This window comes from Tinamus guttatus, unplaced genomic scaffold, assembly GCF_059628265.1.
Source record: "Tinamus guttatus ecotype Peru unplaced genomic scaffold, ASM5962826v1 Tinamus_guttatus_pri_ptg000240l, whole genome shotgun sequence".
In the NCBI taxonomy this organism is placed as follows: Eukaryota; Metazoa; Chordata; class Aves; order Tinamiformes; family Tinamidae; genus Tinamus; species Tinamus guttatus.
In genome coordinates, this window is record NW_028288774.1 from 4307784 (window position 1) to 4423344 (window position 115561).

General features: G+C 44.0%; 1 protein-coding gene across 1 annotated transcript; it reads left to right on the forward strand.

The window, feature by feature from the left end:
• The first annotated feature begins 4767 nt into the window (after positions 1-4767).
• On the forward strand, positions 4768-114222 carry ABTB2 (ankyrin repeat and BTB domain containing 2). Its single transcript, XM_088525772.1, has 17 exons — positions 4768-5744; positions 81377-81523; positions 84159-84369; positions 101119-101271; positions 102746-102911; positions 104737-104826; positions 105320-105421; positions 106068-106164; positions 106574-106709; positions 108325-108551; positions 108940-109118; positions 110116-110221; positions 110339-110441; positions 111060-111150; positions 112447-112515; positions 113089-113202; positions 114019-114222. The coding sequence occupies exons 1-17, from the start codon at positions 4880-4882 to the stop codon at positions 114214-114216; spliced, it is 3054 nt and encodes a 1017-aa protein (XP_088381898.1). The 5' UTR covers positions 4768-4879; the 3' UTR covers positions 114217-114222.
• The last annotated feature ends 1339 nt before the right edge of the window (positions 114223-115561 follow it).

The following is a 115561-nucleotide window of genomic DNA, read 5'->3' on the forward strand; positions in this document are numbered from 1 at the left end:
TAGAGCAGTAAAATTTAGGCATGCTTTTTGCAACAGTAACTTTTTGTGAAACTTTTAATAGCAGAATGTCATTTTAATCTATGCAAATAAAAAATAAAATTAAGACAGAAGGAAAATAAAATAGACATTTTTTATCAATAAGCCTGGAGATTTCTCCGAAGTACTGGTTGTGTAAGATTGCAGTGATTCTAACTACCAGAAAGCTGATAAAAGAGACAGGATTGTTTCTGAGAATTTTAAAGTAACAAGGGTTTGGCATGAGATTCTGTGTTCTCTTTTTACATTTTAATTCCTATTAGCTAATAAATTTACCCTTGAATTATCAACTAACATATTCTGAAATTTAAGGCCTGTAAACTTTGAAAAGGCCATACTGAGTTCATTTTGTTTTTCAAAATGAACAGGGGAAGAGGATGACTTCTTATGGCATATTAGGAAAAAAAAATCTTCAACTGGGAAGATATAACTCGAACCGCCATCACTACTTACTTGTTACTGAGGTCAGCAGTGACTAGTAATTTGCTAAACAGGACCCTCAACTCCCATAAGACAATAAACCGAAGGCTTTTACTGGACAGGGAATTTGCTGTACTGTAGAAAACACTTAAGAAGTACATGATGTCTACATGTTGGTGTGAAAATACAGAAAACGTATTTCCTTAACTGCAGTAAACATTTTTTGTATTTGATTTAGAGCCTATACGTGATTTACAAGCTCTGATTCATCCTTACTTTTTCTCTGCACCTTCTGTTGCATGGGCTCATAGACAGATTTTCAGAGGTTAGATAGCAACTGCTATCAGAGATCTAGTTTATTAAAAATGGAGTTTTTAACTTCACATTGCAGATAAACTATAGCTACATTTAGGTAGCTACATAAGGAAAACACCATCTTCTTAAACAGTGGGCAAGCAAGATATTTTTCCCCCTCATTACCTAGTGAAAATTTCAAAGCGAGACCAATGCTGAGCAACTGCTACATTAACATAGCCTCAAATAGAGACAGAGAATAGCTAAAGAAAGAAATTTCTAGCAATAACTGTTACAGCAGCTCATACCACGTGGAAGGACCTAACCAGCTGTTGTACCTTTTAGTTAATTAACACCCCCACACACAAGCAATAAATAAGGTTCCTAAATAGCTCTTCTGCAGGTGTTCCTCCTAAGGTGCTCCATAGGTTCCCCTTTGGGGTTTGTGTGTATTGTATGAGCAGTTCTGTGCTGAGGATAATTGTGGTATTGTGGGTAGTGGGGTTTTTTTGTTTGTTTTTTTGTTTTTTGTTTTTTGATGGAAGGCTTGAGTGTTCCTTACTTCAGATGATTAAACTGAGGTCACACAGGATGTACTGGAAAAAGATCTTTATGCTGTTCATTTGTGCTTATGTGAATGTGGTTTTATAGGGACACATTGAGCTTTCTGGTCAGAAGTAACAGTTTTTTATAGCTATTGAATATTTTAATGGACAGTTTTGGAGTCCTTGATGTAGGTTAAATTAATGGTGTTTTGCATTTGCATTAATCTACATGCTTCCTTTTTGGGAAAAAAAAAATGTTTTTAATAGGTCTGGGGCTATCGGCCTCCTTGCTATCTGTGTTTCAGAGAACTATAGTGCTTTTTAACATTTTCGATTTGGAGTCTTAAAATTCAAATCTGTAGCACATCAGATCTAGAATAACACTTATATCCTAGATCTTTACAATGGGGGTTCCATGCTGCCATATATATGTTTATTTTGGTTTCCCATTCCTATGCCCTTCACCAGTTATGCCTGTGTTCCTGAATGTCTTATGGTTTCTTGTATTTTATTTAAAATTTTAATTTTCATGTGAAAAGGTCATGAGAAAACCTGTCTATATATGTCTATGTAAAGTTAACTCCTAATGTATGAATATGATATGTGATACCTCATATTTCATGTTGAAATGTAGGCAAAATGAGCTCAGTACCTATCATGCTTTACAAATCAAGGAGTATTAAGTTGCTCTCATCTGTTTTTGTTGTCTGGCTTGTGATTTTGATTGCTCGGCTTGGAAAGGTTGTGGTAGCCAGTATGGGAAGTACTTTCTGGAAATACCCTATTGTTTCCCTAAGGTGGTAGTATACAGATTAATTCCAAATAGATATCTCTGATTTGAAAGTGAACTATGTGTTTTTTTTTTTTTTTTTAAATACAGGGAGAAAAATAATCTGATGGTCCCCTTCTGTTCCCTGTGGCTTTTTTAGCTGTTCTTGAAAATCTATTACAAAATCATCTAATTGTAGTTCTTTGACATAGATAGCAGAACAACAGTGGAGAACAGGAAACCCTGGAATGTATGATGAACTTTTTGATAAGAAATGTAATAACAACAAAGTATACAGGTGAAATTAAGAAATGCTAGCAGAAGTTTCTTACTTACTTGTTTTTTCCTTCTTGTAAAAAGGATTGTTTTTTATTGTGCTTAGACACCTTGAAGCCTTAAGATTAATCCATCAGTAAGGAATACTGAAGGTGCCCCTTTCCTGGGCAGTTTCTCTTTGTCTGCCCTTGGAAAAGGTTGGTGATAAACTTCCCTGGTGGAGACAGAGGAGGATTTATTAGCCAAACTTAGTGTGTGTGAAAACATGACATGTGAAACTTCAGAACTAGAAAGCAGTGTAGTTCCTAACACTGAAAAAAGGGGAGAAAGAAAGTAGATGCTGCTATTAAGATGGATTTTTTGCTTGTTTGTATTGTTAAAGTACTTGGAATAGGAATAGCAACCTCTGCAGGAGTATTATAGAAGGGGGATAAGGGAAAGAGTAGAAATGACTTGTGTAAACAAATCAGGTACTTGATATTCAGGAAAAATGCGACTATGTAAGTTCCCCCTGGGCAGCTCTGTAGCTGTTCTTAGTGGCAATTTATGCTAATATTTATTATAGGAATCAGCCTTAAGAGGTAGACAGGCCAGATTCTAGACAAAGCATCTGCAATGGGGCAGCGTGGAACAAAGAACAAAGCCTTTTTGGTGAGAAAGAGATGATAACGGATTGGTCTCGCTGACTGCTTCCCTTTCATGCAGGATTCACTGAGGAGAAAAGAGGCCTCTGTAGGATTACAAAGGTAGGGACAGGGAATTAAGAAAGCAGCCTGTCTTAAGGAGGGAGTGCAAACGCAAAGGGACACGATACAGCTCTATGACGTGGCAAATCCACATGACAACTTGAGCAGCAGTGGCCTGAATAGGCTTTGACAGCATATGGGAGCCAAGCACAAGCTGGGGGTAATAATAATCTGAAGTTGTCTATGGTACCTAAGATACAGAATTACATACAGAGCTGAGGGTGGAAAGATCATCTTCTAGGAAATGTGTATTGCTGGAATGCATTGGATGGGTGAACCTTAATCTCTGTTCTTTGACTCATTAATCACTTGTCTTGTACGCAGGTACCTACTACCATGAACACTGTCAGCTATGTTGTCTCTACGGGGCTTAAATGCATTAAAAATAACTGGAGACTGAAAAAAAAAAAAACCACCATAAAAGAGCTGAAGTGTCACTGATATGTAAGATAACACCTCAGGACTAGAATCACGTAGTAATAACTGCAGCTGAACTGCTGGTGGTGAGCAAACGAAGTGCATGAAGTGCTAAGATTTTTAAAATGAATTGAAATCTCTTCAAGAAGAGAATGATACCTGGTTGTATTGGACCTGTCATACTTTAATGGGAAGAAGCTATGAAAAAGAGCAAGTGCTGCATTACAGCTGGGTTAGATCTAGGAAAGTTAAAAGACATAATGTGGAAAAGGCAATTCGGAGAGTTAGCAGGGTGCACTACTAGTATAAATGGGAGCTGCTCATATCTGTGAGCACAAGGACAAGAAGGGGGAGTGCCAGCGGAGAGTAGTGTGCTTCGTGCCTTTGATCAAGGTGTATTGAGCTGAAGGAGAAGGAAAGTGCCCAAGAAAGGGGCTGTGTTGCCTGAAGGGTGGCCAAGGCTGCCACCTACGGCAGAGAGCTGCAGAGCCGCCGCAGGAGGCTCTGAGGTAACGTGTGCCCAGCAGGAGAGCCCAGGTTTGCTTTGGGGGCCTCGAGTACCAAGCGGTAACTTTAGAGAAAGGAGCACGGAAGGGGACCCGAGAGGGGAGCTCCCAACGCGCCCACGCCGGCTCCCTCCGGCCGCTTCCCGCGCGGGGAGAGAAGCGTCACCAGAGGGCGCCGGCGGCCGCGCCCGGGCTGCCCCAGCGCTGCGGCCGGCAGGGGGCGCCCCCGCGCCGCGCTCGGGGAGCGCCGCGAGGCCGCGCGCACAAAGGCGCCTCCGCGGGCGGAGCGGAGCGGGCGGCCCCCGCGGGAGCGCCCGGGGCCGGAGCGGGGCGGGCGGCCCCCGAGGGAGCGCCCGGAGCGGAGTGGGGCCGGAACGGGCGGCCCCCGCCGGAGCGCCCGGGGCCGGAGCGGGACGGGGCAGCGCGGCCCCCGCGGGAGCGCCCGGAGCGGGGCCGGGGCGCAGCGGGGCAGGCGGCGCGGGCAGCTCCGCTCCCGCCCGCCGCTCTGTCTCGCCCGCCTCCCCCCGGTTCATTTGCATGCGCCGCGCCCCCTCGGCTCTCACTGGCGGAGCCGCTCGCGGCGCCGCCGCCCATTGGTGCGGCTCCCCGCAGCTCATTTGCATGCGGCGCGCCGGCCCTGCCCGCCGCGTAGCACAACTTGCCTGGAAGGCGCCGCAAGTGTCCCGCGCTGCGGAGCCGAGCCGAGCCGAGCGGGGCGCCCGGCCCGCGGCGAGCCGCGGCGGCGCGGGATGGCCGAGCGGCGCCCGGGCGCGCGGTAGCCGCTGCGCGGGGCTGCTCCGCGGCCGGGGTTCGGCGGGCGCTGCCGCCGCTCTTGCGCCTGCCGCGCTTGGCTCCCCCGCCGTCTCTCCTATGGCTGGGATGTACAGCTCGACTCTGAAGACCCTGGAGGATCTAACGTTGGACTCCGGTTATGGGGCAGGGGACTCCTGCAGGTCCCTCAGCCTCTCCTCTTCCAAGTCCAACTCGCAAGCGTTTGCCTCCGCTCAGCACAGGGGCAACTGGTGGTACTACTCGGGCTCCATGAACAGTAGGAACAACAGCTGGGACACCGTGAACACTGTGCTGCCGGAAGACCCAGAAGTCGCAGATATATTTTCCAAGTGTCCTAAGCTGCCCGATCTAGAGGAATACCCTTGGACTGATGAGGACATTGGAAAGATACTCAGGAAAGGGAAGGGGGATGGAAACGGCAGGGCCTTCGCGCAGGACGCTGTCAGGCGGCTCTCGCAGCTCCTGCGGCGAGCCCTGATCCGCGTCTCCAGGGAGGCTCAGCGGCTCAGCGTGGTGCACGCCAAGTGCACGCGCTTCGAGGTGCAGAGCGCCATCAAGCTCATCCAGAGCTGGGCCCTGTCGGAAAGCTGCGTCCTGGCTACCATCAAGGCGCTCTCGCTGTACAGCATGAGCGCTGGAGACGGGCTGCGGAAGGGAAAATCGGCAAGATGCGGCCTCACCTTCTCCGTGGGCAGGTTCTTCAGGTGGATGGTGGACACCAGGATCTCAGTTAGGATCCATGAATATGCAGCCATTTCCTTAACCTCCTGCATGGAAAACCTCGTAGAAGAGATTAAAGCCCGGGTTTTGGCAAGTCAGAGCCCTGACAGTGGAGGAGGGGAGATCTCAGCTGAAATCCTGGAGATGGTTATCAACAACGATGCCGAACTTTGGGGAGTGTTGCAACCTTACGAGCATCTCATTTGTGGGAAAAACGCTAATGGTAAGATCCAGCTTTACAGTAAACTAAGTAATTTCCGTGTGTCTGGTTTTGTGTTTTTCACCTGAATCGCAGCTTTGGTAGTGGTTTGTGCATGACAGTTTTACCAGGCAGGAGTGCTATCTCCTTAGTCTTAGCGTGTACCAGTTTGTAAAAGGCTCAGAGGCGGTGGGAACCCCAGCCCTGTTGTCTTAACAAATGTCTCTTCCAACTTCCTACCAGCTGCTGTTTTGAACATTTTTACTGTAATTGGCATGTGTGCATGCTTTTCTGTACCCATGACGTGAAATGTAGAGTAACAAGCTGTTCTCCGGAAAATATCATTACTCTTTGCAAGCAAAACTTACTTTACCACCAATGTATAGTGAAGTAGACTAAGAATTTTGCATTCTCATCTTAAAAATGTGATTCCCACATACAGCCTGGAAAGGGGAAAGGACTTGATACATTTTTTTTTTTTTTAAATTTCATTGCAGTAATGAAGTTCAGTTCCCAAGGAAAAACCTTCCTTCTAGCTTAGGACAAGGCTGTGCTGTGTTGATGTAATAACGAGGGGGCTGTGCCTGGCTTGCAGACTTAAGTATGTGGGATGGTACCTCAATAATGAGAGTAACTTAATATTAAAATGCCTAATCCTGGCACTTGATTAGAAAGCAGGCTTTTAAAGCAGCTAAGGAAATAAGCAGATAAAGGAATGCTGGTATCTTTTTATGAAATTGTGGAGCAATTGAAAAGACCTCAGTCTTGACAGTTCTGTTCTGATTTTCTGATTTCTGTTCTGATTTTCTGATCTTCTCTGATTTTTTGTTTTGTGTCCCATGGAGGAGTACCATAACTTTCCATGGAAAACTCAGAGAAGCTTTCAGTGCAGAAGCTGCTCTGTGAGCCCCACGCAGCGTCCTGACTCTTGCTGGTTTTGTTGTCAGGCACTCCTTGAAGAAGTCAGAGAATCAGAGGATCCTCTCTGATTTCACTGACTGTAAAAGCAGGTGGTTTGGCCCCTTCACAGTGCAGCCTCGTAAGGAGGGACAAGTGAAGGCACAGACTTTCTTTGGGGGTAAAAGTGAAACTTTAGGTGAACCTCACTAATGAAACACGTGGTCAGAAAAAGGCTCACTTTGACCTTACGCTCATCGGCCGTATTGCATACCATTAGCCCATCCCCAAGCAATAACGTAGCAATTTGGATTACCCTTGGCTAGGTGAGGTGGCTGCTCAGCCTCACGGTTCCTCCCTATTAGTAGGATGACCCAGCTCGAGGAGGATCACTCCTGTTGCTGAACCCCAACCCCTCTCTTGTACACTCCCTGCACTCCGTCTGCTGACAGTATGTGAGATAACCGTATGTGAATTAAATACAAAAGATAAGCGCACCTAAAGGTTCTTTGACACTGGTGTGGAATGTAGCTGTAAGCTTAAAAGTCAAAGATGGACATTTGCTTTTTAAACTACAGACTTTTTCATGCAAGGCCATAAGGGTATGTGGAAGTTTTGCCTTGCTAAAACAGTTGTCGTAAAACTTCATATACCACAGGAATATTTGTAGCTGAGTCCAAAAAGAGGATTCGGTGCCACCTACCGCTCCCTATCTGTGCAGGCTGGAGTAAAATATCATGGTTTTACACAGAGAAAGATGCATTTCAGGTGTTTATGATCTCCATTTTTTGTTTCTCCCAGTAATTTCTGTGTATAAAATGGGAAGGAGGTGTTAACAGCTCACAGTGCAACTTTTTGTTATTATTATTATTTTCGGTTGAGAAATCTCTGTCTCGGGGAAAAAAAAATGCAATGAATGAATGAATGGAAGCCAGTGCTCAATGGAAACAGGAGTGACTTTGCAGGGAGTGCTTATAAATATTCAAGGCACCAACTGGTCAGTTATGATAAGGCTTTTATCGGAGGCTACCGGGCGGCGATTGGCCACCGAAGGGTTGGCTTCTGTCGCCTCCTTTGTTGTTCTTGTCTTCCTGATCAATTCTGTCAATAATTGAATGCGGGTTTTGAAAGTCTGAAAACGGAATAAAGTGCATCTAAAGGCACATTGTGATTTACTGTGACAGTCCGTCACTAATATTTTATGTGACACAAGTCAGTGAATCTTCTAAACGTCATTTCTTGCAGTTATAAGACTACAAATGGTTTTATACAGAAAGCTTTCAATATCTTCTTTATTCTTTCTCCATTTAGAATTTTTCTATTAATAGTTGCATCATTTTCCACAGTGCTTTCAAGTAATTTTTGTGCTTTACATTAAATAAAATCTGAGGTAGATCTAGTGGTATAATAGCTGGATGTTTTCCAGCACGAGAAACAGCAAAACCCATTTTACTGTCATCTTTGTTTCTTTATATAATTAGAAAGTTTTAATGGAGCACTTGTAAATTCCAAACTTGGCAAGTGTTCGTTGGGTTTTGTTTTATATCTTGAGTTTGATGCTAGAGATAAAAAGCTCTTGGAGATTACATTCTAGCTCCAGTCAAGCATTGCAATCTCTAGATGAAATCCTTGGCAGTATGCTATATGCAGAAGATTGCACTGGATTATCATAATGGACCTTTCTGGCATTATGATCTATTAAATAGCTTCCTTTATTAGATCAGGGTAGGAGTTTTTTTTTGGAGTTTGGGAAACAGTAAGTAAATGTATAAATCTCTGTAAATTCTCAAGAGACTGAGATGTAGATCTATGTTCTTCTGTGACTAATCCCCAATGAAGAGGGTAGTTGAGGCACAATTCTGAAGGCTTCTACAAGCTGAAAGCTTATCCTTCTTCACTAGGATAAACACGTTCTAATCAACAGCTGGTGTGGGAAGGGTAAAATTTAAAACTGTAAATTCTTTAAGGAAGCTAACCATTGTAAAATTGGTAATAATAGTCTGCAGTAGATATTTGGGAGGAGTGTTTTGTTTTCGTTTTTGTGAAGCTGTTTAGTCAACTATTCGTTGAAGAATAGCTGCAACTATTCCAAGTTCTGACTTCGTGCCTGGGGGGTTCAGTCCCTCTATCTTGGAGGAAGGTAATCTGAATGTGTCACCATAATGGGTTCAGCAAAGCTGTCTTAGATGCCTTAGTGTGTGTAAAGACTGAGTCTGTTTAGACAGAATCTAGGTGAGATGTTGTAAAAAAATAGTGCATTGAAAGTTGGAAAGCATCAGAAAATGAAGTGTCTTTAAAAGAAGAAAAATAAGTAGGTATTGATCATCAGAGCAGCTGAAAGGTTAAAAGAAAGTCATAATTTGGAATACCTGTTTTCACTTTCTATTTTTAATTAGATGGAGAGGTATGATATGATTTGGCTTGATACAGCTGAAGTAGAGCATGCACTCAGTAGTTTTCTGGGGTTTTGGAAGCTCTTCTGATCTGGAATATTAGAGTCTATTAACTTAAAATGTTTGGGAGATGAGAAATAGAAATTAATATCTATGAAATGTAATTCTTTGGTATGATGTTCCTATATTTAACTAGTGTGTGGCTCATGACAGCCTGAACTGTCACACCTGAAAGATATTTTGGTATTGCTAAATAAACTACTGCACCGTCTGTGTTTTACTCAACTGTCATCTGGCTGTTGGTGAAGAGTCTCATGCTAGTGAATACACCCACTGTGCCATGTAATGCATCAGCATATCTGCTCTCTAGACCTAGCTGTCGGCAGCTGTTGCTGGGGAGGGGAAAGCCCCGAAATTTAAGTCAGGTATATATGGTTTGGTCACATATCTTTTACCTGAACTACTTCAGGTTCTCTGTGGAGAAGCTAATCTGTTTTTTGCTTGTTGGCTGAGCAACCAAACACTGAGCCTGAATTAAGCTCTGCTTGGTGTCTTGAGACACTTCTAGAATAGGTTGAGAGGGGAAACAAATAACCTTTCCTTACTTGGGAGAGTTATTGCAGGGATGAATTTCTTTTCTGTCCGTGATCTTAAACTAAGACACCGCTGACAAGTGTCAAGTGTGGATTTTTGAGTTGCCATCTACAACTAATCTCATTTACTCTTATATTTCTTACTGTATCTATGGTCAAAAATTGTGGCTGACTTTTTTTGCTTGTTTGAAGAGCTATGCTAGAGGCTTAGAAATCGCTATTTTCAGTTATCAAACTGGTCTGAAATAACTTCTTTATGCCAGTATAATCATGGCACTACACTGAAATCCAACACTGAAAGATAAAGAAATAAAGAAATTATTTTATGCCACTTCAATAGAAAGTCCTTCTGGTCACTGGACAATCTGGGGGCACTCCAGTGAGCTATCAGCTTTGTAGAGCTACTCAGAAAAACTGTATTATTGGAAGAGTGATATTTGGGGGGAATGGAGCTGCAAATGTCACCACGAAGTGAAGAGGACTGGCTGTACTGAAAGGCTGGCAGGCTGCACATGATTTTTGCAAATTAGTCTTTTATGGCATATGAGTGTCTAACTACATGCATCTTAAGGAGCAGCTTGAAGGCACTTAGGTTGTAGCTGTGTACCATATGGCCAAATCTGATCTCTGCGCTGGCCTTCTCTAATATCCAACTGGCTTAGTTAGATATGAGTAAAGAATTTGGTCTTCTGCTGACCTGGATGGGAAAACTCTGGACCTTCTAGTGCGTTCAGGATCTTTTCTGCTTGTAAAACTGAGGATGAATTTAATCATCCTGGAAAGCTGTCGAGCTTGGCCTCTAGATTTGTGGGGCACAGTCCCAGTACGTACAGGAAAGCCTCTCTGGGGTTTCTGGACACGTGGCAGCCCATCAGCACAGTAACTCCAGGTAGGTGGATTAGAATCTATACGGCCCAAAAAAGTGGCTATTGGCTCTTCAGCCCATAGGTAGCGAGTCTGAACGCTTGGCCCCAGCACGTAGCCCTTGTTGGTTTGCTGTGTCCAAACGTGCTGTGGTAGTTGCATGTCCTGCTTGCAGAGGGTCCTGGCAGGAATCCGGAAACCTACGCACGCGTTTCCATGTCAAACGTGCTGTGAGGGCTACGACCCTAACTGAAATAGGGTTTCGTTCACCCCTGTCCAAGTGCACCCCCAGCATGCCTTGAACACTTGTACTCCTACATGCTCAAGAATGTGGATATATATCCACAAACCCACAGGGGTGAATTCTTTAAGCCTAAATGTTAGTGCTTGTACATACATGCCCATGTCTCCTACAAATGCAAACCACTAGATGCACCATTAAAGCTACTAACATCTGCAGATATACATCTTTCTTATGTTAAAGGAGAGATCAATCAGAGCTAAAATATTTTGGTATTTTTTTCTTGTAGTGGTTTATATATGTGCCTATTTATATCTCTTCTATTTAGTAAAACAAATGATGCAATGATTAATCATTTGAATCCCTGGTATTACAACACAGCAATAGAATTTGCATCCTTTCAATTCAGTTCATCAAAGATGAAGTGCTGAAATTCCCAGGATAACACCCACGAGCGGCAAATGCTGATAGTTGGACTTTCAGTGGAATCGATGTTTGAGACAGCTTAACCCTGTGAAACTGGGGAGGTGGCCTGTAAAAAAGGAACTTGGGGAGAAAAAAGTCTGTGCCCTGTTGCATTTAGTTATTACTAAAGCCAGAAGTTAAAACTGAGCATGCGATGTAGAGGCCAGGATAGTTTCATCCTTGTGCATGAAACTGTAAGTTGTAACATAGTCCTGCTTTTTATTTTCAGATGAAAAATCGAATCTGACTTGGTTCAGAACTTTGTAACAAAAAGCTGGGCATGCTATTGCACTTTTTTGTGTCTGCAGAAAATGTGGAATGAGTGTTAATAGTTCATTTTTAAGGTAAGCTCTTAAAGTAATATGAGAAAATAGAAAAATAAGGGCAAGAATAGTATTAGTCTTGTGGTCTGCACCAAGTTACTATATTGTCCTTGCTTAAAGTAAAAAGTAAAATCCTCGGGTATTTAAGTTGAGGAATTTGGCTGTTGGGCCTGCAAAATCTAGAAGAAGGGAAACTGAGGTCTCTAAATACAGCAAAACCCCTATTCCAAAGTGCACAGCAACCCCCTTGGCAGCCTTTATTCTCATGAATGTTTGGAAAGCAGGATCAGAGCAATACCAGTTTCTTTTGTTTGCATCTTTGTTTTTATATTGCATCCAGTAAGTCTTAAGATTATCTATCATTGCAGACTTGAAGTGCTAACTTGCTGTTTTACACTCTGGCTATTGAAAAACTATCTCAAGTAGTAAATTCTGCTCCATAAGCAGTCAAGATAAGAAAATGTTACCTAGTTGCTGACATTGAGCTATAGGAATGCTGTCAGATAGAAGCACAAAACAATCAAATCATTCATTTCTGATGCTCTGATTTTAATAGGATGAATTTACATGCTCTTTTGAACAACTAAGTGCCCGACTTGACATCTGGTTAAATGTAAGCAAGCCTGAGGCAATGTTAAAACCAGTGCAATGATGACATCATGTTTTCTAAATTTACAAATTGGGACAAAAATATTTCAACAGAGCTCTGTTTCCTTGTTTAGGGCAGCGAAGTCAATATAGGTCAACTCTATTTTGTACTTTTATGAGTGAGGGAAGCCTCTTGTTGGAATGCAGGCTTTATCAAAGGAAGCAAAATACAGAGGAAAAGATGTGCAAGTGCTGATGTCCCGTGCCTCTTGCCTGGATGCATCCAGGCTTGCCCTCTAACTTGAGGCATGAAAAGAACTGGAGTGGTCATCCCGTTCTAGCTTCCTTCTGAAAGGCTTGGCCGCAGTTCGGTGCACTTGGTGGCTGGCAGTGAGGAGAGAGCAGGCCAGGGACAGGCCAGCAATGGGCAGGGCATTGAGAGGCTGCTCGTCAGCCTTTAATTAAAGTGGCTGCAGCCAGGTGTAACGTGGGCAGGCTGCTCGGGTGGTGCTTGCTGCCCTTGAGTTGTGTGTGGAACCGAGTTCCTGACCGAAGCCAAGTCGTGTGGCTTCGGTTAAATGGAATTTTGAGTTATAAAATCTCTGTTTATAAGAACCTACTTGCTTACGTGTTACGATCGGATGAAATCCCTATAGAATCACAAACTTCCTTTTTTTGATCAAAACCTACTACTTAATTACATAATTTCTTTTACTACAGTCAAGCTGACGATTTTGTGATGGACTTCTAGCAGGCAGTTGTTTGGGTTGTGCTTCACTACAGTCTTAACAGGAAACATTCGCTGAAACAGATGCTGAGTGAAGCTCAGAATGTGGACTGTAGCCCAAAAGACAAGTAATAATTAAATCGGATCACACACGTTGTTGTGAATATGTTTAAGCTGCTCCAGTTGACTAGACAGAAGCTGCCTGGTGCTCATAACTTAGAGACTAATTGTAAGCCTGAGCACTTGTCCATCTTGTTCTGGTTGCTCTATTATTACACACGGATCATTCATTTCATAGAAATTTATTTGGCGTTCACTGGGCTGCTTTTCCTGTTTCATTCCTGAACTGAGCAAAATATCAACTTCTGGATGATGTTGCAATATGTCATTTCATCTCTGTAAAGGATTTTGAGGCTTTGGAAGGGTAGGTCTAAGGAAAGGCAAAGCATCAGCTTCATCATTTTGGGTCTGTGTATATTATGCATTTTTTTCCCCGTGTGCTAGTTACACTATTTTGCACTGAGAATAAGCACCTAATTTGTCTGCTTGTCTTCTGCCCCATCAACAAGTATTCGATCTGATAGGCTTTCTGCTTAGTTTGCTAAAGTAAAATCGAAGCCCTGAGTAAGACTAAGCTCTGATTTTTATTTATTTTAAGGGGAAAGCTAGAGATAATAAATTTAATGACCAACGTAAAACTTTTCTCCTGTAGTGCTACAGTGCCACGCCAGTTGATAAGGGAATGCATTTCACTGTCCTTGCCCAAAAGATTACAAAGTATTGAAATATGAAATAAGGAAGGAAAAAGACAGGAAAGCAGATGAATGTGTGCTTAAATGTGCCAAAATGCTCGAGATGATTAAAGCTGTATGTGGTGTAATCGCGGGCTAAAGATTAAGGACTAGAGACAGATAAACATTTCAGACTAGCTTTTCAGCCTATGCATACAGATTTGTAACAACTGGTTAATTTGCAAGGGGGTTATATGAGATCAAAGTAATGTTGTTTATGTGATTTCAGGGATGAGAGGAAAGGAACACTATGGAAGGCATAATCTGCTTGTCCCATTTTTCAGTGTTTATAGTATCACAGTCCATGTTGGCCGCTACTACTGTTTTCACTTCCACCCCACTCTGTAGTCTGTAAAGAAAGTCTGCCTGCACGTTTATGCTGGAAGAGGCAGCCTCTGGAAAAGGGCTCTGCAGTAGAACAGGACAGCTGAGAACACGAGGTACAGTAAATGTCACTCGGCATCTAAAAATTTCCTTAACAACCCTGATTGGGAGGGAGGGAGGGAGGACGTAATTGTTATCTAGCCTTTTATAAAAATGGATGAAATTCCAAGAACCCCAGATGGCTTGATTCTCTACCTTACTATAAGCATTAGCACATCACCACAACAGCTGCTTTTTTAACCATGTACTAAACAATCTTAGATAATGCTTGTTCAAGCAAGGCTTGTTTTACCATGTCATTTCTGTTGCCACATATAAAACTTGGTCTGCAGATACTTATTCATCCAGTTCCTATGTTCAGTGCAATGGACAGGATTGTTGGATGAGCGTAAAGGCAGAACTACCCAGAAACATGTTGCACTTCAGTGTGATGCAGTATGAAAGTTACAGGAAATATTTGATTAATGTGGTTCGAGACTGATATAGGGATGATTAAATGGGGAAGAAAAAAGTAATGCTCTTTTTCCTTTGTGTGTGTGGAATGTTTATGAAATGGGACTAGTGAGTCTTGGTGGATTACCACCCAAATCTAAGCTGTAACTTGTTAAGAGGTACAACGATGAAAGAAAAGTGAACCTATACTCAATTTTAGTTGCCTCCGGATATAGTATGTGAAGGGGACATCCAGGGATAGCTGATTTGGGCCTTCAGCAAGGGAAACATCTTGGATATGAAGAATCTACCTTGTATCCAGAGACTTTCCTTAGAGAGCTTTTGTTTTAGCACCTGATCTCAAACTTCCTTGTAGGGCCTGGCTTTTCATACCTTGGTTTGAGGAGAGGAAGGTTTGGTTATTTTAAAAACATGTAGAATGATTTCAAGTGCCAATAGCTTCTGAATCTCTTTAATTTTTATATGTCAATTTGTTAAGGAAATGCTGGGAGTGGTTAGGCAAAGAGTACCAAATGTATCGGTTTTCCCATTACTTTTGTCACATATAAGGTTTTGGAGGGGGGTTTCTATGCTGTTGTTTTGGGGATAATCACTAAGGCAAGTCATGAGAAACATCACTATTTCCCAGTGCAAACTTGTCCTCAGAAGTGCTCATCTGCTTCTGCTGCACAAATTGTTGAGAGGCTGTTCCTTGAGTTTTGTGCATCTTTTTGAAATGATACCATAGGTACAGGGAAAACGTTAGGTTGTAGGTGTATTGTAGTAATGTAAATGACAAACTTATTTTCTTTGTGGGGATGGATATATTGAATTTTTGCTTTTTGGTTTGGATAGTACCTTTCCTCCTCCCTCCCCATTTTGCACTCAACTTGCACTGGTAGTTTTGTTTAGTCTAGAGATCAGAAAAATCCCTTCAGACTTGAACTAATACATTTTTATCATTGTCTTCATATGGCTTTGAGTACTTTTTGTTTGTTATGTCAAGTTTATATGGTGTCTTTGGACATTTTCACTTAAGTAGTTGTTTGTTTAATTTGGAGTGGGGAGAAGAAGATTGAGAACTGTAATATTAGGCAACCAAGATGTAATTATTAGGGTTTTCTTAATAAACTATTTTCTTCTTTTGTCAACATACGAAAACGTCTAGAGCTTGTCTGTGGGCTCATGGATTTTTTTTTCTCGAGTGTGTTGTCAAAAGCTCTCTTTGGCTTTAGCTGTATATGAAGAAATTTTGGCTTGAATGAGAATTGCAGTTTTGTTTAAACTGCAGATGCTTGAGAATGACAGTAGTAAGTGCTCAGGTTATTAGTAGCAGAATTTCTGTCTAGGAGCTACTCTGGAAAGCCAGCCCAGAACCCAAATGAGAACAGCCTCTTGCCTTAAAGTTTAGTCGTGGTGAAGCTGAAGGGCTCTGTTGGCTTTGACGGGCCTTGGGTTTCCAGCACAGGAAGTGCTACTCCTTTTTCCCCATGGTTATTGGGCTTTTTCTTCTCTTGATACAGTAGAACCGTAATTAGGAGAATCTTTTAAGGTATTTTATGTGTCACAAAGTTTCATGCTTGTTTTGACTTTTAGTGAATATTCAGTACATCATGAATCAATTTCTTTTATTTGGGATAATGAATTACTTGAGATATCAGAAAATGAGGCTAGACTTCTCTCATTAAATCCCCATAAATTCAGATCCAAACGTTAAATTAGGTTGAGCTGTTCTGATCCTTACTGTGACTCAATGCAGTGATTAGAAGTGAGCAGGATTTTCAGGCCAAGCACCTTGTTCATCATTTGGTTGGCAACCAAAACCATCACTTGGCCAAGTGACTCAGATACATGACCCGAAACATATATGCATAAATGTTTTTTTCAGTGTGCAAGGTCACACTTTTGACTGTAAGCACATTATCACAAATGAAATGTTAGCATGGGCTGGGCATGTGAGGGAGAAAGAGGAAAGGTAGAGGGAGGACACTTGATTTGGTTGCTTAGTACAGTTACTGCAAGGGGTAGTGACTAATTTAAAGTTCTGTGCCTCTCTGAGGTGTCAGTCTGTGCTTAGGTGATCTAAGACACGTATTGAACATGTTCAGCCTAGCCACGTCAAGCATCATGACACATATTACAACGTTCTGGAGCATCTACGTTTCCTTCTCCTTTTCTAGACAGTGCTTATTTTTATGTCTTACAAAAGAAACAAAATCTAATTTCTGCTGAAGAAACCAAGACGTCTGGGCAGGGGCCTGGGAACTGCCTGTTTTTCCCAAAAGAGAGGTTTGTGAATCAGTTCTGAAAAACACTTGCACCTCGTCTGGTTTAGACAGGAAAGAAGGACAAAATGTTGAGGAAAATGGAAGACAGTTATGAACTTGGCTGGAGAAAAACAACATGTGAACGCTGGAACACAGTACTGTATTTACCACTGCTGTGAAGCCTGAAAAGGTTCATTATGGAAATGGCAGTGACTTACGGATTTTATTCCAATAGCAAGGGTATCACTTTGCTCATCAGAAAAGTGTGGGCTCTTCTCTAAGTGGTTGCCTGGGGGCATCCACTGAAATTGCTTGGATTGAGACCATGTGTTTGTCTGAGGTAGTTTTGCTTTAGTATTTTGCAATGAAAACTGCAGGGCTTTACACCTCAAGGTGCGAAAGGCTTAGATGGTGATCACGCTTAATGCAGTTCTGTGCAAAATCTTAATGTTCCAGCATGTGTGCTAGGGCAGGAAGGACCCAAAGCACCTACATGGCTGAGGTAGTATTGTAGATGCACAAGTGAGTGGGTGATTGATGCTTTTTAATATTATTGGAAAAAAAAAAAAGTGTATGTGGTTCTCCATCTACTTCCCTGTTTGTGGGCAATGCCAGATGTACAGTGTTTTATTAAAGCTGCTCCAGGAAGATTCATGTTAACACTAGATTTCCCTATGGAAAGCAACTCTGGAGTTGTTTCTGGCACCTACTCTCTATGTAATCCTGGGACTCATATTTTTGTTGCTGACATGTTGAATTGGAACTTTTGTCACAGGTTATTTTGTAGAATGATTTATGTCCCACACATCAGTAAACTTCAGGAGGGGGCTATTTTTGTTTTGTTTTTAAAATGGCCCCAGTGACTTGTCACCTACTAGAACCAAGTGCTAAAACTGACATTTCTTCTGCCTTGATAGCAGTTGCCAATACTCTCTTGCTTTCATAATACGACCTTGTTATGTGTAAGGATGTATTTTGTGTGTTCACTGCAAAAGGCCACAGCTCCCCTAGGGCACAGCTTCACAAGCACGATTTATAAATTAAAATGACTCCTAATTTATTAGGAGAATGTACTGCTGTACAGCCAAGACTTAGATAATGCATATGTTATGGAAGAAGATACTAAATTGGCACAAGTCATTTGGCCTACCATCATCTGCAAAGCCTGTGCTCCAATTTTCTGCTGTTGCCATGGGCTGCAGACTCAGACAGGAAATCATGGTAGGATGGGAAATGGTCCAAAGTATACACAACTAGTTTAAGGTTTGCAGTTAAAAGAGTCAGAGAACAGGCTATCTGTTCTACTGCACAGGCAGCGCGAGGCAAAACTGGCTTGTGTGTGCGCGCGCGTTTTAAACATCTCTTTATATTTTATATGCTTTTTTTAAAAAAAAAAAAAAAAAGCTTGAATTTTTTCCATGTCAAGTAATGCATATGGTTTCAAGTGATCCATTTATACATGAAGGGCCTGATTCAAGCCTAGCCTAATTGGCCATGCTGCTGCAAAAGAAGAGTAAAAGGTAGAGGAGAACCAGACCTCTGACATATATGTGAAGTAACTACACAGTTTTGTCCCTGCATGTTGAGGGGCAGCCCCCCTCTCCAGAAGTCACCACTCCTTGGAATTTTCTGTGTTTTGGGGGAATGAGTCCTGGATTCGGCATAGGAGCCTGAAGCACGGACCTGGGAGCATCACCGCAGCGGGCCCCCTACACAGCAGGGGCCACAGAGCGGCCTGTGCAGCGCTCCCGGCCTTGCTGCTGACTGCTCAGGAGACCGGGTCCCCAATCCGGTGTTGCTCGGCACTCTAGTCCCGAGGCTGAATGCTGTGAGGTCTGATTCGTTTGCCACCTTACCATACTTAGCATCAGCACAATAAGATTGTGTACTATCTCGGTGTATTATGTCAAGCAGTGCTGTATGCACAGTGCCCCTTATTTATGGGGAGAAGGAAGGGAAAAAATCCTTCATTTCCTGAAAGCACAGCAGTCTTCAGTTCAAGATCCTTGGAAACATGCAGCCAACTTCTCCAACTTCTCAAAAGTTACCGTTTACGAAAATACGTTTTTTAATCTTGCTAGAGAAGTTCCTGGATAAAACTGGAGTCACAGGGGTTGTTGGATGCTGCTGATGTTCAGCAGATGTAATTGCAGTAGTAGTCAGGCAAGACTCCCCTGCGTGAGCAGAGTTTTGGATAGCTGATGCTAACATGTTAATCTTGTCTTGTAAATTTTTCAATATTCTTTTCCAGAGAACTTTTCAGTTCATCTCCTGTTGTTTTAAGTGATATTGTAAGAGCCCTTGTCACCTTTCATGGCAGTGAGCTCAAGGAATAGTTTAATGTGAATGTGAGCATATTCTCACAAAGCGAGTTGGAGGTGCAGAAAAACCTGTTAACTTATCAGTTTTCAAGACTGGCTTAGAAATAGTGTCTTGAAGAGAAAGGGTGTACAACAATGTGACTGCTTTAGAGGAAGCCTGTGGTACAGATCTGAGGATATGGGCTGTGGGCGATCACTTGGTATCGCTACAGGCAAGAGAAGAAAAGAGTTTTTCACCTGAAACAACTTTCTTCTACTTTTTCTCAGTTTCTTGGGCGAAAAAGCACATAAGGAAAATCAGCCAATAAGAGAACAGAATATGATGTTTGTCAATAAAGCAATTAAGTACATGGTTGCTTATCTGTGTATTCTAAAATATTGGTAAAGGTGTATTTTTAAGAGTTTGAATAGATCCTGAAAAGGAATAAAGGACTGCATTTGCAGAAGAAATTTTAAAACGTTGTTTTTAACTAAATTCTTCCAAATTTTTCCAAGAGTAAATATATTGCATGAGTGACAGGACATGTAGCTCTAGCAAACGATACGTCTCCGAAATAAAGTGGCACTAGTCTAGACTAATGCCACTTTGACTTCTTTTGGGTTTGTGACAAGTCTGAACAGAGTAGCTCAGTTGCTTATAGCAAGACTTCTGTGTGACCACTTTATTGATATTTAATGTAGATTAAAAAGGGGAGTTCTGAAATACAGTCGTGATATTTTGTTATTTCAGATAGCAACAGCAATAGTTTAAATTTTGGCTTGAAAAGAGCAAAAAGCAGGACTAATGATGATGGCTGAGGGTGATTGGCTGGAATCCCAGTGAGGGCGTCTGGATAGATTCATAGAGTGCATTATTAATGTATTTTCTCAGTGTTGTAGATTAAAACAGGAAAGCTTGGGGTGATTCGCTTTGGAGAGGGGTCTCCTGTGTCAGTGAGACAGCAAGCACAGTCATCACCAGGTACTGAACTGTGCTTCTTGCCAAGCTTCCAGTATCTAAAGAATAATGTACAACTGTTCAGCTTATGCTTCCTTGACAGATGATGGGAGAAAATAATTTCTCCATCGGTTTCCAATTTAATCTTTGTAGAGAAAATGCTTCTTAATTAAAAAATAACAATAAAAAGTTAATGTCATGCTAGTGACACCTCTTGACTGGCAGATAGAAGCCACAGCAAATTCCACAGCAGAATCCTAAGCTAAAACTTGTTCTCACAGGCCTGTCAGTGTTTTTCAGTCCTGACTGAAAGGAGCCATACAAGAGGGTGGTTTGTTTTCCAGGCTCATTCCAACCATAGCTTTTCTTTGGCTGCAAGAACTGCTTCCTGCTTGCCTGAGTTGTGTACGCAGTCAGTCTGCTTTCAAATCCATGGCAGAGTGGAACTGTGAACAGGAGCAAGGTGAGGGCTGTGTGTTACAGTGCCAAATATTGCTGGACATGGTGGTGATGGAGCTGCCAGGAGTGGGACTGAATTTACCTATTAATCCCATTTAAGAATCTAATAAGCTAGGCTGGGTATAACCCTGAGGCTGGGATCTGTGAATGAGAAGCAGTGTCTCATGGCCCTGTATCTTCCACTACTCGGTACTCTCTTTGCGTAATGAGATCTTTAAAAGACTTGCTGAGTTTCATTTTTTATTTTCAATAAAAGCTGGAGGGCTGGAGATGATTTTCAAACTGCGAACTGTCTCGGCCAAACCATCTGCTCGGAGTCTCCAGCGCAGCGCTGTTGTTCTGAAAAGCACTCCAGCGCGGCATCGTCGTTCTGAAAAGTTTGAGCTGGTCCTACATTAAAGGAGGTGATCCAAAAAGCTGCTGCTGATTTACATGTGAGCGCTGCCAAGTATTGCGCTGATGAGAGCACATAACAAAGAAGTGCTCGAGTGATTGAGTAATGCTGATTTGAACAATCTGCTGTGGATTAGAGCTCTTTCTGATACTCCACAATGGTGAGAAGCTACTGCCACTTTCATTTGGAGCCTGTTTTGCTGAGAGGTGCAAGATCTTGGTTGTCAAGCCCTTGAGCTAGTCAGTCCTTGGGAGGGGTTTCTTAAGTATTTCTTGCTTGAAAATATTCATGCCGTTTGAATGGGCTGACTTTATCCGACTTCCTCAGTGATTTCTGCAAGAAGATGGAGAAGTTGTACTTGATTTTGTGCCTCAATTAGGGATTGCTAGAGAAGCTCGGATCCAAATTTTGGCTCTGAGCACAGATATGAATTTAGAATCATTTGCTGTCTGAATTCTACTATATTCTTGCCCTTTCCCAAGGAATTTGCATCAATTTACTCAGTGAACGTCCTAAAAGTATGTAGCATTCGTTGTACAGGACTAGTTCATTTGAGGATACTTTCCTGTTGTTCAGGGATAGCAGGTTATTTTCTGTGCTTGCTCTGTGATGAATAGCATGAGCTTGTGTGGGAGTGATTTCCTTTACTATTTGTGATTGCTGTCAAAGAGAAATGAAGCAGTTCACATAAAGCAGCTGCTTATTTTGGAACAAAATCAGTGTAACACATTAAGGAACCTATTAATCAGCTTGACCTTATTTTATTATTTAGAATATTTCTTGCGTTTATTCAGTTCAGAATGCCACGGGTGTTAACAAGTATGTTGTGGCCTTGCATCTGAAAATGGCGTGTCAAAGTGAGTTGTAAGAGGAAGCAAAATCAAAATGTATTCCTCTTAAAGCAGTGGTTCTCCTTTTGTTCGTACCTTGGAGTAAAAGAGGCCGTGTAAACACCTACACAAGTGTCAAACTGCTGTGAATGCTGTTGGTCATCCTGCTCCACAGTTGCCTTGTATAAATGTCTATCCTAATTATCTTGGGATATCTTTTTTTTTTTTTTCCTCTCTCTCATTTTAATCAGGTTTTGCAGCACAGCCTTGATCTCTTTTTTTTTTGTCAGTCTTTCTGGGGGAAAAGAGAAGTAAACCACCCTCTCCCTTTGCCTCCCCCCAAAAATCCCTCTACTCTCTCCAAGAGACATGAGTCTGGGGTTAGACTGTAAGTTCCTTGGGGCAGAGTCTTTCCTGTGCACTGCTTGAGTCATCCTCAGCTTCTTACAGAGATTTTTTTGGATACTGCAGGTACAAGTTAAAGGATTGACTATTAAAACTCAGATTAATTTAAAAAATAATGGAAGGAGGTCAGTAAATACACCTGAAGAGATATGATGTTTTGGTCAGAAACCTGCTCTGTGTTTGCATAGGAGTGTGTTACAGTCTGCTATTCTTGGAAAAGATTGATCCTATGGTTATGATTACTTTTCAGGAAGGTACTGGAGCAGCGTTTTCACTTTAATGGCTGGGTATAGTCAAGTTTGGTGTTCTTCAACATAGTAGTTCGTAAAACTGGCAGCCTTGACTGGATGTAACAGTTAGTAGAAGCATATGGGGTGAAACAGAATGAGATCTCCTGGGATCTGCATTGCCTCTTAAAATACACATGCCTTGTCACAGTTAGTACCTGGGGTCAAAAGCAACCTAGTAATAATTTTGTTTGAACGTTGGCATTTGTGCAGCTGCCCTAACGAGGAGCTCCCTTTTGCTGTCTCTCCTGAAGGAGCTTGCGAGCTGCTTCCTGCGTCTCCGACCTCCTCGTGCGGCCTTCCCACAGCGGCTGTGCAGCAATAACACAGCTGCTCACGGGTTTGCTTCCCATCGGCTGCTCTGGGAGACATTATTCTTTGGCCCCGGCTTCCTAAATCAGCCACTCGTTCGAAACAGCCTTCAGGCAGGCTGGGCTGTGGTGCTGAAGAACTGTTTAAGTATTTGATTCTGCACAAAATGTTTAGGTCTTTAATGAACATTAGGTTTATTTTTATGGGCAGTGAATTACCTGCTTCCTCCCTTCCCCTGACTCCATCTTTTTCACAGTTCATGACAACTGAAGACAAAAGCAGCCTTTAGGAAAGGAAGGACTTGAAGTGTGTGTTTGTGGGTTTTTTTCTTCTCCTTCTTTTGATGTCATGGGATATATGCTCTGTTACAGCAAGCTTCCTGACTGACATCAGTAATGTTGCACTGGCTAGCAGATCTCAGCCTAATTTTCCAAAGTACCTTTGATTCATTCATTATGAGAGCACTGCAGTCTCCTAAAGTAAACCAAGGAAAGGGTGGGGGAAGGAGCATAACTGGATACGTTGGGAGCTGGAAGGTTGATGGCACTGCATGACTGGCCACACCAAATCAGAGATGCTGGTTAGAAGGAAGTGCCTGAGCCATCTAGGCCAGCCTCTCATTCGTGTTGCACTGCTGCCAGAAGCAATGGCTTTGCCTTGCCAAATCTTGAAAATTTTGCTCATAATTGAGCATCCCTTTCTACTGAGCTCCCTCCTGGGACATGTGGTGAGGGAGCACAGTAAAATCTTATTCTTTAGGATCTCTCATTCTTTAGGAAGCAACTTGTTATGAACATCAGAAAAATTTCATCTGCCATGTTTTTCTTCAGCTACAATTTGGGTTTTTTTCTGCACTGTTTTCATCTGAGACGACTGAAAGATTTTTCTTCTGTACTGCTTGACTGTGTGAAAGAAAGTCTTTGTTATTCTAAACTAACTCTCAATATTATAAAAAAAAAAAAATCCTAAAATTTCAATGTACGTTACAAGTAAGTTATTCGGTGGAATAATTCGGTGCAGGGCAAGCGCGCCCCTTGGTGTTCTAGCATATGGTCTGCCCTCATCTCCACCTCCCCTTGAGTGTGGGAAGTCCTTCCTGCTTAGAAGCTGCTCTCAACCGCTGCCCAGGCAGAGCACAAGGAAGAAGTGGCAGAGCTCCAGAAGGAGAAGAAATGTGGCAGAGGAGGCAGCAGTAAAGAGACTTGCTTCAAAGCGGTCAATGATTGCAAGTTTCTTGACTCCTGTGTGGCTTCTGAAGACTTGGCTTCTCTGTGAAGATGTTCCACTAAACTTGTGCATAACTCTTCAGGCATGCAGTTTATCTCTCTCTATATATTTTTAATTCAAGTATTAGGTGAAGACAATGAGTGAGGCCTCTAACATTTTGTAGAGCCTCTGAATCTTGGTGAGTTAAAGACCTTCATGCCATGTTCCTGTGATGCATTCATAGTTGCTCCTCACTGAGAGGTGTATCCCAGATCACTTCCACAGTGCCCACATCATGGGTTCCTATCACACATTGTTTGGTGACTTGACAGACTGTTGTTTGTATGACAGAAGCATCTACCCCAGAAACTCTGACTTCAGAGCATATTCGTCCCGAGTTGAATGACAGAATTTTATAACACATCATCCTTGGCTCGGAGAGCTTCCCATGCAGTCAGACAGAAATAAGTGTGGGAGGATAAAGTGTTGCATGATGCAGCTGTGGCAAAAGCAAGAATGAGCCCAGACTGATTTGGTCGAGGCTTACTGCTTTCATTTCTGTTGCTTGCTCTCCACTGGAGAGTGATATAACAGCATGTACTAGTGTTATTGAGTTCCTAGTCTTCACAGACTGTATGTAGTGGAAGAAATACTCACCCAATTCTATTGAACTGAATGCTGAGGAAAAAGAATCTCCTATGCATCCACAGCAGGAGTGATACCACAGGACTGCAAAGTGAGAATTGTTTGGGTGCTTTCCAAAACTCAAGTGTATCTGTAATGCAAAAATATTGTTCCTGGTAGATGACATTTAATGTAAATGTTTGTAGAGAGCCAGATTGTGACTTTCTGCATAGTAAGTAAGTGTAGATAAAGATAGGTTTCAAATGCAAAATTTTGTATCTGCCAGAGCACAAAACTTGAGGCATCAGTTGCTATAAGGAGTCTCCTAAGACAAATGAAAGCATCACTAGAGCATTAGCTTGCTGCTTCTACAGGCAGTCTTCCTTGAGTTCCCTTTTATTTGTACAGTTAGAAATACTCCCCTTAAAAAAAAAAAAAAAAAAAAAAAAAAACAAAAAAAACTCCTGTGACCTTTAAATATTACGACATTACTATGCGCTTGATTTTGCACACCACTTTAACCCTCAGCCGAATAGGCATGGTGTCAATACTAGTGCAAAGTACGAGAACATCAGCATTTTCACTGCCCAGGCACCTTTTCAGAATCATGAGTTTGAAGGTCATGGAGAGGACTTCTTCCTGAGATCTTGTCTCTGGTTTTGGTCGTGGTTGTTGTTTCCCCCCACACATACACTCCTCCTTTCTTCCTTCCCTTCCATCTCTCCCACAGACAGTTTAACAGCAAAACCTGACTGGTCACTTTAAGCTTAAAGAGATGGGGAATTGTGTTGTGGTTAGAGCTGTAGACTGAGTTTTGTCTTCACTTTTTAGCAATGACGGACCTATGCAAAGTTGCTATCATTTACCTTAGTGTTGCTTGTATGTATTTTGAGAACGGAGTAACTCTGTTCTATGGGTTATGGTGAGGCAAATAGTTTTTCAGCTTACTGCGTTGTGCTGCAGAGCATTCATAAACCTCTTCAATACTTCTGAAAATGTGGCACTGTTCTCTGGCTGGCTCTTCCTATTTGCACTGATTGCCCGTGAAAACAGGTACCGACTTATGTGTACACTTAAAAATGGAGCGTGGCCAAGAAAAAAATATAGGACTAATATAGGTAGTTAGCTGAAGAAGGTTTTATGCCAGTTAAAATAACAACTCTGGTAACTGTGAATTTCAGTATACCCATCTGTCTGTCTTCCTTCTTTGAGGTATTTTGCTTCTAGGCTATGTAAACTCTTTTCAATTTCTCTTCCTTGAAATTGTAGAGATTATCCTGCAAGCTGTTCCTCAGAGGCTGGATCTCATTAGCCAGCCATATCAACTATGGATGCAGAGGGCTCTGAAATTGGCAGTACTGGTGAAAAGGAGACTACCTTTTCCATACACTTAGGAGCTCTGGAAATGTTTGGAGAGATTTTTCTGACTGATACATTTTATTTATCAATGAATAACAGGCTGCAATTTTGATATACCCAAGAAAGTGATTTTTTTCCTCTTAGGTCTTGAGGAATAACCTGTAGCACAACTAAATTGCGTTTGCTGCTAGCAAGAGCAAATTTGCCCCCTACACAAATTCTTTTCTGTCCTCCTCTAATTGGAGTAAACCCTCTGTAAAATTGCTACCCAGAAATGACCTCACTGAGGTTGTTTGCTCAAGGACTTGGCAATCAGTTTTAAACACTGAATGCAGTAGATGGAGAGCAGCAACAAAACAAAAAGCTAGAGACTAAATGATGTGGTTTTATTCATTATATAATGATCTCTAGTGCTTCTCAGACTTTGATTCAAAAATGCTTAAAACAGTATTTTAACATTGTGCTTGTTAGTTACACCCTACCCTCTAACATCCAAAGGCTCCATACAGAACGGTAAAATACTAACAGGTCAACTGTATTTCAGTATTTCCTATTCACCCAAGCAACCCTAGTAGGCTACTTAAATACAAACATTAGGAAAAAATTCAGTACTGTTTTAAGTCTGTTGCCAGTGGGCCTTTGAATTCAGGTAATTTCATGTGTGCAGAGGTAGATTTTTATTTTTCCTTCATCAGCTAAAATAACAGTAAAGCTGAACTTGGTATATTTGTTTAATGAAACAGAGGAACCCTGCCCTGATGGTTTTAATCAGTGCTCCCGCTATGTGGTAATTAGGGGCTCTTTCCCATGGTTCTGGTTTTACTTAGGTTTCAGAATATGTAGCCAGCTTAAGTTTCCAGAGATGCTTGCAACTAATATTGCCTCATTGACACACAGATTATCCAGAGGGGACTCTTAAACACACAGTCCCATTGCAAAAAAAAGTAGTGGGGTGTTTTTTTTTTTTTTTTTTTTTTTGGCACTTTCTGATGCTGTAAGTTAAATGCTCTTTTCTCAAGTAGCTAATCCATTCCATCCTGTGGAAGTGACCATGTCTTTTAGTTCCTGCCCACAACAAGGATTCAGCAGCTGGAGGGGCCGGGAGCCTGGATCGCCTGCTCTGCTGAATGCTTCTGGATACCGCACTGGTAACTGCAAAGCGCAGACCTGAAACGGGGGCAGGCTGTAAATTTGCCCCACCGTGCAGAAGCCCTGCACGGGTCAGCAAATGGCCTGTTGCTTGTGCTGGCCCAGTGGGACGTGTCAGTGGAAAAGAGGTCACACCAGGCTTCTTGGCTCTGTAACTTTCTAAAAGTGACCTGAGAAATGTTCATATTTGGGTCTCTAACTGACTAACCAAGTATCATTTGTTGCTGACAGTTATGGCATCATTAGAGACCTGGAGAAACAGAACCAATCTATAGCATATAAAGTTCTTTAGAAGAGCTTCCCTGGTACTATGGGACATTAAAATTCCAATTGCCAGTTCAGTTCAATATAAGAGTGTTACTGATATGAGTTTGGGCCAGCCACATTACTAAGGAAGCTGTTACCGAATTTAAGTCCCCTCAGAATGTGTCCTAGCAAAAAATCCTTTATAACGTGATACAACATGATGCAGCCTCCCTGCATTACCAGTCATCTGTCTCCTGGGATGTCACTAGCCGCATGCTGGTGTCTGGAGAATGGTGGTTGCTGCTTTATGTACTGCTTGTAAAGCCAGGTGGAAGGAGAAGGCTTCTCCCAGTTTTTCGTGGTCCCGGGATTCTCCTGGGATTGTGGAGAAATGACCTTTGTGTTACAACAGGCACTGTTGCTGTCAAACTGAGTCTTGCTGCTAGTCTCTCACCCTTCACAAGCATTAAGGGGGAGCTCTTCAGGGATCCTCCCCATCGTACATTTACAACTACGAATATGAAAGCAGAAATATGTTTCATTGGGGGCTCTTATACCATTTTCTTTTTCCAAGAAGAAAAATCAAAGCCTTAAATGCATTTATTTGAGCCTTTTTGGTCTACACAAGCGACATATTCCCTTGTATAGTGCTGTGTGCACAGCTGCTATCCCTCAGATTAAACCAATCTGAGGGGATTGAGTATTTTGATTGCAAATAAGCATAGGTCAATAGCCAGAGTGGTCTGGGGTCAGCACGGGAAGCGGTCAGTGTGGGCCACCTGGTGCATGAGCACTGCTTGCTAACTAGGAGTCTCTGAAACCATGGCTGTGCCTGTCACCAGGATGAACAGGGGTTGGCAGGACAGGGCATGCACAGGCCTGTCTTAAACGAGAGGAGCTCTTGGGAATCATGAAAATGCCCTTGTTATAGAGATATTAGGATGAAGGTACGTTGCACTCACTGTAGTGTAATCTCTTATTTGTCTGAGAAACTCTTTAGATTCCTAGCTAAATAGGCCTTTTCAGGTTTGTTCACTTGCTGCTTTGATCTGGGTAGGCACACTCCTCCTTTATTCTGTTGTCACTTTTTCTTTGCATCTGAGCTGTTCTTGATCATAACAGCTCATGCATCTGGGAACTTACTTCAGCTCTAAATTTGAAAATGAAGGGTTTCATCTTTGCAGTTTTATCATAAATAAATTAAGAAATCAGTAATGAAATGTGCTTTAAATAGTTTTAATAGCAAAGCATGTTGTAATGAATGGTAAGAAACCTGTTTAACTGGTACCAGTAAGAGTCTACTAGCAGCAGCAACCTATGCTTACTGTACACACATAGAAAACTCCCATATGCTTAAGCATATTTTTGTTCTATGATTGCTAAATGGAAAGGTAAGCTGTTTTGAAAGTTCTTCAAATGTTTTGGAAGAGCTGCTTTGTGAACTTGAGTTTGGAAATCCATAGAGTTACAGATTGTAGAAAACTGCTTCAAAATTCTCTCCCTCTGTTACAATCCTCCCTAAAAAGGAGGAATATGAATAAGAATGAGAGTTACTATGATCATTCAGTGAGAAAATTGTAACGAACTTTGTACTAAAAGAATTTCCTGGTCCAGCGAGGGCTGGGCTGAGAAGACGTTTTCTATTTTTTTTTTTGCCATTAGGTTGCATGTATGTCTGAATGGTCCCTTGGTAATTCTTAACCTTTGGACACAACCAAAATACTTTCTCCCCCTCCATTTGGCCCTGTTTTTCCTATGCTGATCTAATGGTGTGGAAGACTGTGTGTGGTAATAAACATGATAAGCCACATCCAAAGCTCTAGAACACCAGACCTGCATTTACAGCCAGGTCTGGCAGCAAAGAACGGGGAAAATAGAGGGGGAAAAAATCCCTTTTTGAGAGGCCGAAAGAAGCTATCTGAAAGGAAAAGGAAGGTGAAAATAAAAGCACTTTCTGGGATAGTTTTACCTCTATTTAAGTCACCAGCTTTTTCTAATGAGGTTTTAATTTCATTTAATTTCAATATTGCTGCTAGTGGCACAGCATCCTACTCGCTGCATAGGTATGGCACAGGAAATGCAATTGAGTTGTCCGAAGCCACGCTTCCAGTTAGAGTTGGGATTAACTCCTAGATATTCTGACTTTTAAGAGTTTTGAGCCATTGTGCTCCCATAGGTCCCACCTTCCCAGCTGTAACAGTAGAGCTTACAGTTGTGGGGGGTAACACAACTTCTGGCTCCTGGTTTCTGAGGAACTTTGTAGGTTGGGACAGCCACCGAGGGGAGGAGTGACAACCTGAGGAGAGCTTGTCGTCTCCCCAGCAGTGACAGTTGAGGTACGTTTCCATGTTGTAAAAAGCAAAGCACCGTGCAGACTCATTCCAGAAACATGTTTGTGCAGCTCAACGCAGACCACATCCAGCAGCAACCCGCGCCTACCCGTCTGGTGACAAATGCCTGCTCATTGCAGCAGCAGCCTGACTTCTGCTTCATGATAAACTAAGGTGACTTCCTTCTTGCAAATTACGGGAAGGTCTCTCTCTTCTTGAAACACAGAACCATCCATTTGTGGATTTGCTTTGTATCATGCTCATAATGACTCTTGCTGGGTATATCAGGAGGCTTGTCATCATCTTTTTTTAATGCTATGCAGCCGAGTAGCATTAGGGCCTACTGTATACATAAGGAAACCTTCTCTGTTCTCCATTTCAGCTGCACTAAAAAACCATATTAGTCCACTGTGTGTTTGCAAAGATCCTTAGGCATTGTAGGTAGTGTAATAAGAGGTGGAGAACTTGTGAAGAAGATGACATGCAGAGTTTCGGTACGCTGCTGCTTCACACCCTGCTTACAAAATACTGCAAGAAGAGCTTAAGGCAGGATCCCCAAAGCTCATTGTCATAGTAGTAATAAGTAATTTTTAATTTTTATAAGCTATCTTGTGTTAGTGTCTAATAACCAAGCCTTGTAATAGAGAAAGGCAGAAAAAATATTACTAAGTTAAAATAAAAATGAAAAATATGGAACATTTGCAGCCAAGTGATTTAAGTTGCACAAAAACACAGTGGTGAAACTGGAAAAAAAAAGTTCACAGACAGTAAAAAAAGGTTGGAGGGACAGTCGAGCATCTTCAGCCTTTTAAAAGGCCCTCAAAGGAGAAAAGGGAGAAAAAAAAAGGGGGGGGGGGGGCAGATTTATTCTCTTATGTGCCTTGCAGGTTTAGCCCAGCACCTTACTGACGCTCCTATCACCAGGCAGCACAAGACTTGAGCATGCATCTTGCCACTTCCTCCTTCTATGCCTAATTGTCTAAGCACCTACGTTTCCCTCTAAGGAAAAGAGGAGCTTCCAGGAAATTTATGGCTGCATAATTGGGGAATTAAGACAGCAGGGAGTCCGTGGAGCAGGCCTGCTGTGTTGGTTTGACATGTGTGGGTTTTTTTTTGTTTTTTTTGAGGACCAAATGGGGCCATGCCACAATGGGGTAGTGGTTACCTCAGAGATGTGCAAAACTTTCCCTATTGTTGGATAGCACAGTGTTTTCAGATTCAGATTTGTAGCTCCATTTTAGTTTTGCAAGGGAATAAGAGGGTTGTTCATAAAGACATTTTCAAGCAGATGCCAATAAAAAAAAAAAGAGCTTAATAAAAGGTAATTGTCTCTTGTGGGGGGGCAAAAGTTTCATTTTCATCACTGCAAATGGAAACCTCAGTGTAGGTGGTTGCTTGCAACGGAGTCCAAACTTGGCTCCATATCTTGGCTCTAAGAACAGAGCTGGGTTCATTCTTTTCCAGGTAAAGATTCTGGAGTGCAAATTAAGCCCTTCTGATGTGGGTGGCAACTGCAGTGTGTTGAATTTGTGGTGGAGTGGATCCCAAAACAATGAGGGCAACATCTGTGTTTAGGTAGAACAGGCTAGAAGTTGGTGAAACCGATCTCATTCTCTTTATATATTCATTGTTGAGAGTATCGCTGCCTGTGATTTGTAGTCTATACTTGGTGGAATATTCTTCCTAATGAACATCTGAAGTGTGATTTCTTTGCAGTGGATATAACTTACGAGACTAAAAACCCTTGTGAAGCTGAAATAATGGAATACAGGTGACTTGTGCAGGTACCACCATTCCTCTTCTATATTGAAACAGTTATTCTGAAGTAACACACCATGATGTTAAGGGGTTATAGTGCATGTCAGCAGAGTTAAAGTTGTGTTCTGATTATTATAAACGCATTTGCAGTTGGGTTGGTTCTTGAGGTGCTGGCAGAACAGAAAGGCAAGAGGTGCTTGATCTGTGCCCCGCAGCTAGTCTGGTTCTGCCTGTACACTGCAGGAGAAGGAACAGAGCTCTTGAGTAAGAGGTTATCATTTCTCCCTAATAATTTTGCAAACACTCCTCAGATTGAAACTTGAAGAGTCAGATGCTAGTGGAACCAAAAGCGAATAAAGTGCTTGCAAAACCAGCAACTTAACTGGCATCAAGTTGAAACTTGTTCTAAAAGTAATGAACACTGGATTTTGTTCCTATAACTTAAATTACATTTCATTTTTGGTGGAATCTTTTATTGACTAATTGAGAATTTTTCCACGTGGGAATTTCAGTGCTAAATAAGCTGCGGTAAGAATTTGGATCACGTTAGGTTAGCTTAAAACAGTGTGAGTGGAGCTGCTCTGCATGTATTAGGGTTGGTTGTTTCCCAGAAAGAATATAGTATTCAGGAAGTTGTCTGCTCTACATTTACACCATGGCTTGCTGGTGAATACTAATGTTTATGCATTGAAATATAACTGAACTCTGATGCAGTTGAGGGACAAAAAAGATTATCTTTCAGGATATTCTTAATGCATTGAACAAAGAGAAAAGATCAAAGCCAACCAATCAACCTTTTTTTTTTTTTTTTTATTCAATTGATTTCTAAAGGCCCCTGTTACTATAGTAACTCTAGCAGGTCTTTTAATTACAAAATTTGTAAAAACACATCAATTATTCAGAACCGCTCGGGGGGTGGGGGGAACAGTGTCACAAATGCTAAAAAACCCTCTGCTGTTACTATTGCAAACAAAGCTTGACAGACTTCCCATTAGGCATGACTGAAAATAGCACAATATCAGCAAAAATGTGTTGGGTTCAAGTTCTCAGCAAGCCATCTCATGTGAGAGGGTTCCCCCTTTGGATAAAGAGAAGAAATCCCAACCACCATCCAAATAAAGCACTTCCCCCTCCACATATGCAGAGCTTGTTCTTAATAGACCCTAAATGTAATTACAGTGGAGCTGAGTGGAGCAGTTGTGTTATCACATTAATTAGCAGTTGAGGGACTCATTCACTCCTGCAAGTGCTGTGTGTGCTGCAGGTACTAGTGCTATCAAAGGAGAATCATTTAGCTGTAATGAGTACCTTTCAAATAGCAATTGCATTTCAACGAGATGCTGTTATCTTTTATAATCAGGTAGGTTTCCAAGTGGATTCATTCTCCGAGCAGACTTTTACGTGAGCAGAGTAGAAGTCGAGGTAGGAGAGGCATATCATGGGAGTGATTGCTAAGTGCCATCTCCTGAGCATACCTGCTGAGCTGATCTACTTGAGAGACCCACTGTGGCTGTATGGGCGACACGGTGTCCCCTGACACAACAGGGGAACCTGGTAGTGAAATCTTGGTTGTGCATCTTTCATTTTCTAAAAATGGGGCACCTTTTAATGACTCATATCTGGAACCTCGATACTTCATTCTTCCCTCAGCAAGGAAGTATGTGCCCCTTTCATCTCAGCTGCGTGCGTTCCTTGAATATTTTGCGTGTCCCAAACATCGTTTAGTCTTTGGACAAAGACTTTTAATTGTATGTTTGAGTAGTAAGCTTACCTCAGGGTCTAGCTTAAGTTCTAGTGAAACCTAGATGGCTATCCCTGTACTAAACTACTACGTGCTGTGCTTTGAAGCCCCTGGATTGCTTGCACGGAGCTTATAGTTAACCTACAAGCAGCAGAGATTGCTGTTTCTGGAAGCTCACTTTCCAGATCTCCATCTTCTGATTTTTCTGTCTATTTACTTCCTACTTGTCCCTTCTATATATATAAAAAAACAAACAAACAAACAAAAAAAAAAAAACCTGCGTTTTTGCACAGGCATGGTTAGGATTCAATCTTGTATTTCATCCTGCCTATTCTACTTCTGCATGGCTTGGATTGCTCACGTGGCGGGAAGTGTAGCTATGTGGATTGAGGAATTTAGATTGTTAATTTATTGTGCAAGGACAAATAAAAGATGTTTTTTGAAGGAATATCTGAAAAATTTATTGTAAGGTCTTGAAGCATCTAGTTAGTGTCTTGCTTGATCATGGGAAGCTGTGGGAGGTTAGGCCTCCTCAGCAGACCTCCTTCCTCCGCTGTCTGCAGCTGGAGCCCTTGTGTAAATCTCTGCTGTTAATGGTAGGGAAGCGGTGTGCCCTTGCCTTGCTGTGCTGGGGTGCCACTGGTGAGCCTGGTTTTGCCAGCACATCAGCGTCTTTCTACAGATCTGTGAAAGTGTTTCTGTTTCTGGTTTGAAAAAAATGCTTGTTCACTTTTCTTCCCATCTTTTCAGCTGGGTAAGAGGCAAAAGATTTTGTTTCTCTTTATACATGACATAGTGAGCAAATACACGAAACAGCTTTTTGGAACAGATGGTCACTGACTGTAGTTATTCCCAGAAACTGTAGGAAATATCGTTCAGGTTTTGTAGATTTATTTTAGGGGTGGAAGTATATGGATATATCTTTATTTCAGAGCTGGAGGAGTTCCTTCTTAAATGTCAGAAATCATGTATTCTTTCATTTATGGCTCTATGAACTCATCGGAAAGCAATAGTAGCAATAGCATGTGATGTGTTTCCACCAGCACTGCAGGGAGAAAACAGGGCCTGCACTGTAAAGCTGCACTGTTTTAGATCGGTGCTTTTCAACGTTGTCTGAATTAGGGATGTCATTTGGAAATTTTGGTGAAAGTCACCCCAGTAATCAAAATTCCAGACTTCGTCTAAAAAGTTTAGTTGAACTTTCAGGCCAAAATTTGATCTAGCATTCATCTGAAAATTGACTGTACTTAACTTTCATGTCTTGAGTGGTTTATACAACTGATAATTTATATGGTTGGGGCAGAAAGAGATAAGTGTGTTCATTCAGTTAAATGAAATACTGCCTTCACTCAGGAGACTTGCATTTGTTCTCAAATAAATCATAGCCTGCCTCTGTGATTTGGGAAAACTCACTGAAAGCAACACTTTTGCCTCATTTTACTCACCTGCATGAGTAAAACAGTGAGTTTTACTCTTAACACTTAAGCTGATTTGAAGTGAAAAGCAATTTTTTATTATGTGCTCTTTCTTAATGGATAGGGAACACTGACCGGGGGCTTTAAAGGGAATATTATTCACAAATGCAAATTTTAACTTGGGGAATTATTTCCCATCAACTCCGTGTGCTAAATTATTCTTTAGAGGAGTTTCTATTTTAGACTTTATTCTTCATTGTCTCCAGATATGAATTTCCAGTGTGTAAAATGGAGCTAAAAATGCAAAGTTTTAGGATGGATGGCTTGGAAAGCTGTTGTTTTTTTTCTGTCTTTAGAAATTGCATTTCCCCATCTCTTCCCCCTTTTCTTTCCCCCCCTCCCACGAGGGCTTTATTTTGGTTATTCCCATCATCTAAGATATGTGCAAGAAAAGAGCAAACATCTTCTGTAACATCATGATGTATCAAGAACGGCGGAAGCAACTGTTCAATTTCTGAACTTTTACAGTTAAAAGTAGCATGCCTGTTGTGTCTAATAGCGCAAACCCCTCAGGTTCAAAGCTACTTTTGGTGATGAAGTTTCCATTAACGGATAATAAGCTCTAGATGTCTGTGTGACAAAAGAACCACTCTTATCTCATTGCGGTAAGAATGTGCTTTGAAAAGCTTTATGAAAGAATGCAGCATTAAGTAAGTCTAGTTGACGGTTACTTTGAATTTCTCTGAAGTGTGACAATTGAAGGGATTATCTGTGAAGGAACAAACTGGGATGAGTAAAGATGAATGTTTCCCTTCTTTGTACCACATAATGACTCTGCAGAAGGCATAGCATGGGTTGTGTGTTCTCAGTGCTGGTTCAAATCAAAATGGATCCTAAAATACATAGGGCCATCCAGATCTGCACTTGAAGATCAATTCAGTTTCAGATTGAATAGAGATCTCAAAGTGTAAATAAGTTAAAGATTCAGTATATGGTTGCCTGCCTCTGGAATTGGAACCCTCTCTTTCCTCTGTTTCCTCTGGCTTCATTCTTTTTTTTTTTTTTTTTCCCTTTCTTTTTCTCTTTTTTTTTTTCCTTTTTTCAGGGAAGTTAAAGTGAGCAGGAGCAAAGCCCAGACTAGAGGCAGCACGTCCACGTGCAACTTTGATAAGAGTAGCTGTCTCTGAACAAACCCACTGTTGACGAGCCTAAAGCTAGAAGTAGATGGGATCTGCATATTTAATTTGCAAATAGGTATACCAATGCTTAACCCCTATGGGTTACTTTTTATTCATAAAATAGCTAAATGGTAAGCTTTTATTCCAAGGCAAGAATTCCAGTGATCTCTGGGTGATTTTTGTAGTGAGCCTGAGGAGAGGATGGGTTTTTCTTACTATTAACTGTGTGCTCTAAACTGAGAGTGCATCTAACTGAGAAGATAAACGAATTTATTGCTTTCAAAAGGAATTCCATTAACCCCTTAATGGCTAGGTGCCTATATATGCCTGTTTTTCAGGAATTAATTATAGGGTGTTAAACTTAGTATTGAGAAACTGAAAGTTAATTAAAGAGTGGAGATTTTAATAGATTTTCTTTAGACATGCAAGGGAGAGACTGTTTCTATTTCATAATATTTTGTTGTGTGCTGAAGTTAAGGAGGTAATTCCTTTTGAAAATGAATGATTTGGCTAGTGGGCAGTATTAAATACAGCTGATGAATGCCTAGGTTGCATGCTGGTTAGTAATGGCCGTTAATAAGCAGGTATTCATTCAGCAAGTGGTGTGTTTTAAATAACGAAGATAGACTTTTGGTTTTTTTCACCCTAAACATAGCAATACAATGGAAATAGAAAACAAACTTTGGAAATAAGTGCTACAGCACTATGCTTTTGTGAAGAGCATGTCCACTGAAACCAAAAGGAATGTAAAACTTTCCTCAGGCCAAACTGCTTCTGTCGGTGGTACTGAGAGCTCTGCAGCTTTGGCTGGTCTCGAGCTCCCTTATCGACTGCTGACCGGAGGGAAAAGCAGGGTAGGTTCAGTATGAGTATTCATAGATGAGAGACTTAAATATGGAATAATGTGGCCTTTGGGAAAGAGCAAAATGAGGCCAGATATGAGCAATACCTCTGGTGGATAGCCACAGTTCACCTTATTAAAATGTGTGAATGTTTTTGACGCTGTTTAATTTATTAAATGCCAGGACACTGTAGCAAAAATAAAAGGGGACATAAGGGAAAGCTACTGGAACTCAGATTTATGAGCTTCTATCATGCCCAATTTTATTTGGCAAATGGCAGCATGAAATTAATGATGCCAGATTTTCCTTCCATGCAGACTGTGATAGCTTAACTATTTTAGCTATTTCAGTGTTGTAAATTATGAAACAGATAGCACACTAATGTGATCCTTTCAGGCTTCTCGTTTATATTAATGAGTTTTAGTCATCTAAGGCAAACTGATAACTACTGATTAATAGCTCAGCAGCGTTCCTATTAGCATCAAAGGCTGGTCTCTCCCTTTTTTTTTCTCCTGTTTTTTTTAATGTCTTGATGGGTTATAGGTTAAAACAGTTATCAATTAACGCTAAACTTAATTGAAATCCAAATATTAAATTCTTGATGTAAGTTAATTTAGTTCTGATCATGGATTTAGCTGATTTAGTGGTTTTTTTTTAAGTAGCTTTGAACTTGCAAAACAGGAGCATGATTTGTTTTGCATTTTTTTTCTTGTGCTTGAAGTCAGCTAAAAGAAGAGGGCTTGCTGAACTAATATTGAACAAAGATAAATTATCGTAGGAGCATCAAATAGCTGTTAGCAAAAGCAATTAAACCCACTCAAATTGATCAAGAAAAGGCAAACCACTTTTCTTAAATGTTTAAGTTGGTTTTGATTTCTGTGTATTTGTATGAAGAACAGATACCATGTTTTCTGGACATAATTTAATAGTAGGAACCAGGCTAAGAGGTTTCAAGTATGCAAACGTGAAAGGCTGAATAAATATCACTTAAGTAAATTGGAGGAGGAGAGTGGAGGAGGGGAAGAAAAATGACTGAGAATGAAATATCAAAACCAAAGCCCGTCTCTGAATGGGAGATGGGCTTTGTGTGTGTGCACAGCTGCTTATAGGTGCAATCTATGTTTAATTCCACCAGTACTGAAGTCTCTAGCATTTTGTCATTCATCCCTCAGAATGAGGGATCATCCATATTAAACTGTTAGTGCTAGTGAGACATAATAATAATATGGGATAGTCTATACAAATACTTACACTGAAGCAGGTATTTTTCAAAAGCCAAGCACAAAGCAACATAGTAGAGTGTTTATGCAATTATTATTCCAAAATACCCTGTGTTAGTCTGGACTCCTTATAAGAGTTGCATGAAGCAGCTGAAGTTCTTGCTCTGACACTCAGATAAGTCAGGTCAGCTTCTGCTCTTCAAACAACTGCCCTCACTTGTTTTGCAGAGCAATATTGTAGTGGTTTTCTAAATATTCCTCCAAATAAGGAAACCTGATAATGCTTGGCCTGGAGATCAGAAAGACTGTTCACTAAATCAGTATTGCTTTAGAATATACAATAATGTTTATGCTTCTTCCTGGTGACTGCTGGGTGAGCTTTAAGGTTCTCCCACAAATGGCTTCATGCACAATGCACAATGTTGGAACTAGATTCATGAAAAAAAGTGTCACTGGGATAAGGAGAAAAAAAAAAAAAAAGGTATTTGATGGAAGTTTAGTGTTTGTCCTGGACTAGTACGTTTCATTGGCTGTGGAGATTCCAAACAGCATCTTCTAGAAAGGCATCTATCTGTTGTAGTGGAAATCAAATACGTATGTTAAATTCAAGCTGTTTTGCATAGTATTGTCCGTGATATGTGGAAGATAAATGTGTAAGGACATTCAAAATGCTCATGTAAAACTTGCCTATATGTTAAAGGATGTCCTCTATTAGATTTGGACCCTAAATCAGACTGTCTTACTGGATAGTTTGTTTTTATTTTAAAGCGTTCAGCTCTAGGAAATGGAGTTAAAATAATGTTTCACAACATCTGTTTATATCTAAGCAATGCAAATCTGCTATGGGGTGATGTTTGCTGTAAGACTCTACTTGAGCAGACCCTTAACCATAGTTAGCCTGAACAGCATGTTGTGAGGCATGCTATAGCTGTCAGGCTAGTACTAGTGACTGACTCGTAACACTGGCTGCACAGTTCACACTAAATTTCTAGCTTTGCTTCCAAAAACAGTCAAGGTCAAAATGCTCTTTTTGCCATATGGGGCCCAAGCTTTTCTCAAAGTTTCACAATTACTTTTCTGCGTACATCATTCCTCTGCTGTAAGGTTTGTGCCAACTATTGTAATGGTTTACATAACAAACCAATTCTAGGAAAATATGCAACATGTATTTAGCTTTCTCAGCTGTGACGATGAAGGAATCGGCAACATGTGAATGGCTGCATCTGTGTAGTTCTCTAGAGAACACAACTCAACTAAAAAATTCAGGGAGCCGTTTTATGTTATGCTGAATTCAGCCTAAATTTAGGCTGCCAAAGAAAGGGGATGCTGTTCTCCCTGGTTTAGTCCTGTGCTTCCCCTAGCCAGGTTTCCTCTGGCACTTCTGTGCTTATGGACACGCTGGGTTGGTGGAAAACTTGCTCTCAAAAAATAAAAGCAGTTTTCCATTGGATTAGATTGCCAACCTGACTGAGGCGTAAGACTTTATAATCCCATACGCAACTAAGACTGGGAATATATATGTAAGGAAAAGGAAAACAGGACTTCAACTTACATGAGCAGCTGGCATAACATTAAACTGTGCCCTTAGATTATAAATGCAGATTCAAGCTCATTTAGCTATTTAGAATACTTAATTTTTAGGTGTATTGACACCTACCACTTAAGATCCTGATTCTATATTATTGGATGCGCACTACCCCCTATTGTGGCCCTGTGTGTCAAAACAGGGAAATGGGTAGAATCGGAATAGCCAAATAAAATATATTGGGGGGGGGTGGAAAAAAAAAGGAAAGAAAAGAAAAAAGACCGTGCAAAGCCATAACTAGACTGGGTGGCTCTTCCATTTTTCTGCCCGAGTGACATTCCAAACTTTTGTGAACTTTTCATCCAGATTTTGCACCAAAGTAATTTTGAAAAAAAAAAAAGAGCCAGCCTTATCGCTGGCTAATTTTGGCTGGCAGAAATTTCCTGGTGAGCTCTGTTCCCTTTGCACAAGGTTAGAGCAGATGTTAGTAGAAAGCGCTGATGCACTCGTTCCTCTGAAGCACAAAGGTGTCTGCATGCTTGGGATGTGGAGACACCATCTCTGCATAGCTATCCTGGCGGGTTTAGCAATACAGTTAATTATACATTATACATCTACATTATAGATTTATTCAGCTACTGAAAATGTGGGATGTGTTCTCGTTTTCCACCTCAGGAGCACCTGTGCCTCCACACCTTGTGCTCCCTGAAATGGCTAATAACTTAACTCCACATACTGCTCTAATTGGTCCAATGCACGAGCTCAGGCAGCAGCGTAAATGCTGGTCAGTTTGGGCCAAGAACATCAAAGGTCTGAGCCCGCATGGAAATGATATGATTGTTACCTTAATGGGTAACAATCTGTAACCTGGGCATGGGGTTATTAGACATTGTAAATTAAAAAAAAAAAAAAGAAAGAAAGAAAAAAGAAAAAAAGCTTCCGTTGGGTGTATGTAAAGTCAAGTTGGATTTGAAGTTCACTGAAACACAGGTTGTAATGAGAAATCCTTCTGAGTAGGGAAAGCCCTGAAATCCTTTCAAAGGAACACCTGACCTTCAGAATCTGTTTTCATGGGTCACACTCCTTGTAAAGAGCTGCTTTCCCATGTGGGTGATTTAAAAGGGAATTTTGTTCTCTTTTGCCTGGAAAAGGATGCAAACACTTTAACATGAGACTTTTATGATTTCCCCCTGCCCCGCTGGAGTTCTCGAGGGAGTAAATGCAGGTGTATCTTGTAGGATGGTTTTAGTTCTTCGCTCTGTTATTTTATGTTGTGTGCATCAGGTCTCCCTCCATAAACTTAAACGGAACTATGTGACTTTGCCAGTCCCATTCCTACCTCCTAGCTGCTGCTTCTAACATCTTGTCATTGCCTTTGTTTCTCTGTGCAGCAGATATTTACATTCACTGCCGTGCTGGTAGCTGTTAATGTGATCTTCAGCATGTTAGTTTTTTAGCGCAGTATAATACAGTTGGCCTTAAACTAGAGTTACGCTTTAATTTCTGAAATTTATTCCACAAATAACAGTTGTTATACTAGAGAAAAGGTGGGTCATCCTCTGCAGCAATCGTGAATTATGGATGTCTTTGGCAGGTGGTGATTTCTGAAAGCTGGAAATTGCATTTTATGGGAAGATATTTGTTAGAGAGTCTCGCAGTCTTTGGGAGGTGGAGGCTCCCATTATAGCTGTTTAATTTACTGGAAAACTAAGGCTAAAGGAAACCATGGGATGCACTAAGAAAGAAAATTCAATGGCCAGTTTAGGCACCAAACATTTGGCTGTGCTGCTCCCTTCCTAAGCTCTTGTGTGCCCGTGCCTGGGTTGGCTGGAGCGCTGCGCTCGCCTTGCATCGCCTCCAGTAATTGCTTGTGTTGATCTCTGCGGATGGGATGTGAGGAGTGCCCAGCCTGCTGCTGTTGAGGGAAAACATCAGCATTTTATTGCATTATTTTTTCACAGTGATTATCCCTTAGCTTTATTCATGGGGGTAGTACCGGATAGAGGTCTCTGGGCTGCAGAGTCAAAGCTTAAATCAGTGAAAGTTAAGTGTTTTGGCCAAAGTCATTATTTATGCTGAGAATAGATACTTAAAGAAGGCAGTTACAAGGATGTTATACGACTTAAAATTGGGGCCTGTCATAAACATGCTCCGTAGCGCTTGGCAGCAGAAAGTAGCATAGAGAAGCACATTTTACCCATTTGAGAAGAACAGCCCTCCCAGGTGTCTCTCTTGCCGACCTGCTGCCCGAGCTCGCCTAGCCCCAGGCAGGCTCTGGTGCTTCTCCCTCCAGGCAGATTGCTGTGGCTGTGAGCAGCAAAGCCCCAGCGCCCAGAGCTCTGCGGAAACTCACTCGGCTGAGCGTGTTCAAGAGCCGTAGCCCAGTACATCAATGTTCTTTATTGCAGTAGCTAATAAAAAGAGCTTTATCAAGTTACCTGTTTTACGGCTGGTTCTTACATCTGCTCTGTAAAGCGTTTCCCATTCACTGCGAGGGGACTCCAGTGCTGTGGCCAGGAGGGTGGCTGTGTAGCTGCAGAGCTGTGGGTGCATGCGCACGCTAGCAATGAGCAGGGGTTTGCCCTGGAGAGCCGCGTGTGCGGAAAGGAGAGCTCCTCTCCGGGGAATCTGCTCCTCGCTGTTCAAGGGAGGCTGCCAAAGCACTAGCATCAACCAGCCTAAGCATATGTTTGTAAAACAGCGTGTCAAAATTACTCTATCAAATATGAGCTAACTGTCTGCAAGAAATCAGAATACACAGCCCTAGCTCAGAGTAAGAAGCAGATCTTTGCCAGGCTGTGTTATGGCCAGGGTCAAAATCCTTGTGCTGATGTTCTTAGTTTTCTTCAGCTATAACATGGGAGGATTACAGTAGTAAGCTGCCTTTCATGGCATCGTTTTTTGAAGTTCCACATTAATGTTAATATGTATTAACATTTTATTAACGCACAAGGCTCTTTATTAATGCACAAGGAACAGACACAATGGAAATACAAAGGTCAAGCTCCAGTATTTCTAGTGATAACTGAAAATAGAGAAGAAGTCAGACAGGTCACAACGATATAAATGAGAGCAGAGTCTGCAGTCTGTTACTTATAGAATAGATCAGGAAATTCAGATGGATAATATTTTTTGACCTTTCGCATGCAAGAAGATTGGCAGTGTTGCTTATCTGTACTGAATTTTATTGTAACATTCACAAAATCTTATTAATTATTGTCTCAAACTCCTGTTTTCCCTGTTTCCCTCCTGTTTTATTTCACAAACCTTTTATCATACGGTTTCTAGATTCTTTAACTATTGATTACATATAATGAAAAAAGTATAATATGAAAAGGTTATGTTGATTTCTTTCACTATAACCTCTAGCTACACTTGGGTGATACGGCAAAATAGGAAAATAGAAGTGCGCAGGCTTTTGGTGTTCCACAAAGAGGCTCTGCTCCCTGAAGGATAGAGCTATTTCATGTTCTCCCTTTCGAAGAGAGCATTAAAGCATATAATGCAGCAATTATTTTGTTGGGTAGGTGTTTCATTACCAACCTGGGCCTTGGAGGTGAGAGGAGAAAATTTGTCCTGACCTTCCAGGGAAACCATAAAAGAGAAATGATGCCTAAGTAATAAATGTCTAGGAGAAATGTGAAAAACTAATGGTGCTGCACTTGGATTTCATGACAACTGTACATTGTAGTTTAAAGAATTAATACATGGATCATTTCAAAAGTAGGAATCTATTATTATTGTTTCCTCATGTTTCCCTTCTTCTCTTTTTTCCTGATTCAATCCCTCTCAAGTATGTTTGTGGAGGTTATGTTTGTTTGTTTGTTTTACGCTCAGGATGTGCTTTTCCTTGATTTTTCCTTTAGAACTGGACCAAACCACAAAAAGCACGTTTGGAAGGAATTTAGATTCCACATTAAGATTGTTTGAGTCAAGACTTTATGATATTTTGTCATACGTGCAGAGTTTGATTTTGGTGGCACATAAGAACAAATCTCGTCTGTTCTCTTTAGTGACCCTATGAAAATCTGACCGCCAAAACATTTTGAAGGTGCTGAAGAGAAGATGCAGGAGCTGGGCCAGTGTGTGGCCCAGCTGTGTATTGAGGCTCAGGGCTTGGGAGCGGAACTTGACGTGCGGGCTTGGGTGGTTTGTGGTTTGCTCTTTTGTTTTGTTTTTATTTTTCCCCCACTCCCTAAATTCAGATTTAATAGCAATTAGAACTAACTTTTAAGATCATTATCATTCCTAATTTCTGAAACGCATAAATCTGTAATTGTGCTATTTTGTTCCGTCATGCTTTCTACGCTCCTACGTTTTCCAATTGCTTTGGAAAAGGCTGGTTTTCTCTTTGAATGATCTAGGATAAAACTGATTTTAATAGAAAAATAAACTGTTCTAGAATAAATAGAGTATTAAAAGATCTCATCTGTAAATCTTTCTTTCTAAACAATCTCTGTTCCCAACCATGGTTTTTTTTTTTTTTTTTTTTTTGGTACTATTTTATATTCCTTCAGACCTAAGGGAGATGGAGAACTCCTTTGGCCAAGTGAAGGTAGTGCCCCTGAAGAATTCCTAATCTGAACAGACAAATGATTATTATGTTGAGCTTTATGAATGCTCCCAGGAAGCCTGGTGCAGCATTATCTGTCATGCCGGAGCGTAGGAGTAACTTGTGATTGCATCTTGCTCGAGTGATCTGCCTTATTCACTAAGCAGTTTCACATCCTCAGTGACTGCAAATACCAGTTGATCAGCTGCGTGTGTACGTGTGCGTATTTGTGGCAGCCTTGGTTTTACTCGGACGGAAATGTTTCTATTTCTGCTTCACATTCTTGCATAGAGACAATGCTTCAGAGAAGAAAATGCTAAACTTATCCACTGCTTCATCATATTGTCACTTAGGTCTCTCAGGCTGGATAAGATGTGGAGCGATGCCCTTCTACCCGAAAGGTTTGCAGTGATGAGAGGAGGTGCAAAGGAGAGCACGTAGGCAGCGTTCTGGTGTACCTAGCAGAGCTCGTGGCCGTCAGGAGTTTGTCCTTCAGCACCCTGGGAGGCAGCTGGAGAGGCCGCGGTGCCCAGCGGCGCAGCTCCTGCCAAGAGGCACTCCCCCTCACAAAGATAGCGAACCGCTGATAAGTAAATGAGCAGAATCTTTGCTCCTTTTGAAGTTGTTTTTTGCCTTTATTCTTCCTTTGGGAGAGAAAAAAATCTAATCTGATATGTTAGTCCCAAGATGCTGCCTGCACTATTTCTATCTCGGGGTTTCAGGAAGCACAACTGATGCTGCCTACCTCACAAAAGCCTCTCCTTGACATGTGAACTAGCTTCTAATCTTTTACTTTAATCGTGCTTGTTGTGTTTCTGAGGTTGCTCTCCTCTGAGGGTAGCTGTAAGACTCCCTTCCTTGCCACGGTTAGGAGCGTTCGGTGGCCTCCCTCTCTCAGCACAACTACAAACATGTTATATTTGGACTGTATGTTTGGACCACCCTTAGATTTAACATTGACCTCACTGATCTTCCCTAAATCCTCCTTCCATTCTTATGAGTCACTCAGACACTATTTTCCTTCCCTTTAGGCTTCCTTTCCTCACTGCTACCTTTTCCACCTTCAAACAGCTTCTTTCCACATACTTGCAAATATGAGTCTGTTGGTTTATTGCTCTTTTGTCCTTTATCTCATCCCTGGTATGGCCCTCTGCCAATAAAGGAGCACTTGGTCAGCATGTGTGTGAGACCTGGCTGTTATAGGAAAGCTTCTGGTACGTCTCCTGTGCATATAGGCAATGCATTAGACCCAGATTTGGTGCTTCTGCAATTTGGGCTGCAGTTGGCAGTGTTTGGATTTGGGCTCTGGGCCCAGTGGTGTGCTATCTGAATCTTCTTTTTTCTTTTAATTGCAAAAACAAATAACTAAAGTGATTAAACGAGTATTGGTTTGCTGCTGGTTTCAGATGACTCAGTGTAACGCACAGGCTCAGGGGAGTGGGAGTGCATTATGCTATTTGTAAAAGCAGAGACTTGATGAGTTAAGAAGACGAAAGGCGTGATTCATCCGGTTTCTGTGACTACTACCAACCTAGAAAAACATAAGGAGTGGTTGCAGCTTTACTTATCTGGGCTGAGAGCTGACTTTGATCACTGGGAAACAGAGCGTCTAGAGATTCTCGTTACTATTTTGTCTTCATGATGACTGTATGCGAGAATGCCTACCAAGGCTGTCGCTACAGTGAACTCTTTGGTTTGTCTGGTTTGCTTGGCTTTCTCTCTTTTTATATATTTATGTATTTTTAAAAAGATTTAAAGCTTTTTTTGTGATCCTTTATATTTCTGATAGATTTGCCATAGTTTGTCACAGGGGAAGAGTTTCACTGCTCCAGTGTTTTCCCTGCTGTTTCCACTGCCTATCAGTGCCTTAGTCGTGCCCTAAAGAGGTGATTTAAAAACAAAAAATGCATGAGTGCCTATGTGTAGATGCTAACTTTTGTGTGCTTCCTGTTGGCAAATAGTTGAGATAAGCAAACAAATAGCCTGGACCATAAGTTGGAGCGATCATGACTGCCCTTTGGCATTGCTGTGACAGTATGGATCATAACAACAGCTTGTTGGGCAGCTTTCTTCTCTTCAGCTAAACTGGCAATGACAATAACATGCCCGATGACTTCCTCTAACTCTTTGCATGACATTAGTAGAAATTGAAATTGTTCATTTATCTGCTTCATTGTTAGCAAAAATAGTAACCTGATAACCATCCCTGTGGTTTCCTTCATTTCTGAACATGTAAGCGCTGGGGGTGTGCGGTTTCTCAGTAGTGGGTATAAATAAAATACATACCTCAGTCAAGAAAATGTTTAAGATATGCAGATATTACTCAAGATTAATATTGACTTACAAAGATCTTAGGAATAATTATTTGAAGAGGAGTCTCTCTCCAAATTACTTGCATATAGTTAGGAGGAAATGCCTTAATTGCTGTTCGTATAACATCTGTGAAGTCTTCTAAATGAAGAACATGGGTGTTAAGCCATGGAGAGACAGACTGGGAGACAGGCAGTCAAATATACTGCTAAAAAAGAGCTGTTGCTAGCTCATATTAAAACAGTTATCAAGGTTCTCTTGGGCTGCCAGACTTGACCTGCTGCACTACCTGAAGAAATTGGAAGTATCTCTCTGTATGCTTTTAGTCCTTTACATAGAAATACTTTACTGCCAGCATCCAAAGTTAAAGGGCTGTTTTGTCCCTTTACTCATTTAGAGTCCTGAGGTCAGATGGTTCTGTTTAGGTGAGCAGCATGTAGGGTGCATGAGTTGTAGCCTCTGTTTTGATGCAAGAATTGTGGAATTCCACCCAAGAAGAGAGAAGTGTATGAAGTACATCCACACATGAGCAAGACATTCCGGAGGGAGGAAGTCAATAGGGATAGAGATTCAGTTAGAGGCAGAATGGAGTGGTGATGAGGCTAGATCTCATCTCTGCGATCAGCCTGCCTTCCAAGCACAGATTTGGGGATTTGCATGAACTTCCCAAGCTCATCTTCTCAGAAATGCAATAGCCATCGCAGAGCCCCAGGCAACTCTGCTCCCTGCAGAGATCTGCAAATTCCATCTTGCCTCAGACTATCTATGGTCCATTCCTAGCAGATTTAAAAAAAAAAAAAAAAAAAAAAAAGAAGCTGATCACATGCTGGATTGCTGTTAGGAATTCGCTCAACCTGTAAGTCTGGTCAGCGCTCCACTGGCTTTAAGCATCTGTTATGAATTAAGCTGGTTCATGCAGACAAATGCCCTGCCTTTCCCTTCTGTTATGATTGTTTTTCTGGTAAGTATGCATTTCTCTGTGTTGGTGGTAAGTGCCATGTATAGCGTACGGCTGCTGAAGCATGGTGTCAGCACAAAAGCCACCCTGAAGGATAAGATAAAAAAGATCCTGTGTGGGCGACTGCATAGGAGGAATCTTCAAAGAAGTGATATAAAGAGCATCTCTTGAGACTTAATTTTCCTGATCCATCAAATAAACATGGGACCAATTAGTCTTTCGGGCCAACTGGTAAGTTCATGATGTCTTTCAGAAGTTTCTGTCAGTGTGCAAGTAGGGATCCTTGAAAGAAGCATTAGATGCATCTTGCCTAGTGTGTTTGCTGTTGATTTGTGGTTAAAACTTCAGTTGATTTTGTAAGTATTACTGCCTCAGACAAGCAGCTCCAGCGGTTGGAGCTTAGCTTCTGTTTATAGGAGTGTGATGGCCTGGTAAGGGCCAGTTAATCCGGGCGGCTGGCCAACATAATTTCTGGACTTGTTATGACATGCTGCCTGTTAGCGCTCTAACAGGACCGTCTGCTGGGACTTGTGCTCCTCCTGCACGGGGGTTATTTTTATCTCACTTTCCAAACACAAAGGAATAAAATTCAGCCTCTTTATTCTTTTGTCCCTCCCACCTTTGCTGCCCATGTTAATTTAATTTGACAGTCTGGCATATAGGATTTGTCAAATACTGTAACCTTAAGCAATGCAGTTATTGAAAACTGTGCTTTAAATTTATATAATCCAGATGTGAAAGTCAGTAAAAATGGTAAGATGAAACGAAGTATCAGCCTTTGTGGGGGCTGAAAGGGAGAAATACTGTTTGCCACTTTTCCACATGGCATAAAGTACAGAGCAGGACCCAATAAATTATATTAGCCTCCAAGAATAGAAGGGGTTTTTTTGTGGTTTCAGTAGTAGTATAGTGTGTACTTCAGGATTTTGCTGTTGATCATATTTTTAACATGAGAATTGTTAGGTGAAAAAGGTTTAGTGCTGTGGCACCAAAATGGCCAGTCTTGATGAGTATTTGCTTGTAAGTTGCTGTGTTGATTTTTTCAGCTCAGGATGGTAAAGTGTAATTAAGCAAATTCTGTAGTAGCCTGTATGAAATTGTTCGATTACCTCACTCTTCCCTTCAGCACAGGGCAGCACTCAAGGCACAGGGTTCCTCTCTCTGAGTAGTCCTGACAAAGAATCCACTGATTTAATGAGTTCTAGGGCTGCAGGAATGATCCAGTTGGAGTAAGTCAAGGCACTTCAAAGGAGTGGGCGGGAGGAAGCTTATAAGCTATTGCTCTATATGCACTAAGTAAACTCTAATGTCATATTTGGCATGTTCTACAGAATCTATTAACAAATTATATGTATAAAACAACCTATGTTTCTGCAATATTCATTCTCTTTTGCATTGGAAGAGCCTGAAAGATTCATAATAATAAATTTCCCTTCGTCTGTTGGCCTATCTTTGGCATGAAGGAAGAAGTACTAAATAACACAGAGCAATATATTGTCAAACAGTTTATTGTCCAAAAGTTTCAGGTCAGCTAAAAATAAGTGTCTGTCAAATTCAGAACGTGGGCCTAATAACTGGGAAGAGAAGTTGGAAAAGCTTTAGAAATTTCAAATTGAAATTCCAATCAAATATTTTAATGTCAATAGGAATCATCATTTACATTTTGACTACATTTAATAAAAAGCTAAAAGTTTTTCAATCAAAACAAAACTCCAGGAAAAAAAAGATGAAAAAATGCATGTGTCAGATCCATGAAGGCAGATCCAAATTGAGCAGTTCTGTATTTTAATCAATGCAGTATCTATCTGGATCTGGCTCTTTGAAACCTTGACATAATCAAGAGCAAAGATGTAAGTGGCAGAGGTGCTATTTTAAAAGCCTCTATCCTGTTCAGCTGATCATATGATTCAGCCTCTCGAGTTTGTGTGATTCCTTCATTAGCTGTGGAATCCATTTGTTTCTGCCATAGCTCCATAAATCTCGTGTTTGCCAGAGTGAAGAGAGTTATATGAAAGGATGGAGGAACCATCAAGTAGAAATGAGAATGAGTATTAAAACGTCCTCCCCGCGTACCGGGGAGGAAGGAGCAGTGGCCTCTGCAGTGCGGAGCGGAAAGAGCAGCGACACTGCAGCCGTTTCCCCTGCTCCTGCCTAACGCAATAAACATGGCACTAGGCTATTCCCCATGGAGACATGCAGCAGCTTCCAGCACTGGGGCAGCTTGCTTGCTATCGTGCTCAGCTCAAACATGGCTTTGTATGTTTTTCTTCCAAATTACAACATGGTTTTAATCTAAACAGACATCGGTTCTGCAGGCCAAGCACATCAAATATGTATTGCCGGGATAACGGAGTGGCAGAAAGTAGCATCGCTCACAAAGTGACCGTGTGACAGTGTGGGGAAGAGGAGGGGGAAGTGGAGGAAAGGGCTGTGCAGGGAAAGACCCCCTAAAGCAAAGCAACTAATGGAAAAAGCGATGAATGAATAGGGGTATTGTATTCGACTTAGGAAAACAGCTTCCCCAGGGAAAGGTTAGGTTCCAGGATAAATGAAATATCCACTCTAATGGCCTTCCACCCTGTGCAGATATGGGCACGATGATTACCTGTTAAGAAACGGAATTCAGAGTATTCATCATTTTTGTTCTGATTTACACAACTCTAAAAGTATCTTTCTTGCTTTGGTTGCAAAGCTGTAGGATCAGGAGATTCTGCCTTTTTGGAGGAAGTTATGCTGTGGCTTCTGTTCAACACTTCCATCTCTTAGTGTTTTTTTGTTTTCTTTTGGTAAGCATTATATACTCAGTATTGGTGGAAGGTATGGGCTGCTTTCCTCCCCCTGCCACAATCAGTGTAAAACTGTAGAGAACAGGGGCAATATTGTGTAAGGCTGCACAGCCTGGTGGCTCTCCGTGTTCTAGGGGTACCAGGTAATGACTGCAGAAGGTGGAACCTGCTGGAAGGCCAGAACACCGAGGAGCTCCAGAGAGCTGTGCAGGGCAGTGAGGTCCTTTTTGGGGCACCGCAGGAAGCCCTATCTTCCATGAGTGACTCTTTTCCATTTGCCCTTTAAGTGCTTGCTGCAGTGATTGGGACGTGACAAGGCAGTTTGTTTTCAGTGCAAGAACAAGGTGGATTTTAGCTCTTGGGAGAGCAGGAAAGAGTCTAAAAACATGGAATGGGTGTGGTCTAGAGAGGTAGAAAACCAAGAGGACCCAAATCTTACTTTTTATCCTCCTTTATCCTTTTTTCTTTTTACCTTCATTGTGTTTCAAGTCCTGAGCTTGAAGAATATTTACAATAATTAAATATACCTGTTAATCTGAGCGTAATGTATCAGGTGGTGCTTTTCATTGTGTCTGGTCCAGCGTTGGTGTTTACATTATCCTACTTCTTTGGAAGCTCATGCAAGTGTCAGGCAGAGCACACTCATGAGTTAGAGTGCTTCAGGTTATTCAAATACTGTGTAATTATCAGGTGTACGGAGAGGGTATCCTGCTTTGTAGATCAAGAGTACTAAAATGTAATTGTCTGTGTTTGGCACTAACACGGTGATTTAGAAGAACTGCGATGAATCTGTCATTTGTTGAACCTTCTGTTGAACTTTTTGGAAAAAGATTACAAAAGCAATCATGTGGGAAGCAGGCTCAGAAACAAGTCATTTGGAGAGTGTGAGTGAGAGTGCAGAGGAAACACCAAACAACGCGTAGAAAGCGTAGAAATGTCTTTAAAAAATAAATCAAGCTGAGACACGTTCTCCTCAGTATATGGCCTCCCTCTGCAGCTGCTCCTTCTCCAGCCAGGCCCGCAGCAGCTTCACTGCGGTGCTCCCTAAGGACTTGGCATCACTTAGACTGTCAAGACCAACAACAGGGCTGCTAAAACAAACAAAGCACAAGCTGAATTAGAGCCTGGTACCAACACTTTTATAGAGTTGTTACCAAAACAGAAAGATCCTGCACTGAACTTCATGCTCGCTGCTTTTTACACATCTGTGCCCTCTGAATCCTAGTTCTGGGGATAGATTTTTCTTTTGCATTATGGCTTTCCAGAGATGTTGCACGTTCTCTGGTCTTCCACTTTGATGTGCTGTATTTGGACAGTTGCTCCGAGGCTGAAGTGGATTGGGCTCCAGAGGTTTATAGATTCAGGCTAAAATTTTCAATGGAAAGGGATGAGAGGGGGAAGTCAAAAGTCACTACAGTGTTTGAACTCTAGGATGCAAAATGCTTCTCAGCACCAGATCCAATGTAATTGGGGCCAAGTGGTAGAAGCTGAGGGAAAAGGTAAGAGGAGAATTACAGAATAGATGGGACTAGGTCACTGCTTTCTTCAGATTTTTCCCTGTGAATCTGCCTGGATTTGTTTTATAGAGTGGCCTAGGAATGGCCTAAACAAAAGACTTGGGGAAATGCTGTATTTCCAAGAGTGCTCTTCCTGATACATTCCCCTCATGGCCATAGCTAGAACATTTTTTTCCCAATCAGTATAAGAGGTTAAATGCTTACCTTCCTTCCTCAGGGAATTAGGTGTGGGAATTGGTTTTCATTTGCAAAATATTTTAACATGCTGCAGTTTTTTAAGGTTCAGAACATTAGCCATACAGATTTTCTCAGTGGCTCAGAAAAGACCGCACCTACTGGTCTGCTCCTAGCTTTGTGAATTTGAATCCCTAGAAAAATGGTTACAAATTGGCAGAAGCTCAGAGGAGAGCGGCATAAATGACTAGAGGACTGGCTGGAGGGGTTAAATTAATAGGATAAGATTAAAAGAGATAGATATGTGCAGTTTGGTGAAAGCTGTTCCCCTGGAGTTAATTATGCTCTATTATTTTTGAGATGTAAATATCGAAGACAAGGATTTGCTTAGCATGCTCCGGGGAGGTAAGTGGCAGAGAAAAAAAGAAGCCAAAAGCAACCTGAATATGAAGGTTAAAAAAAAAAAATCCTGGCAATTGGATCTGTCTCTGTCAAGCAGATTTGTCAGCCAAGTACCGGAATGCCCCATTTGGAGCACCGAAACCTCCTGGGTGAGGGAGAGGCCTGGCACTGAGATGGAGCCGGGACCCAGTGAGTCACATCTGTCCCAGTTACAGTGATTCAGGAGATGGAGATACCACTATTTATACTGCACTAATGCCCAGGAGCTCAAACAGGAGATGGGTGCTGAGCAATACACTAACAGGCTTTCTGTATCTCTTAAAAAGATCTATAAAGCACTCAGGAATAGCCTCAGACTCAGCTGGTGTTAAAAGGCTGCTGGGTTTGGCTCTTCCTCCCTTTCCCATTTCTCTCCTTGCGGAGGCACCAGGACATCCTTCTCAGGGAGCTGCACATGTGTCACCCTGGCTCTTTGCAGGGGTGTCGTGGCAGGCGCTGAGTCATGCCCCATAGCATGGAAACCTTCTGCTCGCAGACAAAAATTACTGTTTCAGGCTTCCTCCTCATCTGAAAGTGTACCTAAAACTACTGGAGGGCTCAGAAACTATGGAGAAAACTAGTTATTTATGCAAAGAAGACAAGTTAATGATGAACCTTGCTTCCCTTTTTAAATCCTCTTCATTTCTCCCGGATTTGAGGTGTTCCTGTGCTGCAGCATGTACCTGAGTCTTGAAGGCTGCTAGGCAGGGTGCTATAACCCATACTTACTGCTCTGCTATTGCAAATACTTTGCTCGCAGTGATCAGGCTGGTTTCTTTAGACTTACCACAAATATCTCTACAGGGCTTAGCAGTCAGCTAGACATTTCGTTGAGAAAGCAAAGTCAGCAAAAATAACAGGAATAATGAGTATTTCTCCTACTTACCTAAAATCAAAAGCTTCAGATTATGCAATATATTTACATCAGGCAAGTCCTGAAGTCCTGGCCTATAGAGCTAAAGAAGAAGCATTAACCTTGATCACTGCTTTTAACTTGCCAAGCACTGGGTTTGATCAGAGAATTGGATCAAATGCTTTTGTAAACAAAACAGCACAATCAGAAACCGCCTGTGAGAAACTATAGCTATGAAGAAGCCATAGTCATATTGGATGGGAAATACCTATTTTATTCCTTTAGCTAGAAGCAGTTAATTTTTGGAAGAATGTCTGAAGCTAGGACTTTACAACAAAATTCTGTGAAGAATCTATATGTAATAGAGCTTCTGACAAGCAGTTGCTTAAACCAAGGGGCCTTTTTCTTACTTTCAGCGAGGTGGGGAGAAGTACACTTGTGCCAAGCTTCATTACTTACACTAATGAACCTTCCAGGATTTTGTTCCCAACTTGTAATGCTGGGATACCAGGGAATGCAGTTCCATTCCCTCTTCCTTTCAGCACTTCACCGCTTGCTTACCGCTTCTGCTTTGGAGTGTTGAGTTTGAGAGAGCCAGGCTTTAGAAAGCAGTTCCCGTGGGGCAAACACTGAGTGCTACTGCAGCTCCAAGAGCCTCCTGCTCTGTACCCGTGTACAGAATACGTAGCACGGGCCACCATCACACTGCCAGCATCTCCATTGAGACACGTGTTGTCCAGCAATTGACTAAATGTGGGGAAAAAAACGTGATATGGTCTAGAGTTAAGTGCTTTTGCTCTAATCTTTCCAAAAATATGCCTGCCGTATAAAAACTTCCAGAATATTGCTGTTGTCAACATTAACCAATTAAAGGTTTAAAAAGCTGTAACATCTTGCTTTTATTGAACAATTTGCTTCAGATTTGCTTTAAAATGTGAGGAAGGCCTGGTTCAGGCCCAGTTCAAATTAAAGCCAATGTGAAAATTTTACTTCCAAGAGCAGTTGTGGAAGTCAGGGAAGGGTAGGTCCTTTCCTCAGATGATTTTAGTTTTCCCTTATCCACTCTTCCTTATCCATTTGTCCTCCAGAACGTGCTCTCTGCATCCAGTCAGTAACACTGCTCTGAAGAGCAATGCGGTGATAGTAAGCAGTAACTCAGCTATTCCATTCATAGGATATACTGTCGCTTAATGATAACACCAACTCACTTGGCTGAGTAAGTGATGCTTGGGCTCCCTGCCAGCGATTCGGGGAGCCTGTGTAAAAGACACGCTCTGAGGAAGCGATGGCAGAGGGAGCAGAGGATCCCCTTTAGAGTAGGCACCAATTTGGTACCTCTTCTTGTGAGCTTGTTTTAAAAGTTCTCATCATCTCACAGCTCTAGAAAAATCTATATAAAACTATATGCTTGATGCCAATTAATGCTGCTTCTTTTTTTTTTTTTTTTTTTTTTTTCCCCCATAGTGATGACAACTGGAATTAGTGCTTTGGTGATGGCCTGTATTCCCTGTCCCCTGGCATATTTCATTAAGCAAACTCATCTTTATCACTTGGTGTCCCACTCTGCATTCCTCTGGCTTGGAGAGGTCAGCAGGTTTCACAGCCCTAGCTCTCCCCCCACCTCTTCTTTGCTGTCTTTAGGCCCCTGGCATACGAGAAGTCGGAAAGCGTTCTGTTTAACTAACTTTCTCCTAGAAAACTATTTGTCGTCTTTTGGACACTCCTGCCACTGATGGTCTTTTCCTTCCAGTCCTGTCTGTTGTCCCATGCTCTTTCCCAGAGCCTATTGGCAGGGAATGCTAGACCACGCTAGATCAAGGGCTCAGCCTTTCTGAGAGACTCCCACTGTATCAGTAAAGACAGGATATGCTAAAATAGTTATGTGTGGAGATCCTGTCATCACTAAAGCCAAGAGTTAACTCTTTGTGATTCCTCCTAGTGCAGAGTGTATGTATAGCTCTTAGCAAAGTCTGAGCTCTTTCATTACGTAATAATTATATTTACTTAAGCACAGATATATGTAGTGGGTGATATTCTGCTCATTTACTGCTTTGATTAGATGTTTCTTGACCTTAATCAGGAGTCTTATATGTAGGCAACAAGTGTGTCTCGTAGAGATAGAATTTATGTTTTTTTGGTGTTTTTAAGTATGTGTATATATTAAAACCCAACAGAATATTTACTGTGCTGATCTTTTAGCTGCAGCAAACTGCATCTAACTACTAACATATGTCTGGGGCTGGGAGAAGAAATGCGGGAAGGCGAGGAGTAGAGTAGCGTTTTTGTATTCAGCAAGTTGGTCATCAGCTATTTCAGTGTTGCACAGGGATTATCTGCAAATAAACTGTAAATCTGAGACAGCAAACTAGTGTTCAAAAATTTCCTGTTCGCAGTAAACCATAGTAACTATAGCTTGCCTAGTGCGTTCCTTATGAGGATCTCAAAGCACTTTAATGCTTTGAAGTAGTGAGATATTTATTGCCTGTACTTTATGAATGACAAGATGGGGAGCCACACAGGCCTAGATATTGAATTACTTGTCTCACAGCAGTCATCTAATGTTTTCAGTGGGAGCTGCTGCGTGGAAGATGTTTTGGAAATTCAGCATGTCTGTGATGAAGTTGGAGATGAAACAATGAGGTGATGGAGAAGGCAAGTGATAGAGCTAAAATCAGAATCAAAGTCTCCTCATTCTTAGTTTGGTCTTTGAACCCCATTATCATCTTCTATCTTTGTCTTCAGAAACAAGTGAAGTCAAATTGTTGTCTGCCAACAGTCAGCACTTGCCTGGTGTAATCAGGAAAGGACTGTTTTGACTTGAACTTGGAATCTTTCCCTCAGATCTGCCCTGATGGTGATCCGAATCAGCTATCAGAATTTTTGTTTTAGTGCTTCAATCTTTTGCTGTGCAAATCACTACCTGAGGGCCGTCTTACCAGTTCATTTCTCACCTCTGACTTTGAACACTTGGGAATATTCTTTCTGCTCCCCCACCCCTTCCAGAACAGCCACATTTTTTTCAGTCTTAAATATGACAGGTAAATGACTACTTGTTTTAACTCTTTAATGTGCATAAGCTTGTGGTTGAATTGCTCTTTGCTGCATATATTTCTTTGGAAAGCAGGTTGCTGTAGAAATGAGAGTGCTACTAATTATCTTTTAAATCAAATTACTTGAATGTATGATATGTGCTTTGTCTCTCCATTTGTGTTTGATCTGTTGCACAGAACACCTCTATGACTATTGCTGGGAGGGAGCCACAAGAAAAAATGTCTATAAGGAATAGAAGCACATCTTTCATATGATTGCTTGCAGTGAAGCTTGAGGTCCACCTGTACTGCAGAATTTAGCTTTGTGCCTCCTCCCTCCTGCACTGTTATCATCTGGTTTGTAGCGCTGTGCAGAAGCTCTACGGGGCAGAGGCTTTGGTTCAAGTCTCTGCTTGAACCTGTGCTTTGTCCTTTTTCTTTTTCCCCTTCTCATTTGCTCAGTTTTTTTGTAACTATGATTACAAGTATTGGTGAGCAATTCCTTTGAGCTACGCTGATAGTTTGTAGAAGCTAATTATTTTGTGTTAGTGCAGGGACTACTTAGAAAGAATGCTAAATATAGTAGACTTGCAGCAACAGGTCTCTTGTCAAAAGGAAAAAAAAAAAAACCATTAACCTCTCCCTAATTCAAGATGAATTATCAGCAGCCCTAGCCAGCAGCTGGTTTGCAGGTGAGAAGCAGAGTAAATGAGCAACAGGAATAGAGTTGTGAGTATTGTACAGCGAGGTTCTTCATGTAGGAAAAAAGCTTGTGAAAAGTGGAGCCCGAGCTGATTTCCCCTGCCGCCCACATGGTTGGTTATGTGCTGCTGGTGCTGTAAGGAAAGCTGCTGCTGCTTTTATTTTTTCTTTTTCTCCTTTTCTTCCTTTTTTTTCCCCTCTCCATTTCCTCACCAGTTCCAGGCTTGGTAAAAGTTGAAGTGCAACAGAAGCCTGAATGCTGACTCAAAGGCATCAGTATAAATTCTGTCTTGGTTGGTTTGATTCTTGCTTTTCCAGCTATAGTGGAATTTCTACAAATGAAACTTCATGCTCTCAACTGTATCCATTTGCCCAGAAGGGAATAATGAAATCCAGAACATAGCAAGTCAAAACATTCCTGTTTCCAAACCAATCCCCTGAGTCACTTGGTGCAAGAGACACCGTTTGAGAGTGAGCTCAGTTCAAAACAAACCTGGAATTCATTACCAGTTTGGTCAGATTTAATCTCGTAGGCCTTTTGTTATTTCTTTTTGAGACCCTCTGAGGTGAAAGTTGTTGCATCTTCCACTGCAGACAGAAAATGTCCCATGACAGTGACTCGCAGCCCTGAAAGAAGCCTGGTCCAAAACTGGGGAAATGGCTAGGCTCAGTTGCCAAGTCAGTGAGCTCCATTACCTCCAATGGAGGTAATAAACAGTGAAATACAGGATTTTGAGATTAAATGCACTTTATTTTCTTTTTGTTTTTGCATGCCCAACATGCTGTGTGGAGCAGTTTCGATGTTAAGTGGATACTTTGCCAAGGAAACAGATGCTGAGCCCATATCAGGTGTCTACTATGTGCTGCCTCCTCAAAGAGTTTGCCCTTGTAAGAGTATAGTTGTTATCACATAGATCTCAGGTGTCGGTGGCTTTATTGAATTATTAATTATAACTTTATATGGCAAGGAGAGAGACAGAGTAATGCTGTGCTGTGTGTGTTAATGGTGGTAAATGGATCTGTTTACTAGAGATCTGTGTCACAGTTCAAATGGTTTTACTCTTTCCACTGGTTTATCATTTCATCCAGGCTTTTCCATTAATTAATTATGTGGTAATTAATCCTTGTTACTGTTCATATATGTGATCCATCTGAGTAAATTTCTTTCCCAGGTGGCTAATGACCAAAGGCCGGTCAACTTGCGTTTGTGCAAGAAGTGACCCCGATTAAACTGCTCTTTAATCTTATGGGTATTGGTCGCTTCTGCTGCTATGACGCCTCTCTTTCACAGTAACGTGTCTTTATCTTTACACACACACCGTACTTTTCAGTATGTCTTCTACAGCCTAGTGGAGGTAATCATGGTGAGGAGTGGGTGCTTGAGTGCACCCGCATCCTCATGGACAGGGAGCGTCTTCTCAAACTGGGACAATGTCTAAAATACAAAACCGTTTCACTGGTGAGTTGCAAAACTGTTCGTGTTTCCCAACTGTAACCTAAGGACATCGTTTCACCTCAAGACTCTCCAGCTGCGCAGTGGCTGGGAAAGCTCAAGTGAGAGTTTTGCTTTCAATGCAGAGGAGAATTGCATGCATTATTCATGGTGCAAAAGGTAATGCAGTAAGCCATGTATTTGTTTGCATTCTGGCCAGTTATTTGACTCTCAGAAAACCTAGTAAATACTAGGTTGGGTCCCCCCTCTCTCACTGATGACACTTTTTCCTCTTTCCTCATACTATTGTTATCTACTCTGTATTCTCTACAGAAATGCTTCTTTGAGCATCATTTCAGTCAGATCTTTAGTGCTGCTGTGCTCTGCATGGTCTCTGACTTTTAGGCAGTTCCTTTAGAAGACCTATAAATTGATTTACTAAAGCAGTATGAATGATCTTATCTTCAGCTGTTCTGCTCTGTTGAAAATAAAGGTGCAGGAATTGTAGAGAAAAGTTCTTAGTTCACAGATCGCTTCTAAGGATGTGCAGGTTTGGATTGTTTCTACTGCAAATGTTCCACAGTCAAATTTTGATCTGCTGTAAAAGCCTGGCACGCCTTGGACGAGGTTGCTCAAGGTTTCTTTTCAAGCTTCTCAGCATTTCCTCCTGCCAATACAACCTAGACTCTCGGTCTCTGGCAGATGAGTAAATGGTTTGCTGGGAAACTCGCTTGGTTTCACCACGGCTCTTGCGAGTTGTGACGTATAGGCAGGGCAGAGATGAAAGCACGCCATCAAAAGCAAAGGCTGGCTGGGGAATGCAGCACTAGCTGCCTGCTTAATCCCTGAAAGAGGGGTAGGTGTATGCACAGGCTGCTTTATTTATTTCTCCTGCTTAACAGTAAGGGAGGGGGATTCCCTAGTTTTGAGAGACAAGAAAATTACATGTTTATCTTGTTCTTATTTTGTCTGGCCATTCCCAAACAGCATTGCACATTGGTATGGTTAGTTCTGTTAAGGCAAGAGCTTTGGAGGCCGCTAAAGCTTTAATGTGACTGCAGATAGAGGCATGTACTGCAGAGCTCTGCTCCTGCTCAGGATTTACTGCAGGCCTTTGGTGCTGCTATGCGAGTTGCCCAAGTGAGTCGGTGTGGTGTTGGTTGTCCTGTGGTTGGGGCAGTATCGGCAGGATGTTTAGTAGCCCAGCAGGGCCTGTTGCTACAGTGAGGAAGGGGCCACGGGTGGGTTAGCTACATACGGCAGTACCTGGTAAAAACACTTGGGAAGCAGGACCAACCCATCTTGTAGTGGTATCCCCGCCAAGCCAAGTTCCCTTCGAGACACTGCTCCTAGCTGTCATACAGCTGTTTCTGCAGGTTCAAGGATAAATCATTTTAGTTTGTCAGAGATTCTCTCTGTAGTGAGAGAATTCCCTAGAATATTGAATATTATAGAAGTGCCAGGAAATTAAAACTTCCCTATCTCAGAGCGTGATGTGGCTTTTCTTTTTCCTCTCTTTTTTATTTTTTCTTTCTATCCCAGTTACAGAAGGCTGTTTAGAGTCAGGACTCACAGTGCAGTGCATTTTGTGTCTCAGGGAATTTTCCATGTGATATGAGCTCTGACAAGCAGCTGCGATGAACACCACAGAAGAAATGACCGAAGAAGGTGCTTAAAAATGACCGAAAGAGAGGAGAAGCCAGGGTGTGGGTACAGAAATGTGTGATTCTAGCTGCTCCTTTTGGCAGAACAGCTCAGCTCATTACTGACGGGAATTCCTCTTGCCTTTTCCTGGTGGTCCCCCTAGCAGGGGGGGACCCCTTGATGTACAGCTGTGCATCCCTTGACTTTCTCAGCACTTACACTGACGGAGAATGGTCAGTGCCATGAATCCAACTCCATCTTGTGCCACGACCTCTCACAGAGGAGCATAACAATTTGGGATCTGTTTGCTCCTGTAGCTTCTGGACATGGCCTTTCCTGTAGGTCTCCCGTGACTCTCACATGCTCAAAGAGAGCCGGAGGCCCTGGGGGGCTGCTACACGCACGCTAACCTTACAGTAGGCACCAGTGATAGCGTCTGCATGTGGTTTTGCTTATGGAATGAAGGGGAGCATGCTTTTAAGGAGCATGTTTCCTCTCTGCTTCCCCTCAGTGCACGCAGATGTTATTTCAGAGGAAACTGTGCAGCTGTGCCAGTTTCTGGCTCTTTCCTAAAACCCACTTTGCTGTGTCTTGCACCTCTGTTCCTGTAGGCACTCTGGTAACTCAGAAGGGCTCTGCTTACAGCTTCTACAGTGCAAGTTATTTTCTGGGACTTCCTGGAAACTTTTATTGGAGAAAAATAAATCTCACAGAGAAAGCTTGTAGCTAGTCACCCAGCTATGTTGTGCTTTCAGTCTGTTTTTTATTATACTTGTGGTTTTCACTAAATTTGCTTCAGCTGTGATTTATTTTAATCTTCTGCCCTGGTATTCACTGCTTAAGTTTGCATATTCTTGCACTTTGGTGAGTGTCACCTCTTCGTTTTGCAGAGGTTTGGATTACTTTGAGGTGACATCCAGGTTCTTTTCTTTCTCCCGAGTATATGGCACCTGCTGTCCACTTCTCAGTCACAGGAAGATTGGGGATTTATTCAATGCAGTAAGTACCTGTTGGTAGAGTCCAAAAGCAGCTGAACAGATCTTTATATCTTTGGGATTTAATTCATTATGTGTAAGTTCTGAGGTAAGCTTTCAGCAGAGAGTCTATGTGGTGAAGTAGGAGAGAACATTTTCTCTGTAGTTTTGAATTTCTCCTCAAGAACCGATAAATTACAACCACAACAGAGCCCAGGAGCGTGTTCATTTTTGCTGGTAAACATGTGTGTGGACGGGGGTTTCCGTTTCGTCAATGCTGTGGGCTTTGCCCAGCTCTGAGCCCGCGAACTTAGCACTGGTGGCTTCTGAGACCTGCAGCCTAACACTGCCCGTATTGTTTGGGCAGGAACTTCTCATTTGATTACCATATGATTCAGAGGCTCGCTGTGATACCCGCTTATGTCATGTGCATCCTGCTCCCACGCCCACAGAGTTCACTGCAGATCTGCCGCTTGGCTTATATTTATTTTTCATGGAATCATAGAATCACAGAATGCTTAAGGTTGGAAGGGACCTCTAGAGGTCATCTAGTCCAACCCCCCTGCACACGCAGGGTCACCTAGAGCACGTGGCACAGGACTGCGTCCAAGCAGGTTTTGAAGATCTCCAGAGAAGGAGACTCCACAACCTCTCTGGGCAGCCTGTTCCAGGGCTCTGTCACCCTCACTGTTAGGAAATTTATCCTTTTGATGCTTCAGTTTCTGGCCATTACCTCTAGTTCTGTCAGTGGTCACCACTGAAAAGAGGCCAACCCCATCCTCCTCACTGCCTACCTTGAGGTACTTATAGACACTGCTCAGGTCCCCTCTCAGCCTTCTCTTCTCCAGGCTGAACAGGCCCAGCTCCCTCAGCCTCTCCTCATAGGGCAGATGTTCCAGGCCCCTGATCATCCTTGTAGCCCTGCACTGGACTCTCTCCAGCAGCTCCACATCCCTCTTGTACTGTGGGGCCCAGAACTGGACACAATACTCCAGATGTGGCCTCACCAGGGCTGAGTAGAGGATTTTTGCTGCTTTTGTAGTAAAAAGAAACCTGGAAACTTCAGTTGCAGAAAGCAAGCGTGGTCAGCTCTGACAAGGTTCGCTGGCCCTCCTTCCCCTCCTCCTTGGTGTGTATGTGTGTGTATGTATGTAAGAAAACCAAACCAAGCCCTTGGTGGAGGGCAGGATGCCTCGTCAGTGGGGAGCCAAGTGCCTGGGGTGGGTTATCATCTGCCTCCTCAAGCAGAGAGCCAGGTGCCCATCGGGCGCCCTAGAGAAGCAATAATTGGGCCTGAAGTTCCCTATGCTCTAGCCAAAGCCTGAAGTGCAGGTAGTGGATTTAGGGAGAGGTCTCGAGTGCAGAGATGCTGGCCTTGCTCTTGGCCTGGTGGTTGTTCCCACTTAAATTTCTGGTAGCTTTTTTTTTTTTTCTGAACTGAAACACTGTATAATCACTTAGCCATTTTATTGTTTGCAAGACTATTCCCAAGCAGAAGAGCAGAGAAGCTAAGTGCTAGGCAAAAAGAAATGTGACTGGAAAACCACAAAAGCTGGAAAAGAATTCAGTGTGTAATAACACTTTCCCTCCCTTGTCCAGGAGGCTTCATAATTCAATTTGATGCAATCTATCTGGCAGAATATAGCAAGCGCTTTTTGGTAGAAGAGTTTTTTTTATTCCAGTTCTTTCACACAACACCCTTACCTTGTGGGTCATTTGGGTCACAGCAGGATTTCCAAAAAACTCTCACTTGAAATCTCGTATGGTTTAGCTGGTGAAAGATGTGTGAGAATATGATTTTGATTGCTGTGGCCAGCATGGAGCAGGTGTTACTCCAGTAAAGCTGATGTAGCTGATGTAAAACTGCTTTCAGTTGAGAGTGGTATTAAGTGGAGTATATGACTGTGGTATCTGCCTTGTTTGTGTATGAGATCTTTGAGCCAAAGCCTCCAAAGTGAAGCACCAGGCAGGAGAGATGAGCATTCACTGTGCCAAGGAGAGGAAGTTTGACATCTCTTCTCTTAAGTGTTTGCCATGGCAGAGAACAGTAGTTGTGTGAAGCTGCAGGAAATTAGCGTAACAGTTTCATAAATAGCTCTGTTTTTTGCACAATTAGACATACATTTGATCTCATCGTGCTGCGAGATAGAAAATGAGCTTTTAAGTTGTACTTTATACTGTAGCATTGCAAATGTGGAAATGACAGCAAGGGGTGTCTCCTTCCCTCTTGTTTCCCTTTACTGCCAGTGGCATGAGCAACAGCCAATATATTTCTTTTACAGATAGCTATCTAGATTTCATACGTGGCAGGGTACGCTGGTTACAATGATAGGCTGTTAAAACAAATTAATAATAAAAAAATATTTCAGACTAGTTTATGTGGTGTGATTTATGGATGTTCCAAAACCACTCAGCTGCCATAGTGCAGGGATGATGTTGAATAATAAAATAAACAAGGACTGTTTCTTTTTAAAAAATGGGCTATGCAGCAGCAGCAATTGCTTTCTAGTCGGATGGAAGAGCGTATGAATGTTGAAAAGAGATTAAAGAGGCATTAGAGGGGTGAGCCAAGAGGTTGTGCTATTTAAAAGAGCAGGGAGGGGAAACTCATCTGTTTTGCAGCCTGGCTGTGAGCCTGCCAACCCTGAGTCATGGCCTTATGAAAGGCAGCAGAGAAGCTGAGCTGACCATTCACTTGCCTATGAAGAATTACATGGGAATAGTAAAAATAAATAAATAAATAAAAATTAGTCCCTTTTGCATGAGAAAATAGCCATTTTTCTTTGCCTGTTACTGAAAAAGGACCATGCTCTGCCTGTAGCAAACTCGGATGTGATTTAAATGTGCAGTGCAGAATGCTCCCAAGGGGATGGATGCGCGGGTCCCAGCTGGGGTGACATCATTAAGTTAAATTTGCAGTTTGCTACATTCCTTGCCTGGTCCTGAGCAGCGAAAAGGAGTAACTTTCATTTTGAAGATGTCAGGTTAAATCATGAACGCGGGGAATGATCAGCGGGCTGCACTTGGCAGCTTTGGGGTGGATGAGTTGCACGTGAGGGTCCGGTGACAGCGGCGCCCATGGGCCCTGCGGTAGGGAAAGGCCTCTTCCTGCCTTAGGAAGGAGTTAAATGGATCACATGCTCCCTGCCGGATTCATGGCTCACTGTGGGATTAGGGTAAGGGAGCCTCTTCGGTCCTCGAGGCATCTGCAGAAACCTCTTCTCCCGTGGGACACCTGGAGCCTTTCTTCCAGGGAACTCTGTTTTCTCTCCACATTTAGCATGACTCCTCTGGCCTTCAAAACCAGGATAAAAATAAAACAGGAAAAGTCTTGGCTCGGAGAAAAATTTTGCTGCAGAAGTTAGCTTTTGGCAGAATGTGTTCTCCCGTGTCAGACACCATTGAAAATGCAAATATTTAATAGAAATGTCCATATTATTAATTGTTTCATAGATGGGGCTGAGGGGGAAGTAAAGCATGCAGAAGAGTATCTCCCCCCAGGCAATTCTGAACAGAAGGCCACGCAGGACAATAAGCCACAGAGTCCCTTGCCCTGCTGCTGTGTTGGTAACCACATCCTCTGCAGCTTACCTTGTGACAGAGCAAGTGCCTCTCGCTTGGCTTTTGCTGCAGGACTTGAAGTTTGAAACAAAGTGGAGCTTTGTATAGCGCACAGAGCAAAGATACCTGGTGAAATGGTCTGGGAGTCTTTTAGCCTAACCGCAGGGGAGTTTTCTGGTCGCATGTTGGCAATAAGAAGAATTTCCTAGGCATGAAACTGGTGATGCTGCAAATTATCTGCCTGCTCCCCTGTCATGCCTGGCCTTGCCTTTCATCTTCAGCCTTTTAAAGGCTGAGAGAGTGCAGATAGATTTTATCCTTAACTGGTAGTTGTGAAATGGCTTCTTTGTTGAGTGTTTTGAAAATGTTTTCTATCATCATCAAAAGAGTTCACTTAACGAGAACACGGCTGTGCCATTGCTGTTCAGTTTGTGTCCTGACCTGGTGGAGCTGGGCTGGACACTGCTGGCCCTTCCTGTCCTGCACTTACACCGTGAGTCGGTGCAGACCAAGGGTTTTGGCTGTGAATACCAGGGACCCTTAGTCCAGTGCTTTCTGTTGAAGAAGCTGTTAACTTTTTGCCAAGGCCGTATCTGTTTGGTGCAGGACTTATTGTCCTCCCCCAGCCCCTCAAAATACTCTGAGGAAAAAAAACAAATTCATAGAGTAGCCTTGCTTTGAGGCTCATATACGGCTTTACTTTTTATGTAAAGCACTGAGCTAAAACCCTGCCTTTTGTATAAGTGGGTCTCAAGTTCGGTATTTCCAGCCGTAGGATCGGAGCCCTTTTGTCTGCCGTGTTGCTTCCTCCCTCTGCATCCTGGAGTGTTTTGCCGGCATCTCGGAGGCATCGTAAGCGGGAAGCGGTGCTGTTAACTGTTTTACAGATGACAGAACAGGGGGCTAAGCCTTACTCGCATGATTTAGTGGCAGACTGGAAATAAAGTCAGTATTTTTGCTGCTGTGTCCCCTGAGCTATGTACTAAACCGTGTTTTATCCTACTGTTGCCTTTGTTGCAGACTACTAATTCTTTTCCCACTATAACCTCTGTTTCAGCCCTTTGCCTGCTCCAGAATAGTTTTTCTTCTCTTGTGAGAATAGAGAACATTTTCTTCAAAATCTCTACCCTCCCCCAGGTTGTTATTTTTAATCGTCCCCTGCTGAAAATCTCCACATCAATCTGATCCCGGCTTGTCCTCCAGCCGGAGGAGAGGGGTTTGTATAGGCCCCATCCAGAGCGCAGAATGTCAGCGCCTCTCTGGGTTATTTAAGATACTTCAGCTCTGTAATAAATCTAATGTTGTCATTCTAATGGTACAATAACTTGGATGTAAAAGAAGTCAGCTGGGAGAGTATATGTGCACTGGAAAAAACATCCAGAATACTCTGCTGGAAAAAGACTTTGGAGGTTGTTGTGGAAAAATCTTGGAAGCAGTTAGTCTGGGGCATGGGAACAGTGAAGCAAAACAGTGACAGCTTGATAATAAGGGCACAGAATATGCGAAGTGGCATTTTTTTTAGTCTTTTTTTTTTCCTTTAGTAGTGATGCAGGTCTTGTTGGAACTATCCCTCAGGCCTGAGGGGAGAACATAAAGGAAATAATCCATCGGGTAACAAAAATAATGGCTTGAGCTTTTAGGCTGGGTATCGGGTGACAGGTAGTAATTTGTATAACACTGGGTGGTGGTGGTGGTGGTGGTATTTCACCTGGAGACTGCATAGGTGTCCTACCTTCTCCAGGAGCTGTATAAACAGGAAAAGGTTATTTGGATAAGTCCTCCTGTTTTCCCACCCTCTTCCCTGGAGTGTATCTCATTTCTAGAGCACTGGATTTCCTGCTCTGCCAAGTCCTAAGGAATGTCGTGAGGCAAGTGCTTTGATGCCTCTGTTTCTCCTACTGAAATACATAGTGGGGTGATCTTTCCTTTGCATAGGAGGGAGGATGACCAAAGGGTAGTGTAGGTGTTGGATGTTATGTTCTGGTTTGCCTTAGGAAGAGCAAATGCTAAACTGATCCAAAATATGAAATTGTTTTCCTACAAACCGAGTTTGTTGTACTCATTGCATCATAGAAGGAAAGGCAGAGTTCTTTGGGTTTGTTTTCTCAGTCTGTAGCTGAGAAGAGATTCAGGGAGCCCTCTTCCTTCCTACCTGAGAAATTCCAATTTGGAAGCAGTTCGTGAAGGTTCCAGTTAAGCTTGAACCTTGGAACTTGCTTTAACCCTATCTGAAGAGGAGCTGAAAACAGCTGGTAGCAGTGTCTTGACTGAGGTTTGACAAATAGCACTGTGTCTGTAGGAGGGGCCCACATGATAGCGTGAAATCCAGATCTCAGGTTTCAGACTGTGTGCAGATTCAGGTAAATACATATTCGCCTTCTCAGGAAGGAGGGAAGAAATGCTAACAGATCTCAAGTTCACTTCCTTTCATTATAAAATAGAGTGAACAAAATTTGGGCTAAACTCCATGCAGCAAATGCACTTAGAATTTGTTTGTGGATAAAACATTTGGCAGCAGAAATGAAACACTGGTCTGAGACAGATAACCTGTATTGCTTGATAAATTTTTCTGCATTATGCTTATTAGCTATTTGCTTGCAAGATTTATATATCGCATACATGAAAGTATGTACAATATTGAAGTATGGCACAGTTTAGACCCAGGGCAGACCTCAGCGATGATGTGATCAAGGTTGTAAGAGGCAACTGCTTTTCTGGTTTGATGGATACGGTTCTTACTCACGTCAATGCATGAGATCACTGAAATCAGTGAAGACTCAACAGCTTCCAAAGGCTTGAAATGCCCTATCTTGAATGCTTTGGAGTTATATTTTCCCATCTGAGGATGGCCCTTGGTGTTCACAAGCAGATCTGATTGCTGATTCTTTGGAGGAAGGTTTTGTGCTCTGCCTTGGAGGAACCCTTTTTGGTGATTTAATGCAAACGTAAGCTCGGATATTAAATGCTTTTGGTTCAATGTTGCATCCTGGAACTTCCTCCAGAGATGGTAAGAGATTGATAAGAGATGATTATATATTTCCAGAATGTCAACTCTGATGGGAGATTAGTGAGAGATTAGTGGAGCTGTTTAAGAGGATTCATCCCTCCAAGAACTGAATCTTCAGAAGCTGAATCCCATTTCAGGTTGTCTTTCATCAGAAGTCTCCAGTACACAAGGGGCAGGGGGCATGGAGAAGGTAGAGAAAGTATATTAAAAATCCTTTCTACATTTGTCTGAAGATGGAAGGCCCACAGAACTTCTCTATAGACAGGAGGAGCTCTAGGCTCGCACAGTGGGTCATGGAAACCTGTCTTCCCACGTCGTGACATTTGTAGTCTACTAGGGAATGAAAACAGCGTGTGAGTGAGCAGAGAATTTTGAATGTCCCCTTTTCCTCAATTGCAGAACTTCTTGTTTTCTGTTATGTAGCAGCGATCTTTGCACTTCCACAGCTGTAACCCAAGCATTGCAACACGTTTCGAGATAACCAGTCAGTCAACACATCTGTATGAGGAATATAAATGATACTCAGAGATCCCTTTTTTTCCCTTGACTACTAGAGTGGCAGGCTTTGGAGATGAATATGGCAGCTCTTAAAAAGTACATAGCAGTTTTAGATTACAGTTTAGGTCAGGAAATGAAGAAAATTGTAAACTGCAGGGGTCACAAATGGCTTGAAGCAGGTAGAAAGCTATTGCTAGTGTTAAACTGGATCAGGATTTTTCATTAACACTTCAGCTCTTTGTAATGCTGCTTTGGGATCAGTAATGTCATGCCAGCTCCATTGGAAAGTTTGTGATTCCTGTCTGCTTAGACCATCAAAAATATGTGATTTATCAATCGTGCTAGGTGAGAGAAATCATCTCCCAAGTGAAGCCGGGGATGTATCTTTTTGAAGTGAGATGGTCTAAATATTGAAAAAAAAGTATTTTCTGATTTTGATTTTTAAGAAAATATTTAAGTATTACTTGGTCTTTTTGCTTGTTTTATGTTGTGTTTCTTAAACACAGCACCGCATGGAGAATTCCTTATGAAGCATGTTCATACAAACAGATGTATAGCTATGGCACCCTCACACTGCACTTAAGTCTAATGTTAAAGTGTCATGCTAGAATAGCTGTATAGTTTTGGATTGGAAGTGTCTTGCATTCATCTCTCTTAAAGCAGGAACCAAGAAATACCTCGGTTCTGATTGCAGCATTTTCATATTACCAAGTAGTGACTGACAGTTCAGCTGGGGGCCCTGGTGGGAGAGACACTGCAATTTCTGAAAGGAATAGCAAAAGAAGAGATTCCATTCCTTCCCTGTCCTGAGAAGCTGAAGACCCAAAGAATTAAGACAACTGAGAGGTAAAGAAAATAAATGTTTATTGTTCATGTCAGGTGGTAAATAAGAGGGAGATAAGCAGATGCTTGCTGTCCCTAGCAGAGCTAGGAGGAGAACCCAGACCTCCTGCAAAACCATTTCACCCTGCTTGTTGTACCAAGCTACTTGTTAATTTGACAGTGATCTAGTCCCAGTTCTCAGGCTATCTAGGCTGATGTAATATTTTGGCTATAATCAGGTGGATCATAATAAATTTTCTGGAACCTTTTCCAGTTCTCTGCTGCTTTTCTTATAAACAACTTCTTCTACTTGGCAATTTCAGTCTGTCTCAGAATGCAAAAAGTAAGGATAAGTTTTCTACTAATATCTAAAAGTAAATCCTTTTTTGTTCTCTAAAAGGAAAAGAATTAAGTTAAAGTTATCATACTTGAGTTTATAATTTTCTGTATTTGAATCACCAATGCACTCAGAAAATCCGATATTCCAGCAACGTATGACAGTATTACGATACAGTTCCATGGCAGTGTAAACCAAAATAAATAGGGTTGCTGCAGCCTCAGCTTTTGTCTCCAGATGTGCTCCCGCTGCCTCTGCTGAGCCAGCACTGGCATGTGTGTGACAGTCTGGATGCGGGAGGTGGTGACGAGATGCACGGGAGCAGCGGGGCCTACCCTGCAGCGGGGCCTGCAGCGGGGCCTGTCCTGCCCTGCAGCGGGACCTGCTCTGCAGCGGAGCCTGCAGCGTGTTCCTGCACCCACCCCTCGTCAGGTCAGGCCTTTGGGGTCCGGTGGGATGCGCTGGGGACGGTGCCCTGCGGGGTAGGACGGTGGAGAGGCGTCGCTGCAGGGTCTGTGCAGACCCCTGGGCAGCCGCGTGAGAGCAGCCCAGCAATGAAACATCTTGGTTGTAGTGACTCAGGGGTCCAGGAGCCTTACCCAAGACACAAGGCAGAGGCTGGGGTTGCAGACACAAACATTGGAGAAACATTCCTATGCTCCTTCTCTCTCTTTTTTATTTATTTATTTTATTTTTGGACAGGTAATAGATACCTCTCTCATACGCTGGAGATGAGAGCAGCAGGGGCAATGGTAGCCGTGATTCTTTGACATGTCTCCTGCCCTCCAAAGGTACAGGTTTTGCCAGCTGTCAGTGACACCAGACAATTTTAAACACTATTTAATATAGCCCTGGTAAATGCATGTTGCCAGAACTGAGAAGTTTGGACTTGACTCCCAGTAAAGTCAGCAGGATGGAAGGAGCCTCTCTCCTGTGCGCTAGAGATAGTTTGATGGACATGGCAGTGACACCTCTCAAGGTGAAACGGAGGAGATTGCTTACGCCTGAGTGAGGGACGCAGCGAAATACAAATAAAATTATTGTGCAGCTGGAGAGCAGAATTCCTACTGGCTTCACAAAGCACAGATATTTCCACATTAGTTGCTGTCAGCATGGAGACCGCTTGACATTATTAGGTCAAAGAGGGGTGCTAATCCATCACAGAAAATAGCTTGGCACTTGATCTGAATTCATTTATCTCTGCTCTGCACAAACGCTTTGTTCCTTATCCCTCTTTGAATCAGGCCAGCCTAATACATTGGTATCTCAATCATCATTTGGCTCCCGCTGAGATGAAGAGGCAGTGGTCAGGCCTGCAGGGCCCCAACAGCAAATCAGTGATTTATTAGGAAGAAGAGTGCAGGAAGGTGAACAGGATGTTGAAGAAAATAGGTAGGAAGAAGAGCGTGTCTTTCTGTCTGTGTTTGCTTGATTATTTTGCCCGAGGAGCTGTAAAATGGCAAAAACCAAACAAAGTTCTTCAGGTTTCAAAGCACAGTATTAAAAGTGTGTTCCTTTACCTTCATGTCGCACTACGGTGGTCTTGAGACGAGTCCCCAGGAGTGCACATGGGATTGAGTGGCTGCCAAGTTAGCTACAGTGTGCATCGGATTTCCTCGGCGTTCGGGGGAGCCGTGTCCAAGCTCTGTCTCCCACCTTGCTCGTTGCCCCTTTTCAGGGACGAATGTGGGAGAGAAGGATGACATCAGGGTTAGAGAATATAGAGCATTAGAAGTTTCTGAAGACACTTTTTTTTTTTTTTTAAATACAATATTTTCAAAATATATGTTAGGAGGGTTCCTTGTTGGACTATTTTCTAACCTTTACCAGCATGTGGCGGTTTAATGAAGCAGCCTTCATTTGACCTATTTCTTCACATACTTGGAAGAAAAATAAGAAAAAAAGAACTTCCAGTTTGCGGGAAAGGGATTCTAATTTAGGGGAGCGTTCCCATGTCTGCACCTATTGTGGCTCCTAGATTTTGCTCTCTTCTATGGTATATTTAAAAAAAAAAAAAAGCAGCTGTTTTTTTCTTAGCAGAATTCCAAGTTATTAATGTCACTAGGATATAGTGGTTGCATGCAAACAGCTGGATGCAGAAGTGATTACTTAGGTGCTGTGTGGCTCTGTATGTGGCAGAGCCCTTTGCTTTTCGAGCACTTCCAGCCTGTGCCTCTCTGCTCCGCAGCAGCAGCAGAAGTGTCACAGAGCAGCAGCGCTCTCTGGCCTCAGCAGACAACCAGCGAAAGAAAACTCAGTTTCATCCCGCACTCTAATGACTGCAGGTCTTCTGTAGGCAGAATTTTATGCTATGATAACTCATTTTAGAGAAGCGTTTCCAGCAATGATATTTTTCCTCAATAAAAAACTTGGCTCTCAGAGACAGCTCTCCATTTCCTACTACTAAGAGTAGTAGGAAGATTCCATGTAATCTTAATCCTCAAAACCCCTGTGAGATATGTTAGAGCTTTTCTACACCACAGGACCCTCCGAATTTTCCAGATGTGATAGGCATGCGGTTCAGCTGCTCTTGTGGCAAAAGTCTAAGAAATGTCACTTGATTTTTATGGTTGGGTGGGGAGGTTATAACATTTAAAGAATTATTTTTGGCTCTCCTATGTAGAGATTAGCGATACAACATCGCCACTTTATTTTTGGTAATTGTCTGTATTTGGAAGGTCGGTTGTCGCCTCGCCAAAGGCGCCGTGTGCACTTTGGGCAGCCTGAGGAGCGTTACTCCTTTTGGGGACCTTGTCAGTGTCCCCCCGCGTGCGCTGCAGAGGAATGCAAAGCCTTCCTGCTCTAAAACATACTTGCCTTGTGCCGTAAGGTCATTTTTCCTGCTCTTTCTGCCTCTCAGTCCAAGGAGGTCACCTGTACAAATAGTTATGTTTGGAGTGCCAAGAAAGTAACTCTTGACAAGGGGCTGATTCTCTCTGCCACTGAGTACGTTTGGTAGGAAAAGGTGTAACTGGAATTCTCCTAAGCCAGAGAGGTTTATTAAAGTGGCACACCAGCAAAATCAGTTTTTAAGTGCTTGAATCCCTTGCACAGCTATGGTGTACCTGTATAACAAAAATATCAAAACCTATTTTCCCTGTTCGGAGAGGGAAAAAAAAAAAAAGATTTTTTGGAGGTTCTCATTTTTTGGAGGTTCTAATTTTCCTCTTCTAACGCAGATGCCGTGTTAGAAATCTGAGAGACATGGCAGTGTTTCCAGATTCTTCAAAGAGCTGTACCCATCCTGCCTGAGCACTATAAACAGTGCTGCTATTTATACTTATGCAAAAAAGAGGCTGTTCTATAATAAAAATACAGGCGATATGTTTTTTTCTTTAGAGCTATATAGGGTATTAAAACAATGCTGGGGATGCATTAATCTGAGAGGTTTCCTAACCAAGTATTTGGATCCCAAAGTAAATGTCTATAAATAATACAGTGGCAACAACATCCTTTTGAAAACAAAACTCAAAGAGGTACTGTTTGAAAAGCGAATACTTGCCTAGGGCGGTTATATTTAGAACCCCAATGGAAGTGCACAAGTTATGCTTTCTGTACAAAATAGAAATGGCTACAAGCAAGAGGCTTAGACTTTGAGATGCATTTGGCACTTAAACAGTGTCAAAGACGAGACAGAGCCTTGTGGTGGAGTGGGATTATATATATGTATACATATAACTTTTAAAATAGTGCAGTTCTTTTGTGCTGTTGCTAGTACTGAAGTGTACATTTAAAATTGCTATGATTTCTAATTGGTTTTATGCCTTGCAAGGCTGCCTTACGGGAAAAGCACATCCCATACGACGATGAGGTTTTGATGCAGGGTAAAGAGGAAGCACGTAGATACGGATATGGAGAATGAAGTAGGTGCTGGAAACAAGACATCATTCAATAAAGTTGAGCATGAATGTCGATGGCATGAAGCAGTCCTTAGCAGCACAGGCAATGAGAAAGGGGTCAAGATGGTGCAAAGACAGAAGGCCAAATTCAATAGTGGTCAATAAGTGGATTTCCTCAGTTCCAGTTCTGAGTTTCTCAAAACAATTGGTTATTGTCTGCTGGCTCTCCAGGATGCTTTGATGCGAGGAAACAGATTTACAAAATATTGTTAGTAGTAAGAAGATGATTTGCAGTAATGTGACAAAAACTGGTCTGCCAAACATTTCCAGGAATGTTTATTAGAGGAAATGATAGTTAGAAGAGGAGTAGCTTCTGTTTTGGGGCAGAATTGCTGCTGGTCCTCTGTTCTTTTCAAATATTGCTGGACGGTATATAGCCTGTGTAGCAACACACGGGTTTTGTTTTCAAGTACAGCCCTTATATTCAGGGCAGCGAAGGTTTGTACTCGTCCTCAAAGCTTGCATCCAGCCGCCGTCGCATGGGCTGCGGGCAGTTCTTGGGTAAAAAGGACAGAGCCGGTGACTCAGGCGCCGTGCACGCAGGGTAGGACCAGCGCAGCCAGTTTGCTGGAGCTGTGCTGCAAACCTCAGAGATGAGCTCAGCGTGTGAAACCCTTTTTCCCTGTCGGCTCTGAGGATACGCCCTGGCCACGCTCCTGCTCCGCTCCCCGTGTCAGCCCCACGAGGCTCCAGACCCTGGTCCCCTGGGCCCGTCGTCAGCTCAGGGCTTACATGATATTTTATCATCCGTTAAGTGACAGATAAGTATTTTACCCAGCCTAAAGCTAAAACTTCTCCACTGGGCATCACAGGGCCTGTGTCACTGAGAGCTGACGGAGACAATCCTTGACCTGGGTGGAAAAAAAGAATATTCATGCTTTCCGAGCAGTAGTTTCGTTACTGCTGAGTTCTTGTTTGTTCGTGGCTTTGTAGAAAGGAGCATAGAATAAACAACTATTTGGATGCTCTGGTATTTTAAGTCATTAATCAGCTCAATTGCAGTCTTGGTATATATCATTAAGTAATCGTAATTTCTAAAATTGTACTGTAATGGCACGTTTGCAACAGCCAGGAAGGTCTTAATGAGGAAAGATGTTATTAGGCCTTTTCGAGGCATTGCTGGGCAGGGGGAAGCTCTCCTGCCCGAGTGCTCTGGAGCAGCCTGTGGAGCACGGCTGCACCCTGCCTGTCCCGACGCCGCCTGCACACCTAATCCCCAGGTATGTCCACCCGAGCCCGAACAAACACCCTCCTCATCCGGAGTGCTCGCTTGGCACCAGGAGTGTGTGCAGAAGCAGTTGCATGGGATTATTCTGGAGTAGCTGTCACGGTCGGATTCCCCATACATACCTCCCCTAAGGAGAGGAACCGAGAGGGGCAGAAGATACAAATTTATCATCCTCTTTGTGCTTGGCAAGTGTGCAGATCATGGGATGTATAAATGGGAGAATTGAGCACAAGTAAACAGAGGTCATTATGGCGGGTACAAAGGACGTAGTCAGAGCACATCTGGAGCACTGGGCATGATTCAAAGCCCGTGTTTCGGGAAGGACAGTGGAACAATAGGAATGGTTAAGGCTTTAGCTGGTGCCTGCAGTTTTCCGACGCTTATGTTGTGGTCCCACCGGTTATTCCAACCGAAGCTGCCTTTACTGTGAAAATATCCAAGTGGGAGACCTCTAAAGAAATCTGAACAAATAGAGAAAGAGATATTAAGTCTGCCTCTGCTTTCTAATATCCCCAGTAATGGTCTAAAAGACTCAGTGTGCTAGGAATTCCAGTCTTCTACCTAGCATGTTTCTTGTTGTGGTATTGGGGTTTGGAGTGATTGTTTGTTTTATTTTTTGTAGTTTTTATATATATATATTTTCATAGTTGATACTTTCTTACAGTATTTTTTGCTGTGGTTGTCAGAAGGACTGTCCTACTGTTGTATCCTCATGAAAATCTCTATTATTTTCCTTTCTTAATCCTCTAAGTCAGGTAAAGCATCTCTTCTTTTTACGAGAAGCTCCACTGAGGTGAGTTTGTACATTATCACAATAGTGTTTCCTTTCCTCTCCAGAGTAGCCGTGTTTCAGAGAGCTTTCGGGCAGAGGAGAGTTTGAAGGGCCATGCAAATAAAAGATGTGCCGTTGCTAAGGGACAAAAAATTTACTATTGACATATACAGGAAATGAAGACACCGCTGAAGTGTTGAGTAGCACGAAGGAGTTAGATGAGAATGAGAAATGAGGCAAGAATGGTGCTTCTGTTAGCCTGCCCTTAACGGGAATGAAGCAATATCCTCATTTTATACATAAGTGAGCTAGAGCAATTGAGTAAGCTGCTCGGGGTTTACACAACTGGTTAATGGCAGGTCTTCTGCCTACTGGACCATGCTTATTTTTGGCATGTGATTCTAGTTTTGTGTTTCTTCCACTGTGTTCATGATATGTTTATACTGTGCTTCATGAAACATTCTCTATGTTTTTTGATGTTGTAGATATTTATAGCACAAGACTCCTCAATGCATATTACTGGATCCTGAAAATAAAAAATTTGGAGGGCTCACATTACAGCATAGGGTAGGTCTTTGCCTGCCCTTACAGCCTATGTAGTAGGTCCCATTTTATAATTACTGAGCCCAATTTTAAGGATGTACTTGTTGACATCCTAGCACATATGTGTGCTTTCAAAAGTAGTTGTCATGGTAGTATGAGGAAGAATTTACAGTTTTTTAGATACAGAAGTATGACATTTTCCATCTTTTTAGTGTACTAGGACTGCATCAAAGATGATTCTCTATCTCTGTTATTATGACCTCTAGAATGGGCAGCTTACTCCTACATGCCTGCATTAAAGCCTCGCAGTCATGCCATTTATTTCAAACCCCTGGATCCAGGTTGGTGAGACAAATGGTTCAGTGCTGGCCACTTTCCCACAGGTGATGTCTGGGGCCATAGGGATTCTGGACTGGGAGATTTGGAGTGTGCAGGGAGGCTGGTACTGACACTGCACAGCTTAGAAAGTTGCTTCTGCTCCTTTTGGCTCTGTTTCCTCATTAATGAAATAGGAAATGAGGACACTGACCATCTCATAAAAGCATTGATGCCTCTTATCTTGCAAAGTCTGCCGCTACTGCTGAAGACAGGATTAGATTTGCTTTCTGGAAGCCTTTAAAATACCAGCCACGTTCCTTTGAGGTCATGTGGAATTAAGCATTTGAGGCCAGGGCAGGTTAGTGGTTATCCAGAAGACCACAGGGACAGGGAAGCAGGATTAGTGACTCAGTAACTATTGAATCAGTACTAAACCAAAGCCCTGCTACCTTTATAGTCATTTAGAATCTCTTACGTCCTAGTCGGATAGCAATATAGTAGTTGTTATAAATGTATAAATTGTTATAAATGCTTCCTTCTTTCCCCACTTTCCAGCCCAATTTCACCATTTTCTTAGTAAAAATGAAGCAAAGTGTGTTGAGCTTTGGAAAGTGCGGTATTAATTCAAGGCATTAGTTCCCAAGAGGTAAGGAGGCATTTAAGGATTTGCAAAGGCTGAGAGGAGGCTGTTAAATGTGGATGCAGACACAAGCAACTGTGATTTTTCTCACTCCTGATAGAGACAACCTGAAAGAGATGTACAGTCCGCTTTGCTTCATATGAGAAGCATGCTATTTTTCTGTATATTAGCAACTATATGCTTTGTTTCCCAATCACAAATCTTCCTCACAACGTGTGGCATGACTGTACTTGATTATAGAACCTAACATGTTCAAACTTGAGTACGTTATATGAGGAACATTGGTCGCCTGGATTTTCCTCTTATATTGACAGAACAAACTTATTGTATTTCATAAAATTAGGGGAGCTGGCTTTTCCTAGCAGTGCAACAGCAGATCAGCTCCGGGAGCTGGCACTGCTTTGAGGCAGTGGCCTGTACTCCGTGTCCGTACTGAGGGGATTGGCAGAGGGACCGCGCGACATTGTGCGGCTTGGTAGGACGGGAGATGGAGAACAAGGAGAGCCTTGAATGCTCCCCGCCGTGAAGAACTGCGGGACTTTGTGCAAGGTGGCAGCGCCTTGATGTCGCAGCCAATTTCCCATGTGGGAACTTCATCTGCAATCGCGTTGGGTTTTCACGGGGTAAAATATTGGGCCCATTGAAATCGGTGGGATTTGGCCATTCTCTTCAGTGAAGTCAGGTCAGCACCATCTGTCTTCCAAGTACTGGGCCTTCTGAATTGCGGCTCAGTTCTTTGGGATCTGCAGTTGTCTGCCCCATCTCTGAGAATATTTCTTATGGAAATTATCACAAGTTAAACATTGGGGAAAAAATAATAATAATAAAAAAGTAGGTTGATGCTGGAGACCATGATATTTTTCTTGTTTTTTTATTTCCTACTATATTTCCGCATAGCAGTTCTGATTTCACATACGTGGCTTTTTGCACTATCAGGGACTTTTAGAAACTATTCATCGTGTCCAAAGGTGATCCTGGACTTTCTGAGGGCTTTGTCTTCTGGCTTGTTTCCCGCAAAGAGATACTCACGTCCCGTTGTTCCGATCTTGTATTGTGACAGTGGTCAGTAACCAATCCTCAGTGTTTTAGGTGTAACTGTAAACATAGAGGGAATCCTGGCCCAGAGAACTCTTATTCTGGCCCAAGGGAAGAGTCGATACACATGGTATTTGTCTCATGGACTTAACTATGTTTATCTAAAAAACCCCTCTAAGTCACTTTTTCTGTCTCAATAGTTGGCTATGTGCACCTTGTTCCTAATTATATTTGTGGTTCTTTGCCTAACCTGTCAGAAATCCAGCTGGGCTGAGATATTAATCTGCTCATTTTTAAGAGGATGGAGTTTCTGCAAGGAATCCCAGGCAGATTTCAAGTGCTTTTCAGACAAGTCGTCTTGGCTTCCTGCCACGTGTGGTGGCCCCATCTTAACCTCCAGGCACCATGTAAGGGTTTGAAAGCCCTCAAGCAGCTGACACGTTAATCACAGGGAAGTTGTCTCCCAACGTGCAGGATTTAGATTAAAGTAGTTAATGCAGGGAGAAGTTATGCAGGGAGAAAGCAGAGAGAAAATCATTGCAGCAAGGGAGGGAAAGTGGATGGCTGGTCCTTTTGCCTGAAAGTAACGTGCAAAGAGCATGAGTGTAAAGGGAACATGAATTAGATTTTGAAACATTTAAATCCTAAAATTCATGTAGAAATCTTGGTGTTCTCTTCTGTCTTGGTATCAGAAAATCAGTCACCTTCTAGCCAAAGCTCTTGGCATAACCACTGTGCTGCTCAAAGCAGAAAGATGTCCAAGGGTGCAAACAGACTTTTGCCCTGGACCCAGCTCAGACTGTGGAAATATTTTCAGTTGCTATTTAAAAGCATCACATTGCAGACAACAATTTCAAAATTTTTAGGCAAGCAGGATAATTTCGGCTTAAGTAGCTGTTTAACTGGAACTTTACCCAGTCGTGACTGCTTTTTAAGAGTATTGGCAGCAAGTGCCCATGAACAGGTTTTGTATATTAACTGAATAGAATAAATATGTTTTTTTTTTTCCAGCTGCTATTTCAAAGGCTGTGGAAACAAACTGTTAGCCAGCCATGGCTTGATCACAGTGCTATAAATGTGCTTTCAATTGGGCTGCTACGTGGTGTCACCTTGCACCGGCCCGGAGAGGGGACTTGAGCTAAGCTACATGAAAATGGATGGACCCTCACTAACTTCACATAGACTTGAATCTCCTACCTAACTTCTTAGATAATAATAATAATAACAATAAAAAGGTGACCAAAGTGACAGGTACATGCAGGGGTAAGTGTGTGGCACACAACGTAACCTACCTCAGAGAAAGCATTTTAAGGACAGTGCTATACGTGCCTGAGGGGCCTGCTGCTGCACTCTGATTAGGTGTTGCTGCACTTTGTTGTTCTGTGGGGGAAAACACATTCTTAAGCTTCAGGAAATAAATGAACGGTTTTAACGTGCTTTCAAACAGAAAGAAAGTGTTTGGACATGAATTGATTTATTTCAATTATAGCCTTGCTTATTCAGTTAACCTTAATTAAATCCAGCGTTGCCACAAATGTAAAAATACAGAGATGTGAACGTCAACGAGAAATAGAAATTACCCCCACAGTTTATAACGTCGCCATTTCCCGGCCTGGTCGGGAGGAGAGCAGGCCCCGCCGCTGGGTGCAGGTGACGGCTTTGCTGCCCTTCAGGACTCCTCGCAGTCGGTTTGACGTGAGGAGAAGGGTGATTTCATGACTCCTCGCAGTCGGTTTGACGTGAGGAGAAGGGTGATTTCATGACTCCTCGCAGTCGGTTTGACGTGAGGAGAAGGGTGATTTCATGACTCCTCGCAGTCGGTTTGACGTGAGGAGAGGGGCGATTCCCCATGGCCGGGCCTGCTCCTACCTACCCAACCCTGCCACACGCAGCGGCCCTTGGGGACACGGTACATGTGGGGGGCCTGGCTCGAACCCTTTGCAATCTGTGGGAAAATCCCCACTGACATCACTGAGTTTTGGCACGTGGCTGGGGCCTCAGTAACTTCCTTATTTCCCACTCCTTCACAGGGGATATCCCTAGCTGTATCGGGACAGATGCGAACATAAGTCTTATCCACTGCTATCCTGTATGGGCAATTTTTCCAAAAGTGAATGAATCAACTGCTTCCTTTTACCCACAACACCTGGCAGACTGTTAGCTGAAAAGCTGAGAAAGTGTCGTTTTGTTTGTGCGCCAATTTACATTATTCTGCAGATCTTTACATATTTTTAGTTCCCCGTGAGAAAACAGAACCAACTGAAGCTGACTGGCAAAGGAAATGTGCGCTTCATTTTTTTCCCTCCCGCCTGGTTTCTTAATGTAACTGCCAGTTTCTTATTTCACTTCTGTAGAGCTATGTGCCTCCATTTGAAACTTCTGATGATCAGTCTATTTTCATTCTCCCTCTGTCATAAATTCAATCCATATGTCTTAAAACATCTTTTTGTGGCATTAACATGGCAAAGGAAGTGGCCTGGGCTCTGCATTGGAGGCTGCAGTGTATTTAGCAACTTTTTGGGTTTGCATGTATCCCTCCTGGTAGCTCTTCAAGCCTCAGCTTCCTAATTATTCAGGTTACAGAGGGGGTTGGCAGAGTCTTCTCCATTAGCTAACAGTAACGTACAGTGAAGAAGCACAACATGGTAAATCGTTCTCTTATCCTCAAAACGTGCAGGAAGTTTTTGATGTAATCCTTGGCTTTGCCACCAAGCAGGATGTGGAGAGGATGTGAAAAGGGTAGAAGAGATCGATTCAGTCTAAAATTTCAAAAGAAAGCGTCGAGACAAAGGAACAAAGGTCTTTCCCAGGGTGCTGCCGTTCAGCTGGCGGGTGGGTTTGACAAGAGTTCACAGCACCTAAGTGACAGGAGGTCACTGCAGCACGAACGGATAATTTCCGCATCCAGCACGGAGCAGGGAGGGGAAGGTAATGCAGGTCTGAACTGAACTGTGTTGGATGCCTGCGTGCTCATGGAGGTTAAAAATAGCAGGAGAGGCTGGGGCGGGCGAGGAGAACGGGAAGATGTGGATTCCAGGAGTCCTGGTGGGAATCAGAAAAAGATCAGGCTTGGGCGGTATTGCTGGGATTGGGCGATAGACTCGTGATTTAAAAAGTGGTAGCCCCAGCCTCGGTCACATATCCGTGCTCCCCATCTGGAAAAAAATAAGTCATGGAAAGCATGGCCAAGGGGAGGCAAGTGGCTCTGCCCCTTTTGGTGGCAGCTTTCCTAATAACTGTATGTCAGGTTTTTGTAGTGCCCTCGGTCTTTGCTCATACCCAGCTCACACAAACAGCCTCTAATCTGTTAGCGATGCAGAAGGGGTTGTAAGGATGTGCACCAAGTGAGCAGGGATCCTGGTCACAACTGTCAGTCTGTTTGCATGTCACTAGCACGATTCAATGACTATGCATTAAGGCTCATGTTTGGGGGAAAAAAAAGGAACAACAGAATGGCTCGACATATCCTGAAGGACGGAAGGAGAGGATGTGGTGAATACATGTGTGCAATATAATTACCTTTCTAATCTAACTCTCTGAGCAAAGTGGGTGTCATTTATGGAGGTGAAAATGTAGTCAACCTCAAAACTTGTAGGCGTAGTTTGGCACAACCAGAGGTTCACACATGCAGAAACCACAATCTACACATTTGAAACTGCACACAGGTTCAAAGCATTGGCATAACCCGTGGTCTTATTTTCAGAGCTGCAAAGACTGCAGCTACTCTTTACCTTTGATGGACTTGAGGTTATCTCCCACCCCTAAAAATCAGCCTCTTATATCTAGCAATCTGCATACAGCTGCTCAAAAGCAACCTGCGTGCGCACAGCCAAGTTTTTATATAAACAGTATCAGAGACTCCACTGAAGCTTTTCATGTAGTTTTATCTCAAGTGTAATTTGTTTCTAGTTTTTACAGGCTGTAGAAACAACCAGCGTTACTCCCTCGAGCCCAGTTGCCCCGCTTCCCTCGTTCCAACAGCATTTACAGCGCTCTTTGATTTGTTTGAACCGTTCTGGAGAGCTCGAGCCTGCTGACCGATCAAGGAGCCAGGCTGGAGTCTCCCCTCGCGTTCCCGCTCCCGCCGTTCCGTGCTGACCTGCTCTCTGCTCTCCCCCCAGGTGTGCTGTCCCTGCCCGCCTCCTTCAGCCCCTACCACGACGGCGCCGCGTGCGGCGACGGGCGCGCGGACGCCTATGCCCAGCTGGAGCTCCGGACCCTCGAGCAGGCCCTGCTGGCAACCTGCGTGGGAAGCATCTCCGAACTGAGTGAGTGGGGCTGTCGCCGGGCCGGGGCGGGAGAGCTGGTCCCGCGCTACCGAGGGCAGTGGGAGTGCTGCCCGTGTTTACAGTGCGAGCAGTGTTTGGCCAACGTTGCGCAAGATTTGATTGTCTGATGGCGCCGTTTATGAAAATCAGGCTGTTTCATTACTTTAATTCACCTTGGAGATTTTTAAGATGTGGTTTTTCTAGCCCTGTGGTATGTAGTGGTACTGGTGCCAAGGGAAGACGGGTGCTTCTGCCTGGGTACGTGCGGAGGTTTTCTGTGCCGTGATGGAACGGAGCAGTGACACCTCCCTCGGGCCGCTGCAAGGCTTCTCCTTTAGTGGTTCTGCGGCGGAAAAGTCCAGGGCGCAGGATACTCAAGGGAAAGCTATTCGGTTACGTAATGGCAACTGCGCAAAAAATACCTAACAGCAGCTCAGTAACAAAAACTCCTGTCAACATTTCGTTTTTAATGCTGACCAAATAAAACGCTCCAGACCTAGACTACTTATAAAGCTCCTTTAAGGTAAACAAGAATGATTTGTGTTTTCCTGGTCCACTTCATCCTTGCAACATTGCTGCTGGCATTACTCTGCCATCTGAATGCTAATGAATGTCAGGGGCCAGCAAGGAGTTTGTGAGTTTTGCCATTTATTTTGCAACCTGCCTCAATTTAAGGTTTTCAAAATCCTTTAACACACCTCTATTTATCCTGGAGCACAAGAGAACATTTGTAGCATGGGGCTGTGATTGAATACAGCTTCCTCTCTCTCTTCCCAGTCCCTGCTTTGGCTCTGCTTCTGGTCATTATATCTAGTGAATAGATTTCCTGATACAGTTGCCTACAGATCTATTTATTTATTTATTTATTTGAAAAGTTACTGCACATTGCCAAGGAAATGGAGTGAGTGAGTGTACAAGGGAGAAGGAACTTTATTCTGTGCTGGAAATTTAAATTCCAGATGCATGTCTTTTGTAATCATGCAGGCTTCTGTGTGGGTACCCATGCTAGAGGTTTCATGGTATCCTTGTAAAATTTTGGGATTTTAGAGGAAGATTTGGGAGCTAACAAGGTAGAAAGGCAGAAATATTAGAAGGTTTTTCCATTTCAAAGTGGGTCCTTAAGCTGGATTTACTATACATGGTAAAGTGGTGTGGTTTTATGTTGCAAACTGAAATTTTAGCACTCCGGCTATCTGAACCACTAACGATGTTGCAGTGTTTAGACTCACAGTAGCTTTGTAGAGGTTTCTTCCTAACCTGTGTAACACCAGTACGCCACGGAGTCACCTGGAGATTGCTTGTCTCTTGCCATTAGACATACATGAACAGACAGTTTTTCAGAGGGAGGTGGAAATAATTCATATTTCACATGGTAAGTTCAGGGCACTCTCTCAGGAACCAGTTTGGAGATGGGGGTGACTATTTCAGTCCCATCCTTTCCCAGTATTGTGGCTGTGGGACACAATGGAGCAATGTTTCCTGTGAGACTTTCAGGGGGCTGCAGAACATAAAGCAACAGAGGATTCTCCCAAGGAAAAAACAGACCCCAGCTATGTATAGCGATCTATAATAGTCATCCCCACCAGCGGGATGGCAGCCACACTGCGTAAAGATGTCGTGTCTGACGCCTTCGCTGCAAAGCTCGCGTAGGGTTTACGATGCACCACAACAAAAGGAGAGCAAACAGGGTGTGCCCAGAGCAAGCTCCTTACACAAACGCCAGCCCTGTGTGACTAAAGGCTCCCTGCATAGCAGCTGCCTCGTAGTCGCTGCAGCTTTGCAGTCCTTTCCTTGGAGAAATCGTGTAACCCAGGCCTCCTCCTTCCCCTGAGCCGCAGGTACTCGGGCACAGAGACAGCTTTGCTGGAGTTCAAAGACAGCAAGCACTGAGCAGCTCAGAAAGCCCCTGCACCGTGAAGCCTTTAAGGCTCCGGGCAGATTCTTGGCATCGCTTGTGTCAATAGGCATGGTAAGACAGGCTTTCTAATAAGACAGTAAGGTTATTCTGGAGAAACCTGCAGCTAAAGTGAGAATGAAAGCAGCAGACCCCTAGAAGAAGAGGTTTCTACACTGCACATAACACCCTTAATCTACCCTAGCTACCTGGTTAGGAGGATAGAAACTGGTAACACTTTAGAAAGAAAGGATAGCAATCTCACAAACATAAAATGGTGTAGCTGGAGACCAGAGCAGAGTGTTTGTATTGGTGCCACTTGCTTTGCACTGCATACACTATTCTCCCAGCGCAGGCAACAACCACTTTATAAAGCTCTCAGTAGTTCTTTTGAGGCAGACAAGAAACTGGTAGCACATGATTGAAAAGAGGAGAAAGATGACATTGAAACAGGATGGAGAAAACACTTGTAAATCTACCATTATGATAGCATGGTGATTGAGAGGTGTTTAGTTCTGCATTTTCCAACTAATAACTTGTCCTTTGAAAGAAAGTTAAATTTTCCTTATAATAGCCTGCAAAGAGGCAACTTGAGGGCAGCTGTTGGCTTAGTGGAGTATAAAAAATATTTGCACACAAAGGGCAGTTCTCTGAGCTGTCAGAGATTTTATTTAGCTGAAAAAGTGTGTTTTAAAGTATCGCGATGAATAGCCAAGTGACGCTTTTGCGCTCTCTCTGCAGGCGATTTGGTATCGCGAGCAATGCACCACATGCAGTGCCTCAACACCCTGCGCCCGGGCATGAGCCCCGTTCGGCAAACGCGGCAGCAGCAGCCCATCTCCTGGTCTCCTGATGCTCTCCACACCCTCTACTACTTCCTACGCTGTCCACAGATGGAATCCATGGAGAACCCCAACCTTGACCCTCCAAGAATGACCCTCAATAACGAACGGTACGTAGCATGGGCAACTGCTAGTGCTCAGAAAGCTGTGCTAAGGAGGTCTCGTTTTGTAGAGTAACTGCGTGTGCATGAGCATCTCGGGTAGTTTTGCAGGATGCTACCCACAAGGCATCAGTTATTCCTGCAGTCAGGCCAGACTACATTGTCAGCCTTGCCAAGTTTATGAAGCCTTGGAATTGGAACTGGAAAGTGAGCTGTTTTTTCATACAGTCTTTCCAAGCGAGGCATATACTGTGTGTTGCCAACAAGGCTCGTCTAGAGACGCTGCCAAAAGTACATGTGGTTGCCTAAAGCAGTAGAGACCTTACCAAAGAAAATGCTACCTTCTGAATAGCTCCAATTAATGATTGCCATCATTCTTGGTAAGAAGCACGTCATTTGCTCCAGAGAATTTTGGAGGAATTTACAACCATTTTTCTTAAGGATTACTTCAGTTGATGTTATATGTCTGGTATATAAAGAAATTTGTATGTGAAGCCAATAACTAAATAGAATATTCAGTGGATCACCCTACTTTCTGCCAGCGTCATACCTGACTCTAAAAGTAGGGCCATTATTAGAACTCGTTGGAAATTTTCCAGCAGGGTATTTTTTTTTTTGTTAGAAACCTCCCCAGTTTCCTTCCTGCCCAGCTCCTTGGCAGTCTGCCTGACTGGTGGGAGCTGAGAGCCTCGGAGCCCTGGCCACAAGTTGAGTTCCTTGATGGGTCAGGCAGACCCCGTTGTCGTGCTCGGTAGCTCCAAGGCCGATGGATAAGCCAGCTGCCCTGCACTTGTGTTGTGAGGGGCCCAAACCTTTCAGGACGGTTGGGATTCCCCCAGTTTGAAATAAAAACCTGTTTTTGTGTTTATTTCAGAGGTTTTACTTGAATGGCAATTCTGGTTTCTGACTAATATGTTATAATATTTATGCTAGCTTACTCTTTGGGTTTCCTTTAGTCTGCTGGATAGCAGGCAGATGACTGCGTTTGGGAAGTGTCACTGTGTAGTGAGGTGTTGAAGCCTGTGGTGGAGGCTGCATGCTCAAAACAAGAAGGCAGGGTGCTTGTCGCACAGGTGAGCGGGTAAAAAGCTTTTCTGTGGGGTTCTAAATTACGTGTTTCTTCTTACCTTCTTCAGCTTTAGTGCACTTGGCCCTTGCTTTTAAAGTTGGTATAAAGCGGCAGCCCGTTGCCTGGGGTCAGCAGGCCTGAGTGCCTGTTACAGCTGCATTCTGCACTGGGGACGTGGATGGTGGCTTCATAGCCAAAGCCCGCTAGTCAGGAACGAGGAGACCCCATGACAGTAAAACTGGACTGAACTGTCTTCTTTTAAGCTGAATTTCCAGGCCAGAGTGTAGAAGAATGGACTGGACAAAACACACCTATAAAACTTCAATTTTGGTGAGTTACTTTAGGCTAAGGAAAGCTAGATGATTCTGTGATTGATAAGGAAAAACATACAAAAGGGTCACAATTAAGTTGCCTTTTCTGCCTTCACATTTTCCATGACTGGTCTATGTGGCTACCTCCAGCAGTCCTAGCACAATACTGTTTATCTTTTATTTATATTTGCACGCTGCACAAAAAGAGTTTTTATGGGGCCAGCTCCTGTTAAGTGCCATGTGCCACTAGCTGTCACAGTTGCAGGGTTAAGGCTCATAGGCAGTTTGTATCAGAAATGTAGGTTAAGCTTTCCTTTTGGTTTGCATTCTTTTCAATATGCTCTCAGTGTGATACTTTACTGAAGCTACTTGTCTCATACAGTGAGGATAATAAGTTAAATCACAAGTGCAGTTATCTCTCCAAATGCTCCCAAACAATCTTCTTGCTCTGTTCATTGAACTTTTCTTAAAAAGCAGGCTACAGTTCTATTTTCTTTTAAAGTCAGTACTGGATTCCCCTAACAGCTGTTGTAAGGGAAACTTCTGCTGTTTTTTTTCTGACCAATACTTAGCTGTAAAGGAAATGAAAGGGGATATGCTAAAATAGAGCAAAAACATTAGGGAAAAAATCAGAACATGAGGACTATCAGGTTAAACAATTGGTTTTGAAAAGTTTATGGAATCTAGGAATTAAATTAATACTGCCCAATCAGCTCTATCCATATTATTTAGCATAGCCAGTGGGCTGCATATTGCTAGGAGCACTTTATATGGGAGGTTGTTTACTCTTTCCTAGCTCAAGAGAGAAGACAGCTGAGGCTACATGTAGGATACCAGACTCATGGCGTGATAGATGAGGGCACTGAATCACCTACCCTGGCTTGGCAAAGCTGAGCAGACAGGTATTTTATCCTTTTCTGAGCTGTGCTAAATCAGCTGCAAACTCTACATTGCTCTGCTGCGCGTATATGTTCTCTCTGGAATATGCTTGTGATGTGCACTGCAATCCCAGTTTATTTTCACCTGAAAAAATCTCACTCACAAACAAGGATGGTCGCACCTGACCTATCCTGCTTCACTTCCGAGGCTGCCGTATAAATCTGCTGGTACTGAATAACGATCTGAAGCTTTGCAAAAAGGGGGATGACTAGCAGACCTGCAAAATGGTAAAAACCCTATCCTGATTTTTGGGGAGATCTGTGATCCAGGTTGCTGCAGTGGAAATTGCAGTTGTTAGATACATCTGGACATCTGACAACCTATTATCTATTCCACCTTGTATTGTCTGTTTTCTGCATGTCATGCTGCAATGCCAAGTGCTGTGAGTGACAGCAATGTAAAATCTGGAAGATCTTCAGTATGTTCCCCTCCAACATTAAGGCAAGTACAGAATTTGAGTTTTGAAACCATCTCTACTGCATACTGTGAGGCCTGGGCTGCCAGAAAGGCCTTTTAAACACCTAGCCAAGCTTGTGAGCAGCAGCAGGTTGTATGCACACACTTACAGCTAGGTATGCAAGGCACCCCGATGAGCAGGGCCAGCTCAAACTCACGTAAAGCTGTGGATCTTATCCATGCTAAACACTAGGGCAACTAAAACGGTAACAGCCTGCAGGAATGTTGATCTGTAGAACGTTCTAGAGTAATTTTGGGCTTGCCCCACATCAGTTTCTGCAGATCAGTAATGTCAGAGCTTTCTGAGCTATCCAAGTTGCAGGCATGCCAAGCTATACACATTGTCCGAGCTTGCTAATGCATTATTGTATTCCAAATGTCAGTGAGTGTAAAACAGTTTGCATCAATGGGAGCAGACAGACTGTATCCATCTGACTCTGACATTGAAAATCCAGTAAAACGATAGTAAAATACCAAAGCTGAATGATGTTGGCCAGCCAACAGTAAAATCTGGGACTTCCCAGTTTGACAGAAATTCACTGCTTTCAATCTGGAAAAGCTGTGTACACTGTAGAAAGCCAACTACAACTGCACAGGGGGCCACCTCATAATGAGAAGAAAAATCTCTATTTTCTTTTTCAGGCATAGGGGCCTGGAATGCTTCCTCAGATCTTGCTGCTTCCTCGAGGAGTCTGTTTTGGGCAGGAGTGTAGAGGAGCCTAGAATCGCTTGCTTTGTGCCTTGCTGCTCTGAAGTCCTTCAGAAAGGCTGTCAGTCCCTCTGCTTTCAGGTGCTTTTATCTACGAAGTTCAAAAGGGACCTAAAATTTTCTTCCTTCAGACAACAGTTCTCTCATTACATCTGTCACCTCCTGTGATCAGGAATCCATGAATAAGGAAGCACAAACCACATTCTTCAGTAGGGCCATGCAGAAGAGATGGATCAGTGCCTACTCTCCTGCGCTGCGTTAGCTGGGCAGCAGGTAGGAGCTGAGCAGCCACTACTGGTGCCTTTTTCTGTGGTCTCTTTCCAGCAATGCCTGCTCTAAAATATTATTTATTGGAGAAGGATGGGAAATGCAGCCGATGCTGCCAGTAGAAAGACTGTAGCTCTTTCATGCAATATTTGAGCATTATTTGCTCAAATGATGTATTCTTGATGTATTTAAACAGACATTAGCTAAAATACATGATATTTGTCTTGTGTGGCAAATAATCCAAATTTACACTGTATTGGAAACAGAGATGGATCAAAGTTAGTAATTCCTGATGCAGTGTCAGAATATTGTCCAAGCATCCCTTAAACCAATGGTCCTCAGCTCTACATCTCAGCCTTTTATACTCTTAAATTCAAATAGTCAGATCTGAAGACTCAAGACTTAAAGCAGTTCCAGATTTAGTGAGGCTGTGGTGTTATGCCCTTATTTTATATGTCATACTTTTTAAAATTCAGTCTGGCTCATTTCCCTATGAAGTTTCGTGCAGTGGTTGAAACAAATAGAGAACCCCCATGTTTTGGTTATTCCTAAATTACCAAAGTGCCCGCCTAATGAAGGTAGCAACCCCATCTTATTTTTAAATTTCTTATTTTGATCTTGCTTAGTACCTTTTATTTGATGATCTCTAGGTCATCTGCGTTCAGAAAATGTCTGGCACGTTAGATGTTCATCTAAAATGGCTTCTGACGTGGAAGCCATTTTGGATTGGATTGGAAGGATTTGATCACACACAATCCTTCTCATCTGAGAAAGTATATAGCTATATCAAGTCATCTTAAACAGAATGCTAACAACCTGGTTACTAGCACGAACTGCCCACAGAAAGTCGAGCGTGGTTGTGCACGGACACCCACCCGGTGGAGCAGGACGGGCGACCAGGAGTAACCTGCACAGCCTGCTGCTGAGGCCTGTTCGCGTGTTCAGCCTCACCGGGACGTGTCGCTACTTTCAGAGCTAGTTAAGGCTTTTAAGGAAAAATGTTTTCTCCAGATGGATATTTCCAGACTCTCACTGATGTGTCATGGGGCTTTTTTCCCCCCTTTTCTTTTCGAAACTGCAGGTTATGGAATTTTATTAAGTGCAATAGCTATATCATAGTCTGCCTTTTAGATTTATCCATGTGATTATCTTTCCTAATTCAGATATTTGTCTGAATTCTTTTCTTTTACGGCCATATCCTGTTGGTATTGTGGCTCATCGAGAAGGGAGTTTGATACATTTAACTCAATGAGGTGCGTCTTTGAAAAGCTCCGCAATAAAATAGGTTCTGGGATCTCTTCCCTGAGAAATCTTAGACTGTTGTGTTCTCTCTGCCGCTACCTCCCTGCGCACATGAAATAGCTCCTCTATTTCTCCCCAGAACTAGCACCCTGGTGTATTGGCCTGTAGTTTAAGAAGTCCATTCTCACTGGAGAGCAACATCCAGCTTTACAGTGTGTACAGATAGGTGTAATAAAATATATGGACAAGAAAAGCAGAGACTGATTCAGGCATTTGTCTTGAGAGACAACAATACTATAATCATATATTCATGTTGAACAGTACTTAGATCCACCTTTAATATCCTGTGAGTCAACAGGTTGCTTACAGAAAGACATATATATCCATAAAGCTGTTGCAGTTGCACCCCCGTACAATAATACCATTGATTTTTTTTTTCCAGAACTATTTAAATCTATCTGAAGTTTTAAGATTAAGGAAAACAAAACTAAACCTTACATTGAACTGTGCAATTGTGGCACTGTTTGTCCAGAGCAGGCATAAAAATATGTCTCCCTTCTTAAAAAGCAAAATTCTGGGTTTCCTGTGCTGTTTGCTCTTGATGAAAGATTAATTTGATAGTTTTCTTAATCTACTAATGAATCTATAAACAAATACGCTCCGATTCCTTCAGCAGCAGTGTGGTGAGAAGCTGTTTCCATGTATTTTTGCCTCTGTTCAAGACTTAGGCAGGGTAACGGCAGACTTGGTTGTGATTTTGAGATATTGGTTCACCAGGCAGATGAAATGAATGGCCTTGTTTCGTAGCTACAATCAGCATATAGTATCTGTTGACTCAAATTAAATGTTCACTGGCCATCCAGACCCTGACCTCAGGCAGGATTATGCATGTGCTGAGCCCATGCTAAACAGCTGCACAATATAGCGATATCTTCTATAGTTTGAGAACTGAGAACATATAGCACTTAGCAAGGGGAGTAAGTGACCTTATTGGGCTTGTGGCGAACAACTTTCACCTTCTCTGTGTGGTGACATCCCACTATATACTGCAGTAATAATATCTACCCTCTGATGTCTTAGCGAGAAAAAACACAGACACACTTGTCATCTATCTACTTCAGAGTTGAGTCAAATCCCCATCACTGACTCCTGCGTACGAAGTTCCTGATTCCCCAACTGCAAGGCAATTGGAGATCCGTGCTGAAATGCTTGTTTATGTGTTAATTTTGTGGTGAGGGGTCGGGGGTGTGTGCTCTGAGCACCATAGGGCTGGGGCGTATGTGAGGCGAATAAAAAGAAGCCGTACAGTTAAAGCCAATGGGTAATACACAGTAGTTATGTCCATGTTCCTGGTAATATTCCGATGTTTGCCTGGCGTTGTTGACTGAATTATTGTTAAATTGCATAAGTTTCTAAATAGACCTTTTCTTTGTAGTTTGAAGGTGGTAAAAGTAGAATTTGAGGAATACTTTGCTAGTAGTGAAGAAAATTAATCACAAACCTTGAGGATCAGATTCATCCTCATGCAGCTCTGCTGAAACTGGTACTGCAGCTACTCTGGGTTAATTTATTTTCTGTCTTTATGTTATTTATATAAACAAATGTTGCACAACTTTTTTTTTTTTTTTGAATATTTTTGAAGCTCTGTGTGCCTCGCACCTGGGACTGTCTAGCCTTTCTCCCATATTACTGTCTGTCAGCAATTTGTAGTGGTACTGGAGCGTCTCCAAAGCAGCCGGTATCTTCTGATCTCTCTGTGCTGGAGCAGGGGTGTGGTGCAAAGAGAGATCATGGAAATTTTCTGCAGAACTGCAAGAAAAAACTCACTGTTCACCAAACCGAAGGGCACAGAGTAGCCTTGATGGAAAGTAAGGAGACTCTTCCCACCTCCGTCAATCCCGGCCGCGTAGGGGATGTATCACTGTTGAACAGGAGCATCCGCAGTGAAAGAAATCTTGGTGCTAGTGGCTGTATCTGAAGCCACGTGCCAAAATGCCAGGCCCTTGGGCTGCCTCGCAGCCCTGCTGTTCAACATGGACTGCTTCCCAGTTTAGGACGGGCCGACTTGGATGTCCCCGGTACAAGTGTGTGCAGAGGAATAGCTTATTCTTCATTTTTTATTCTTTAACTGAAGAAAGATGGGGATGGGAAGGAGGAGAGAAAAGGCCACTGCTCCTCTGAGCCTGAAAGCCATGGGCATTGCGGGCCAGAGGAGCAGGAGCAGCAACACCACTGCAACAGCTGGTTTGATGCCAGGCAAATGTTCATGGTACTTGTCATTGCTAATCCACCTCATTTCTGAGCTTGTTTCTCGCAAGCCACAATTATGTTGCTTTGATCCCCAAAGGCTTCAACTGATCCAGCACAATAGGGATGCAGATAAATAAAGCGCTGCAGTGGGGATTAAAGAAGGAGTCTAGGAGAGACACGTGAACGACATTTGCTGATTGTATCTGAAGATTGTTGGTGGATTATGATGGTGCTGCCTACTTTATATTAAAATGTTTTTTAAAAAGAAAAAACATTTAATCCGTTTTGTACAGCTCCTAGTAATTATTAAATACTGCGTTATTATATGAATTGAATGAACATCAGAGCTGTGAATGTACAGGACCAGACCAGACGTTCCAGATGTCCCTTGCAAGCCCAGTGGTTCTCTTTCTTTGGATATGGCCAAGACTTAACCAAACTGCTGCGTTTACCGAGGGCTACAGAACTGTCAGTGATGACAATTCTATACAAACAGGCAAACAAAACAATCAAGGATTTATTGCCTAAGGAACCACGTCCCTGGGAGCCTTTTCTGTAGTTCGCTTTCCTGACAAATGTAATTTAAACTGAAGTACAGATCCTGTTTATTGATTTGCTGATAGTAAAAAATGAGCAAGTTGGAGCAGCAGAAGAAAGACATACTAGTTACATACCCATCAGGGAAAGGAAAATGGAAGGATCTTTGTCATTCCTGTTCCCACTGGTGCTTGGCTTGATAAAACATCTTATAAATGTGTGTAAATACACACAAGTTGAAATACAGAAAAATGTGTTTAAGCATTCAAAGTATACATTTTTTAGTTATTTATGTTCACCTGGAAGGCTGATCAAATACTGGAGCAGGTTTTGTCCAGCTTTGGAGATATTAAACCTGACCTGCCATGGTTCTGGCCAACCTTCTCTGATCATGCTGGTAGAGACACAGTCTTCAATAGGCATCAGCTTGCTAGAACTGGGCAGCAGGCAGCTACCACCTAGCAGGAGAATGATAAAGTGTTTTCCCAGTTTCTGTTGTTCTGTCAAAATGTTATGGAACTATTTTCTGTTTAACAGTGTCTTTGACATAAGCAGTCTATAGCCAGTTTCCCCTGTTCATAGAAATGTTTGAAAACTAAATAAATAATCATGGGCTCTTTTCTTTAGCAATGAAGAGATAATAGCCACTATGTGTCTGCATGTGTGTGCTACCACTCTGCAATTACAGTGACTATAGTTACAACAGTTACTGTAACTACTGTAAAGATTTCAGTGTTAAGTTCTTGGCTTCAGCTCTTAAATTTCCATCTGTTCAGATAAAAAAGAAGGTGTAAGAAAATGTGAGCCTAGCAAGTTAACTGCCAGTGTTTTCCCAGCTGGTACAAGCAGGAATATTTGGTGCCTGCAGGCACCCGCTCTTGTGTGTTGTTTGTTGTTTGCCATTTCACGATGAGAAGCTCGGACAACTCGCTTTAAAAAGGATGGAAAATGAATCCAAGGAAACTTAAAATGAAACTGTTGCAGCCTGTTTTACTAAGAAGAAGGTGTTAGAGAATTGCAGAGATGAATAAGACAAGGTCTGCTGGCCTGTTTTTATTGTTGTGTTGGTGGTGGTGTTTTTTTTTAAGCTTTGGGATTTGGAACAGTGACTGCCTGTTGAAACAGAAGAAAACTGACTGCGAGTCTGATAATCTCTACTTGATTCTTACTAATTTGTTGTTATTTGACATCTGCTTGTCTCCATTTTTTTCTAGGAATAGGGCTTAAAATATAAGGCCATGGTAGTACTGTAGTGCTCCTATAAGTAATATATGTAAGAAAAAGTAACTGAGGATGAGAGGTCCTGAGCGCTACAAAGAATGACGCTGGTGCTGAGCCAACAAGTTTCTTCTTTTTGTTTCCAATTGAAGTTGATATTATTTCCTATTAGACTAAATTACAGACCTTCAGTTGCAGAACTTGCCTGTTTCCTGAGGAAGGAGTGAGCTGCTGCTCTGACAAAGGCCCTGCTAAACAAGAGGCAAAACCCTGAGCTTTTGCTGCGTTACTGCACGTTACTGCACCTTCCTCTCTCAGCACACCCAGCAGAGAGCTAAGAAATGAGCCTTTATGTAAAATGAATGTTTCCAAGGGCAGCTTATGATAACAGCAGCAATCATTCCTTCGCTTTGACCTGTGGGCATTACAAAGCAGCCGTTCCCCGGGGTGGTCCTACATGGTCTGTTGGCTGGTTTCCTTCCAAAGGAGACCTTGGCGCTTGTGCCTGCTGGTCGCACACCTCTGAGCGCAGCTACTGCCATTGCCCCATGGGCACTTAGGAAGCCAAACTGCACTGTTTTTGTGAAAGGCTTTTGTAGTAAATGCTGAACTGACTGTTTTTTTTCTTTCTTTCTTTCTTTCTTTCTTTCTTTCTTTCTTTTTTTTTTTTTTTTTTAACGCGTATCTGCTCTGCAAGGCAAATCCTATTCAAATGAGTTGCATGTCTGAGCTGATTCAGCTCCGATTTGTGGATTTTTCTGGAGCTAAAGAGTGTTGTGTTGATACAACACGTGTTGACGGGTTTGCTCAGAGAGAAGAGAAGCTGAGCTATGTTTTACAGCAGCCCGTTGCAGAGCTTGTAGCTCAGCTCTGCCCCTTGATGCTTGCCTGTGCTCACAAACGTGCCTTAATGGCTGCAGCAGGTTGCTCCAGGACAGATGTTGCACAGTCTCGTTGCTGGTTTGAAGGAAAGCTCTGGGCTCCTGTGGGCAACTCACTTCGCTCTGACTTACCCCTTCAGCAGTGTAGGGTATCCCTCCAGAGAAGCTTGCGGCCCTGCCAAGGTGGCCCCTTCAGAATTGCATGAAGTTACCCCAGCGCTAACGCCACACGCTCAGCAGGTGCCTTGCTGCTCGTGACCGGCACGCGGGCCGCGGCGGAGATGCCTCCTGCAGCACCGCTCGCGCCAGGGAGCCGCGCTGCCTCGCGGGGCGCTGCCGAGGGCTGCACGAGGGAGCTCTCTGCAGAGACATCACCGAAACAGATGTTCCGTGAAGGACTTTCCAGCTGGGTGTCCAGCGCTTCTTTACATATGAAAACTCACACCAGTTTAACTAACTCACCTTGGAAACTTCTAGTTTGCTAACCTCTCTGTGCTGAGACACTCAATATGCCTAATCTTTGCTTAAAGATCTTTGCTTGGATCTTAAATCTTTGCTTGAAGTTAAGTGACCAAACTAACTTAGCAAAGGGATTCACCCAAATCTAGTAATGGAAAACAGGTTGGCTGTGTCTGTACACCTTTATCCATATATTTAGGGCCCGGTGGTACCTGATGGGAAGAAAGGCACGTGGAAATTAGGTTTTTTTGCAAAGACTTGTGTTCCTTCACTACTTTTTTTCTTATCTTTTTTTTTTTTTTTTTTTTAAAAAAAGTAAGAACTCCAAGAGGAAAGATTTCTTATTTCATTGTCCTTTCCCAAGTACGTTTTATTGATTGCTCTTCCTTTGTGTGGAAGAGAGACCTGGGTGTTGATGGGTTCATTCAGGCAGTAGGTAAAGAAGTACTGAGCAGATGAAGGTTCTGAATGATGATATTTTTCCTTTCAATAAGCGAAAGGAAAACAGCTGTAGATGGTGCATTTAGCATCAGAATTGGTGTGTTTGACTGTGTGTCGTTTTTAACAAATCACTCATTGATGCTTCTGTAGTTTTGGATCTGCTTTTTGACAGCAGATTTTGGAAAAGGCTGAATAGAAAAAATATCCTTGTCATTTGGTATTAGGAGCAAAAATTGTCATTTTGTCATGCCAGCCACTAGATAAGTGGCTGATTGCGTGCCTGGGAGTCCTCCTGGCTCCTTGGTGTCCACCGTGCAAAATAAAGCAGACTGAACTGCAGCAAGAGCAAGTTCTCGCTGTGTATAAGTAAACTAACTCTGTTCTCTTGCCCCCACCATGATGTTTGCTTTATCTGTTAATGTGAGACTATTTAAGTGTACCTTTGGGAGAGAGAGATGGGATCACTGATAACTTTGATATGGAGAGTGGGATGAGGGTTGTTTTTTAATCTCCCTCCCAGGCTGTACGGCAGATACCATGGATGTAAACAAACATTGCTGGCTTGTGACTCAGCCCCTTGCAATCTCAGCATGAAATCTGCACCTCTGAAAGGAGGCAGGAGGCAGGACAGAGGAAAACATGAGGAGCTCATGTGTGGAAGTGCTGCCTGTGCCGCGGTGCGTGCGCGCCTCCTGGTCCTGCCAGTGCTCTGGGCACTCTCGCTTCTGCACACTGGTAGCTTGGGGGTGTTTCGCTTCCACAGGCCATTCTTCAGTGCTGGAAATTTCTCTTTTGAACTATTAATTAGGCTTCGGTTTGTGCTGAACAGTAAATGTTTTCCTATTTATTGTGAAAACCCTTTGCTTTGGTCAGGGCCGTCTTTGTTTGGCTGAACCGACTTTTGCCGTTGAAGTGAATGAGCTCGCCCACAGCTGCCCCAGTGTGTTCATCGCGTGTATCTGGCGGCAGCGCTGCGCTCGGGAGCGAGCGCCGGGCAGCTTTCCTCAGCACGGCAGCGCTCTGCAGGCGGGTGCCACAGTGGCCCTGGAAGTGAGTTTCGTGATTCGATCTGGCAGATTGGTGTTGGCTGGAGAATCACCGTATGTTTTTAGCATATGCACGTTGGCCGTTCAGCTTTGAGATCATGGCTAACCAGCCTGTTAGCTCAGTCCGGCCCAGCACTTTGTGGAATTAAGTAGAACGGGCAAAAAGGCCTAGCAGGGCCGCGGGGGATGCCACGGCCCTGCGGAGTGGGGAACCACGCGGGCCCTGGGATATCAGCCTGCAGGTGGCACAGGGGGTTGCCCTCAGCCACTGCAGCTCTCTCAGGGAAGCGTCAGAGCTACCTCTGTGCTCACGGAGCGCCTCAGGAGGAGCGGGGAAGATCCCTGCTCCGCCGGGCCTGTGCTCGGTGCCGCTTGGGGGAAGCGGGAGAGTGACTCGCGTCCTTGGGCCTAACTGCGGCCAGATCACTGCACTTAGAGCCGCCACCTGCAGCCGAATCCGGTCCTCAGCGGCGTTAACTGTTCAACTGCTCTGTAGTTGTTTGATGTCCATCCAGATACAGGAGTTCCCTCTGCCACAGTGTACGCATGCTACAGATATGTTCTTCTGACATTACGCATAGCACGTCCCACAGCAGCAGCCTGGAAAAGGGGGCCTTTTCCCTTTTAGTAAGGCGAAGTTTGTAAAAATACAATTGTAGTACGTTTCTAATGAAATTCGTTACTTTTTTTTAAGTGATCTTGAATTTAGTTTTTACTTTGATTTGCAGTTAATGTGGAGTAAAACTCCTGTGATATTGCACCTCATTTCCTAGTGCAGTTTATTGACAAGGACAGAAAAAGGGTTATTTCTTAGGATTGCTAAGAAATATCATAACTATTGTTTCTAGACTTGAGCTATTCTGGGACCATTTTATATCCTATAAGCAGAGGAAACTGTGAAGGCAGATTGAGTGGAGAAAGGATCCCAATAAATGTAATGTTATCCAGATGTCTTTCGTTCTGTCGGTGTCTGACTGAAGGATAAGTTGCTCACTGTGGAATTTTGTGCCGCAGACCGTCCAGCCAAGGTCTTAGCAGCAGCTTGATAGAGATCCACTGAAAACTGAGAGCTCTTATCTTTTAAAACAAGAGACAGTAATTGTTTTTACGGGAATTCAGAACAAAAACTTTATCTTTGGGCCAATTGGCTGTGATTAAATATCTTGCTCCTTTTCTGTGAGGATCTGGGACTGTCTGCATTGAAAGACGTGGCATTAGTTGAGATGATGAGCCTGGAATCAGATCCAGCATGGTAATTCCCATTTTTTCCTTTCTCTGCGAGTGTGATAGGTTTTTGCAAATTTGGAAAAATGTTTTGAATCTGAACAGACTAGCACCTGACTTAAGCTGGTTGTGTTTTGGGACAAGATGTTGTGTTTTCATAAATCATCATTCCCGTTGTTATTGTATTCATACATAATTATACAGCAGGAGATCAGGAGATTCTTTTTTTTTTTCTCTCTCTCTCTCTCCTGCAGAAGGGATTTTTATCTGACAAGCCTAACTATAGAAATGCCACATTTGCCATATGGACATTTCATGGTTGGTTTTGCCTCAGAGTCTTTTCCCTTCTCCAACTAATCGGGCTCCACAGTACAAGAGGGATGTGGAGCTGCTGGAGAGAGTCCAGCACAGGGCTACAGGGATGATCAGGGGCCTGGAACATCTGTCCTATGAGGAGAGGCTGAGGGAGCTGGGCCTGTTCAGCCTGGAGAAGAGAAGGCTGAGAGGGGACCTGAGCAGTGTCTATAAGTACCTCAAGGGAGGCAGTGAGGAGGATGGTGCTGGCCTCTTTTCAGTGGTGGCCACCGACAGAACTAGAGGTAATGGCCACAAACTGAAGCATCAAAAGTTCCCCAGGAACTTAAGGAAAAATTTCTTAACAGTGAGGGTGACAGAGCCCTGGAACAGGCTGCCCAGAGAGGTTGTGGAGTCTCCTTCTCTGGGGATCTTCAAAACCCGCTTGGACACAGTCCTGTGCCACGTGCCTGCGTGTGCAGGGGGGTTGGACTAGATGACCTCTAGAGGGCCCTTCCAACCTTAAGCATTCTATGATTCACACTGTGTTTTCTTTCTGAAGGGGTGCCACAGGGTTTTTTCCCACCTTCACGTGAAGTTCAGAATAACACACCTTCGGGCCACTCTCCTGTGTTTTGCACTGTTTTGCTGCATTTTTGTCCAAAAGAGGGAGAAAAACCACAACAGACTCCGTTCTCCCCCTGAGCACATCTCCATCCTGTTCCCTTGGGTATGGATTTTTTTTTCCGATTGGAGAATATTGCAACAAGCCTATGGATGCAATATTGACAGCCGCTGATGGCGGCAGCCGTGACTGTGAGTCCTTGCGAGGGTCTGCAGTGGTGGCTGCTCCCAGCACCACGTGCTCACCCGGGTTGCGCTGCTCTCTCTTAGGACAGCCCCATGACAAGGAAATTGCACAAAGCCATGATAGTGTTTTTTGGGGAAAACAGAGAGTTTGTGTTCTTGGGCAGCACCAAACTGCTGCGGAAAGTCCAGTCCTTTCACAGGGCTGAATCGGTTCATGTGCAAAATTTAATGAGCTGCCAAATGCTCCTGAATGTCAGAAAGTCTTGGGGAAAATGCACATTACAGAGCATGGCAGAGACAGAAATGTATAGGCAGAAATTCATTTCTTTGGCTTACAGCATCTCCCAGTTAATTTTCCATGAAGATTTCTTCCCTTCCTCCTCCTCCTCCGGTGTTTCTCAGACTGTGAAATGATCAGCGTTTCCCTGGAGGCAGATAGAAGCCCAGGTTAAGGGCCACAGGGATAATAATTGTGTTCATTTTCTGGAAAAAAAGCTACTTAGTGCCTTGAAACCCAGGCTGGCTTTTCATTCGGTTGCTCTCTGTCCGCTCAGATCACGCAGCAGAGCTGCTCATCTGACACGCTGCGAGATAGAGCTGGCCCTGGAGCCTGCCCGCGCGGACAACAGCAAGAAGGGAAATAGATAAACGTAGTAGGAATGGAGAATAGAAAGCCATGCTCAACTAGGAATTTTTATGGAGAAGTAAAGCTTTTATAGGAAGAAGGAAATTGCAATCATTAGTCAATCCTGCTAGCATAATGATTTATCTGACCTGGACAGCAATGAGTGATGGGGTTTGAGACAAGTTGGGATAGCAGCAAGACGAAAACATCCTCCATGCTGCTGCTTTTGCAAACCAAAAGCTCTTTTGGGTCCAGGATAACCAGGCGGTCTGTTGAGCTGTGAGTTTTAAAAACCTTTGGAAATACCTGCCGAGATATATATATATATATATATATATTTTTTTTTTTTCCCTGCTCCTTTCCTTTCCTCCCAAACCAGACATTTCACATTCAAGGTCTGCTTGTGCACGGAGGCCATTTATAGCCCTGGCACGTGGCAGTCTTTACAGAGTGGAAATTTTTCGGAGGTTGTGTCACTTCTGGTGCCGGCCCAGTGGTATTTTTTCCTGGCTGCAGGCAGCCTCCCGCCGCAGCGAGCGGAGCGTGGCCGTCACCCAGGCTGTGCCTCAGCACCTGGTAGCATCATCCGAGCTGAGGCTGCAAAACGGATCGGCCGCGTTCCCCGACCAGCGGCTCCCAGCGTGGAAGTGTCCGGGAAGCCGTGGCGTGACCTGGGCACTTCAAACACTGGTAGATAAGGTCCCCTGGCAAGCGGACATTTCCATTGCTCCTCGCTAAGATGGGAGAATTAAGTTGTCTGCGGGAGGCTGCCCTGTAATGAATTGAGGCCCTGCTTACAAGTCCCGTTATTGGTGAGGGATTTCTACCCGGGCTTGCGCTGCCTACCCTAGTGTGTTCGCACATGAGCACGCACACGTGCGCATACGTGCCCACCTTTGAATATGCGTTTCATGGCCTCGGCTGCTTTCACTGATATGTAGATAATTTTATATTTTCTCTGGAAAATTTTCTCTCCTCTCTGCATCTTATAAAGGGAGCAGGGCCTTCTCCCCCCAGTTCTTTACATTTAGGCATTCAAAAGAGAACAGCTCTTCTCAGGATTAATAAATTTATTATGGGATATGGGAAAGATGTTTTCAATTAGAGCTGGCGTTGCTCAGCCTTGCGGCAGGTATCTTAGGGGAAAAAAAAAGCGCAAATAATTTGCATTCTGGCTGTGTACAGATTTGTTAATTTAGGTCAGGTATCTCTACGTGATGCTCATGGAACGTTCTTTTGCGGTGCATGACAAATTTCTGAGCGTGTCTGCCAGCTGTTGGAGTGGTAATTATGCTCAGCCCCCATCCTGATACGAGATGGTGTGTGTCAGTATTACAATGCCTACATGTTTTATGTACCCTCGGCAGGAATAAGGGCAGTCAGCTAGTCCAGCGTGGCTGACGTTGCCACTGCCGCCATTTTCTCTGTGTCCCGTTATTTCCTTGCGAGCCGTCATGCAGCCCGGATCCTCCCTGCACTGGGTGCTGTAGGGATCAGGAACAGGCCCGTTGCTTTTCACAGTATAACGTGAGGGTCATGTGGGGAGGACTGAGCGAGCCGTGGTGACCGAAGACTCAGATAATCAGGGATATCTCCAGTGCTATTGAGAGGGTTGTGGGGTGGCCTGTACCTACAGGTTATATAGAACAGCAAACACAATTATCATATACGTGACACACCTAAGGGGAGAACCCTCCTGCTCTAAAGCAGAGCGTCAGACCCTAAGAGCACTGCCCGATAGCTAAGAGCAGAGCTAGATCCCTTGTTTTTAGTATGGCCTCATTTCTTGCATTGTAAAATACATCGCACCGAGCCGGAAGGCCCTACGTGGCTCCAGTTTGGCTAAGCAGCCGCTCAGAGCAGGGCTGAGCAGCTGAAGCTGGTCCGGGCTCCGGCGCTTTCCACGCCATCCCAAGGGGCCTTTACCCGGCACGGCGGCGCGCTGTAACCGTGCGGCGTCTCTTCCTTTCCCTCGTGCAGGCCCTTCATGCTCCTGCCGCCGCTGATGGAGTGGATGCGGGTGGCCATCACGTACGCGGAGCACCGGCGCAGCCTCACGGTGGACAGCGATGACATCCGGCAGACGGCGCGGCTGCTGCTGCCGGGCCTGGACTGCGAGCCGCGGCAGCTCAAGTACGTGGGCCGGCCTCGCGCCGCCGCCGCAGCGCCCTGCCCCTTCGCTTCTCCCCGTATCCCACTGGCGTGTCCTGGGAAAGGGAAACGCGCCGGCCTCGGCCATGCCGGGTTCGGCTCGGGGCGGGTTCACTCGCTGCCTTGCACGGGACCAGCACTACAGGCCCCTGCAAGGAATATGTGAGAGGTTGTTGTTAGTACAGAAAGAAAAGAAAATCTGTATGAAAATGAAAATATGTTCATGCCTTTTACCTCATCAAACTCTGTCTGTACAGGGATGTACGCTATGTGCATTCCATGCAGGTGAAATAACCTTTGCTTTAAAATAAGACATCGCTGAAGCAGAGGATCAAAATCAAAGTTAAGCTTCGTCAGGTATTTGCTCTGAACTGTCTTGCCTGAGTTTTATTTTCAGAGGCCTGAGGGTGCTCTGATACGCAGTGTGAGATGAGTAACACTGTCTTTTTGCTGCAGGATAGATTTAAATAGTACGATGAAAGAGAAGTGTCCCATTTACAGTGCCCATTATGTGATCTTTTAACTTAAAGCAGTCATTTGTATCTAGCACTACGGCACACGCAAGGGAAAAGCAACTCTTGGAATTTGAGGCAAATTTGTCCCTGTCTTGCTGTGCAACAACAGGCAAATTGCGACTAGTTTTTGATCGTTATGCACGAGCTTAAGGTCATACGGTGGTGTTTCCTTGCAGTGCCAATGCTTCAGGTAGGATACGTTGACACTTTCGAAAGAGGATTGTACCAAAGAACGAAGTCCTGCTAATACAGCCTGAAATTCAGACCTCTGCTCCCTGTCCTGCGACACAGAGCGCTTGGGCAAGGTGGTTTGGCGCCCTTCTCCGGGTGCGGAGATAACCCGAGGCCTCAGCGAGGCTCTGGACGCCTTCCAGGCAGGATCAAGGTCATGCGATAGTCATCTGGAGGACAAGGATTTAATAGAGCCTCATAAAAATGTTAATACACTTCCTTTCACTGAGACATTGGAAGAGAGTTGAGAATGTGCCATTAGCTAAATTTCATTTTGAAAAAAAAAAAAAAAAAAGATTTTTTTTTTCCAGAAAGAATGTAAAGCATCATTATCTTCTTTCAGAAATGGCTTTTATTTCAAAATAATAGCTAGCCTGGCAGACAGACAGCATAATTGTTCCCTCATAGAACTAGACTGGTGTTTTTTGTGTATACACTTTCTCTCCACCTATTTCTCCTCCTTTGACTTTGTTTTTATATATCTCTGATGGCTATCATTACAGAGCAAACATTTCTATGCAGGCAAATACACATCATATATAAAGCCATCTCCAAATATGCCGCATGCAGCTAATGACTTATTTAAAACAGCTGCTAGATGGGGGTGGGAGGGAGAAGCAGAACTAATGAAACCCGATTTCTGCAGAGTTGCATGCTGGAGGCCTGTGCCTCAAAACAAACCAGACCTGTAGAAATGTTGATCTTTGCAGGCCCGAGTGCTGCTTTAGCTCCTTCCGGAGGCTGGACGCCAAGGCTGCTACGGAGCGATTCCAGCAGGATCTGGGCTTCCGCATGCTGAACTGCGGCAGGACGGATCTCATCAACCAGGCAATAGATGCGCTGGGACCTGATGGGGTTAATACCATGGATGATCAGGTATTCCTATAACTGAAGAAAAACGTCCTGTGCTCGAGCAATTTGGGTTTTAGTTGTGCTTCAGTGGAGCAAATGGATGCCTGAGGTGTTACCTGCTGCATCTTTGAGGCCTTTCTAATTCTAGCCTGCCTTTTAGCCTGAAAGTTCATCCCGTAAAAACCTGAAGCCGAGGGCGAGTTGTTTCCCTCTCAGCTGGAGGCCGTCCCTGGGGGAGAGCAGGTCGCTGCGCTGCCTTTGGAGGGGCAGCCTGCCGTGGTCCCAGGGCGAGGGGGGTGCCAAGGCACTCGCAGCGCCCTCGGGCAGCGCCGCGCTGCGGTTCAGCAGCCGGGACACGGGCTGGGTCAGCCGTGAGCGACCGGGAGGCGCTCCCGGCCCAGGGCTTGCAGGCAGCCTCCATGAAGGGAACTACAAGCGCTCAGTCACTTTGGAGGATAAGATATATTGCAGAACCCCCTGTGGTGTTGACGCTGCTTGGTAGCTTTGTCCATCATGCTGAGACGTCTGTATTTTCATCTTTATGGTGTTCCCTGCTCAGCTGCTTTCTAGCAGAGCCTTGAGCTGCTTCTGCTTGTGCTGTCAGTCCATCAAACAACAGCCGAGGCTGTTCTCTGGGGCATCGTTTACTGCATTGCATTAGCTTTTAATTAAAGAAAAGCCACCTCCCCCAATAAACACTCATTACAGCTGTCACAGCAACGAGAGTGAGCTGTCGTTTACCTAAGGCACCCTTTGTTTGCCTGAGTTTTTCCTTTTTTTTTGAAATCTCTGAACTTGAAAAATCAAAATGAATCTTGAGGCGCAAGCAGGGAATGCAAAAATAAGATAAGCCCAAAGGCAGGTAGGTCTGTGCCACGTCGCAGTTCTGAAGCGCTGGCGGGTGCCTGAGCGTTGGCCGCTCAGCAAGGGGCACTCGCTCCGCTGGGGATGCCTTCCCCGAGCAGCAGGAATGAAACAAACTCCTCTTTCCTCCTCTACTTGCAAAGCTCCCCACCTTTCCAATGTCCAGAACTGCCCCAGATGCAGGGAGACAGGAGTTGTCACTGCTCTGAGGAGGTGCCTTTGCAGACATGGTGAAACTCCTCTTGGTGAGGTTTACTTTTGCTGTGCAGTTCGGGCCCATCTCTGTCACGGGGTATCTGTACCTCACGAGCAGTAAAGATGCTGCCTGTGGAAAATTTAAAATTTGCAAAATATTAAAGGGCAGGAAAAAGCTCTAACAGGGGATCAGGGATGGGCCTTGCTAGGCCATTTTCTTTCTGGTCATGGCTGCTTCTGGAACAAGCTCCTTGTAAATAAGGCTCGTTTCTCTGCTCATGAATCCCTGAGCCTTCATGGTTTGTTGCTTAAGGGGATAGAGAACGAGAGAGAGGGAGAGGAAAGCGACAGGTATTGATTTATGGCATAGGAATGATGAAATACCATAGCAAATAGAGATAATATTTGCCAGGTGAAGTCTCTGGTGTATGCTTGTGCTCTTTTCTGCCTTTTTTCATCTATCTACAAATGATCCAATAAATGGTCACGTGGGAGCCTCCGCACAGCTCCAGCGCAGCAGCGGGCAGGGCTGGCTCGGAGCGATCGCCTGGAGCACCTTGCAGTCCTGGCTCCTTGGTTCTCACACCTGCCCCTTCCTGGGCCCAGGAACCAAACGTTTTGTAGGCGCACGTGGGCTCTTCCTGCCCCTCCATGCAAGCACACACACACACACACAGACACACACACAGAGCCCCCTCTGCATTAAGATCTGAAGTGCCTCTGTCAGTGCCAGGCAGAGTTAGTGATCACGGGCACGGGTAGGTCACTGCCTCTGCCTTCCTTCCTGCAGGGCATGACCCCGCTGATGTACGCCTGCGCTGCCGGGGACGAGGCCATGGTGCAAATGCTCATAGACGCGGGAGCCAACCTGGATGTGCCTGTGAGTACTGGGGGGCCCGGTGCCCTCAGCTGTTACTAGCTTGTTACTAGCAAGGGCAGTTTTCATCTCTCTCCTGGCCACCAAAGGCTTCGTTTCTAGGAGCTGTTGTACCAGCGTGAAAGTAAGGCGCTTCTTTCAGAAGTCATTGCTGCAGGAGTTTGAGAGATTAAAAAAACAAAACAAAAAACACTTCCAAAGCCTCCTGAAGGCCCCGTGGCCCTGGCTGTGCTTGGCCCTGGCCAGCCTAATGCTGCTGGGGCGGGTAAGAGGGCTCCCCTCCTGAATGAGCTGCTGCTATGAGAAGCCAGCGGGCCCATTACACAGGCCCCGGGGACCGGCCACAGCGAGCGGCCGTGGCCGCCTTCTCTGAGCAGCGTTAATTGCCATTCCCAGGGGCTGTCACTTACAGAGTGAAAAGCCAGATATGTAAAAGTCCAGAGGCAGTGGGGGCAGATACTGTGATGGCTCCTGACCCCCTGCTTCCGTGTGCCAGGTTCCCGGCCCCTCTCCACGCCACCCGTCGGTCCACCCCGACAGCCGGCACTGGACTGCTCTGACGCTCGCCGTGTTGCACGGACACATCTCCGTGGTTCAGGTAAGCGGAGGAGACCCTCTCTACTGCAGGCCAGGCTGGCCCTGGAGCCCGTATGTGCCTCTTCATTGCAACTTCCAAAGCCTGCCTAAAACCTCCTCATTCAGTAATTGCCATTGGAGGGTGATGTCTGATTCCTCCTAAACTGGTGTCTGAAGCATCACGGGGTGGTTTCTCCTGTGAAACAAGTGACAGCACTCGGCCAGGAAGCCGGCTCCGTGTGTGGCAAAGCCTGAAGCTGCCGCTGCTGCAGGGCCGAGGGGCAGCTGCGGCCCCCAGGGCTAATTCCCTGAAGCTTCCCTGTTTCCTGTGCACAGCATGAAACTAAATGAGATGGAGATCCTGTGCTCAGCAGCAGCTCTGGCTGCAGAGCCTGCTGGAGCTGGGGGATTGCACTAGCAAAACTGCGCTCACATGAAGGTTTAAAAATATATAAATAAAATATTTTTACAAAGAGAGATTCCAGTTTCTGAGATTCCAGTTGAGCACCTTTCACCAGAATAAATTCGTATTAACAGCACAGTAAAGCAGTAGAGAATAGGAAGTGCTGAAGTTGCCCTTGATGCGAGGTTTTGGCCGTAGCGTGAGGCGGGAGGGCTCCGTCTCCCTGCGCTGCCCCTTCCTCAGCGCCCCGGTGCATCTCTTGCAGCTGCTCTTGGATGCCGGCGCGCACGTCGAGGGCTCCGCCGTCAGCAGCGGGGAAGACAACTACGCGGAGACGCCGCTGCAGCTGGCGTCGGCGGCAGGTGGGTGCCGTCCCGCGGGCCCGTCAGCGCAGCAGCCCCGCCGGCCGCGGCAGCGCCCGCGCGCGGAGGGCCCCTGTGCTGCAGGCTGCGTGCTGGTGCGCGGCTTGGCTCGCTCCTGAAGCACTAGTGCGGGCCCAGCAAGGGCTGCCAGGGACCAACAGGTTATTGTCACGCAGCGAGAGCTGATGGGCCGCCAACAAGTATCTGCTTTTGCCACTAGCACCAGCTCTCATCTTGTGCCAGCAGCCTCCGCCACAAAGTAGAAGACTGAGACACCTCCTTCTTTGCACAGGGCACTGCAAAGAAACTTAAAAACAACTGCTGTCTAGTCTTGGATCTAAATAACTTCCAGATGTGAAAATTAGCAACAAAATCCTTATGTTTATGTACTTTCTTTTCTGTTCCCCAGGGAACTACGAGTTGGTCAGCTTACTGCTAAGCCGAGGCGCGGATCCCCTCCTGAGCATGCTGGAGCTCAACGGAATGTCCTCATCACTTCACGAAGATATGAACTGCTTCAGTCACTCCGCTGCGCACGGACACAGGTAGAGTTTCCTCTCATCCTGCAGAGAGGTTTGCGCCAACATTGCTACGTGGCTCAATCCCACAGGCCTTGCCCCAGTGCCTGGGTGGGCAGTTCAGAAGATGGCGTTAAGACTGTCCTGGTGGCAGCAGTTTTTGGTTCAACTTGTCTCAGGCTGTTCTGATGCTGATGCAGACAGTGCTCTGCTTGAGCCGTGTGGGGAATCGAACCGTTCTTTAAACTGCTCGCTGCTTTCTGTTACATCCCTTCCAGAAAGTTTGCGTAAGTCTTTCCTTACTCAATAACTGGAACTTCGAAAAAGGAAAGGGGCTACATTTTAGTCAAAGCTACCAAATGCAAAAGAAGTGCCTTTGATTTTTTTATTCTTCTATTTGCTGGTCTTGTCTGGCAGCACTAAGCAAAAGTGAATGGGGGTTGGTTTTAGGCCATACATGAGCAGATTATTAATTAAGTTTCACCTATGGATAGGTCATGAAGATATCGGTAAACGTTCTGAGACAGCATCAAGTCACATTAAGGTGGCCGAAATAACCTGGAAGGGAATTTGGTTGACTGGATGTCTGGTTTCTGGATGACTGACTAAGAGATGGGTCATTAAAACAGTGAAAAGCCTGTTTGCTGGTTTTCCATCCCTGACCGTGTGCAGGGTTGTTATTTTGAAATAAGATGTTACTTAAAACCTCACCTAGCAACCCTTCCAAGTCTATTCCCAGAAGACAGGTTAGCAAAGGAGCCCACTGAAACAGGCACAGGCCGCTCATGGAGCGGAGCAGCGACAGCCAGGGGCTGCACAGCAGTGCAGCAGCCAGGAGCAGGTTACAGAGTAGCTGCCTTCCTCACACGCAGCCTCTCTGTGCAGAGGTGCCACAAATGCACCTCCTGCTGCATCACAGAAAATATCCCAAACTCAAAGCCTTAAACTCAGCAGAATTGGACCTATCTAATCTCGTTATTTGCAGTGTAAAGCTCTACACTGGTCTCCTCCTAACTCCATTCCCAGCCCGCTATTTTCTGTAACATGCAACCACGAAAACTCTGAAGTTGGAGGCTGATTCCTGAACCCGAAGGGTACGGCGGTGCCACGGCACAGACTGAGCGCTTCGAGCCGTGCCGCGTGGCAGGGACATGGCTGCTGCAGGTGGCCCCAGCTGTCCCGAGGGAGACAGCGGTGCAGGCTTTGCAAAGGTGCTGCTTGGACACAAGAAAGGCCATTTCTTGTGATTCTTGTGACTGCTGGGTGAAATTCCAAACCAAAAAAGTCTCCCTGGAATTAATGATGCACAACTGTCATTTTTTATGGTTTCAATATATGGACGCAGGAAACAAGTCTGACTAAAACAACAGAACAGCCCTTGAAGATGGTCAATTGGGAAAAAAAAACAAGGCTTCTAACAGCCCTTCTGGTAAAAATCTTCCTTTAGAGCTTAGGATTTTACCGCATTCAGGACTGGCAGAAGGAAGCCTATTTCCTTGCCAAAGCCTGCAATAAAAATCGTTTTGTCCCAGCACTCCAAAACATCCACTGACACCCTTAAGGCACCTCAGGATGTCTGCCGAGTCCTGCCTGCATTTTTGGCACGTAATTTAGTACCGAGTGACACCTTTTTCCTCCCCAGGAACGTGCTCCGCAAGCTGCTGACGCAGCCCCAGCAAGCCAAGGGCGACGTCCTCTCGCTGGAGGAGATCCTGGCCGAGGGAGTGGAGAGCGACGCCTCGAGCCAGGGCGGCTCCAGCGAGGGGCAAGTGAGGCTCTGCAAGACGAGGATGAAGGCTCTGCAGGAGGCCATGTACTACAGCGCCGAGCACGGCTACGTGGACATCACCATGGAGCTGCGCAGCCTTGGTGAGCGCTGCCTCCCGCTTCGGGCACCGGCCGCTAGTTAGGCAGCAAAACTGCTTTTTTGCCCTCTGCGCAGGTCACTTGCTTTTTCAACTGCCCACTGATCCGGGGTGCCTCTCACTTTTGAAAAGCTGGGTCCTCTGTTCCCAAGAGTCAAAAACAAGGGCACTTCCCTTAGTGAGATGTCCTGACACCTAAAAGTCAGTGCTAAAGTGGCTGGTCTCAAAAACAAGGATAATATCAGATATTACATGATTTAACGGTAAAAGAATACCTTGGATCAAAAGGTAGGACATGCTTTTGAAAATGTAAAGATCTTCGTCAGTGCTGCTGTTTATCAGTATCTGCCCACAGCTGTCACCTCTCACTGTCCTTTCTGTTATGGCTCCAGGAGTCCCGTGGAAGCTCCACGTGTGGATCGAGTCACTGCGGACAACCTTCTACCAGTCTCGCTACTCGGTGGTCCAGACCCTCCTGCGGGAGTTTGTCACCATAAAGGAAGAGGACTACAACGAAGAGCTGGTCAACGAAGGACTGCAGCTCATGTTTGAGATCCTCAAGACCAGCAAAGTAATTGTTACCTTTGTTTACTGTACCAAAATCAAGTGTTCAAGACAGGCCTTTTGCTATTATGCAAAGTCCCTGCTGAGTTAGGGTATTAAGATGACCCTGTAGGGCTTATCTAAATTCACATACAGCCCATTGTGATTTCCTGCCAAAGGCAGCCCTATGGCAAAGCCATCCATTTCAACGAAAATAAAAGCTGAAGTCTAGTTTGGCCCTTGCTTTTGTGAATGTCACAGGACAAATTGTCAATAAAAATACCAGGCAAATCAGGTCTCAGGTTCAGCATCTTCTAGGAGTTTTTTGAACACTGCCTTTGTTCAGCACTTTTTTCTAATTATTTTATTTAAAGGCTGCCTTTGACTGTGCTTTCCCTCTTTCCAAGCAGTTACAGAAAGGACTTTATCCGCGATCCCTGGTTTAGCTGCCTCACCTTTCAGACACGCTCACCTGGCTTCTCCCCTGTTCTTTTCCAAGAGGCTGTTGCCCTTCGTGTGAGGAGGAGGAGGAGGAGGGTGCCTGCACTCTGCCCGTGGCAGGCAGGCATTTGAAACGTGCCATGGGGAAGCTCAGGGGTGGATGTGGCTCCCGATACCTCCCTAATCGCTCGCAACAACATTGGTCCTAAAACCTGTCCTTTAACAGCAAGAGCTACTACTGCAATTAAAGCAATTTTGGACAACCAGCCGGAGCCCAGTATCTGGCAGGGCTGGATGTTGTGAATCAAGTGCTGCTGAGCACATGTCGTGGGCTCAGCTGTGGCAGAGCAAGGAGAGGAGTGCAGAGCTTTTGCTGATAGGCTTTGTCCCTTGATAATGTTGGCCTGTAAATGTTGCTGAGCACATGCTCCCAGCGTGTGCTTGCTCAGGCCACGTGCTGCTCCCACTGCTGGCAGGTTCTCCTTCCAAGTATGGGTGCCACGAGCCTCAAGTGAACTCCTGGAGCACGTTTAAAACCTGATCACTGTCAAGTGCTGATGAAGCCTGTTCTGTCTTCCTTGCAGAATGACTCCATCAATCAGCAGCTTGCATCCATCTTCACCCACTGCTACGGCAGCAGTCCTATCCCGAGCATTCCCGAAATCCGAAAAACGCTACCAGCTCGGCTAGGTGAGTCGCTCACCTAAACAGTGAGATGCTTGTGGTCTGTCTTTCCAAAGCATCCACAGTTTCCCTAAAGTAATAACAAAACAATGATCTATCTCATATTTTTTCTTACCCTAACAGATCCTCACTTTCTAAACAACAAAGAGATGTCTGACGTGACTTTCTTAGTAGAAGGAAAGCTATTTTACGCGCACAAAGTTCTGCTGGTTACTGCCTCGAACAGGTGAGTCGTGTTCCAGAGCTGCACACAGGTTGCTGGGGAAGGTTGAGTCCGTTGTGTGACTCGCTCCCAATCTCTCACAGTGGCAAGAGAGCTCAGGGGAAGGGCCACTGGCTGCAATTTGGGTCTGTGGGGTCAAGCCACATCATCTTCGCACATTTCAAGAGCAGCAGGAGAGTAAGAATGGGTTTTTCTAGCCCATCACAGGGCTGTAGTGACATAAACCAACCAGTAATTTTCCCTGGAAACCTTGTGCAGTAGTTGGAGTGCACGTGTCCAGCTGCTCCTCCCTGCTCTCTGGGTGTGCGACAGGCAGAGCCACGCTTGCTCCAGACACCCTGGAGCCCGTGTCCCAACTGCCTCTGCTATGGGCAAGTTAATGGTGTTTGGCAACTATTATCACGCGAGGCTGAATCAAACCCAGGCCACTTACAGGTTAAATCGCCCCTGAAGCTGCAAACTAACTGACACTGGATAGGAAAGAGATGTTTGGGTTATCGGCTGCGAGTTACAAAGATCTTTATTTTCTCTCTGCTTCAGCTGTTTATCGATAGGTAGCAGGGATTTGAAGTACTGTATTACAGAAATCTGTTAACACAAATCTATTAAAACCATTCTCAGGTTTAAGACCCTAATGACCAATAAAACAGAGCAAGACAGCCAAGGCAGCAAGACTGTTGAAATTAGCGATATGAAATACAATATTTTCAAGGTATGTAACTTATTCCACCTTTCCTTCACTCTTCTCCCCTTCTCCCATATTTTGGAAGCTAAGAGGGTGAGGGTTTAAGATCAGCGATAATTCTGCAAGTAGAGACTGACTGCGTTTCGGGAGGGTTCTGATCTGTACCACAGCTTTCAGCTAGGACCAGCCTTGGAACAAGGAACTCCAGCTTATATTTTTATTTTCTTACTAGGCAATTGACTCTTTGTAAAGCAGGACAAATAAGTCTCTTCTGAATGTAGCTGTGTACTTACAAAAGGGTCACGGGCACAATTTTCATGCTGTGTTAAGCAAAAAAAGGAAGCCTAGTTAGAGCAGCAGGACTGCCAAGCTTCATATTAATTCAAATCAGATGATCAGAAAGTGATGGTGTCCCTTTTGAGAAGGGCTTGAAACTGAGAATTTCACTGTGCTTTTATGACATTTCTGTATTTAATGGACCTAAGGGAGATTCATTCACGATGGAGGGAAAGCAAGGTACTTAACACACAACCAAAGGTTAAAAAAAAAAAAAAAAAAAAAAGTCAGTGAAATGCGATAGCTAAAAGTTGTTCCAGCCTTCTAGCTCTGCATTTCAAATTAGAGAGAAAGGGAAATGGGAGACTGCAGAAAAGCTGAAAGGTTGTGTAACTTTTCACCACAGGGCTGAGGATTTTCCTCTGTTTTTGTCCTCCCCTGATGCACGTAAGCAGCTGGTCGGCAGCAGTGCCTCCACTCCTCGCAGGAATGAAATTGGCCCTAAGAAGATCTTTGCTGTACTGGAAAGGGGCAGTGATAGTTTGGCACTATGCAGGCAGCCTCCAGCCTCTGTAGCTTAGACCATGACCATAAAAAAAGCAGAGGAAGGATGAAAAATATTTAAATGGGTCTCCTTAGAATTCTTTTACATCAAAAGGTTTCTGAAGATAGGCCTTTTTACACTGGGGACAGCAGTGAATTGAAGAGAGTGAAGTCTTTCACAGAGACAATTTGATGTTAAATAAAATGAGGCGGGTTAAGGAGATTATGATGTTCTATAGTAATCTCAGTTATGCCGAACTGAGCCACAAGGGATCTTTAGTCTGCTCCAGGGATGCTCCCAGTGCTCAGAGACGCGCCGTCACCCTCGGCCCCAAATCCTCAGCGGAATATTAGAAAGCAGCACATCTGCAAACCCAGAGAAACGCAGCAGCAAGAGCCAGCGTAGCACATGAGTCCCCTCTGCCCAGCAAGGGAGCAGGGCTGCTCGCAGCCTGTGTGACCGCAGTGGCAACAGCTTCATGCCTGCCCCTCTCCCCATTTCAGATGCTGATGCAGTATTTATATTATGGAGGAACAGAATCTATGGAAATTCCCACCACTGATATCTTAGAGGTAAGTGTGATTTCTTCCAAGTCTTGTCACGGGCACTGGGGTATAAGCAGGGCTTGCATGGCAAAACCCAGTAGCTGTTAACAAGCTTTCCAGCTAGTAGACTTAAAGCTGTGTTTCACAGCTTTGAAACACAAATCCCTGGAAATACCAACAGCTACCACTTATTTTGTAGCACATCAGTGAGAGGCTAGATAAAATTACATCACTGCAGTGCTACTGGTCCCAACGTTGCCTAAAACTACCCACTGAACTTTGCCTCCATAACTCAGTTCTTTTCAAAGAGATGCTGCATGAAGCGAATAAGCTGTTAGGCTCCAGAAGTGTTTTTCCTTACAGGTAGATTAAACTAGTCCCCAAGAAGAAGACGAGAACCTTCCTGCAGCAGTAAGCCTTTCCTAACAAAGGGTGAAAAAATCTCTCTGCTGCCTTATCTAGGCATCCAGTAGCTTTTCTGGTCTTCCTTAAGGACTTAGACATAAAAAGGGAGTCAGATCCTTCAGGGAAGGAAGCGTTGGTGCTGCTTGTCTTCTTCCAGGCTCCTGATCTCTCATGGCTTCTCTCTTGTTCTAATAGCTGCTGTCAGCTGCCAGCCTGTTCCAACTGGACGGCCTCCAGAGACACTGTGAAATCCTCTGTGCCCAGACGATCAGCATGGAGAACTCCGTTCACATCTACAAATATGCAAAGGTACCTGCCAGGCTCCTACCGAAGGGTCACAGTGAGGCAGTTTCTGCAGGCTGCTTCTGGTAACCAAACACCACACATGGGCACCAGCGCACGCAGGCTGCGCTCGTAACGCTCACAGCAACGGCAGAGCTTGCAGCCCTAGTACGTACGTCTTCTAAAGCTGTTGACTTGCCCTCTAGGCCATTCTCGGTACCTGTGGTACCTTTCATCACGTTACCATTTGCACAGACTTTGGGGGAGTGCGAGGAAGGGGCGTAAGTGACATTTCCAAATACTGAACTTCAATGACATTGTGCTCCTGTTGTTGAATCTCCCCAATGATGCTGTAGCTAAGGGAACCAGATCACAGCCAGAAGGCCACTTGGTGTGTTTTAGTACTGCAACTTGCCTCTTTTCCCACATCCAGCATCTTTTTCCAGGAATTAAGTTCACACCCCATGACCCATGTCCCTGCTGGCACACGCTGTGTGCCACATCTGCCGGCACCTGCTGTTTCGCACCGCGGCACAAACTCCCCGCTCGTCCAGCGACACGGGTATCCCAGGGCCTTCATCAGCCAGCTGCTCCCCTCCTCCAAGACCTCTGCTAACGGCACCATCAGGAGACACTAAAAAAGCTGGTGCGCTGCTCTGCTCACACCTGTGCAGGCAAAAGCAGCAGGGTCCTATACTTAGCACTTTCCCACTGTTACTGTGATCCTTCCCTACGCTTTTCACTTTAACATTTTCTGGGTCGGATTAGAGCAGTCCACACGCCCTAGTCTGCCCTCTGGTCTGAGCCACACACCCGACTAACGGCTGTTGGTCTTTTCTGCAGATTCACAACGCGCCTGAACTAGCCTCTTTCTGCGAGGGCTTCTTCCTGAAGCACATGAGCCCCCTCCTGGAGCAGGACTCCTTCAAGCAGCTCATCTACAGCAGGAACAGCAAGGTGCAAGGGCTGGAGCCCCTGCGGGAGCTGCAGGCCACGCTGGCCGGGCGCCTGCACTCCGTGTACGTCACCTCGCGGGTGTGAGCGGCGGTGGCGGCGAGGCCGTGGCGGGAGCGCCCCGGGAGCCGCGCGGCAGAGCTGCCCCTGCGCAGGCGCCTCGTCCCACCGAGGCGGGGAGCAGCTTCCCTGGGCCACGCACGCTGGGTCCCAGAAACAGGCACAGCACGAACCAGAACCTGAGCCGAGGAGAAGAGCGAGGCTGCCCCTCCAACGCGCGCAACGCGGGGCTGCAGCGCAGCGGAGCGACGCGCCTGGGCTTCCTGCCGACACGCAGCCTCTCAAGCGTCTCTCTACACACCCTGGCAGCCACCTGGCTCACACACACACAGGCTTTACTTGTAAAACAAGCTGCGAAAAACGGTGCTTTCTAATGCTATGGACCACTGCCCACTTGCCAAGTCCTCTGTCTGAGCAGGGAGGCTGGGGGACACAAGCCACTGTGTGTCTGGTTTTCCCCAGAAAGGTTTGCACCTCAGGGGAGAGAGTCTGTAGATCTAAGTCTGAGTAGGAACCAATACTAACTCAAAACTTACTCATTCTGCACCTAATTGGTGGAAGTTAGCTGGGGCAGGGAGGGGAGAAGTGTTTGGGGGATTTTGTATTTTTTTTAATATAATTTCACTGTGCTAGTTGTTAATCTGACTCCAGTTTGCAAAAAAAAAAAATGGCTGTCTACCCTTTTAATGTAAAGGCTTGATAGTCCAAATAATTTCCATTATCAGAACCTGTTTGTGAATATCATCTAGGAGACCCAACACCTTAAAAGACACTTTCAAAGACACTCAGGTGTAGTAGAACTATTGCTGTGTTGAAGAAACTGTCCCAGCAGCATAAATAGCAATAAACTCTCCCTAAGACAGTGGGGAACATGCATCTTGATGCTTTGTTCTCACTGTCTCTGCAGAGCTGGTTGGGATCAGACACTGTGAGCTCCCTTCCCAGCTCTGCTTCCACCTCCCCATCCCTAGGATGCTGCTGCTTCCTGGGATTTGCTACCTCAGGGGAGCTGCGCCCCGCACAGCTAGCCCCAGCCCAGAGCGGGGCTGCAGCGTTTGCAGTCAGGTCAAGGAACTGTGTTTAGCCTGATATTTTTCCTTTGCTCACAGTGGTCACATATTGCTGTTCAAAACCAACTTATTTAGGCCTGGTTTCCAGCTGACTGAGGAGAACTAAGAGGAGACGACTCACACTACGCTTCGTGGCAAGGCAGTTACCTGCACGTAGGCACCCGCCCCGCTTAAATAGGGCACTGTGTCGGTTACACAGGAGCGAAGGAGGAGGGCAGGGAGAGCGTCCAGTGCAGAACTACTGCTTCTGGCAAACTTAAACACTACTGGGCAACCACGTACACCAAAAGAAAGAGGCTCAG

Excerpts from the sequence above, each read along its gene's own strand:
- ABTB2 (XM_088525772.1), top strand. The coding sequence starts at position 4,880 with ATGGCTGGGATGTACAGCTCGACTCTGAAGACCCTGGAGGATCTAACG. Across the intron at positions 102,912-104,736 it reads TTAATACCATGGATGATCAG|GGCATGACCCCGCTGATGTA; the intron begins GTATTCCTATAA and ends TCCTTCCTGCAG. Across the intron at positions 104,827-105,319 it reads GAGCCAACCTGGATGTGCCT|GTTCCCGGCCCCTCTCCACG; the intron begins GTGAGTACTGGG and ends TCCGTGTGCCAG.